Below are 128,204 nucleotides of genomic sequence, written 5' to 3'. Positions count from 1 at the left end.
ATACGCTTCTTATATGTTGTTCAAATTCTTTTATCAAAATACCACTGACAGCGCAATGCACGATAACATGGAGTGAATACACCAAACGCATCCGCCCACGGCTGCCCTGCTGTGCGCAGATAGGAGTTGATTCTACAATAAAATAAAATAAAGATAAAAAGAGTAAAACAATCATCACCCATAAAGCGTGTGTGTGTGTATATATGTGTATATATATATGTTGATATGTGGATGTGTATATGTATATATATATATATATATATATGTAGATATGTATATATATGTGTATATGTATATGTATATATATGTTTATATGTGTGTGTGTGTATTTTATATATATAAAACACAGCAACACTCATAACAATGACAACACAATTACATTGACAATCATGTTACGTTATTTTTAAAATGTTTCCTTTTTTTTTTCATAACCTCTTTAACACACTACTTCTCCGCTGCGAAGCGCGGGTATTTTGCTAGTATATATATATATATATATATATATATATATATCCATATTACTAACCGAGAATGGTAAACTGGATGGCATGGACGCAGGTTTACTAACTAAACCGGATGGCATGGACGCAGGTACACGGCGATGGGACCATGAGACGTACTGAGCAGGCGCGTACAGCGCACGTCTCATAAACCACAATCGAAGTCGTATCCACCGCGAACGAAGGACTCATGGCCCAAAAACGAAACAGCTCAACTGACATGAATGAGAAATGAAGCAACAAGGCGCCCATAGCTAACGACTACCGACACAGCCACACCAAAAAGAAGATTCTGCGCTGCAGCCCGGATTCAAACAGAAGAGGCTACGGCAGCCCCACAGGTCCACAAAGATAGTACGAAAGGCGCAGGCGTCACCGCAATATTGTGAGTGGCACTATTACGGAGGGCGCAGGCGTCACCTCCATATTGTGTGTGGCACTACTGCGGAGTGAAGTTAGGAATAATGTGCTGCTTGGGATAGAACAAACCGCTGAACGCTTTACAGCGAATTCAAACACAATACAGCTCAACGATACAAACACGAGCCCACCTGGATAAGATCAATGAACGCGGGCGCCTACACCGCGCATCTGAAACTGCGGAAGCAAAGCAGGCACGGGTTCAAAACGAACGCGCTCGACTGACGGATATACAAACGCGAGCCCGCCTGGATAAAATCAATGAACGCAGGCGCCTACAATGCGCGTATGAAATGCCGCAAGCAAAGCGGGCACGGCTCCAAGACGAACAAGCTCATCACATAAGAGCTCACCCATCAAAAAACACTCAGTCATGTAGTACACACAGATCATGTGCTCTCAGCACATATAAAGTGTATAAGGACAATACGGAGAACAGAGACCCAAAGGCGTTGCAGAGAAAAAAAGGCAATTAACATATTATGAAAGCAGTGGAATTCGAAAGGCTCCAACAAATGATGGCGCGATGCACATGCAGAAAAAGGTACAGAATATGAAAGCAGTAAAATCCAAAAGTATTGTGGCGTCCCAGCCAGGTTGAGGGCTTTTTGGTTTTAAGTGACTGTTAGGTCCGATTGACGGAGGGCGGAGTTCAGCACGGAAGACTGATAACGGGGTGTTGATTGATGCGGTAAGGGGGGCGTTGGATAGGGTGCTAGAAAGTTGTGTTTGGGGTTAGGAAGTCGGCGATTGTTCAAGTAAAACTTTTGTGACATTTTATCATGTCAGTCGCTACAGTATCAAAAAAAAGATAGAAAAGATTGCATTACCGCAAACAAAAGGTGATTAATCATCAGAGCCAGGAGAAATTGAAAAAATAGCAGGACAAATCGAGGTCAGAAATAAAAGGCAAAGAGTAAACAACAAAGTCTTTTCGCATTTGCATCATTCAATGCACAAAACATGCATTTACACAATAATGGACCATACGCTATGAGAATCTGTGGTCCCGGAACAGTTAAAGCAACAACAAGTTAAATTTCAAACAATACACAATTCGGTCAGGTGTATATTGATGATCACGGAGAAGCGATGCAAATTTTAACAGGCAAAAAGGAAAGGTAATGTATATATTCCGCAAATAACATTACACACCAAAGGAGATCGTGACATGCCATTCATATTAAAATGTTTACAGTTTACCGTCAGAATGGCATTTGCTATGACAATCGATAAATCACTGGGACAAACATTACAAAAGGTCAGATTATTTATTAGAGAAACAGAAACAATATTCACTTACGGGCATTGTCACAATGGGTCTCCAAAAAAAAATTGTTTTTAATGAAGCTTTAAAGTAAAAGTGCAAATAATGAAATTGAAACAATTCCAAAGAAAAAAAAATGTATTTCAGGATAACCAACGCCGGGGGTAGGCGAGCGAAGCCCCCTTGTATATATATATTACATAGTTTACTGTCAAATAATGCAAAGGGTACACGACACGTGTTTCGCCCTTATTTGGGCTCATCAGGCGTACACACTCCACTGCACCCCTCACGGAGATCGAACCTCGGACATCAGCATCAGAGGCAAAGCCTCTTTACGTTGCGCCACGGCATGTGGTTCGTTTATTTGACAGCCTGGAGATATATATATATATATATATATATATATACTAGTCATTTAGCCCATTACAATAACGGGCGCTAGAACAGTAGTGCATAAACATTAGTAGGAACAGTCTATATTAAATGGCAAGGGACTTTGACCTCATTCTTTTTGTTGGTCGTATTTTTCTTTCTTTCAGCCTTTCTTTTGTTGATGTTTACTTGCTGAGCTGACCGTTCTTCGTGGGCTGCCGCCGTGTATTGTGTGCCTTTAATTTTCTGTGACAGTAATACTGTCTTGTACAGCTCTATTCAATAAGGGCGCGCACAAAATGGCGAGCTTCAAAAAGGCGACCTCAATTGAGCGCACCTTTATTCGCTGTGCCCAATTGAGGTCACCCTTTTGAGGCTCGCCTTTTTGTGCGCGCCCTTATTGAAGGATACCGTCTTGTACGTCCGCTGGCTTGTACATCCGTAATATACCTTTAATTTTCTCTGGCGGTAATACAGGCGTGCGCGTCGGTAATATGCCTTTAATCTCCTCTGACAGTAATACTGGCTTGTATGTGGCTGTAATATGCGTCACTGTGTTGTGTACCTTTAATTTCCTCTCGCAGTAATACTGGTTTGTATTTCCGTAAAACGCCTCTAACTTTCTCTGACAGTAATATCGCGCATCGCACCGTGCCCCCGCGCATGCACACTTCATCAGAAGACACCCACACACGGACACCTGGACGCACATAGGGATTTTATATATATAGATGTGTTTAACAATTTCAGTTCACAGCACAGGGTTACACTGTGAAGATTAAATCAGCTACCTTAAGGTTTAAATTCCAATGCGTTAGCCACTAGACCAAAATGCCTGTATGAAAAGGTATCAGGACTGGTTAAACCAAGAATAACTAAATCACACGGATATAGAGCTTCTCTGCAAGTTTACAGGTCCATCTGAACTCTTTTGACTCTAACTTAATTCTCCAACTGGCACCTCACAAACGGCTCCATGCTGGACAGTAGCTATCTAAATAGCTCATAATCTCAGGGTAATTCTTTCTTGAGCATTCCTGCGCTATATGTTCAATTGTAAAAGGGAAGAGAGATTTCACATTAACCACCAAGCCTGCATTGCCTCAGCTTCAGCACACCTTGCTCAGGTGTGAAGCAGGAAATACACATTTGGTTTTGTAGTGTGATGTCATAATTAGTTTTTATAGCCACTTAACAAAATTTAAAAGTATTTATCAGCCAAGTTTGATTAGCAACACTAAACATGTAAATGAGAAAACTATGTATTGCAATGTGATTGACTGGCATTGATTGGGATTGATCTGGTGTTGGTTTTTGCCTTGTGCTTATTCCTGTCATGACAGACATGCAGATTTCTCTGACCTTGTGAGAGTGAAAAGGAGTTCTGGAGGAAGGCAGTGATTACATAAACTATGTATGACAAAGCTCTATAGTATATTAACTTTTGTAGTCCTCTTTAAGGCGTCCTTACCAATACAACATATTTGACATGAACTTTGCAAAATCATAGACAAATAAATCACAATTACTTTTGTCAAACCCAAAATAGTCAACTAAATGCCAGAATGGCTGGTCTTGAGAGGGTATTTTAGTGATACCTAACACCTGTATGTCTGTAGCCAGGTAGTAAGTGGCTGTGGAGGAATTTATGGACCTGCTGGGTACTGAACTGTGTCAATATTGGCTCTTGCAAAAAAAGTCCCCTATTCCCTCTGCATATGGGCTCAAAAATGTGACATGAAATATCCTGATGTTGTGTGACTTGGGCAAAGCTTTATGCCAGTACAATATTATTAATGAAGTTGTTCAGTTTATGGATCCAGTATGACCTCCTGAATATATAGGTTGGCGATGCCACACAATTGAACATCTTCTTCTCTGTCACATGCCATCTTCTTTTATATATACAGTATTTGTAAGTTAAGGTCTGCTGGAGAGGAGAAGACTAAGGACCGCAAAGAGAGGTGGTGGTTGTTCTGAGGCTTTTGTTGATTCTGGAAAAAGGAGGCAGGAACACAGTGAAGTATATATGACTGAAGTCTCACCTAATGTCAAACGTACATAGTAATATAGGCACTTTGTTAACCATCCTGATGTAGATACACACATAAATATTCTCAAACTGGCTAACTGAAGACCATTAACGCTGAGGTGTCCATTCAGAATTTGAACAACAATATGCAAAGGCAGCAGCTTGTCCAAAAAGTTGCTGGGAACAAAGTCCGTCTGGCAGCCACAGACCCAGCAGTCATTGAGCCCCCCTGTGCGCATAGCAAACAAACGCCTCTGTTGCTACGCTGGGCTCTCTCTGCCATGTTCTATTTACAATCCCAGACTAAAAATAGCAGTAGACAAGCCGTTTATAACCCAGGACGTGCCTCAGCCGGCAGCGGCGGGAGTTCCCATCATAGCTCACACCTGAGCTCATCATCTCTTATGGGACTCAGTACCCTATATCTCATTGCTGCTGAAACAAGTAAAGCCAGGCTGACCATTAAACCAATATAAGGAATTCCACTCCCTAATGCTTCTCTTAAGAAACAAAACCCAAAGTCAATCTGTGCCATCCAGTGCACTGTCCTGAATGCTAGCATGGTAGCCTTCTGAAGAGTGTGGAAGTAGTATAGTAAAGGTTTATTAGTTCTCCATATTGGGTTGTTGGTAGTTGGGCACTCAAGTGAGAAAAAATAACACATTAATGTACATCTGAAGATCCAAAATGCATTTCAAAGCAGACTAACAATCTGTAGGTCACTCCATAATGGTTGCATATACGCAACGCTGTGTTGCCTGAGGACATTTTCACCTGGAAATCATTTGGTCATTCTACTTCTGTGTTCTTCATACTATAATGTTGTTTACTTCACTTCTAATAAAGTACAAGTACAGTATAGGGAAGCTGTGCATGTGTGATCCCTTCTTCCAAACATAAGTGGTCATAATGAAAAATCTTGTTAGCTAAGTCAGGTGCCCACTAGTGGAGGATCAAACTAAACCAACAAGCCCCACAACACCAAGAAGTCAAACAGAGCAAATAGTTTGCACAAGAAAATACCATTATAGTTAGTGCTAAGAGAACACCTCACTCTTACTTAAACACTTTCATGTAGATGGATGGAGGTTCTCATTACTCACATATTAGGTTTGTAATACTTAGAGGACCTCTCTAAAGTATGTGTTCCATGACTCACAGGGCAGGGAACTCGTGAAAATTGCAGCATGTTACATAAATTGGTGACTGTAAATTGGACCAGTGTTCTCACCTTGCTTTCAATGCTGTCGGGATACGCATCATGATATCCATGCTACCCTAAACTGGATTAGCAATTTAGAAACTAGATGAATAAATAGATAAGTAATGAACAATGTAGAGTTTGCTATTTTGTTTTGCATTTCACATTTAACCACAAACAGTTTGTGCTCTACCATTAAGTGGTTCATTATGTTGTATGTGTATGTTTTTTTGTTTCCATTCAAAGCATAGGTGTACGTTTCTGTGTTTGTTTTTCATTACTCTCTTTTTCCTTATCACAAATTCAAATTTTACAAGATAGACAGAGGATGATAATGTCAGTTTTGGTATTTTTCCATTATGTTTCTAAAAATTACTGAAATTGTGTGGTCATTATTATTGAAATCCTTGTATTTTAGGAATGCCACATACATTATCTTCAGAAATAATTGTCAAGCTTTGATCATCAGAATAGTTTACTAGGATGTTCAGAATTACATAACCAAAATCTTGGTTGAACTTGCATGCAATTGTTTCTACAGAAGAAAAAGAAAATAAGAACTGGGACCTCATGTATAAAAACCTGCTTAGATTCTACACTAAAATTTTGCATACACGAGAAAGGCAAAACCAGTGTATACACAAAAAAAATCAGATGTATAAAATCATATGTACACGAGGTCCCATTCCATGTTCCATTATAAACCTCAAATCAACATACTGTAAAGCTACAGTATGTATTTGAGCATGCACTTTTAGTTACTCCCCATTACCTCCTGCCAGTAACCATGTATGAATGTTCATGACCTAATAACCATATAAATTTGGCCATGTTCCTGCAAGTCGTCTTTACTTTTCAAACCATGGGAGGACATGGTATAAGAAACTTGAGTTAAATGAACTTGACATATTATTTATGTTTAGTGAATTTTAAAGAGTGGCCGGGGGGCTTGGCCCACCCAACTGAAGCAGTGTGTTAATAAACTAAATTTCAAATAAAGGCTATTTTTTCCACAATTTTTAAGGCCACAGTTAATGTAAATATATTATTCAAGAAATTAGGCAACACAACAACACAGTGGTAGCGCTTCTGCCTCTTAGTAAGAAGTCTGGGGATCACAGCTCTCCTTGGGTGGAGTTTACATGTGGGTCTGCATGGGTTTGCTCCGGTTTCCTCCTACAGTCCAAAGACAAAAAGATTAGATGAAGTGGCTGTACTAAATTGATTCCTGATGTATGTGTGCATTGTTGTGAGTGTGTACACACTGCAATAGGCTGATATCCTGTCCAGGGGTTGTTCCTGCCTGTGCCCGTCGCTTGCTAGGATATGCTACAGTTGCCCCCTGCCTTCGATAAGTGAATAGTTTTCTATCTGTCTTGCACATGTCCTGTGTTTATATGTTGCACTGTGGTCCTGAGGAAAGTTATTTGTGTCACTATATGCTGCAATAGCATGGATAGCATGACAATAAAACCACTTGACTTAACCGCTTTCTGCAAAGAGCCCTTGTTTGATTTAGTGAATGTTGTATTGGTATAAGTTGCATGAAACCATTATTCCACATTGCTCCAGGTCAGCTTTAAACTCTTTGGATGTTTAATGTTGTGTATTTTTCAACATTTGGCACCAGCCTTCATTGAATTCTTTGATCAATTTTCCTTTCCCACAACAGCCTGAGATATTTTTGACAGTTCGAAAAGCAATAGACTTCTTAATAATACGATGAACTGTGAAAGCTGAAGTGCCACGGTCTCTGGAGATGACCTTGCACCCTTCTTCATTTTTATATTTGGTGATAATAATTTTCCCAATGGTCTCAGACAGCACTCGTCTTCGCCTTTGTCAATAAGGAACATGGAATGAAAGTGGCGTTTTTTAGACATTAAAGCCATCACTCATTCCTTAATTCATGTCATGTGAGTTCTGGCAATTTGTTGCAGTAAGTCTAATTTAATTGCAATATGGATCTAGTTCTTCTGAATCAAATTAATTTTAATCATTTAAGAATGTGACAACAATTGTGCCATGGCAACCTTTTAAGTTTTTATAAAATTTCTCCACATTTTCTTTTTAATTGGTACTGTTTAATCCTATGATGCTCTGTATCAGACAAACAAGCGTATATACACAAAGCTGGTTCGTTGTCTCTTTTTTTCCCCAAGGACTATTGTACATGATATGCCCAAAATGTAAAAATTCCAATAACACTGATCAGAACTGTATCATTTATTATTTTTGATTATATCTTTGTGTAGACAAAGTTTACATAATACTGTATATTCTTTTATGGATAGTGTTTCTCTGTTATGGCTGTTCTTAAAAGTGGGCTTCACTGCTGCTGACAGGCATAACTCTCTCTGACATTCATGTACTCATTTCTTTCTCAAGGCTTTGTCTAGATGCCCCCATCCTGTAACTGTGGATGCATTTATTAGACTAGAGTCTGACACTCACACACACCCATGCCTTGCCTGTTAGAAATATACACATATGTCATCCCTAAAAAAGCTAGAGAGAACTATGTGTGTGCACCTCTGTTATAAGGTGTGGGTAATTACCATTTCATTCAACAAATGGCAAAAATTCGAAATGAATACATTAAAATGACATATTTCAAGTGGAAAAAAAATTAAAGAGGTGAATACTTTTTATAGCTAAAGTCAATTCTTAATACCCATGAAATCAATTTGGAATTATGTTTGCCTACAGACCCAATGTAGTAATAAATTTAGCTGAAATATATTCTTAATTACTGATTTCTGCACGGGCGGCACGGTGGTGCAGTGGGTAGCGGGTAGCGCTGCTTCCTCGCAGTTGGGAGATCTGGGGACCTGGGTTCGATTCCCGGGTCCTCCCTGTGTGGAGTTTGCATGTTCTCCCCGTGTCTGCATGGGTTTCCTCCGGGCACTCCGGTTTCCTCAAAAAGTCCAAAGACATGCAGGTTAGGTGGATTGGCGATTCTAAATTGGCCCTAGTGTGTGCTTGGTGTGTGGGTGTGTTTGTGTGTCTCCTCCGGTGGGTTGGCACCCTGCCCAGGATTGTTTCCTGCCTTGTGCCCTGTGTTGGCTGGGATTGGCTCCAGCAGACCCCCGTGACCCTGTGTTCGGATTCAGCGGGTTGGAAAATGGATGGATGGATGGATGATTTCTGCACAATCAAAAGGTATTTGTCCTGCTGCGTCCAACCTTTATCTAAACCATCCATACATACATTTACTAACCTATTTATTCAATTTAACACAGGGATCTACATCCCACCTTAACAGCATCAGGTTCAAGGTAGGAATCCACCCTGGAAAGAACACTTATCTATTAATGGAAACACTCACTCAAACCTGGACAGTTTAGAATTAACAGTTGCATTCCATGAAAAAGTCTGGACAAGCCTAACCAAATTACATATTTTGTTAACAGTTTACTGTACATGCCACATCCATCACACGACGAAACAGCTCTGGATCCAGGTTGGCAACCAACCAGGCAGACACACAGTCCAGTCCCACTCTCCAGAAATGACCATCTATCTACCGCAGCCAGGTGTTACGTGGGCGTCCCCTTGTCCTGGTCCAGCCACTCAGTTCCTCAACAATGAGGATCCTATGAGCCGGATCACCCTCTGGGAATCTCTCCATATGGTCGTAGTGCTATAACTGATGCCCTTCACAATGCAGGTAATGTGCCTCATTCAGGACTCCATGACCAACTGCTCATTTGATACAAATCGACAAAGAATGCAAAGAAACCCTACCGATATTCACGTTTGTGCTCCATGAGAACCCTCAGTGTCAGGATGTGGTCGATGGTAGACTTCTTAGGCGTAAAACCAGACTGCTCCAGTCGCTGGTCGGTAAGCAAGTGATCACAGATCCTATTGAGGATTACCCTAGCAAGGACCCTTCCCAGCATCAAGAGCAGTGATATCCCCCTGTAGTTGCTGCAATCCGGGTGATCACCCTTCCCTTTCCAGATAGGGATGACAAGTCCCATTTTTCAGTTAGTTGGGACCAAGGTTATTATAGTTAACGAAAACTAAAATCAAAACTGAAACTAATATTAAAAAAACATTTTTGTAAACTGAAATAAAATAATTAACAAGGCTGAAAAGAAAAACAAAAATGAAACGAAACTATTAAAGTACCTGGAAAGAGTAACTACATAAAATATTAATATAATCAAAATATTTTTAGTTTTCGTTTTTGAATGAATATTTTTGCATAGAAGCGTGTTACGGCTACGGAGTAGAAAAAAAATATGGGCACAGTGAAGAAAAAAAAGTGTATGTCGAGAATAAAGTCAACATGACGACTTTATTCTCAACTTTTCCACATCTTAAAATCAATGCTTAATTTACCAGATTTTCTCAAACCCCGTCATACAGTAACTAATGTAGCACATTAAATGCTTTGTATTAAGTGTTCCCCAACACAGAGCAAACTGAGTATGGGTGTGTAAAGTGTGTGAAATAGAAAGCCACTTTTCTTTGTGCTTGTTGTATTTCAAGATGTAATTCAAATGCCAGAAATCGTAATGTGCTGGTCAACAAAACCTTTACCATATGGACAGAAAAATCAGAAGTGAGTAACGTTTCAGTTTATTTCTCAGGTTTCTGCGTTTTGTTGACAATAATTCACCAGCCACTTTACATATGAGAAATCCTTTCTGAAAATAAAACAGCACTGAGAGAAAGACCGACTAGGTCATTATACAAAATCAGCATATTCTTACTGACCAATCACATTTGTTTTAAAAAAAAAGTCATTTAACAACAAAGCGATACAAACCTTGTAAAATTCCTGAGTTGGCAACGTCTCTACTGAACTACGGGTAGGAAGGCGAAGAGAGTCTGCCAACTGGTGAAAAACTGAACACACTAAAGAGTTTTGTATTTATTCTGTATTTATCAATTTATCTTTTTTTACTTTATATTCACAGCTCAAAATACCTGATATTGTGAAAATAATCCAGTAGCAGAATTATGTTTTAAAATATCTGTCCCCCTTTTTTCAAATTTTCTCTCTCTCTCTCTCAAAACAGATAGTTGAAAGATCATATTATTTTTGTTCTTAAAATCAGCCATATCATACAGTACATATTGCATACCAGGGATTTTTCTTTCTTGCATCCAAACCTGCTGGGGTAGGCTCCAGGTTTCCTGCCATCCTGCTCTGGATAAACAGGTTTAGATAATGTATAAATTTTTCTTAATCTCAGATGCTGCCTCTGTCATTTTTTGCCCGTCCATACTCCTATTAAAGTATCTGCTTTTACTCAAGTCTCACCACCCCCAACCTTCACACTACATGCTTGTTTTTCTTTGTTTCCATCAATACAGCTAGGTGGGGTCTACACGTTGATTCAAGCCTAAGACCTCTGTTCTTCCTAAGCCCCCATGATTTTCATGATCACACCTGTCAGAACACAGTAGAATCTGTTTTCTGATTTTTGATATCTTTTCAGTCCTGCAGGTGGAAAAATTGTGTCTATAAATTGTATGTGCCGGAGATGGAATCAGAGATCAGTATGGGTGGCAGAAAATTAAAAGGCCAGTATGGGAAATATTTGAATGCAATATTGAAGGCATTACTTATAAGCACATTGTCTTGGAGTGAGATATGTTGTGTTGTATAGACATTTAGAGTAAAGAAAAACCCTCAAACCTTAAAATTCACCTAAATTTCCTTACAAATTGGCCCATTCTGGGCAATAAAAGGAAAAGAAAAAAGTGCCAATATTCAGTGCGCATTTGTTCAGCACAAATGACATAGAAAATATTTTAAAAATTATAAAATTATATAAAATTATTCATATTCAGTATCTGGTTTTGATTAGCAGACAAAAACAAAACCAGATAGTAAACCATGTACAGTAGCGTAGTAAGCTTCAACTAACATATCCAAATCCATTAAGTATTCAGCTCTGTGTGATTGTGACACAAAACTAAACTCCATAGTAGCTCTTTAACCATATCATAATTACTAAAACTGAAACTAATAGATATAAAAATAAAATAGAAATGTTTTTGTGAAATAAAAATTAAATTAAAACTAAAAATACACGATGAAGGAAAACTAAAACTAAACTGAATTTCCAAGTAAGGTCAGAAAAAATATAAAAATAAAAACTAATATAAAAAGGTAACACTAAAATAACCATGCTTGGGATGACACCTGTCTCCCAAATGGAACCAAAGATTGCTTGCAATGCCAGAAGGACAGCCTTACCACCAGCCTGGAGAAGTTCATCCCAGATACCACACATCCCTGTAGCCTTTACTACCCTCAGCTGGTTCACCAACTGTGCAGTCTCAGTGACATTGAGTGGTTCACAGATAACTGGAGGATCAGCCTCCAAGAACCGTGGACCCAGAGATGTCCAATGTCCTAGCCAGATGATCAGCTTTAAACAGCTACTCAAAGTAGCCTGCCCAGCGGATCACAACTGTAGTGTCATCTGTAAGGACCATTCCAGCAGCCGCCCTGACTCTGACTCTACAAGGAACAGATTCAGATGTGTGTAATGCTTTGATTCCTCTGTAATCAGGACGTGGGTCACTAGATCATACATGATATGTCACTTGCTCACAGATTCTTCTAACAAATGTCTCCTTATCTGCCCTCAGAGCTCTCGCTGCCATCCTTCTCAGTTCCCGGTACAGACCGGAGTTGCCATCAAGCCATGAACTGTGAATCTTCCCGATGATATCCAGGTGAGATAAAACACCTCCTTCTAAGAACACTGGTAACACCAACACAGCAACCATCAGGGTCTTGTAATGGATGGTATCCTACATCACATTAGCTGTCACACACAAGTCTGTAAGTTCCTCACACAAACTGTGTGCAAACTTATTAGAAACAGACTGATCTTGGAGTCTGGCCAGGTCCAGTCTCATTTTCCCAGTGGGTGGTAGCCTACTGGACCTAAGCTGGATCTTCAGAGCAGCAACAAGAAGTCTGTGGTCAGAATTCACAAAGTGGGCACTTCAGGTTTTTTTTTGTTAACATCTGAAGTGAAAAATAGTAAATACAACTTTGACAGAAAACAAATTAAAGCAAAGATACTTATATGAAAGTTTTAATGTACATTTATGATTTATTTCATTCACTAAAAAATACAAAAAAATAAAAGAATAAATGTGACATCTGAAAAAATATATGCATCCTTTTATTTACTAAGTCTCAGCACTTCTTATTAGTCTGGTCTGCTTTAGTTTGTTAGATATTAGTCTGGTCAGGAATTGTCATCGAGAATTGTCCGGTGATTACTATTCCAGAGCCTTAATAATTCTTAGATTCTTCAAACATTGTGGAACACTCAACAACCATGGGTTCTTCTACGTAACTGACTGAGGACCTGAAAATTAAACTAATTGATGCCAAAAAAGCAGGGAAAAGCCTATTAAATTATACTGTATCTAAGCGCTTCCAGGTACAAATTTCCATAGTCCAAAATAATATTGAGAAATGGAAGTTAATGAGAACATTGGAAATCAAGAGAAGGTATAAAAGAACAAGAAAACTGTCAGACAGAACAACTTGTATACTGTGGAGGATGGCAATGTAAAACCCCCAAGACTGCAAGGAACCTACAGGCAGGTTTAACTGAGAAAGGAGTAGTGGAGCACTGCTCTGTTGTTACCTACACAGATAGATGAAACTCTTTGGCCACAACCACAAAAGGTTTGTTTGGAGAAAAAAGGAGCAGCATTTAAAGAAAAGAACACCTTGACCACTGTTAAGTATGGGGGTGGCTCTATTATGCTTTCGGTATGTGTGTCAGCCAGTGGTATAGGAAACATTACACAAGTACTGTACATGGAAGAATGGATTCCATTAAATGTCAACAAATTATATACAGTAGAATGTCAGGTAATCAGTCACAATCCTGACGCTAAAAAAGAATGTCTTCTACAAAAAGATAACAATCTAAGTACCTTCAGAAACACAAGGCAAAGGTTTTAGATTGGCCTTCACAGTCCCCAGACTTGAACTTCAAAAATTCTAAAACATTAATTCAAATTCTCTTAGCTGGCTACAGACAGGTTTGCTAACAGTGATTTGTGCCTAAGATTGTGTAATTAAGTAGTGACTTAGAATGGTGTCCAAACTTCTGCAAAAGCCACATTATTATTATTATTATTATTATTATCCAGTTTATCAATTAAATTGTAACTGTACATTAACAATTTCATAAAAATGCCATTGTTTTAGTTTGTTTGCTGTCAAAGTTGTATATACTATTTTTTTACTTTGAATGTCAACAAGACATGTAATTCGGCCAGGGGTGTCCAAACATTTGCATGGAATTGTATACCCCCAAATCGTTAACACGTAGGATGCCAGAGCCCCTATACAAAATCCTTATACAAACTCAACACCAGACCAGGATTTGAACCAAGTCACTTGGAGCTATGAAGCAGCTCTAGTTAAGTGATCATCAGGAAGACTATTAAGTGGATGGATGAAAACTACAACTTTAAATTAATACCAACAAAAATTCTTACTTTGTGAGATGCAGAAAGTTTGGGGCAATCAAATTTCAGAATTGAATTGTTGACATAGGGTTTTCTTTTACAGTTCACAAGGATTAATTAATGCAGTCTCTTATTCTATGCAGATCATAGAATAACCAAGTTATTCATTTGAGTCAAGTACAATTTATCAGCATAATAATCTACTCTTGGACAGTACAAATCATTCTTTCTTCACACTAGAATTAAATTTAAAATGCAAGGATCTTGACAAGGATAAGGAATAATATTATATGTGTTCTTAAGCTTCTTCACTGGTTGCATATTAAAATCCAATTTAACTCTAGATTGAATTCAATATTTTACAGCAACAAAACAATATATTCACACCTACTGTATATGGCAGTCAATTAACTGAGAAATCTATATTATTTGGGGTTTACTGTAAATGTACAGTGTTTTGTAAAATGTCTTCATTTAACTACTCATCCATCCATTTATAAATTCACTCATCTACTGTAGTTCAGGGTTGGAGGGAGCCTGGAAGCGTAGAGCAAAAGGTAGGAACAATCCCTTGATGATGCACCAGGTCATTATGGGAAATACTCACACATACCAAGATAAGGTACATTCACAAAATTACCCTAATATACATGTTTTGGGAATGTGGAAGGAAGACAAAAGTACCTAGAGAATCTGATGACACTTGGTTAAGATTTTTGTAACATTACATATCTGACACACTGAAGTTGAAATATTATCGTTTATCCTTTTCCTGGCAGACAGTTTTATGGGCTAAGTTTCAAATTATGGTCAGGGTATCTGTGTAGGGTTTTATCAAAGCACTTCAATTTCCTTCTAAATATACTGTATTGAAGTTATTTGGTAACTCTAAAATGAAGTAAAATGTTAAGCTATGATACCAAGTTGGCAATTGCCAACTTTGCTGCAGGGCTGCCATGTTATAAAGTTCAGCATGTTCTAGAATTACTGTTTACCAAAAAAAGAAAATTTCTTTAGTAAAGCACCCCGGAACAAATGGGACCCCCAAAACCTGGCAACTCCATTTATGAGAAGACACAAAATGCACATGTATGAAGGTTAAATACAGCCGCCTTTAGACCTAACTGAAAAGCAGGTTTACTGACAGGTAATAGCAAACTGAAACACAAAAGCTCTGTCAATAAAATTCAACCCACACAAGTCAAAATCCAGAATGTTTTAATTCCCTACACTAAATGGCAGCTGTTCAAGGAGTACACCAACGAGAATTATTGCCATTACTTTCACTTTAATATTTTATAAAGTATATATTTTATTATATATTTTTGAATGAAAAATGTTTATTTTTCATGGGAAAGGTTTTGTCAGCTTGTTGTAATTTAAAATTTGTTGTATATTACAAATGTGTCATATTAGAAATAAATCTAGCAAATAGGCTAAGGCAAATAGGCAAATAGGCTAAGTCTATAACAAAAGGGTGCAAATGTCTCCAATTTAGTACCTGCAGAAATACAGGAGTAATTGTGCCATTTTGATTTATAAGACACTTAAAACAAAATTATCAAAGAAACAGACATACTATATGGTAGAGCTTGTTTTCTTACACTGAAATATTCTTTACAGTAAGAAAGTATGAAAAGCTTATAAAAGGGGCTGCCTCCACTCCTCTCTCGCAAGCTCCGTCTTTCTCCTCCCGACTCCGGCTCCCTCAATGGAGTGAGGTAGCCCCTTTTATAATGCACCCAGATGTGCTCCAGGTGCTTCCTGATGATCTCCCTGCAGCACTTCCTGGTGTGGCAGAAGTGCTGCATTGGCACCCGGAAGCACTCCGGGTATACCTGCTTCCTGGTTCGGCAGCACTTCCTGGTGTGGTTGAAGTGCTGCGGTCCAAGGCTTATTAGTCCTTCGGGTGCCACCTGACGGTGACCATGGAACCCCACAGGGTTGATCCTTCTACCTCTGTGGCTCCCACACAATCCAGGATGGCTGCCCTCTTGTGTCCTGGGGAAGGAATTGCCCCTCTCCCGGTCCATTGCTTCTCCAGGCCTCTCGATGGGGCAAGGTCCACGGCCATCCATCACAATAATTTAAACAAACATAAATGGAAATTCTGCATGTGAAAAATGCAAGTATAACCTTACATTTATCACTACCTCAAATATCTAAAATTGGAATCATGTGCATCAGATAATATTGCCACCAAGCGGCAAGATAAATAGAGATAGTTAGTGTCAGGAATGGAATGTGGCTGCAAATCTTTAACCAGTACCTTGATGGAATTCATTCAAACAGCTTCAAGAGTTCTAGTTTGTTGTACCCTGTAGGTAACATGCAGGGGCCTTGCCTGACCCCTGTGGGAAGTGAGTGACGGCTACTGGGCCAAGGACAAGCTTAGTTAAAAAGTTAGTCCAGAAGAAGCAGAAGAAGAAGAGGGGGAAGTTGTAAGAGAGGGTAAGTTGAGTGTAACAGTGTAGGCACTAAATGTTCAGACAATGACTGAGAAAGGAAAAGATCTGGCATATTTTTATGAATAGAGAAATTTGGGAATGTTGTGTGTGCAGGATACTATTTGGAATGGGAATAAGGCAAGAGATTTGTGTGGAGACTGTCGGCAGTTGTACAGTGGAGTGAATGAGTAAGGGAAAATTAGACAGAAGGTGAAACGGTGTTAGGTGGGATGACAGGAAGGAGACCACCTGCGGACAAAGATGTGATGATGGAATAGTGAAGTGTAAGATGTGAATAAGTCTAAGAATGAGGTAAAGAAGACATGGTACCAATCAGGGAGGGAGGAGGATAAAGAAATGGATAGGCAGACAAACAGAGAGGCAAAGAAGGAAGTGGTCAAGAGCCAAAGAACAGGCTTTGGAGGAGGTGTATGAAAAAAGGAATAGTGAAAGCTAGGAACAGAAGAGAGATATTCCGGATTGTGGAAACTATAGAGGGATAAAGCTGATGTCAAACATGATCAAAATCATGGAAAGGGTTATATATATATATATAAGGCTTAGGGAAGAGACCACCACAGAGGAGGAACAGTTTGGTTTTATGCAAAGCAGAAGAACAACTGATGCGGTCTTTGCATTGAGACAGCTCATAGAGAAGCATAGAGAAAACAAAGTCTTGAATATAGTGATTAATGATTTGAACAAGAATTATGATAGGATTCCAAGTCAAGAGATCTGTGAGGTCTGTGGAGACTTTCCAAAATATGTACGAGAGACTGATGACCCAGGTTAGAAGCAGTATTGGAATAACTGACAAGATCCCAGTTAGAGTATGTCTGCACCAGAGAGCTTTTTTAATCCCTTACATCACTGATCTGGTTATGGATGTGCTGTCTCATGGAATAAAAGATCAGCCTCCCAGTGCCAGAATGGAAAAGTAAAGTCTGGATCTGATTCTCATCAAGATGCCATGGTTAGGGATAGGAGGATTTGAAATGGGCTTTGTGCACAAGACACCATCTAGACACATTGCACATCTGAAAGAATTCTGCATGAAGGAGTGCGAAAACCCTTCTCCTAGTTCAGCGGTTCTCAAACTGTGGGGCGTGCCACCCTAGTAACAAAAAAGGGGGCGCGAATGTTGCCATATGTGGCGTAATTTCGCTATTCGTAGGAGAATTTTAAACTTGTAGCGGTGTATCGGCAGCAAAAAAAACGAATAAATTTTATTAGGGTTTCAAAAAAACGTTAGCGGGGCGCGATAAAAACTGTTATGAAAACTCAGGTCGCAAATACTTAAAAGTTGAGAAACGCTGTCCTAGTTGATGTCACAAACTGAGAGACAGTAATAGGAAATAATTGTTTGAGGTTGTTTCTGCAAAAGAGGATAGCACCAGCTATTGGAGCTAAGGGTGTACTTACTTTTTTCACAGACAGAAATTTCATACATGTTTATTTTTTGTTGAATAAAGTATTATTTCAATTATTTCACCTTTATTTAAAGATGCTCTTTGAATAAGGAACAAATATTAAAATGCCTACATTTTGAAAAAGAAATAAAAAACATTTCATAGGGTGCACTTATTTTTTCAGTTCACTGTAAGTTGCTTTTTGGCATAATGAATTTTAATACCCAAACCTTACATTCCACTGACAACTTCAGAATCTAAATTATACTGGTTATATACCCCTTGCTCTGACAGAAGTCTCCTTCCCTACCAAAAATTCAATAACGGGACTGTTTTTTATTTATTTATTTTTTTAAAGTGGAGTGAAATCTTGTGCTGCTCAGAACACAGAGCAACAGTGCTTTATGCCTTACACCTGAGGTGGCTTCTTGTATGCCAAGTTCTTAAAACTGCCACAAAACCTGAAATTTAAAACTAAAGCAGCAGCACAACTAGGCAGTCAGAAATGGAATACTTGGTTTTGTTGCCTGAACTAATTTTTACTATTTGTGTGGACAAAGTTAAACAAGATGTGCATAGATGGTCTACCCTCCATTTTATTTTAGCAGGGAGAATTAACATTGTTAAGATGAATATCCTCCCTCAGCTTCTCTTCCTATTCCAAAACATCCCAATATACATTAACAAATCTTTTTTTAAGAAATTAGATTCAATCATAACCTCATTTATTTGGGAAAAGGCAATCCTACAACGACCTAAATCAGAAGGCGGCGTGGCTCTACCTAATTTTCAATTTTATTACTGGGCGGCAAACATACAAGCTATAAAAACCTGGACATTAACACAAACAGATGAACACACACTAGCTTGGTGTGCAATAGAAATGAAATCCTACAGTACCTCTTTATATTTCTTGCTTTGTACACCATTAAATACAAGGTACTGTCAATATACTAATAACCCAATTGTCCTTCATTCACTCAGAATATAGAACCAATGTAGGAAGCACTTTAAGTTACGGAATATTTTATCTGTGGCACCTCCACATGACAAAAACCTTATTCCACCCCCTCGAACTTACACAGTTTTTAATGTTTGGAAAACAAATGGGATTAAATCATTTAGAAATTTGTATATAAATAATGTCTTCGTATCCCATGAACATTACACTGCAAATTTAGTCTCCCATCAACACACTTTTTCCACTTTATCCAAATTAGAAACTTTGCTAAACGAAATCTGACCAAATTTTCCTCACCTCCCACCAACTTCTATTCCACAAGAGATACTGATCAGTCTTGGGGACTCAGACAGCATTTCTATAACATATAAAAACACTTTAAAGTCCCTTCTTTTTAAAGAACCCAGAGTACAATGGAAAAAGTATCTCTTACTGAACATTTCTAAAATGGAGTGGAAGGCAGCCGTGCACAGAATTCTCTCTAGCTCCATATGTGCAAAGCATTCAATTCTTCAACTCAAAATCTTTTATTGAGCACATCTATCTCGCTTAACATTGTCCAAAATGTTTCCAGGGCAAGATCCGACCTGCAAACGTTGCAATCGAGCTCCAGCTTCACTGGGCCATATGTTTAGGGCGTGTACCAAACTAACATCTTTCTGGACAAAAATGTATAAATGCCTATCATACAGCCTTGGTGTTACAATCACTCCTAACCCATTAACAGCTGTGTTTGATGGACTCCCTCATGGGCTTAAAGTGGAGAAGGACAAACAAATTGTAATTGCCTTTACTTCACTATTAGCACACAGACTTATCTTGCTCAACTGGAAGAATCCTAACCCACCTCTTTTAAGTTAGTGGGTAACTGATGTTGTATATTATTTGAAACTGGAAAAAAATTCTCACTTAGAGGATCTGTTCAAAACTTTTTTTAAAACCTTGCAGGACCTAATTAGTTATATTTTACAATAAGCATTTATATTGGGAGAAAATACTCCTTTCTCTCTTTACTACTCTCAATTGTTTTACTCTGGCTGTTAGCCTTCTTCTCTTTCTCATGGGTGTGGGTTGATTTGAATTTAGTACTGTTAAGTTTTGACATGATTGTATGGAATGTTATATATTTTTAATAAATTAAATAAAAAAATAAAAAATAAATAAATAAATAATTTTGCATCAATGGACATGGAATCAAGAACATGCTGCATTTGATTGAACAGAGCTGGGTGATCAGAAAAGCATCCATCTTCCAAGAAGACAGGGACAGACACTTAGCTATAGGCACATTTCTGAGGTTTATGCAAGGAATGCTGTTTTAAGAAGATGGACTTCTAATGCTTCTGTCAATTTCATCCAAACTATCCATCCCTTGATCTTAATTTTTTAATATCTGCAGTTATGGATAAAGAAAACTAGAGATGTAAAAATATCTTCATTGATTATTATCTATCATTTTTATTCATAACACATTATTAGATTTATTATCAGAGTTGCAAAGTGCCAAGTGCAACTGGCTCACAGCTGTGAGACCTGGGATCAATTTCCACTCTATTCATGTCTGTGTAAAATTTGCATGTTTTCCCTATATATATGTGTGGGTTTTATCCAGGTACTTTGACTTTCTCCGATATTCCAAGGACATGCATGTTAACTTAAATGGTCAGTCTAAGCAGGCAGAGTGTAAGCAAGTGCCACAATGCAGAGGTGCATAATTCAGGATTGATTCTTGCATTTTGTCCAGTGCTGCCAAGATTGGTGCTGGCTTCTTTTAAGCCTGTAGTGAGAAAAAGAAAATTCAGAAAATAGATGGATAGATGCATTTTGATTATGATGATTTCTTTTCCATGGTAACCAATGGGTTCTTTTTCAATAATTTTGCAGTTTTTCCCTGTTGCTCATTCACTATTGTAACATAACAGGGAATAATATTATCAGGCCTGCTTACTGTACTTAGGGTTACAAGGGAATCAAAGCCTATCCCAGCAGAAACTAATGCTGGAAGGTGCCAGTCTATCACAGGGCCCACTTACAGTAAATACTAACATGGTCCATTTTGAATTACCAATTGACCCTTTGAATATGGGAGGAAAATATGAGTACCCAGAGGAAAAAAAACACAAAACATGGCAAAACATGGAGAACATGCAAACCCCAGACAAACAGTAACCACTGAATGCTAGATTAGAAACCTAGGCTGGTGATCCATGAGATATCAGCACTAACTACTTTTTCTCTTCCACTAAAACACAATAAAAATGCAGTTTCAAACTTTTTTTGTAAAACATGAGTTATTTGTATGGAATGCCATTTGATTTTAATAAAATAAAAAAAAATAAAATAAAATAAAAATGCAGCTGTCAAAAACCTAATTTGGCTCAAACCAACCACTTCAGCTGGGTAAACTACAGTGCCTTTCTGTAAGTAATACAAAATCTATAAAAATCTATTATTACCTTACAGTGGGGGAGAAAATTATTTGATCCCCTGCTGAATTTGTAAGTTTGTTCACTTACAAAGAAATGAACAATCTCTAATTTTTATGGTAGTTTCATTTTAATGGAGTGAGACAGAATATCAACCAAAAATCCAGAAAAAAAAACATTACGTAAAAGTTATAAATTATTTTGCATGTCATTGAGAAAAATACGCATTTGATACCCAACAAAAACATGACTTAGTAATTTGTGGAGAAACCCTTGTTGGCAAGCACAGCAGTAAGATGTTTCTTGTAGTTGGTCTCCAGGTTTGTACTCATCTCAGGAAGGATTTTGGCCCCCATCTCTTTATAGAAACTCTCTAAATCCTTTAGGTTTTCTTGGCTGCCGCTTGGCAACTCAAAGCTTCAGCTCCCTCCACAGATGTTCTATAGGACTGAGGTCTGAGGACTGGCTAGACCACTCCATGACCTTAATGTGCTTCTTCTTTAGCCACTCACTTTGTTGCCTTGACGGTATGTTTTGTGTCCATTGGCCCCTCAATGCTGTGAAGTCATCCTGTACCCTTAGCAGAAAAACAGCCCCAAAGCATAATGTTTCCACCTCCTTGCTTGACTGCAGGGATGGTGTTCTTTGGGTCATACTCAGCATTTCTCTTCTTCCAAACACGGCAGGTTGAGTCGATGCCAAAGAGCTCTTTCCCCCAAGCCTTCTCTGAATCATTTAGATGTTCTTTGGCAAATGTAAGACGGGCCTGTACATTGCCTTCTTGAGTAGGGGGACCTTGCGGGCACTGTAAGATTTCAATTCATTATGGCGTAGTGTGTTACCAATGGTGTTCTTGATGACTGTGGTCTCAACTGCCTTCAGATCATTAACAAGTTCCTCCAGTGTAGTTTTGGGCCGATCCCTCACCTTTCTCATGATCATCCTCACCCCATGAGGCAAGATCTTGCATGGAGCTCCAGACTGATGGCAATTGATGGTCATTTCATATTTCTTCCATTTCCAAATATTCGCACCAACAGTTGTCACCTTCTCACTAAGCTTCTTGCTGATGGTCTTGTAGCCCATTCCAGCTTTGTGCAGGTCTACAGTCTTGTCCCTGATGTCCTTTGACAGCTCTTTGGCCTTGCCCATAGTGGTGGAGAGGTTGGAATGGAAGAAATTGATTCTGTGGACAGGTTTGCCATACATAAAACGAGTTGAGATCAGGAGTATCTGTAATTGATTGATTGATTGATTGTAATCTGTGTGCCACATGGGCACACAGCCAATCTGTGGGAGCCAGAATTCTGGCTGGGTTGTAGGGGACCAAATACTTATTTCACTCAATGACATGCAAATCAATTTATAACTTTTATGCAATGTGTTTTTCTCAATTTTTGGTTGATATTCTGTCTCTCTCCATTAAAATGAAACTACCATAAAATTAGAGACTGTTAATTTCTTTGTACGTGAACAAACTTGCAAATTCAGCAGGGGATCACATATTTTTTCCCCCATTGTATAGCCCTGTTAAGACCAACACCTCAGCATACTTGTTTCCACTGCTTACCCCATTTGAACTTATGACAACATTAAGATCTTTTGTCTCTTGTCTTCCTGTTTTTTACACAAAGTTTTTTGGTTCCTATAGAGGTGTACTGGCAAGATGCCATTAACTGTAACAACTAATTCAAGGCAAAAGACACACCTCTTCAGAATCACCTTTTTCACTTCCAGTATTCATCCTCTAAAGTGGACTCTAGCATGATTTATTGTACTCCACCTTCTCTTATGTCAATTGTTTCCTCAATCTCCACAATATAAGATTCTCTGTTCTTAATCTTTTCAGACTCCTCATTGAATCTGTCACTTCTGAGTGCTTGATTCCATTTGTATGACTTTTTAAATGTTTTCATGTTATTGAGTTTTTTACCTTGAATTATATGGTTATCTTTTTTGATTTATAAATTGCATTGCTGTTTGACATTTTTAAAAGGCACTATAAGCAATAAAAAGTGACTGCCACATTTAAATGTAAACAATTAATTAATTAATGAAAAACAGGTTGGATGAATAGACAGACCAATAGGTAAATAGAGAGAACTTCATTGATTCCTGAGGGAAAATTCACAAAATTCTTGAATTAAGTATACAAAAGTTTCAGGGTTTCTGATTTTCCTAATATAGTAGTCTTTAAACGTCATTAATTCTGCAGGAGAAAACTTAAAACACATTCCTTTGGTTTTTGAACAGTGCGCAAATGTGTTTAGTCTAGTGCATAAACAAATGAGTTAACACTTGGGGTTTGGCTAAAAGCATGAGGCTCAAGTTGAATCTATGTATGTGACCTACTAGGCTGCCCCACTGGAGCTCTGTTAATTACCCAACAATGAGTAAGACATGTATATCTCTAAACTTTAAATAAAGCAATGGATCTGCTTTGTCAATAATTCTAAACTAACATCCACTAAATAACACACCCAGCATCAATAATTTCAATCCAAATTTTCCCGCCAATCATCTCTTTACATATGCATGTCCATGCTTAGCTCTTTGTTGATACTACAGTGGTGTGAAAAACTATTTGCCCCCCTCCTGATTTCTTATTCTTTTGCATGTTTGTCACACAAAATGTTTCTGATCATCAAACACATTTAACCATTAGTCAAATATAACACAAGTAAACACAAAATGCAGTTTGTAAATGGTGGTTTTTATTATTTAGGGAGAAAAAAAAATCCAAACCTACATGGCCCTGTGTGAAAAAGTAATTGCCCCCTGAACCTAATAACTGGTTGGGCCACCCTTAGCAGCAATAACTGCAATCAAGCGTTTGCGATAACTTGCAATGAGTCTTTTACAGCGCTCTGGAGGAATTTTGGCCCACTCATCTTGCAAAATTGTTGTAATTCAGCTTTATTTGAGGGTTTTCTAGCATGAACCGCCTTTTTAAGGTCATGCCATAGCATCTCAATTGGATTCAGGTCAGGACTTTGACTAGGCCACTCCAAAGTCTTCATTTTGTTTTTCTTCAGCCATTCAGAGGTGGATTTGCTGGTGTGTTTTGGGTCATTGTCCTGTTGCAGCACCCAAGATCGCTTCAGCTTGAGTTGACGAACAGATGGCCGGACATTCTCCTTCAGGATTTTTTGGTAGACAGTAGAATTCATGGTTCCATCTATCACAGCAAGCCTTCCAGGTCCTGAAGCAGCAAAACAACCCCAGACCATCACACTACCACCACCATATTTTACTGTAGGTATGATGTTCTTTTTCTGAAATACTGTGTTCCTTTTACACCAGATGTAACGGGACATTTGCCTTCCAAAAAGTTCAACTTTTGTCTCATCAGTCAATAAGGTATTTTCCCAAAAGTCTTGGCAATCATTGAGATGTTTCTTAGCAAAATTGAGACGAGCCCTAATGTTCTTTTTGCTTAACAGTGGTTTGCGTCTTGGAAATCTGCCATGCAGGCCGTTTTTTGCCCAGTCTCTTTCTTATGGTGGAGTCGTGAACACTGACCTTAATTGAGGCAAGTGAGGCCTGCAGTTCTTTAGACGTTGTCCTGGGGTCTTTTGTGACCTCTCGGATGAGTCGTCTCTGCGCTCTTGGGGTAATTTTGGTCGGCCGGCCACTCCTGGGAAGGTTCACCACTGTTCCATGTTTTTACCATTTGTGGATAATGGCTCTCACTGTGGTTCGCTGGAGTCCCAAAGCTTTAGAAATGGCTTTATAACCTTTACCAGACTGATAGATCTCAATTACTTCTGTTCTCATTTGTTCCTGAATTTCTTTGGATCTTGGCATGATGTCTAGCTTTTGAGGTGCTTTTGGTCTACTTCTCTGTGTCAGGCAGCTCCTATTTAAGTAATTTCTTGATTGAAACAGGTGTGGCAGTAATCAGGCCTGGGGGTGGCTACGGAAATTGAACTCAGGTGTGATACACCACAGTTAGGTTATTTTTTAACAAGGGGGCAATTACTTTTTCACACAGGGCCATGTAGGTTTGGATTTTTTTTCTCCCTAAATAATAAAAACCATCATTTAAAAACTGCATTTTGTGTTTACTTGTGTTATATTTGACTAATGGTTAAATGTGTTTGATGATCAGAAACATTTTGTGTGACAAACATGCAAAAGAATAAGAAATCAGGAAGGGGGCAAATAGTTTTTCACACCACTGTATATCACAGATTATTAATGTGTCCTCATCATTACAATGGGTTCAGGTCTCTTGATCACGGGCAAGCTGGCCGTCACTGAGCTTGGTGGGAGACTGGATTAGAATCATCGGAAGGAAAGAACATCTGAACTTTTGACACTGCAACAAGCTGAATGATTATTTTATTATGAGCACAACACTTATTCCTTTAATTAGGTAAGGCTCACCATGACTTCTGGCCTCTTTAGTTTCTGATTACAATGAAACTGCTACAAGTATAATAAAAAAGCTTAATGAAAATACATATTGAACAGACTTTGAATTAGTACCTGTATAAAGTGGGCCAAAGCAAAATGACAAAAACTTGTTCATGTGGCAGATCTTCTATACAACTTGATTTTTTTATACCATACAAAATACACAGGTGTAAGTGTGGCAGACAAGCTGTAATATCTGTCAGCTGTGACTGCAAAAGACACTACTGCCTACACACAAATTTAGGAATGTCTCCTTGTAACCATTTAAGAGTACATGTCTCACTGACAGATTTCCCAATATACTCAAAAACACAGTGCTCTATTCCCAGCAGTTGGTAATCATCACAATAAGGACTGCCCAGCCTCAGTAACACAATTGCCTTGCTCGCACTACCAGGCACAGGGCGATAGGTGAACACTGGACAAGCCCTGCCCAGGCAATCAATGCCAGCATTCTGCTCAGCACTCAGTAGCAAGGGAGCGCCAAAAGTTACACAAGCATCTATTTGCACAATAACTACACATTCACTGAATATCTAAAAACAGCAAATGTATGACTCAGATTGAGAGTGTAAAAATGACTTTCCAGATACACGGTACAAATACTTGTGCTCAATAAGAATATTACCATTTTTCTGTAGAGGAACAGATTGTTTAGCTTATGGATCTTTTGTAATTTTGTTAACAATATGGAGTAGAGTCTTGAAGGTACTCTTTTTGTAATTGATATATGCAACATGTACTGTAAGCATTTCTCTTAAGCCATCTTCCAATTATGTTTCTATTTCTTCTCACTCTTCCCACTCTCAGGATTTTAAAATAATAGCTTCCATTAAGTGCATGTATTGCTTTTTAACTTTCCATTTGCTCCTGCCCCCTACCTCACCCAAATAACTTCCCTGAACTCACACCTCACACCCAAAACAACTAATGGGTGCACCAGTCTAAATTTACCTCATTCAATGAATATTTCCTATTATATAGCACCTTTTATTGGAGGCAATATTATAAAGAGCTAATTTCTCTCACCAAATTCAGTGCATTCAATTTTAGTTTGTCACAGATTACTCTTGCATAGTGTAACCTAGTTGTGGCAGAGTACCCACTGCTAAATGCTCCACTTGAACAAGACCATGGTAATTCCAGTCGTGCTTTGCATAATACATTAATGCAATTCAGCACTATAATTTAACATCTTATTTGAATTAGTGAGTTACTTGCTCCTGGCCTATGCATCTGTACAGTACACAATGTGTCCTTGATCCTGGAACGGTATTGTGTAGTTCGACGTTACTCATTAGCTTCCCTTACTCTAGTTATGTTTCTCCAAAAACTGCCTGACAATTCTGCTAAGTACTTTACAAATGAATTAATCTCGTCATAGCCACTAGAGCATGGATCCAGTTGGCAATGCATGGTGTTCGTCCAGTAGGCTCCGCCACTCCTACCCAATAAAATTCTTAGGACTTCTCCGAGGCAAGTCCCAGTCCCGTGAGGCACTCCAGTTCTGCTCATACTGTCCCATTTCTTACTGTTACTCCTCAGTTTCGCATCTATTACTCCATTTTCACTTGTCTCTGTGTGTTCCCCTAGCTTCTGGTATCCCGTTCCCGCTAACCTAACCCGATGCCACTCTTTGAAACCAGTGGTACCACAAATATGCCAAGCACAGGAGTGCCTTTACAACTGTCCAGCACTTCAGCAAGGACTTGGTGAAAAACCGGAACTCCGAATCATTCGAACTCACTCACCCAGCAGCAGGAGCCGGTGAGTCTGTTTGTACTGCCGTTTCTCTGCCTTTAGCTTCTTATCGATGCTGCGACTCCGTTTGCTCTCAGCCTTTAAACGGGTCTTCTCTTCCGCTCGCAGCCGCTCCACCGCCGAGGAAGCGTCTCCCTCCCCACTGCGACTGACAGCGGACTGCGGCCCGATGAGTCGGGAGCGGAGGCTCTGACATATCCCCATAAGCTCCGGACTCACCGGACACACTCCGGACAGCTCAGCGATCTGCCGGGCTACAGGAAAACAAACAGGCACTCTGGGAGCACGTGACCTAGCGACACTGTCGTAAGCAGTCGAAGAGTGGCGCCCTAACTGTGACCGAAGAGAAGGAAAGTTGCGCTTTTCGCGGAGTTTGAAGTTGCGGAGCTTCAACCTCAGCCTCTAAGGGAGTAAGAGAATGTACACACGGTACAATCTACAGCTACTAGGAAGGAAACAGGGCAGAGAGGCAAATGCAGGGAAACAACGTTTTGAAGTAAAGCAAGTATTCCCAAACTCCGTATTTTTCGAAAAAAGTGGACAGTTGGATATACAGATGAATATACTTAGCGTCACCACTGTCATTAATATTCATCTTTATAAATATGTATATTTATATATATTTTTTTAAACATTACGGACAAGTACGTATTTTGTCGATGATGGCTTAGGGGGGCGCAGCACGTTTAACGTCCTTTGGATAGCGTGGAAATAGAATATCTTAAAATGCATGGCGTGTCCAACTTTTTACTCATAATTATCTGCTGCAATATGGTACAAAGCCAATTGTGTTTTTAGTAACTGTACGTAGACAGGTATACATTTTATACTTGGGATATCCACTCCCGGGTCGGGAGGGTGAAGCACTGAGGCAGCAGTAGGAGGAGGAGGAGGTTGGGAATTTGCACTGCAACAGTAGGCTTATTTTATAAAATACTTATATACCGTGTAGTCGTCACAAACAACGGGGAATTAGATGAATAATGCAGTGGATACAGAAAGTATTCAAAACTCTTTACTTTCTGCACACTTTGTCTTGTAGGTTTAGTTTTAAATAGATATGTTTGCCATTTTGTGCACACCAGTCCACAGTCGATAACCCATTAGGACAAAGTGAAAACATGTTTATAGAAAAGCTTGCCAAAACTAAAATCTCTCAATTTATATAAGCAGTCAGACCCATTGCACTCCAAATTGTGGTAAGGTGCATCCTGTTCTGTTTGCTTTAATTCTTCTTGAGGTGTGACTAAAAGTTGATTGGAGTCTGCCATTGGTAAATTGAATTGATTTGACATTCTTTAGAAAGACACACACCTGTTTATATAAGTTCCCACCATTCACAGTGTACATCAGGACAGACACCAAGACATGAGGTCCAAGGTACTTTCTGGAAACCTCCATGATCATATTATGGTGAAGTAAAGATCAGGGCAAGGGTATAAAATAACTTCCAAATTTGGAGTTTCCCCAAATCCACAGTGGCCTCGATAATTGTGAAATGGAAGTTTGGGACTATGTGGTTTCTTCTTAGAGTTGGCTGTCCCACCAACTTGAGTAACCAACCAGGAAGGGCCTTGGTCAGAAACGTGACAAAGAACCCAGTAGTCATGTGAACAGAACTTCAGCGGTCCTCTGCAGGTTGGGAGAACTTGTCAAAAGAACAACCATCAGCAGCACTGCATTAATCAGGTATTTATAGTAAGAGTAGCAAACTCCCACTTGGTGTTTGAGAGCATCTGGTCTGATGAGTCAAAAGCTAAATGCCTTTGGGCAGAACTCCAAGCACTATGTCTAGCAAAGACCAGGCACTTCTCGTCACCTGCCTAATAACATCACTATGATGAAGCATGGTGGTGGCAGCATCATGCTATGAGGGTGCTGCTTAGCGGCAGAGACTGGGAGACTGATCAGAATTAAGGGAAGGATGAATGCAGCCAAATACAGAGAGGTCCTTGAAGAAAACCTGCTTCAGAGTGCTAGTAACCCCAGGCTGAGGTGATGGGTCACCTTTCAGTATGACAGTGTACAGTACTGACAATGCTGGAATGGCTTCAAGACAAGACTCTGACTTTCCTTGAGAGACCTAGCCATATCCCAGTCTTAAACCCCATGGAACATGTGTGGAGAGACCTGAAGGTGGCAGTTTTATAAACACATCCTGACCAATGTAATATACTGTAGCTTGGGAGGATCTACCAGAAAGGAAAGGATACACTGTCCAAATCCAGGTGTGCAAAGCTTGTAGATACAAAGAAAACTCAAAGCTTTAATTGCTACTAAAAGGGTTTCTACAAAGTACTGAATTAACTATATAAATGTACACTTTTATATAAATGAGAGATTTCAGTTTTTGATTTTTAATAAATTTGGAAACCTTTTTGATAATGTATTTTTACTTTGTCATTAGGGATTATTGAGTGCAGACTGATGAGCAAAAATGGCAAATTTATTTATTGAAATTAAATCTACGACACAAGGTGTACAGATAGTGAAGGGGTCTGAATACTTTCTGAATCCACTGTATACTGTGCCAATAAAGTATTCCATTCCTGGGACCTTTCTGTATTTTACTTTACCATTCATTTTCCCAACCCAATTATCCAGGACAGGATCACAAGGCTGCTGAAGCCTATCCCTGGTGTTGCAAAATTGACCCTGTGTGTGTGTGTGTGTGTGTGTGTGTGTGTGTGTGTGTGTGTGTGTGTGCGTGCGTGCGTGCGTGCTCTGCAATGGACTGGTGACTTGTCCAGGTGTTGTTCCTATGTTGCACACAATGATAGCTGGGATAGGCTCTGACTGTGTTATGATATGCTATGTTAATGTTATTATTTGCCACTTAACAATACAAGAAAGTAAATAATGTCAAAGTGGAAAACAGACATAGAAACTTCCAAAATAAATATACATTTAATACAGAAATTATCAATTCCATAAGTCTTTACCTCACCCAAAATTAGTCAATATTTTGAAGAGGCATCATTGGTAATTGGTTGACAGACCAGAGTGTTGATTTCAGTCTTATGGCCAAGGCTACATGGAAAGGGTCAAGTTCTTTGTGATGCAATATTGGAGAAAAAAACTGATGACTTAATGAATGGACTTTGGTGCCAATTGCAACTATTAATCTTTTAGTATAATTCTTTACTCATATCCTGTCCAGAGTAGATTCCTGTCGTGTGTTCAGTACTGCTAAAATGAGTGACAGGACATATCCTCCTGAACTGGATTAAGGGTGTTTAATAATAGACGAGAGCCTAATCTGTAAAATATGCCCATCTGGATATTGCAGATTATTCACAACTTTTCTTACAAATTTCAAGTGAAAAGTTCATATAAAATATTTGTATTCTGTTAATTTAATTCAAGATTGCAATGACCTGGAGCTTTTCCTGACATCATTAAATGCAAATAAAGAAACATCCCCAGACAGGGCAGAAATCCATTGCATGACTAATTCACATACAAATCTATTTTAACATAACAAGCATTTCTGTAAGGGTGTTGTTTAACCCATGCTGACCAAAGGGAAACATTCAATTCAATGTGGACAATAACAACGTGAGTCCTGGATACAGCAGTACTACTGTACTCTTTAAAAAAATCATTATGCCCTGTCTTTGTTATGACATGTATGTAAAATGGATCTGGTACAACCAGTTGTCTTTACGATTCTTAATATTTACTGAACTAAGTGCAGCATTTTTTGTGAGCCTGGAAAGAATACACAGAACTCAGGAAAGTACATTTGTTTTTTTTTATAATTCCGAGCAAAACATACATTGTGAATATACAGGAGCATCCAAGATAAATTAGATTCTTGCTGGTCATGAACCAGTGACTTCACACTTGGGTGGTACATCTGTTTAACAGAAAATGGCATGTTAAAGGAAAGTTACTGTAATCTGGGAAACTTACAGTGTGGGCAGTGATGTCATTGAAACTCTCAGTGTTACATGTTCTTTTATTAACATTTATTAACATGGTTATTACATGTATATAATTTGTCAACATTTGCAAAGGTTAACCCCACCCAAGACACCATTGTAATCAATATTAGATTACCTGCTGGTGTCCATAGTGTGGTAGTCTACCCAGGATGGATCTCCAGCTGCTTGGGCAGTGAAGGTCATTATTATTTGCATGGTGTAATGCCATCCCTGCAGGTTGAATAGTGTGATAATACATTGTAGCCTGTTATGCTGAGTTCTGAACCCTTTGAAGGTCATGTATTGTACTTTCCGTCTTCATACTTATGGACACCACAATCGGGTCAATCTTTTGATTCTTCTCCTGCTTCCTTTTGGCCTGGACCCGCTTTAACTCTGTTTAACCTGGATTAATCATGAATATAGTACAACTAATTTTTTGCTCTTCTAATCCAATTAGCTATGGTAACTTTTTCTGTATTCTGTTTTGCTGCTGCCCCATTCCCTTAATTTAATTTTTAGTAGCAGCAAAAGTTTTACAATATTTTTTTAAGTTTTTTTTTTTATTATTATTGTACCTTGCAGTAGAATTTGTCTTCTGGCTTTCCCATAACCTCGTCTCTAGTTTTATACAGAGGGACCCCATCTGAATTTGCATCAGTCTCTTTTATCATACAAGTAATAGATGGTTGTCAGATCAGAACAATGTTGTCAAAACTAAAGCACCTAAATCACAGAAAAAAACAATATACAACTGATATACAAATATTGATAAAGTGTATGGCATCTGGTAGTGGCTGAAAGGAAAGCAAACTCCACAATGGTGAACATATCTTAAAAAATAAAAACTTTGTGGGGTGTGTGTGTGTGAATATATTTGAATTTTAAGTCAATATCATTTTAACCTAGGTCAGCAAGCCACAGGCTCCACCTCGTGCTATCTACAATGTACAGTGAGAGCTGTGCCCACTTGGGGTGTTGTTATTTGAACAGTCAGCTTTATGTTAGGATCAGTCTGTTATGGTGTCTGTTTTGCCTTCCACTGTGGCTCACAAGTTGAGGTTTTCACTTGTTTGAAGTCTCATTGGGCATATAGGACACTAAGAAGAGAAGGTAGTAATAATGGATTTGTGGTGGCCCATGGAAATGATGATCTAAAAATAAGCACAACAGATAAACAGTTATGCCAGCAGTTTTAAGAAGAGAAAGCCATGCTGTTTTAAATCCTGAGGCCAGTAGGACATTGTGAGTGTTTTAACTCATACCCACTGCAAATAGAACACGTGTTGGGGCACCCAAAGTCAAACCCCATCTAATTGATTGAGAAAAAGAAAATATCTTTAACAAGATTGACAAAGCATTGAGCGTCTTCTCAGACGTGAGTTCTCCTGACTGCCATAATATGCAACTGGGGGTGATTTTAAGCTATTCCAGCTGGAACAGGTGCGTGCAGCGTGTCCAGACCGGAAGTGAAATCCAGCTTCTTCACACCAACAATCTTCTGGTCCGATGGTGAAACTAGAAGAGAGCTGCTAGGTGATAATGCCATCCCTCATCCTGGTATGGAATTACATCTACATCTTTTCTAGCCCTGATGTCGTCTCCCAAGCGCATGTGTGTGACACCACCCATGGGTGCCAAAAATAATCTGGAGAAAAGGAATGGATTAACAGATTGTTAATCAGTCAGTTCAATTAATGCATGGCTTTCCTTTAGGCAATGTCAATTACTGAGGCATTTCAGTAACCCTACGTCTTTATTTTCCTTTTATTTCTCTTTAGACGGGGTTCACAACTATTAGACTTATAACAGTAACAATTTTTCTCATCTGCACTAGAATTATGGAAGTATGATACCCACAGAACTGATAAGACAAAATGATGTGTAACAAAGAAGCAGCTGCTCTTAGCTCATTTACTGGTTTTCTGGGGTTTCATGATTTTTATTAACTCTTTCAAAAACGTTCTTTTGGAATTTTAGCATGATGTCACAGTTAGCTTGCCCTTTGCTCAAATGCACACCTGTGGGTGAAAGAGGGTTAAAATGTTAGGCTGCAACTCAAGGTTCTTTTTTGACCAAATTAGTTAAAAAGCTTGTAAAAGCTAGAAGTTTACCTGACACTGTATTGCAGTTTATTATGCATTTAGAGTTCTAATTTATCTTGACACAGATTAAGCAGTTTTAGGATACTAACTTTTTAAGGACATCTGTGTTGTGAAGAACTTTGGTTGTGGTCAAGTATACTCATTCACTCATTATGGTCCTTAGTAATGACTTCTTGGTGTTCAGAGGGATTTCAGAGTGTGCATTTCAAAGAGCTCCATGAAAATAAATCTTTTAGTCCCAAAGTGTGTTGACTCCACTGGAGAGCAACAGGATTTATTTAGAAAAGGAATTGGGCAATAAATTATAACCGAAGCAACAAGCTAGGAGTCATAACTGAGAACTCAAAGATGCTACCAACCTTCAGTATTGTATTTATCTTAATAATTATACTATTGTCAGTGTCATGTCAGTACAGTAATTAATAGTATTTATGAGTTCATCATAGTAAGGAGAAACTAAGTTTTCTCATTGACTTTGCTGCTGGATGTTAAATTCCCTATAGATTGGAAAAAGAATATAATTCATTACAATTGTCAATTCTAATCAATTAGAATTAGTGAATTAGTTTTTAGGTTGTGCATCCTAATGGAGACTGGCATCCTTTCCAGTGTTGGTTCCTGTCTTCTACGCTGTGTTGCCATGTGAGGCATTGTTCCCCATAACCCATTAGTTGAAGTGTTTTTCAAAATGTTACATTTTTACCTATCCTGGAATGTAACCAGTGTTGATTCTCACTTTATATCGAAATAGACACGTCCCCCATGACCCTGAAAAAGACACACTGTTTAGAAAATGAACTTAGGAATTGTATGCTAAAAAGTTTGCACTTTAGGTTTACGCCTTTGTTTTGGTTATGTTTCTAAGCCAGAGAAAGAAAATATTTAACAGTGTTTTCATGTGAGAATTAAAAGATAGGTCTGAGTCCAAGATAACACCTAAATTCAGAGTACATTTAGTGATAGTAAAGATAAGAACCTTTGAGTTTATAATTGACTGTGTTACATTGTTATTTGTGGAATTTTCTATTACTGATAAAAGTGTTCATTTTTTTTCAGGTAGTTTTTGCTACTTCAGGGTATTAGATAAATGGTTTTAGAAAGTGGATAGTTATAACCTGTTCATTGCTTCCATATCAATAAAGTAATTAAATAAGGATGTGGATATGAGGATCATTTGGCTTTATAGTTAAGCAAGGCTGTGGGTTACCACCATCCATTAATCCAGTTTCTCAGCTGTCTAAGAGAACAAGGTTGTGGGGGAGCACACCAAATCCAACAATGTGTGACAGCAATCCCAGACTATATGGCACTCCATTAAAAATGTGCAGTTAAGTCTAAACTGCTCTTCCTCACACAAGGGTAGTTTAAAGTCAATAGCCAACCTGAAAAGGAGGACCTTGAAAATGAAAACCTTTTGAATCCTGAGGCCAGTAGAGCAACAAAGACATCACTTTCAAATCCATACAGAAAAGTGACCTTGCTGGTGCATCTTTGTATAATCTTCTAAAGTATGCTGTAAAAATAATATCAGATCCAGAAGTACTGGAAAGCACCACTGTTAAAATAAGACTAAAATAAAGGAATAATGTAATCCGATTACTTCTCATATTAAAAATAACTAAATAAGCAGAAGTCATACTATGGTATTTAACCTTACTTGTTTCTAGTTCTTGTTCCAATTTTGAACAGTAATGTCTTTTTTGGCTTCAATACTTGATTAATTGATTAACAAAGCTCTCTTAAGAAATGTGCATTTTTCAATGGAATCATTCTTTTGAAATCTTTTCTTTTTTATTCATTGGCATCTTTGATTCTTTGGTCTGTGTTTCATCTTTCAACTTTTTATTCACCTTGGAAAGGTTTATTACCCCTTTTGTTGCCAACTGTCAGCTGTATCAGCTCTGCCTTTCATCTTTCTGTTTCCTTTGACCTGCTTCCTTCCAAGGAGATCAGTGTGATGAAGCCAGGCAAAAAATTTCCTTAAAACTGTTAAAGTGAGTATACTATTTTGGTGAAGCACACTTTATTATGAGCAAGTTTCCTTCCAGTCATAACAAAATCAATTCCAAGATCTAGATGTATAATAATTGCAGCATATATTTACCATATCAGAGAATAGTGAAAGAGTAGGGGTGTTCTTATAGGTACTAACTATAACATAAATGATCCTAACAAAGCCAAAAGTATACCAAAATAAATATATAAATATATTTACATAATAAATATAAAGATTGAAAAAAAGAAGACTAAAGGAAAAGGTAAATTTCGGCGGACTCTTTAGACATACTTCAGGTTAAATACTTTCTAGCTGGTGGGGTCTCTTACCACCTTGTCAACTTCAAAAGCAACACCAAGCATTCCCTTTTTTTATTTTCATCTTTTACTTCCTCCTCCTATTGCCATCTTATCCTTCATCCCAATTCTGCTCACAAATCAACATTCAAAAGCCATGAAGTGGCTTTAAACCCCTACTTTCTGCCAAGTCATGGAACAGTTTCCAGAAATGGGGTCTGCACTACATAGTGTATGAAGACAGCAGGGTAGAACACCCTCTAGTGGCTGCTGGTGTCATTGCATCCTGAATCTCCATGTGCCCTTAAATGACCTGTCTCCATAATAACCTTTCAGCAGCCTGTTCTTTACAAGCTGTTACCTGTCCCCCAGGTTAAAGACCATACAGTCTGCTGCCCCCCTAGCCTTTAAATGAAGTAGTACTGCTGCTGAGTGGTTTTCTCTCTTGACTGCAGGTCTCTTGTGGGATTGTTCTCAGCCTTGCACATGTCTGGTGTAACCCATTTTCCTGGCAGCCTTTTTCTCAGCTTGGCCCTCCTTCACGATATTAATACATCAGTAAGAATATATGCTGTTTCTCCACTGTGACAGTATAAAAGTCAGACCATTTTTAAAGATAGTGATTGCATAGGTAAGACTAGTATTTGAGTAGGCTTTGAACGTTTTAAAGATAGAAGATCAATTTTTGGTCAGTCTATACATCTTCATCACATCAGTTTCTTTCTTAAAGTTATAACAGTAGTTATTATTGAAGAACTGCAGCCAAAGCTCATCAATAAAGTCATATTAATAATTACAACAATACACGTTGTCAGTATAAGTTTTTTTAAGCAGTCTCAATCCAGGAGGCTTGCAGTAGTTGCAAGTATCTATTTTAGCCAATCAATAAGGTAGCAGTGTACTTTGTGCCTTTTTCTAAAATATTAATGTATTTCTAACTCCTACATTTAAAAATGTAGCAGCAAAACTAAGTACAGAACTGTTCTGTTTGTGAGGTAGCAGGATTGTTAAGATATAAAATGTATGCATATTTTCTGCTTTAATAATATTCTTCATTTAAAATTGAAGGTATAGCTTTATTACTATGTTAACTAGCCCTTATTTGGAAGCTATTCCCTATTTTCAACCCTTCCAATAAAACAAATATTTTGTGAAATTGTTTCATCAGTGTTATTTATACTAGATTAACTGTGGATAGCATACCAGCACTACAGAGCCATTTTACAGACACAATTACACCTAACAGCATGGACACCTGCTTATTGCACACAAGTGTATTGCTTGTCCTGTAGTTCAGATCTCTGTAAAGCTGAGCTCATTATCAATAACATTTACCAAGACATCATGTAACCTAGGTAAGTTGTTTGATGATGAGCTATGACCACATTGCTACTGTCTCTCATTCATGTGCATTCACTCAGTATAACATTCCGAAGATCAGACCATACCTGACAGAGTGTGCAGCACGATTTCTGATTCTGACATTGGTCTTGCCATGTCTTGACTACCACAGCTCTTTTCTGGCAACCTGCATGTGCTATTATGTCACTGCAAATGATATGAAGCATAGCAGCACATCTTAAATTCAGCCAGCCAAGATGGGTACAAATCACTCTTACGCAGTACGCATTACGTTCAAATGCTAGATGCTTGCCTGTAGAGTAGTCAGAAGTTTAGCAGCCATGTACAGTATATGGATGCACTTATGAGGTCCTAAGCTCCTTCCCACCAAGTCAGGTTTACTTAATGAATGGCATCTGGTGATATCATGTCCTAGTGGCCTCAAATTTCAAATCTCAGCTCAAACTGCTGACTCTCTCGTTGTGTTTAAAAAGCATTTGAAGACTTTTTTGTTCTTTGGATAAGTTTGTAATTAATAATGGCTTTGATGCATGGGTTTTACTAGCTAAAAAAAACAAGTAACTAGTCTTGTTTCAGCCTTTTTGGTTTATACTTCTTTGCTTAAGATGGTCAATTTTGTATACTGGTTCTGTAATACTTGTTTCAAAAGAGCCCTCAGGATGATGTTTACTCGATTATATTGACCACTTTTGTAAGTTGCTTTGGATAAAAGCATCTGGTAAGTGAATAAATGTAAGTGTGAATTTTCCTACAAGCATTCTGTACACAGTATTCTGTGTGCCGTATTCCTTGTGTTTCTACAGTCCTATCAACTGAAGACCATTTTTATGCAGTAATTTCCTCTGTTGTAAGACCTGCCTCTATAAAAATTTCATTGCTTGTATTAAAATATGTAGGTTTTCTAATGAATTCATCAACATTCCTTTTCTGTAAAACTCTTAGGTCAAGGTTTTATGAAATGATGAGGATTTAATTATTAAAGCAGAGTCCAGTACAATAACATTTGTGTACTCCAATTGAACTGCATACGTTGCACAGAATGCCTAAACATTTTTTGATATTCATTCACACACACGGTTGTGAATTCTCAGACCGAATTCTCCAATTGATATTGAACACCATTAATTAGTGCCAACTTCATTCTGTTTTTAGTCTAGGACATTTTTTGGCTTAATTCTGCATGAAAAGTGTTTTGCACAAAACAAAGGAAAGCCACACGACTAACGAGAAGGTGACACCCAGAAATGAAGGTTTTGAGTTAGGGTTTGCAATATTAGTGGCTAGACAAGCAGTTAACCAATCATTATGCACAATGCCAGCACAGCCTTGATGAGTCTTTCCCTGGTCAGCATGGGTTTCATATACATAGCACCATTTATATAGCATATAATGAGGCATATCATTTTATGTTGGTTTCCAAAATTCTTTAACAAAAATGTAATGGAAACAAAATGAGAACCGGGTGTTATCCTGGTTGCTTGTTCCTGGTGGAACAGTGTTATTACAGAACCTTTTGTTGTATTCCCTATAAAGAAACTTCAGCTCTTTACTAAATCATATCAACTGTAATTCAGTTATCTGAGGTGACGATTCTTTTATCCACATTTCAGGCAGTCAAAGCGATCTTAATAATGCAGTTGTGTCCAGTTGTGCCCAGTATTTCCCTTGTTGTAAATTTCCCTTACTTCATATTGTCATTTCTTTTTGTCAGTTTTATGCATTCCATTTTCAGAACTCCATTTTGCTTTAACATTGTTAATGTGAACTACATTTAACAATTCCAGAAATATGAAATTCAGACAAAGACAGGGGTTAACCCTAAGAGGAATGCCAGTCCATTATTCATTTGCACACCCACATTAAGTCAAATCTGGCTATTTTATATTTGCCAAATAATATACATTTTAGTGGAAACTGATGTACCCTGTGATACAGGGAGAGTACACAAAATCTTTAAATATAATACGCTACCATGGCTGTCCGTTTGTCTGTCCAGGATTTTAAATCACTTGTAGCTCGCAAACCGTTTGACCTATTGACCTGAAATTTGATACACACCGCTCTGGCAACCCCAAACAGGAGCAGCCGAAAGAAGAAGAAGAAGATACTACGTGACATCTACTATCCGCTTTCGGGGTGATGATTGACCTCCAAGATTATTCCTCTTTTTATTTTTATTTTATTTTATTGTAGAATCATCTCTTGGCAGCAGTCAGCAGGTTGACCTTGCAGCGCATGTGTATGGGCGCCGTTCTCATCCCTAACACCTTCACCGTCACTTCCTCTACCTCTTCATATCTTAAATCATTCTTGTGGCAGATTGAAGACTTAAGTGCCAGCTTAAGTGAAAAATTAAAGAAAATGTACTAAGTAATTGCAACACAAACACCAACATAATCAGTTTTAACGCGAAAACATGCCGACGAGAGAAGAGAAGAAGCGGGCCACTAGAGTGAAGAAAAGAAGAGCTGCTCAGGAAGCAGCAAGTGCATCAACCTCTGAGCAAACGAATGCTAAATGTACAGAGAAAGAAAGAGGATGAAAACTAGGAATGTGCAAGTCAAGTGTATTCACTGCACGTTATCATGCAGTGTGGCATTACTGGTATAAATAAAAATAGCCAGTGTTTGGGTTGTTGTGCAGTAGCACAGCAGAGAGTACAGAGAGACAGCAGTAGCATTACACACCAGTCAGCCTAACATGTACATCTTTGAAAAATTAAGAAGAAAACCAGAGCGCCAAAAAAAAAAAGGAAGAAAAACCACACAACCTTAGGAAGAACAATCGAATTCTAGACAGACAAACAGCAACCAGGGCAGGACTGAACCTGTTGTTCTGGAGTTGTAATATAGCGTTCTTCTCTTGAGTTTAGATGAAGAGTTCTCCAATAAGTCAGTCAGTCATTGTCCAAACCGCAATATCCTAACACAGCATCATGGGGGTCTGCTGGAGCCAATCTCAGCCAGCACAGCAGGAACAAATCCTGGGCAGGGGCAATGCACCTAACCTGCATGTCTTTGGACTGTGGCAGGAAGCTCACGCAAACACAGGGAGAACATGCAAACTAAACACAGGGAGGACCCGGGAAGCGAACCCCGATCTCCTTACTTTGAGTACTGAGAAAAGCACTATATAAATGTAATGAATTATTATTATTATTATTATTGCGAGGCAGCAGCGCTACCACTGTGCCACCTCTCCAATAAGTTCACAGGTAAAATACAATTACAAATATTATAAATTACTGACTAAATAATGTACAGTATACACATGGAGAATTTGTACACATATTAAAGAAAATAGATCTTAACAGCATGTGTCATTTAACATTATTGTTGTGCTGTGACCAGCTCACAGTGGAGGAGAGGAAAATAAAAAGCTCTAGTCAACAACATCCCACTGAGTGGTCTACAGTCAGTTATAATCCAAAGTCAGACAGAGTCAGTCCTGGAAACCTCAGCCAATTGGCTGTTCAGCCCTCCCACAGGGCATTCTACAGTATAAGCCAGTGCTGGACTGTCTAGCATGACTAATACGTTTAATCACTGAGCTACTGCTGCACCCTTACTCATAAATTAGAGGACATGCAGGTGATGGGTGTAACAGAACAAGATGCAGAGGACAGAAAGATATGGAAGAAGATGATCCGCTGTGGCGACCCCTAATGGAAGCAGCCGAAAGAAGAAGAAGAAGAAGAAGATACAAGTGCATCATTATGGCATCAATTAGCGCTGCTGCTTCACAGATCCACTGTCTTGGGTTTAAATCTCATGCCTGGTCAATGTCTGTATTGAGTTTGCACTTTTCCCTGTCTACTTGGGTTTTCCTCTGGGTACTCATTCATTGGAGTGCATGTTAATTGGCAACTATAAGCTGACCCTGTGTGACTGAATGTGGTGTATGTATTACTAACAGGACTAGCACCCTGGTTACTTCCTTGTGCTCAATGCTGTTTGGATAAGCACCCGCCACCGTTGAATCTATATTTAAATTAAGCAGGTTTGAGCATGTGATTTTACATTAAGTTGTATGACCTCTTAATATATATTTCAGCACAGCAGGTTTTTAAACAGTAAATGAAAATCCTTCATGTAAATGGAAATTCTTCAATTCCCTGTAGTCATGCCCTTAGAATACCCTGTACCATGCTATGTGCTCTGAAATAATACAGAAACATGATCCCTTAGATTGGGGAATTCCCAGCTCAGTCCTTGGGGATCCTTTTTTTTTTTTTTTTTTTTTTTTGGCTCTTCTATGATAATCCAATTCTGCCTTTAAGTGGGCTCTTATCTTAATTAAGCACACTGTTATTTCCTTGTTTTTCATTTACTGTTTAAATCCTATAATGCCTAAAAAGGTTGGTTTTACATTTAAAGGGTGTTTGTCCAGTTATTGCTAGCAGATATCTTGTTTTTAACTACATGGTTGGAAACCCAATTCTTCTTAGAAGGTTTATCTTTGAATTTATACAGAAGCTTAAGAATGAATGTTTTTAAAGCCTTCGTGTAAAGGAATGAATTAACACAGATGTTCAACTAGAGAGAGCTGTTGCATGGTTCAAGCAAGACAGTAAAAGTCAGTGAGCCACGTGAATGCAAATAATAACAGGCAGGTGGAGGTGTGGTGTAGTGGCTAAAACTCTAAGCTTTAAAGTGCAGATTTGCCTGATCAGTGCTCACCTCCAACTAGTGATGCTGAACAAGTCCTTTAACAAGCCTTTCCTCCAGTTGTCAAAAATAAGTTCTAAAATGTACTGTATCCTGTTCCCACAGGTTCCTTTTTTTAAAGCCATCATCCTGATGTATATCAATAATAATAACATAAGAAATAAAATGTGATAATAAAAATAACAAAGTTAAATTTTGAATGCAAAGAACAGCGATTGATGCTGAGGCATGACACAAAAGTTAAAAAATGCTTCAAGATAACCCACAAAAAGATATTTTATTCATTTCAAGGAGTACTAGGGTGTTGTACCATATTAGCCATTATGGATGTAATGAGAAATCAAGCAAAATGACACCTTCTCTTGCCTGAAGAAGGGGCCTGAGTTTCTTCGAAAGCTTGCATATTGTAATCTTTTTAGTTAGCCAATAAAAGGTGTCATGCTGTTTGACTTCTCATTAATTTCAAGGTTAGTAGCCCACATATTAACAACAGTAATATACAGTATACACAAAAATCACACTGATGTCTAAAAAGTGACACAAATAAATGTGTCTCATTTCTCTATTAAAAAAACTTGCAACGAGACAAGGCCTTTTTCCTGGGGACGAGAGGTGATCTTTTGAAGAGAGACAGAGACATTTTCACTTCCCGTGAGACAGACAAGTCACGTCATACTTACAACCTTCAGACACAAGACCCATGATACACATGTAGAGCAAGTTAGAGATAATGGAAGTAGGAAAATTCGAAAAGTCTCCAAAAATGAGAGTAAAGATCGCGTTAGCGAAAACAATCTGAAAATATTACTCAGGGAAATAATGGAACAGTGAAAAGAGATTGAATATTTAGGTGCTGTACAGGCTTTTAAACGTTCGAAGCTCCGCACCAAATGCAGATCACGCGGCACGCAGCAGCAGCAAGCCAACAGCTTCTCGAGCAAAGAGGAGGCGAAAAAAACACCTGTTACTTGTTTCCCAATGTATCATTGTTTAAGAGGGGTTTCGGAGGAACGGCCACTTCTCCTTGGGGTGGATTCAGCCCCTCTGTTCACAACGGTGCTTACCGCTGGCGGGATAGGCGAGCGAATTGCAGATCACACGTGAGGGCAGCAGCAGCACGCCAGCAGCTGCTTGAGCAAAGAGGAGTTAAAAAACATGTATTTGTATCCAATTGTATCACTGTTATATAAAAAAATGTATTTGTATCCAATTATATAAAAAATGTAGTTGTTTCCCATTGTATCACCGTTTAAGAGGGGTGTTGGAGAGGCGGCCTCTGGCAGGGGGGAAAGGGGTTGGCAAGCAAAGCGTGCAGAGGGCGAAGCCCCCCAATCTTATTAAAATGAACATTTTGAAAACACAGAAAATAACTTCCTTGTTATGCTGTAAAGTCTGATGGCATCTAGTAAAGAAAATCTCCACTTCTGTTTCCTGGGGCAAAACACTAGAGGCAACCATAAGCGGAAGGTGCTTCTCACTTTGATTAGGGTGACCTGCAGAGTGTGTGAGGAATTCTCCAAAACAACAACAGCAGATGCAGCTCAGTGAAAGACAGGAATCATTCCAAGTTCAAAGCCAAATTTGAATCTCTGCCAAAATAACTATCCAGGCTGCACTTACAATGGGAGGAACTTCCCAGACTCTAGTGCACTCCTGGAAATGTACAGAGGGCTAAATCAGCATTTCCACTTGCGACCCTTTGTGATTAAAGCTTTCACTGCACAATGCACATACAGGGGGGAGCCGCATGTTTGTGGTAAGCTCTGGGCTCTGTGATCTTCTGTATTAGTGCTGAATTACAGAATGTGGTTCAGAAAGTCTCTCTGGAAGCCTCTGTGTGGTATGCATTGACCTTCAAGTTGATCAACCATTTCACAATTAATGTCTTTGATAAATTTAACTAGATGCTGAAGTTTCATTTCGTCAGTTAATATTAATTATTTCAAATCACTTCATGTTGCCATCTTTCAAAGTCCTTTTTTAACCTCCTTTTACTTTGAGCACTCTCACAATCAATCATTCCTGTAGACGGTCTTAACTAAAAGAAAGATGTTACAAATGAACAGAACAGCAATCATTTCAGAACAAAAGGTTAAATAAGTGCTCAATGCTAAAGCAAAAAAAAAACTACAAGAGTAAAATCTGTAGCAGCTTGCTTGCTGGAAGTAAATGGGTGGCTTGGCAGACTCCCCATAAAATGGGATGGGACTGAGCCACATAAGGTGCTGCTACTCGTCCGGGAAATTACCTGCTAGAAAAGCAAAGTTGGATTGCTTAATAGAGCCTTCACAGTTTAGCTCAAACATTAGAGGCTATCAGACTTGTAGTTTGTCTTGTGTGCTATGATTGATTGTTTAAAGCACCTAGCATCTTGTCTAATGCAATTGAAGAATAAGCGGTAATGAAGTTTAGAGTTTGAGTGTCATCCTGTGGTTGTCTAAAAATGAATTGAATAAAAGGCAATGCAGCAGCTGAAATAGTGGTAAAAAGAAAGACATGGATTTGGACCTGGGGAAATGGTCTAAAATGATAGCATAGTGTAAAGTTTTATTTTTATAAATGGATTTTTCAACATTTGTGTTATTTTACAATGTAAATTGTAATATATTTACAGTATATCCAGGGCTAGTCTGAAAAAACTGCTTCCATATTTAAGAGATGCAGTCTCCCACCATGCCATCATATAGTTGGGAGAGTGGTCCCTGTATGCCATTTTGACTTCAAAATTAATGTGGTTTTTAAGTTGAATTGCTGCATCAGTCAGTACCGGTCCTCATCATTTAGGTTTTTGATTTTAAAGACCTCATTGAAAACTTCAGAGTCCATCACCAGTGCCACTTCAGCCACCTTCTTTTTTACTGTGTATGGGATTTTATTTCATTTTTCACATGAACAAATGATCAAATGTCTCTGTAATTTAAAAGCTGAGTGAATATCCTAATTTTTCTTTTCAGAAATAATTGGAGAAGCTAAAGGCAGAAATATCATCAGCCAAAGCGTGACTGGAACACATTTGGAAGACAATAGTGATTTTTTGACTGGGTCCAGCTGAAGTTCTGAGGTTTGTGATTCATAGATGCTCCCATCTACCCTGGTACAGCTTCAACAAACCTATGAAGCAGCACAAAGAAACTCCAAAATTCAGACTGTAGTCTCTCTATTATAATAAAAAAATCCTGTGACGAGATGAGACTTTTAGCCTGGGATGAGACATGACTTTTTCAGAGAGATACTTTCACGTCCCCGCAAGATGAGACTTTGTGCCAAGAGATTTAACCACGCCCGGGGCCGGAAATAAAAGACAAAGAGTAGATGACAAAGTAGAACGTCGTAAAGAATTCAAAAATGTTGGCGCGATACACTTGCAGAGCAGGTTAGGGATAATGAAAGTACTAAAATTCAAAAGTCTCAAAGAAATGATAGTAAAGATCGCATTATCGCAAACAAACGGAAATTAATACTTGGTGAAATAATGGAACAGTGAAAAGAGATCAAATATATTTTTTGGAGACTTGTAGATCATCTAATTTGTGTTGCCATCAGGGAAAAGCAGTGTTTCTTCCCAATGAAGAGGTGTATCCATGAGAATTAAAAGATTTGTTTTTGGTGTGAAAGTGAAATCCACATACACGAGCGGCAGAGACGTGAAGTGGCTGGCATGTAGTGCAGGCCGGGGGGGTTGGCGAGTGAAACGAACAGGGGGCCTGGCCCCCTAGTATTAAAGAAAATGAGAAGTTCCGTTTACTATGAGTTGTTTCAAGTGTAACAAGAACACTGTGGGAAGAGATGAAAATCTAGTAAACCATATATTTTACTTTCTTATTAAGTTTTTGGTCATGGTAAATACTTTTTCTGTTTCATTCCCTAAACCATTTATTCTACTAAAGACTGGAGGGGAGTTGGAGCAACACAGGGACTAAGGCCAAAACCAGTCCTGGGCATGATTCTAGCTCATACCAGGAAATTTGCATGCACAATCTCATACTGGGCCAATTTAGGGTAATCCTTATCTTCACACATCTTTAGAATATGGAATAAAACAAGAGAAAACCCACAAGGGGACAAAAAGAACAATCACAAATTGAGCCCAGGTCCTAGAAGCTATGAAGAAGCAGTGGCAGTACTCCGTTTTGCCTATTCAGATTGCTACTTATGTTTGCATTTGTTTACAGAGGATGAATGCTTTCGTATATATAATTTTATACAACTACATAATGCAATAGTTATCATTTGTATAATAACAATATATTTTAACATTTAGAAAGATAAATGGAACCAGGAGACAGTTGTGGTCAACTAAACTAGCCAAGGTGAGAACTGGAAGAGTAAGAATTGAGTATACAGAGCCCAGAAGGTGAAACAATATTTGTAGTCAAGATTCAAAACAAGAGTTGAGGTACAAAACCAGGAACTTGCACACAAAATGGGCCTAAATGTAAATCAAAAGGGATTGTACTGAGTTTGAAAGCAGAAATTCTATTTTAGAGTCATAGAAAATAATGCTGGGCTTTCTTAGGTTGTATACATAAACTTGACAACCAGCAAGTATATGATGCTGACCTTTAATACCTAAAGGAAATGACATCATGCTCTGCACATTCCTGGTCATTTTACCCTGCAACGGCTAGTAACGAAAAGGTAACTAAAAAACGTGCTAAAAGAATGCCTAAAAAGAACTCTATTGTTTTCTTTGGTCTCCAAACCCCTCAAAGTAATGCATACGTTTTCTTTAGGGCCCCAGGAACCACTTAATAATAATAATTCTTTACAATTATATAGCACTTTTCTCACTAGTTAAAGTGCTTTTTATAGTGAATGAGTAGCCACTTCAACCACCACTAATGTGTAGCATCCACCTAGATGATACCACATCAGCCATTATTGCCACCAGTATGCTTACCATACTTGAGCTATTAGGTGGTGAAGTGGTGAGAGAGAAAGACAATTTGAGACACATGGATGATTAGGTGGCTGGAATGCTCTAGGCCATGGAGGGCAATTCAGGCCTGAATATTGGGATACACCCAACTCTTTATGAAGGTTGCCCCAGAATCTTTTATGACCACAGAGAATCAGGACCTCGGGTTTTACATCTCACCTGAAGGACGGTGCCATTTTTAATAACACAGTGTTCCCATCACTGCACTGGGGCATTGGGATCCACATTCAAGATCACAAGAATAAGCTCCCCCTGCTGGTCTCATCACACCAAAACACCTCTCTCCAGCAGCAACCCTGGCTTTTCCTACAATGGTCTCCCATCCAAGTACTGGCGGGGCCCAACATGCTTAGCTTCACTTAGAAAAGTTAAAAGCAAGAAAATGAAACAAATTGTAACATAGGTGGTTTTGTGCAAATAACCCAAACTAAAATATATACTGTATAAACAAGGAAATGGGTGTCAAGGCTGGCCTTTGGCTCCACCTCTTATGCCTTCTTCTGTATCCACGTCTAATTTCTCACTTTTCAAGTACTGCAGTAGTCAGTCATCATGAGAGGGACAGATATTTAAAGGCAAAACATGACCACTATTCCATTTGTGACAGTCTCTTGTGTTTCTGTCTTATTCAACCAGACTTTATGCTTTGCACATTTTTTTATTTTTCTTAATCTTCCGCCATTTATTCTGAATTTAATGTCAGCACCTTTTTCTGGTGAATCCTAACCTCAGACCTGTCTCCAATACAGTATATGTAACACATTCTGAGGTGCTAGGTATGAGCTGCTTTACATCATCCTTGGACCTGCAGGAGTAGATTCACAATGTGTAGTTAAATTAGCCATAAAGCAACATTTGGTATCTGTATGGCTCCATAAAACGATGCATATCAACTTGTATTGCCAACAATGAAGATAACGCTGAAATACCCAGAGTTGCCTGGGAGGAAAATAAATTGGGTTTTTTTTAATTGTTTGAGAAAAATATAATTAAAAAAAAACACAACTTTAAAAATAAAAATAAATTTACAAACAATGAAGATGCACTAATGTGCTTGTCTTGCGGGCTTGTATGTATGTTATAATCCAGTTGATGCTCGGAACCGGCCAACTCTATTTAATTTCTAAAGCAACAGGGGAACAGTGGCGCTTAAAGAATGCTGGCAGTCACCTCCAGTTCACCCTCTGGTGGTCATTCCGAGTGTCAACTGGATGAAAACAAGATCACCCCCCACCCTATCCAGAAGGGGGTGGGTTAGGGTTGATTTCACCCTACAGTATTTTTAGTCGACCAATGAGAAACGTGTACCAAGTTTCATGAAAATCGTTCCAGCGGTTCGGAAGTGGTGCTGGAACATACATACATACACACACACACACATACATTGACATTTATATATATAGACTACTTGCCTATTAGCTAGTCTTCAAACAGGTTCTCATGCAAGACAAACCAGTGCTTGTTTGTTAAATAATATTTTGTGACATATTGTATTTTCCAGACAGTCTCTCTCCTCTGTAAACTTGACTTTTGTGACTGTTCAGGCCTGACTTTTCTTCTGAAGTTATTTGCTTTACAAAAGGCTTGGTGCTTCCCACTAGACATATTTATTTTTAGAAGGCCTAACTCTTCTAAACGTTATTTTATTTTATTTTTTTTGTTCACAGGATTGTTTGTTCTTAAAGACATTCATGGACACACAGGTCTCGATTCACCATTCATGGGCACAGGGGTTTTGAATTATTGTGGAAAATGGTGTTATTAAAAGATAGAAGCACTCTCATAGAATCAGTATGTTGAGACATGGCTGGAAGAGCTGCAAGGCGACAATCATGTCAGTGTAACAGAACGAGAGTTTTTATTCATTGAAAATTCTTCTCTGTAAGCATTTCCACATCACAAGTACAGCAATATACGGCCACTGCCTCCTCCACTTAACTTTTTAAGCTTCATCCATCTTCCTCCCAACGCTGGCTCATTGATGTGTAGCAGGCAGCTCCTTTTATCTACCACCTGGGAGTACTAGGGCACCCCAATCCCTGCAGCACTCCCTGGCAGCACTCATGGAACCCAACAGGGCTGAGTTGAAAAAATTCTATGTCCCATGATGCCCTGTGGGAATTCGAGGCACTGCTGCAACCCGGGGTCGGGTGAGGGAGGGGGGGGGGGGGGGTTAGGGGGCTGCCATCTAGCGATACAGGGGAAATAATGCCCTGTTCATGCTCTCTCTTCCAGTCCTTCCATCCCAAGAGCGTTTCAGCCAGTTAAAGATGCAGGATGCCCCTCTCACTGGGAAGGGTTGAAAAGCTCATCCAGAAAGAGAGTAAAGTGGGAATGTCAAACCTAGTAGTCAAAGTGAAAGAAAGGTCAAAATGACCAATTAAAAGATTAATGTTCTTTATGAAATGCGAAAATTGTGATAACAGATGACAGCAAAGTTTCTGATTACTTAATTTTCTTTACGTATATAACTAGGCTTGCACAAAATAAGGTTTGTATCCAAAGCCTGGATGTTCATTAAACAAAGCCACCATCTTAAATAGTGATCACATAATGATGTCAACTAAAGCAACGTTGCAACCATGTAACCAACAAAGGACATTATTGTCTTAAACAGCATGACCATTGTCTAGAAAACTAAGCTCAAAAAGCCAACTCCCAATTGGGAAAACAATAATAAAATAGGGTGTCAATGAATTGACAAAACAAATGATAAAAAATAGTAACCATAAGAAATGTACAGAGAAATAAACATGATAGGGTCTAGGACAGGGGTAGGCAACGTCGGTCCTGGAGTGCCACAGTATGTGCAGGTTTTTGTTCCAACCCAGTTCCTTAACGAGAACTCAATTATTGCTGATGAAGCACATATTGCTTAAGTGACATTTTAATGCTTCATTTTAGTGGTCTCGCTTGTTAAGGTTCTCCAACCTTAATTGCTTATTTCAATCTTAAACTGCTGCATTCAGTGTTTTAATTGCTCCTTATTAGCAATAAGATGTAAAACAGGGGTAGGCAATGTCGGTCCTGGTGAGCCGCAGTGGCTACAGGTTTTCATTCAACCCAATTGCTTAATTAGAAACCAATCATTGCCAATCTCAGACCTTATTTAATTTTATGGCTTGTTAGTCTGTGCAATGTAAGGCTTTTATATCGTAGATTTTTTTCCTTTCCAAGGATATCATCCAAATGTTTTGAAGCCTAAAACAGATAATTTTCAGTCTGTCACATTTTTCTATCAAGTGTTTTATTAAATCAAACCATGCATGATGAACACACACAGATGTAATTGGAAAAAAGATAGCTGGAGAACTGCTGGCTGCTTTGTCTTTTATTGCTAATAAGGAGCAATTAAAACACTGAATGCAGCAGTTTAAGATTGAAATAAGCAATTAAGGTTGGAGAACCTTAACAAGCAAGACCACTAAAATGAAGCATCAAAATGTCACTTAAGCAATATGTGCTTCATCAGCAATAATTGAGTTCTCGTTAAGGAACTGGGTTGGAACAAAAACCTGCACATACTGTGGCACTCCAGGACCGACGTTGCCTACCCCTGGTCTAGGACACCTAAAACTAAGCAAGATTCATAGCAAGATACAGGAATAACTGTTGTTGCCAGGGATTGTAAAACTATTGATGAGTCAACAACTTTAAATAAGGCATTTTGCACCTCTCCTCTGAAGTTTTGTATCTTCTTGTTTTCAATTTTCAGAGGTCCAGCAATTTTATTCAACTTAAGTCTTGATCCTGATGCTTATCTCTCTTTATCTGGTCTGACACTTCTTCCTTTATTCCTTTAACCGCTAGAGGCCATCTGATTTTTATCTAGGATTCATCTCTTGTGCTGAGGAAAGGTAATTTACATTATTTTATGTGAATTTCCTTTCAATACTTCACAGTTGCAGTGATTATTTCTGTCTTTTTCCAATGATAATGCATGTCCTTAATGCACCATTTTGAAAAGGTCTCAGAGATGCAAGAGGGTAACTGGTACTGTTTTCTTTCACATAGCTACACAATGCAGACTTGCATCCAGCCTGACTAGAGCACACTCGTTTCTTGCATTCCTTTTACCTTGAACACTCCTCCCCCATCTCCTCACCTGTTATAATAAACACATCCTGGAAATGGCTGTTCCTTCTCTAAATGAGCTCATTTAGTGGTTTTACTGTCCATTTCAGTCCAGCAAAAAATGCCTTAGCTGCACTCTTACTGAAATATTAGACGCCTGCTGAGCAATCATCAGCTTAATCAATGTAACTCCACTTCCTGCCGACGTAGCTACTCTCGCCTAGCAGTGCAGTCCAGTCTCCTTATTAGAGAAGCACCCTGCTCTGTTCATGGATACTATTTTCATTTATCTTTGCTGGTTCTTGTAAAGATCTCTCAGTTGAGCACTGTGCTTTTGGTAAGATGTTGAGCCAAACAGCACCAGACTGAGCAATAGTAAGTCACATTTAAGCAGGAGACACCCTTGGCCCTGTGAAGTTCTGCCTGTGGTCTGTGACATGGATCACTGTGACATTCCAATGAAATCCAATAATGGCATTACCCTGTAAAACTTGGAGCTAGCCTTGGAGGGCTGCCTGCTCTTTGAGGCCCTGACCTGGTTCATTGACATATCTCAGTCAGTAAGCATGTAGAGGTTTTTTTTTTTTGCTCTGTGGCTTGTATTTGCTGCCGTTCGACTTTGAGGCAGACCTGCTCTATGAAGTCCCACATTTATCTAAGGCTTTTTTCATGGTTATAGCCAGTTCTGTAAGGCCATCAAGAAATGCTCATTCAGCGCAGACCAAGCCTTGAGTCACTGACATGTCTTGTTTTATAAGGTCCTGTGTTAGACAGGAGGCTGATCTGCTTATAAGGTTGTGAACTGAAGCAGTAGTGCTGTCATTTTTGTAAGGTTTGTGTTCTTCATTTCAGGACTTTCTTCTTGAGGTTCTGTCCTCATCAAGTATTAACACCCATTCCCATGGATTGGCAGTGTATCACGGTAGGACTCTCATTCCAATGAACCTCCTTTCCAGCACGTCCTGATAGATAGTATTCCTTCTTCAGCCTGCTTCTACAGTATAAGCACTTGCATTTTAGTGAGCCTCTATGAATATTAAATGCAGCAAGTAAACTCCTCCTACTAGGGAGTGATGAACTACTATAAAGGGTCTGCAGAGGGATTGCAAAGTTAATCTCAGCAAAGGGAGACAAGCCTTTTTAACAGCATTGCATTGGAAGGTTTGCTTGTATCTGAAAAGAAAGGGAGCTTAATGGAGGATTTTTCTTCCTGGAACTGGGATTCTGGTCTCCTGGATTGAGGTGCTCTGTGTTCGTTTGTCACCAGGCCACCATGAGTGCTCACCTTTCATCTACCTTAGTTTTCCGATTGATGCTACCACTAATCCTGCTGATTTGTAAGTGACTTTATTAAGGTGCCCTAGGGGCTGGTTTAATCATGTCTGTTGCTGCGCAACTTGGTGCCACTTGTGGACTTGCTTGTCTATGAGCAACAGTGCGCTGGAATGTGTCTTGACTCAGCATTAAACTTAAAATAGATTACTGACTTTATCTGTCTTTAGGAAGAGTAGGTGGTTGTCCAGTTTATCTTGCTGTTCTGCCTCCTTTATATTTTAATATTGGTTGCTATGATTTTATCTGTATTCATTAATCTGGTTGGTGGGGATTATTTAAACCATCTCAGGCCATGGTCTGCTGCTTCTCACCTCTTCACAATTTTTATGGATGTGTCTAGGAGCTTAGCCACAGTACTCTGCAAACATTGCTCTCTGTGGATTAATGTTAATGTTCCGCTGTTGTTTTAAATCGTAGCCATTTTGTTTCGCTACAATGGCTTCTCAGTGGTGTACCTTGTGTTTGTCCTGCTGGTGCCGGTGTTTCCTGTGCCCACAAGTGTCAGCCTTCATGGTGAGTATTAGAGCATTTCTAATGGAGAATTCACCTGCTCCACTAGTCCAGAGGCAAACGGTGAGTCATAACAATCCACATTTTATTAGAGGTTGTTAGGATGCCCTTACGTGTAGTTTTATAGTTTGACCGTAAACAATTCGATAATCTTCTGGGGCACCCCCACTGATACTTTGCCTCAGTATGTAGACCACTAGATGGTTATCTTCTGTAGTCTGTTGTTTGAAGTTGTTCCCATCCACTGTTCATTTGTGTCGTTTGCTGCCACTCCTAGGTATTTTCTCCAACAAAGCATATCTTGACTCTAAGTAGCTCTGATAACCAGTGCACTTTCCTGAATATGGTCTTTAAAATACCAGGGGTGTCCCAATGGCAGCAGCATATGCCTATAACATTCTTGCACCTGGGGCTTCATGGTCGCTCCGCTATAGTATAACAAGTGTCTATGAGCTCCAGCCTCTAGCCCCACTTACTCCCTTGTATTTTAATATCTCTGCAGGACCTACAGGTGGATTCCTGAGTGGCATCTGCTACTGCAGTCTCAGCTTTCTGGCTCTTCAGCTGGGCTTTCAGATCACCTTCATGTATTTGGAGCCGCAGGGTAAGAGCTAGGGGAAGCTGGTAATGATATCTGAATGTGCAATGCAGTGATGAGCAGAATCATTTGTAGACAATACAGACTAATAACACAGGTGTACAAAATTAAAGTCATAAAAATTGTTTTAATTGTGAATGGTTATTTTAATTTACATTCATGAGCACAATAAAAAAGAATGTAATTAGAACGTTTCCATCACATCACACTTAAGTACAAAATTGAAAAAAAAACTAATTAAAATTTAACAAATTACACAATTAATTCATTCATGTATACATGTTTTAAATTAACTTAAAATATTTTTAAACAAACATGTATAAAGATATATATAACTTTTTAGTTTTTGTCACTCCTTAGTTTTTGTTTTTTGTTCCAAAGCCTTGCTTGGTGGCCAATTGTTTGTATTCATTCTCTAGTGTGTCCCTATGAATCATCCAGCAGTAGTCTGACATCACAGTGACATGCCAACATCACTGGGACCTTTTCTCCATGTTCTTTATAATCCTAAAAGAATTTTTATCCTGCTATACACTCAGCACTCCAAGATGTCAAGGCAAAAATTCCAAATAGGAATCCAAAAAGTGAATTCTGAGATGCAATATTTGTTGCTGCAATCCAATTCCTTAAACTAAAACTATATATTTTTCCACAACGTTTTCTTTATGATTTAGATCTTTGTTGTTACCTAAAAAAAATATTTTATTATTATTGGGTATTAAATGATACCCAAGTCTCTCATTCCAGGTTGTTCATTGCACCATTAGATTCTGTATTAGAAATTAGTTTTATAATATCAGGTCACAACTTCCCACGGTTAATTTAGCCTAATACAGACCCGTAAACTTTTGGCATAAATACATAAAAAGCACCATCCATTTTGATGGGGCTCTGATAAACTGCTTCGCTAAACCAAGTTTCATATATAAAGTGTTGGTAGCAGCTGTTTTATCTGGATCCACCAGGCTAGGTCTGTTGAAGTGTTTGACACCAAGCTGTAGCTTTTTTCTAGCTGGCCATTCCTCCTGCACCCAATGTAAATTTTTGACTCTTCTATCTTCATCTCACAGAGAAAACACAGGCGTCCACAGGGTTCACATGCTGCTACCTGCTGCTACAATATGACCAATGTCCCCTCTAAGGAGTGGTCTGGCACATGCAGGGCTGGCGCCACCATTAAGGCAAATTAGGCATTCGCCTAGGGCGTATATCATAAGAGGGAAAAACCCAGGGACACAGGTTGGCTAAAGAACAGTTGGTTAGCGCACTAATAAGCTTGGCCTAGTCTATCTACAAGAGGTGCTAGCTCCCTTGTTGGAATAAGTTCTTTTGTAATTCAGGCACGTTACATAACTTGAAACTATATAGATATGATATTAAAAGCCGATACCACTCCTTTAGTGATACAGCAATAAGAAATCACATAGGAGAAATAACTTAGCTTTCTTTAATGACGGCTAACGCTGCACAACAGACAAAAGAAGCCAATGGCAAGAACTTAGTTTGGGAGTGGGGACCCGATGTGTAGAGTCTGCCATTTTCGTTGCTGCGCTGGAAGGATTTTCAGGATCGGATGACGTTATTTCCCATCTGTCTGTCGGATTTAAAGGTGTGCCGGGCAATGTTCCAAGGCTTTATACTCTTTCTCCATGTGCAGGCCCCCACTTAGGTAAATCATGCCATTCCAAACAAGGAAAAGAAGATCCAATGTCATGCTGACTCTGACACATAGAAATAGTGCACGTTGCCCATTATGCAGTTGTCCTTAACTTGTCTTGTCTTAAGATGCTTGCCTAGCAATTCTAAATGCTGGGCCCCTGTACTAAATCTGGCTTTGTGTTAGCTGTACATGTGAAAAGAAAAGAAAAGCAGATTTAAAATATTTGCACAAAGCACAGTGACATATTAAACTTATATTCTGATTATACCCAGGGTGCAAAATAACCTGCACTGGATCCTTGCAAGTGTGTGAGCAACAAGTTCTAAAAACTAACAATTTTTGACTGCCAGTATTAGCAATGCATTTCTATAAATAGCACAAAAAACATAATACGTATGATTCTTTACTGTATGGTATATTTAATGTTAAATATTGAACAGCCGCAAGAATAGATAAACAATGCTGTTATTTTTTTTTTGTCAGCAAATGTAGTTTTATGAATGGTTAAGCTTTCTTTCTTATGTTAATTGTATAAAATTTACATTTTTAAACTGTTATATCAGTTGATTACATCGACTATACAAGTGTTTTGAGGCCTATACTTTCTAATTTCATTTAACAATTCGGTTTTGATGGTTGAATTTACTCACTCAATGAACTCAAAGGTGTAATTCTAAAATCTCTGGTATAATCATGTATAATCATGAATATCCTTGTTCACCAACATAGAAGATTTTCAAAGCCAGTAAAACGTTAAAAATTCCTTTACTTCGTCAAATGTTGCTTGTTTATGCTACATAAGTTCTTTCCTGTTTTCGCGTTCCTGTTTAGATTGTGTTAATATTCTTTTCAACAGCCTTTCAATTAATTTTTTTAGTTTTGTGACTGAATTGATACGAGATTTCTCGCTCAAATATTGTTTGAGATGGTTCGCTTTTCTATTCACTCTATGCTTTTCCCTGAGGTACAATCTTTAATACATACTGCTTTCAAGGAAAGTTTGACGAGTACAGTAGTTAAAAAATAAACCCCAGGAGCGCATGTTGTTCGGTACTATGTGGTAAGTCCATTTTAACAATGTTTTTGATCATCCATTCCATCTTAAACTCCAAACACCGTTTCTTCGATGTGCAATTTGAGCACTGCTCAGCTTTGCGCTTGAACATGGCTTAAAAAGTGACCACCAATAAATATTACATGAAAAAATGAGAACCTATTGTTTGGAAAAATCACCAATGATGGATTTAACTTGTAAAGGACGTCCTGTATCCTACAAGTTGTGTCAAATTTAAGTATATTATAATAAATGTTATTAAAGGTAATAGCATTATTAGTGAAACTTGAAAAACATCTCCTTTATTTGTTAATATGGGGCTTTTAACTAATTTATGAGTCTCAACAGACTTCATGATTCATTTCTTACAGATCTCAACATGGGTACCCTGATAAGGGCTAGGCATGCTGGTATGTGGTACCAATTAGATTAGGGCACCAAAAAGTCTTAACAATACAAGAAGTCGAAGACACATGCGCATATAGCAGCTTGTCTGACTGACATACAATAAATATACCATACCTGATCATTTTCTCAAAAGCATATACTTTCACATGTAATTTTCAATTGCTGAATACTTATTTGGGCATTTTCGTCTTATAAATGTTTTTATAATTGTTTTACATAGTTATTTCTTGTATCTTTACTCTTTAACTGACACTTAACTCCTACATCTCTCATTTCTACTATAAAATGGCGGTGCTCCTGTAAACTCAGCAGTCACTCAGGACCTGCTTTTCTTGTTGAAGCTTCAACACTTTGTGGCGCTACCACTTGGCCATGTTTTAAAATGTATTTCAGATAACATCAAGAATGACTTACAAGTGTTAGACTGCATGTAATGGTGTTGGTTTGCTGCACCTGGACCTTGCTGTTTGAATCTGTCTGTCTGTCTAGTATTTTGACATTTGCATCTTCTCTTTGTAAGCCTCTAGGTTTTCTGAATTATTCAAAGTCATATCTGTCAAATAGGTCAGTGTGAAGGTTCTAGAATGGTAATTGCTGCGAGTGCAGAATAGTGGCATTCTCTTTTGGAGTGAAATATGTAGGCTATGGAAAACAGATCAGAGGACAGACTGATGACAAAAAGCCTAACGCTCCCTCACTGATCAGTGTACTGTATTGGTCAGTAATGCACCTTTGGCTTTCACTCCCAAAAAACAGTATTTCATCTTACCAGGATACAGGTACTTCTTCAGTTGTATGCATCTTCCCAAAAAAGTCATGTTGTATCCCCCTTTGTGGGAGTATTAAGGTAACTTAGTCTACAAAGCGCATAATATAAATTACTTTTTCGATCCTTCTGTTATTGTCCAATGTTATGAGCTCCACTGCAGATAAAGGTACTGATTAATACCACAAACTACATAGGCACACTGGTTCACTCTAAGACCATTCTTCCTTTGTGTGTGTGTAAAGTATAAGTGTACATGAGACGTGCCTCTGTCTGTGTTTAGGCACCCTCAAACGCTCCAAACCTAACCAAAGCCCTCACACCGTCTGAGGGCACAAGCCTGCTTTCTCTTGCAGACTGGTAACGAATTGGGAAACAACTTTTCCACCACGGTGGGTATCGTACGGGTAAGATCTATATCACTCTTATAAGTTTCAATTTAGTGATATCCACTGTTATATACTACTTGAGGGATCATCACATGATCATTTTTTGCTCCTACAGGCTGGGCCCAGTGACCCCTGCTGACAGAATCCGTCTGCTGGCGCCAGATTTGGGAGTCTTTACTTGTGGACTGCTCGTCTACTGGGTGTGTAGGAAGGTTGCAAGGCCAAAGAGCACCACAATGACCCAATACAATCATACCTTCTCTTCAGATCATGAGGTATGTAGACCCTTCTTTTGTGCACACTGATTAAATAGGTTTTCAGACTGGAGAGTGCACCATTAATAGCTCAGGTCTTTGGTGAGAAGGATTACAGGATCAGAGATTGTAGTACTTGGGTATTGTAACGTGTTAGCCATTATGGATATAGTGAAAAGTCAAGCAAAATGACACCTTTTATTGGCTAACTAAAAAGATTACAATATATAAGCTTTCGAGGCAACTCAGGCCCCTTCTTCAGGCAAGATGTAAAATAATGATTATAATGTATATTTTAATCTTTTTAGCTAGCCAATAAAATAATCAGAGATTTAAAGTCTGGTCTTTAATTTGAAGCACTAAATAATTATTTAGCTCTTCAGTACTGGAAATCTTTTTAAAATAAGAAACTTTTACATTTTTATTGTTCTTTTGAAACTTTATTCTTTGTGAATAGCACCCTATTCTGACACATTAACTTTAATGATAACTGCAGTGCCTGCAGTTAATTAGTATCTCCCTTCCCACCATAAGTATGGTCTTCAGGCCATTTTGTGAAAATGAAGAAATAGCAAAAAATTGCACTCTTGGAAAATTTTCTAAAAGCATCTTTTTAGCAACTTTGAGTTTAGTTGTGCCTTTAAACATTTGTGGATCCACACCAGGTGGATAACTGTTGTCCCTGTTCCATTTAAACCCAGCAAATCAGTCCACCTTATCAGAATAGGCCATGCATGACAAGTGGATATTGTTGCGGCAGTAGCAAAAATGCAAAAAATGCCCCAATCTACTGCATATTCCTTTCACAAACTGACCTCCCCAGACTGATACCTGGGACTACATGTTAGAGAACAGTGTTCAGCATGTTAAAAGTAGTAAACTAGGAAGATGCATATTTCTTTTAGAAACAAACAAACAGATTTCTATCTTACAAAATTAGGAACAAAAATCTGACACCAAAAAAACCTTTCTCTGAGCACCTCAATGTGGTGCCTCTAAACCAGAAGAGAGAGAGGGGTTAGGAGCCCCACGCTGATACAACACATTGCTCGCACCCCACCACACAACAAACCAACTCAGGATCCCAGATTAGGACCCCGAGTGCAGGCCATGCAATGGGTGACACCTCAGCACCACACAAGTTCAGATGGAATGGAATTAAAGTTACATGTGTTATATTTTTACTGCATCTGTAAACTAGGGATAAAGAATCCATTTAATTTCAAACTCTGCATGTTATTCTTCTCGACCACTGGCATCCAGCTTGCAATCTTATTAAATTGGCCCTTTTCTGCACACTTGAATGACCTTCTACATAGTAGTCTTTATTTTCGAAAGCTTAATCTTTCTTGTGAGTTGTTTTAAAATTTTGCTCTGTATTATTTTTCCACACAGTAGTAGAATTTTTACATTGTTGTTAATGAAAATATTAGCTAAATAAAATATTATGGGAAGGAAATACTTAAAGATCATAACAATGCAATATTTAAGTAACTCCTTTGGTGAATAACAAATTGATTCACTGTGTCTCGACTTAAATAGCAGGATGCAGGGGACTAAAGTAAACATGTTAAATGCACTTGTTAATTTTAAGTGATTTTGTAAGGGGTTCATAGATGCATTACAGAAATGTGAGGTATCTTGGTTCATCTTTTCTCTTTAATCAGGTCAATTTCCATATACAAAAAAATCATATTTTTGTGAAGTGCATGAATCATGAGCGCTGCATACTTTGCAGACACACTGCTAGTAAAAAAGCAAAAATATTAATAATAATAAAGTGTGTTAAATACACATGTACATGTAGTAGAACTTTAAACCTGTTTTTTGAATATGTTAAAATAATACTTATTTTTAATATGAGTATTCAAATACTGATTCTGGTATAAATTAGCAACCTTAGTAAAGACATGATGGCATAGTGGTGCAGTGGTACTGCTGCTGCCTCACAGTAAGGAGACCTGGGTTTGCTAAGGAGACCTGGGTTTGCTAAGGAGACCTGGGTTCTCCCCATGTCTGTGTGGGTTTCCTCCCACTGTCTAAAGACATGCAGGTTAGGTGCATTGGCGATCCTAAATTGTCCCTAGTGTGTGCTTGGTGTGTGTATGCCCTGTGGTGGGCTGGTGCCCTGCCCAGGGTTTGTTTCCTGCCTTACACCCTGTGTTGGCTGGGATTGGCTCCAGCAGACCCCTGTGACCCTGTGTTAGGATATAGCAGGTTGGATGATGGATGGATGGATAGTACAGACATTACAGCAGGTAAGTCAGACACAGCTTAAGTTGATGCACAAAGGTCAGTAGATCTTTCATCATGTTATCAGGAAACTGCTAAACTCAAAACGTTAACTAAAACCTGATTCAAAGCCAAACGATTCTAATAAAAACTTTTTTAGCAAAGTCTCTTCCCTTTATTTTGATGCAAGGTAAAGTCATTACTTTAACCGTCTACCATTTTATATAACATGGCCTCCATACTGTCAAGGGTTATATGGCACATGCATTCAAAGCAACCCATTGCATAATAACATTAAAATCAGAAACACCAAATTGACAACTTTCACTACAAGCAAAAACACAAAGTAGTGATGCCAAGAAAAAAATAATCTTTACATTTGGCACTGATGGTGACATCACTGTAATAATGGTAAACGTTGATAAACAAGTAATAAAACCCACTAGTAAAAAATTTGAATGAATTCCTGACACGTTTTAGTCAGTAGAACAGTCACTAGAGCGAGGAGAGTGAAGACGAGATGACAGAGTCTGTCTCTGAGAACCATGAGAAGAGAATCGATCTGCTAAACAGAAGAATGCGTTTTCCCAGAAGATGGCAGCATCACTCCAAGGGAATTCAACTTGCCTGCTGGAGACCCATGCTTGATGGAGCAGGCGAAGCTGGTGGCAACACTCCTATTTGGCATTGCACGGTATGAGAAATCGCAAACCATCTTAGTGATCACCTCTTGCTAGCTAGATTATTATTTCCTTGGGGTTTGGTACACAGCACTGGAGTCCCATGTCAGTGTCAAAAGAGTACACGACCATTATGAATGCCCAAGACCATGTGCCTCATTTTAAGGACATATGTCTCATCTCAGTGTCATAGACCAGATGTCCACTCTCAATCGTACAGACTATGTGTGTCATCCCAGTGCCCAGAATAATGCTTCTTTTGATACCCAAGAGTAGCTGTCACATCTTGGATGTCCAAGACAAAAGTAGAATAGCTGTCACATTTCAATTACCAAGAGTAGCTGCCCGATACTTAATTCCCAAGACCAGCTATTCCATTTGAATGCCCAGCAGAACAACAGAGTCTCTCAGTTGAGTGTCAGTTCCCCAAAGTACACATTGCATCCTGTAGCCAAACAGTACATCTCCCATTCCAACGCCACTATATAGGAGTCTCATCACTGTTTTTCAAAATTAGACACTCTGCTCTTAATCGTTAAAAAGCAGTTATCCCATTCTCAAATCTAGGACTAGTGTTGCTGGTCCCATGTAAATATCACGGAGTAGAATAGCTCGTCCTGTGTCCATATCAGGTGTGTCAAAAGCCAATTTAGAGTCCCATCTTAATGCGTCTAGATGAAAGATTGGAATCTCTGTTGTAGCCACTTATTTCCTACTGACACACCATAGCACTTGACCTGCTACTACTTTGCCTGACATTGATGATATTCCGTGATACAGCGGGCCATCAACAACTCTCATGATAAACTGTTATGAATCCTTCACAATTAGTACTATACTCTGATTACTATGTTGGATATCATGCTTGCCTTTTTGAGCCCCCCTACTCCTAGATGTCATTCGTTCTCTGCTCCTCAGGTATACCCTACCATCACTCACATCTAGTGTTTACCTTTGCTGCTTTCCTGGCACTGGTGCTTTGGTGGTTCCTGCTGCAGAACAGTCAGCGTGTGGTCTTTAGTAGCTTGTGTGTCATGATGGCTATCTTCAGTGCTGGCCATCTGCTTGGACTCTACCTATATCAGATTCATCCATTCCAGTTACTCATTCCCCCAATGACATTTATGCCAGGTAGGATCCTAATATTTACTGTACATGCTTTTAAGATTATGATGAACCTCTGAGCTTTTCATGCTCTATGAAAGATGTGGCTGCACTAAAAGAATGCCAGATTGTAATACCCTGTGTCGTGATTAACTCTCTTGCAGATTATTTGGAATCACTGCTTTCATTCAGGTAAACAGTAGTAACAACTCAACACTGCAGCTTCACAAAGATCTGACCTGGCCTCTGTTTCTTAACCTCTGGTCCTCTTGGTCTTATATATACATTGTGGCCACTTCTTCACAAATGGGACTGTGTGAGAGAGGAGCGTAATTATAAAACCTTTGTAATTTTATAGTGAGTGCTGAGGCTGTCCATTTCTGCTTAAGTCAGCACCCACAATATTTATTCAGCTACCCCCTTGAAGGAACTTTACTCTCCAAAAACGCATGACCATTTTCTTCCCTTAATGTTTTAAAGCTAAAATAACACAGAAATCTAGTCAAAGAGACTCACAACCAATTAATGTGCAATATTCTGTCCTGAAAATTATAGAGGAACTTAAAGAAGTGAAACTCATTGCGCATCCTTGAAAGAAGGGTCTGGATGTGCTGGTAGGGGCTATTCCACACTGTAGGGGAATTTAACATATGCTTTAGAGGCATTGAGGTTAGCACTGCTTCTCTCATAGTTCCGAGGACCTGACGTTATTTTCCAGCCAAGTTATTGCCTCCATGTGCTCATACATCTTCCCGTATAGTGACATCTGTCTTCCTCTGGGTTTTCCAGTTTCACCCACATCCTAAAGATGAGTATTTAGGTTGATTAACAATTCTGAATTGGTCTGATGTGGTGAGTGTGTTCTCTCATAGACTGATGTGCTCTCTACGGACTGGTTCCTGATTTATGACAAGTACTATACGTCTGGAATAAAACCTGACTAGGCACAAAAGGTTGATGAGTAGGTGGATTGGATTAATGGATGTTACATGTGCACTGTCAGATGTCAGGCAGTATGGCTTAACTGCCAGTGTGAATGTCTTGTAAGTTAACACGTTAGTGCTGTGTGTGTGCAAAATGAAGACTAAATGTCCATCTTTTAAATCTAATGACTGATTCCTTTTTGTATTGTTGCGTGAAGCAGTGCTAATGTTCAAATGCTCTTCAAGTCCTGGATTGACCTGTGCTATTGTTATACTGTTCCAGATTGAGAGAAGGGCAGTACTTAATAGACAATAACATATCTTGTATGTGAAGACACATTTCAGAGGACATTGGGTGCTGGGTTTTACAGAATGAGCTATCATACACTCCTACACCAACAGCTAAATTCAGCTTTGATGGACCAAGATAATTGATTAATTTGGGCCATTTTCTGTCAATCACTTAACAGATAGATTAATTGAACCTATTTTTTCTTAATTTGCTTTTTCTGAATTAGTTTCGAGACAGGGGATATGGTGATGACGTGCTATTACTGGTACACCAGAGCTCCAAGAAAATGGGGGTAAACTGTGATCAGAATATTGTCTGTGTGGAATTTTTCACTTTTTTCTCATGTTCCTCCAATATTCAAAGACATGCAGCTTAGGTGAATTTGACACTCTTATTTAGCCTAGAATATTTGAATACAGATGGCATGGGTTTTTCCTGCAGTGCACATGCCACTGTATCAAACTGAGGTTGGCTTTTTAGTTGCCCCCAACTCCCCACATAAATGGATTGTTGGATTGTGTCAAACATCCAAACAAAGTTTATTTTGTTTCTAATCCCAGTCCCTCTCTTTCTCTCTCTAATAAATTTAGTAAAGAGCATAGGAATAAATTTAGTAAAAAGCAAGAATTGGGTAGCTTTCCTGAACCTATATGTTGAGATTTTCTCTACTAATTCTTAAAAAAATGCAATTACCAAATTAGTTGCTTGAAAATAAAGCAATCGTTATGATTCAAAGTGACATTCTAGTGGCCTTTGAGAACATGGGCATGTCGTTTCCTTCAGTTTCTATATGTATCTTTGTAACAAAACTACACTGAGTGGCCACATTATCAGATCTGACATAGAATAGTGAACTTCTCAATTAGGTGTGGCATGATCTTTAATATATGTAGGCAAGTATATGCAGATCTTGTGTATAGGAAAGATTAGTCTAAGGATGTAAGTGGCAGAGGTCATCAGATGTGCTGGCATGAGAGTATTAGGAACAGAGACCTTACTGGTATTTCCACACATAACAGTAGTTTTGTGTTGAGAAAAAGACTGCTGATCTGAGAGAGGCTGATATGACTTGTGCAAAGCAGAAGACAAGGTATAGATTGTCACTTACTAGCTAAGTACAAGAGTGTTGCGCTCCCCATACTTCCTCATTCATGGAGGTTATCAGCCACAAATATCAACTGCCTTCGAGAAACAAGAAGGTTTGCATACTCTGGTGCAGCGTCCTTATATGTTTATTATATTCCCGAATCCATGTTTCAGCAAATTCTGTCTTCAGTCAGGGTGGGTAGGGAACCTACTCACTATTAGATACACGGACCATATGAAGTAGCCCCTCAGCATCATTAGAGTCTACTAAGGGAACTGTTATGCCTGGAGAAAGGCCTGTCCTTAAAAGGACAGATGGGAAAATGATTGCCTTCAAAGGACAGTTGAAAAGCTAACCATGGTCAAAAATGCTTTAGCTGAAATTATCAAAACAATTAAACTGAAATGCTAGGGAAAAAGCAAAAGTCTAAAAGGTTGGCAAAAGAAAAAATGAATATATAGATAAAAAACAAGGAGCAGTGTGTGTGTCTTTTAGATTCCTAAAACCATGATATAATGTCTAATGACTTGATGATGCCAAAACCAAGATGACATCTGTAAAGAAAACTACCTTATTAAAGTAGTGTCAAAAAGTGCAAAACATAATTGTAAAAAATATCAAAATAATCTAGTTCAAACACTTTAAAGAAAATAATTATAAAATTCACCAAAGGAAGAAACAAATATTAAAAAAGTCCATCCATTATCAAACGTGATTCAGCAGAGTTAGGGCCACATATCTCAAAAGTTAGTTTTGGAAAAATTGGCATTGTTACAAGTATGTAAATTCTTAAATAAGTGTATGACTAAATATCGTAAAGTAAGATTTATCTTTCCATTTTCCAACCCACGGAATCTGAACACAAGGTCACGGGGGTCTACTGGAGCCAATACCAGCCAACACAGGGCACAAGGCAGGGAACCAATCCGGGCAGGGCACCAACCCACCTCAGGACACACACACACCCAAGCACACACTAGGGACAATTTAGGATCGCCAATGCACCTAACCTGCATGTCTTTGGACTGTTGGGAGGAAACCGGAGCACCCAAAGGAAACCCACGCAGACACAGGGAAAAACATGCAAAACTCCACACAGGGAGGACCCGGGAAGCGAACCCGGATCTCCTAACTGTGAGGCAGCAACGCTACCCACTGTGCCACCCGTGGAAGATTTATGTGCTACAATTTCTGACTTATCCATTTTCTATACATGCACACTGACAGAAGATCTGGCATTCATTGAGCATTTGTCCTACACCAGTCACATTGTGGTCTCTGATAAAGACAATCTTGGGGTTCCCTTAAATCAGTGTTCCTTCATAATAAGCATTGTGTTCATAAAAGATCACTTTCACCTCCATATTGCAAATGAAGTAGGCTTATTACCAATCTAGTGAGTTCAGCCTTGAGAACATAAGAACATAGGAAGTTGTTCAAACAAGAGAAGAACATTTCCATCAATTAATTTGGGTAACTAATAGCTAAGTTGTCCAATATCATACCCAGTTACTATTTAGAATTTGTCACTGTTTCTGATTCAACTACACGACTTGATATTTGTTCCAGAGTCCTACAACTTTTTGCGTGAAAAGACCTGGCATACGTTTTGAATTGCCAGTGGTATTCTCTAGTAATTTGCTGTTTAGTCAAAATAAATATATTGGATCGACTTTATTGATGTCTTTGAGAATTTTAAAGACCTGGATTATGTTCTCACAGAGCCTTCTCTGCTTGAGACTAAAGAGGTTTAACTTCCCAAGCTTGTTCTAGTAGGACATGCACCTTAGTCCTGGGATGGACTTGGCTGCTTTCCTCTGCAAAGCATCAAGTGCTGCTATTGTGGATGATAAATTAGACTGGACTGCCAATACTGATTCTCTGTGCAAGAGAGGACAGAGCCGGCTATACTCCTTAGAAGACTGGCATCCTTCAACATCTGCAATAAGATGCTGCAGATGTTCTATCAGACGGTTGTGGCGAATGCCCTCTTCTACGCAGTGGTGTGCTGGGGAGGCAGTAAAAAAAAGTAGGACACCTCATGCCTGGACAAACTGGTGAGGAAGGCAGGCTCTATTGTTGGCATGGAGCTGGACAGTTTGACATCTGTGGCAGAGCGAGGGCGCTCAGCAGGCTCCTATCAATTATGGAGAATCCACTGCATCCAGTGAACAGTGTCATCTCCAGACAGAGGAGCAGCCCCTTCAGCGACAGACTGCTGTCACTGTTCCTGCTCCAGGTGACAGACTGAGGAGATCGTTCCTCCCCAAAACTATTCAACTGTTTCAGTATCCATCTGGGGGGGTAAACGTTAACATTATTCAAAGTTATTGTCTGTTTTTACCTACATTTTTATTACTCTTTAATTTTAATATTGTTTTTTTGTATCAGTATGCTGCTGCTGGAGTATGTGAATTTCCCCTTGGGATTACCGGTAATAAAGTATCTATCTATCTATCTATCTATCAGAACTTTCTTTTAAATCGTTCACAGACAGTTAAAGTTCAGGACACTTTTTCAAAAGCTCTTCATTCAAACACAGGAAGTCCACAGGGGTGTGTCTTATCACCATTACTGTTTACCTCTGCTACACAAGTGACCTGAGACAGAACAATGACCACTGCTCCATTATTAAGTATGCGGATGACACCATGATCATAGGATGCATATCTGGGGAGGATGAAAGCCACTATCTAAATCAAGTGGACTGTATGGTAATCTGGTGCAATAAAAAACTCTCTCACTCTGAATGTAAAAAAGACCAAAGAAATGATATTTGATTTTAAGAGACAGAAATCTGTATGTTCACCTATTGTAGTTCTGGGAGAGGAGGTAGAAATAGTGAATGAATATAAATACTTAGGAACTTACCTAGATAACAATCTTAACTGGAATACAAATACAAAAAAATTATTTTCTAAGTGCAACCAGCGCTTATTTCTCCTCCATAAACTCAAACTATTTAAAGTAACAAGGACCTCATGTTGTCCTTCTGTCGTAGTATGATCCAGTCCATTGATCACTTTCAGTTTCATTGCCTGGTTTAATAGTCTGACAAACCAAAACTCAAAAAAGCTCCAGCAGATTACGAAGTATGCAGCTAAAGTTATTGGGGCTGATGTAGATGATTTGACTAGTGTGTGTCAGAGGGCAATGCTAAAGAAACTGGAAATCATCTCAACTGATGACAGACATCCATTACATGTAGAACTAAACTTCAGTAAATCAGGAAGGATAGTTGCTTTGAAAACCCACACAAATCGCTCCAGAAACTCCTTTCTTCCTAGTGCCATACGACTTTTCAATAAGAAGTATCGGAGATAATGTTTAAGGTTTTGATATATATCCTGTTACCTTTTTTTTTTTGGTATAAATATGTTTTATCTAACTGCCTTACCTTAACCTTTCTTATTTCTATTTGTCTGTTTTATTTCATTCTGTCTGTTACCTGTTATTAGATGCAACTGAGAAGGCAAATTTCATGTTTTCCTGTGTAAACATGACTAAATAAGAAACCTAACCTAACCTAACCTAACCTAACCTAACCTAACCTAACCTATCTATCTATCTATCTATCTATCTATCTATCTATCTATCTATCTATCTATCTATCTATCTATCTATCTATCTATCTATCTATCTATCTATCTATCTATCTATCTATCTATCTATCTATTCTCAGCAAAACATCCCTTGATTTGTAATACAGCAGCAACCTAACATTTTATTTGCCTATTAAATCGCTTCTGCACATTGCTGAGAAAATGAGAATGTCATGTCAATGTAAATGCCCAAATCCTTTTCAAAGGTTGCTCCCTGTAAGACACTGTCTGCCATCTTTTTTTTATGATTAACATTCCTTTTGTTTACATGTAGCACTTTGCAGTTTTTTACATTAAACCCGCATTTTGTCCAGGTCTCCTTGAATTGTTTTTCCACCTCCTCTGCATACATCTATGATTCTTTCAGTGTTAGTGTCATCTGTGAATTCCACAAGTTTATTTTGTGATTAATATACCAGTATATCAGAAAAATGCCTGTTTCTGACACTCTACATGATGCGATTCATTGAACTGAAGACACAAATTAAATGTCAGTAAGTGTCTTCTGGATAATAAATTGGTTTATTTGAATAACATTTGTCATAGCTGTGCTGAAGGACTGACACATTGCAAGTTAGCTGCAAGCATAATGCACTAGAGGTGTCAGAAATGACTCTTCCTTGAGTAATAGAGGAAATTCTGTTTTAAAATACCACAGGTGAGACTGTCGCCACTAAATGGCCAATTGCTCTGGACCTCTAGCAGAGATAAAAAGGTGAGTGTTTCAAAAGCCTCATATCAACTCTGTTAGAGAGTATTTCCTAGAACAAGGTAGTTGGGACTTATTTCTCACAGCAGATGAATGAGCTCATAAAGTCATGATAATAATAAGGTCCAGTGCAGAATCATAACCACGGCATCCATTAATAAGTCCACAATGAGCTGCCCTCATTTTGTGTTGCTTCAACAGCCAGTGACTTTTATTGGAAACGGCCTATGGCAGGAGGAACATGGCCAGAGTGCAGAGTCTCTGTTGGACAGAGATGATAATGTGGCCAAACCAGGTGAGTTGGATACTGTTGAATACTGTATGCAAAGATAATGCCTTTAGCCATGTTGTTTCACCTTTCTCTTCAGTCCGTGCTCTACAAGGTGCTTTTGTCTGTATTTTTCAGAATTTCTAGCATTCCCGGAGGAGAAGCAGGACAACCAGGAGCCTTTGGATATGAACACAGCTAGACAAGGCCCTCTAGCCATTCTATACCACTTCCTTATGCAGCAAAGCTATGTGAGCACCCTCATCATCATGATGGTAGGATCTTTGAAACACCAGGGAAGTTTATCTGTGTAATAACTAGTTAGTCTGAAGGGTGAGTCATTAGCAGCTTGATTTTTACTTTCAGGTTTGGAGCATCACCTACAACAGCTGGCTGACCTTTGTACTGCTAATCTGGTCTTGTGTGATCTGGATGCTGCGGGACCGCCGACACTATGCCATGCTCTCTGCTCCCTTTTTGGTTTTCTATACATCCTTGCTTGTGATCAGTAGCTATGTTAGTGGAATTATGTTGAGTCCAGAGGAGCTCTTTCCTGGGATTCCTATTGCACTGCTCCAGGACATTGGGTTTGACACACTCACAAAAAGCCTGTGTGCATCTGGGGATCAAGGTAAGCAAGATCAAACAGTAAAAGGGAAGGAAATTCAAAAAATAATAGCTGTTTATCGTTTTTGGTTAGATCAAGTTTGAGATTTGGAGATTTAAAAAACTGGACTTTTCAGATTGAAGTTCCCTCTGGTCCATGTTCCTGGAGTGCACCACCACTGTTTGTCAACTTTATAGTGAAATCCTCTTTATCAGATATATAAATAAAATCATTAATCAGGTAATGGGGTGGGGGTGACAGGTAGATTCATTTGTAGTCTGTGAACCCTCATCAAGATCTTTATCCTGACAGACTGCCTATGCTTTCACTTTTTGGATGTTACTACGACAAAAACTGACAGAAAAGCGAGAAACTGAGATACAGGACCAGTCAGCACTGATAGAGGTGAAAACATCAGATGTCAGTAAGTCGACAGATAACTGCTTATAGTTCATGAGTGCAAAAAAGTCATAGAAGGTTCCTCTTAAGGGTCTTTGATTTATCTCTTCAGGATTAAGCGAGAGTCATTTCCGCCCAATTGAAGTGATTGGAGGACTCATCAAGGGCACTCTTGTCAAATATTGGATCTATCTCTGCTGTGTCATGTTCTTTCTCATCAGCTTTACTGGAAAAGTCGTTGTTTACAAGATACTATATATCATGCTCTTCCTGATGTGTGCCACCCTGTATCAGGTATGTCAGTTCATCACTCTTAAAGGGTAAGTTTGGTATTTTTGAATTTGAAGTGATTTCTTAACAATAATGGTGTGTATTAATTTGGCACATGAAAATTGTATTCTAAAGGGAAGCATTTTTATTAAATATAATAAAAAACATAGCCTGCATTCTTCTAGCATTTTAAATTGCCAATGATGGGGCCATGGTCCAAACGTGAAAAAAACTTACTGAATATGTACATTTTTTCATCCAACAGTGTTATCACGTATTGATCCACATCTTGGGATTGCACACATATTGCAAAACAATCTATCCATTTCATTTTAGGATGGAAAAAATTAAAACCTTTTAGTGTGATTCAGTCATTTTAAAAAGAGACCAGCTGTGTGTTTCATCTACCAACTTGTCATCCTCAGGAGCAAGTTGTGTGCAAGCACTGTGATCAACTTCATTCAGTATTGATGCCCAGATGTGAGTTGACACCATCTCTGTTCTGCAGACAGCTGGACAGTAATTACTGAAAAAAAATCACACTTACAATCACTCATGGTCTTTCACTACAGTGACAAAAATAAGGAAAAGTTGATTTAAACTTGAGACAAATCACATCTCAGAACTGCATCATCGTATTATGGAATTAAGTGCTAGTCCACCAGGAAGAAAAAGTGAAACTTATTAATTATTTTTATTCACTCAAAAACTGGCCCTTTTTTTTAGCATATCATCAGCAAAAGTCACTCAGCATGTGCTATAAAATACGATAATTGATTTGTGGCATTTCAGTCCATTTCATCATGGTTTTGCTCTATTGCATAAACTGACTTTTTTAATTTTCTCAGAATTTTTTTTTAATCATGTGTACACACGATCTGCAACAGAAAGTGCATAATGCTGAGTGTATATTGGCATTGTGAATTTCGTATTGGCAAGAAAGTTACCTTGGCTCTCTCAAAAATGTAATCATTTCAGTTCAGATTTAATGCTATTTGTATAAGGTACAATGAAACTCCTAGGTGCACTCTTGACCACTTAGTATGACTTGGTAGGAAATAACAATATAGAATATGATAGGTGAAAAGTAGGCAGTGTTAAGGGAAAATAATCCTCATATGACTTCAATGTATATCTGTTGTTTTGTGATTCGGTATGTGTGCCAGCATTGCCTAATTAAAAACATGATCTGAGTGCACAAGGCATAAGTACAAAATATGATTTGAGTATAAATGTGTCTAGTGCTGCACAGGGCGGCATGGTGGCGCAGTGGGTAGCGCTGCTGCCTCGCAGTTGGGAGACCTGGGGACCTGGGTTCGCTTCCCGGGTCCCTCCCTGCGTGGAGTTTGCATGTTCTCCCCGTGTCTGCGTGGGTTTCCTCCAGGCGCTCCAGTTTCCTCCCACAGTCCAAAGATATGCTGGTTAGGTGGATTGGCGATTCTAAATTGGCCCTAGTGTGTGCTTGGTGTGTGTGTGTGTTTGTGTGTGTCCTGCGGTGGGTTGGCACCCTCCCCTGGATTGGTTCCTGCCTTGTGCCCTGTGTTGGCTGGGATTGGCTCCAGCAGACCCCCGTGACCCTGTGTTCAGATTCAGCGGGTTGGATAATGGATGGATAGTGCTGCACATTGTGAATTGCAGCAGATATGTACTCAAATTGGGTGATTTCAAGGCACACTGACAGGCCTGCCATTATATAAGATACTCAACACACTTTTGTGCAGAGCATTTGATACAAGCCATGGCAGAATATAACCATTGAAGAAGCAGATCTGCAAAAACAAAAGTAGGATAATATGCAGCCTGAAGCTACAGAAATTTGATGAATTGTGGGTATAATTGTGGAAAATGTGAAAACTCCACTCACAATGGCTGATGTGAGTAGAGAAGCAAGAAGGAAAGGCATCCTTACCTCCAGAAAATAGTGTTAATTAAATTTTATTACATCTGTTTTACTTTTGTTGTCATAAGCGTTCCTCAGAAATGTCTTAAATCAAAATGTTAGCTGCTTCTAAACTCACATTTTCTGTTGAAAACATTTGACCATACTTATCCTTTAACATGAAAACTGCTGCATAACAAATCTGCTTCAGGCAGTTGTGTTCAGTATCTATAGGACCATTAAGCAAAAAAGTGCAAAGTGCTTAGCCTAGGGTTTTTGTTCATCTCATACCTGCTCCTGTCTTCAGCTTTGAATTCATGCTTTTAGGTAAATTATAGTCTTTGGAGGCGAACGCTGAAGTATTTCTGGATGGTTGTGGGTGACTTACTCTATGGTAGTCGTTATTACCATCTATTTGTACCAATTCCGGACTGTCTCTGGGCTCCTTCGTCAGATCATTGGCATGTCTGAAGAAGGGTAAGTAAGGATATGTTATTATTATTTTTTGTTTTATTCTTATATATTTATTTTGTCTTCTTTGTGTGTGATTGACCCCTTTGAAGCAAACAGGACATGTTCATATGTTTCTAACAAGTCCTTCAGACCTCTTTCTCTCCATTAGTGGGTCTTAATTCTGGGCCTACTGATTTTTTGTGTCTCTCAATGCCATTTTCTGTTCCAAATGTGACTTGATTGTGCATCTACAGATTTTTTAACGAGTCACTCAGAGCGTATTCTTTCTCTCAATGCGCATTGATCCTGGGCCTTGTGATCTTCTAATGCACCTCTCAGAATCTGTATTCCCCTGTAAGTGTGGCATCATTCCTTGACAGTAAATTTTTAATACATTTCACAAAGTCTTCTCTCCCGTTAAGGAAAAAATTAAAGTCAGTCCTGGGAGTACTCATTTTCTATAAGGCCTGTTCGCTTCTGGTCACCCAAGTGGGACACGATACTGAATCCAAATACAATATTTTATAATGGACTTCTCAGAGCCTCTTTTCTTCCTTCAAGTGAGATTTAGATCTAGGTGTAAAGATTTTATAACAAGTCACTCAGGCTACCCACTCAACAGACTTTTTTTGACCATATGAATAGATAACGGATATGTGGATTATGCGACACAAGTTACATGAGAATTGTTATTCTTTTTACCATGATGCTTTTAGCATTATTTGCTGTTGTCCAGAACTGGTCACAAGTACATAAGAACACTCTAGGTGGGAACAGGCCATTCGGCCCAAAAATGCTCGCCAGTCCTATCCACTTATTTCTTCCAAAAAACATCAAGTCGAGTTTTGAAAGTCTCTAAAGTCTTACTGTCTACCACACTACTTGGTAGCTTATTTCAAGTGTCTATCGTTCTTTGTGTAAAGAAAAACTTCCTAATGTTTGTGTGAAATTTACCCTTAACAAGTTTCCAACTGTGTCCCTGTGTTTTTGATAAACTCATTTTAAAATAATAGTCTTGATGCACTGTACTAATTCCCTTCATAATTTTAAACACTTCAATCATGTCACCTCTTAATCTTCTTTTGCTTAAACTGTAAAGGCTCAGCTCTTGTAATATTTCTCCATAACTCAACCCCTGTAGCCCTGGAATCAGTCTAGTCGCTCATCTCTGGACCTTTTTCTACTGCTGCTATGTCCTTTTTGTAGCCTGAAGACCAAAACTGCACACAGTACTCAAGATGAGGCCTCACCAGTGCATTATAAAGGTTGAACAGAACCTCCTTGGACTTGTACTCCACACATCAAGGTGCTATATAACCTAACATTCTGTTAGCCTTCTTAAAGGCTTCTGAACACTGTTGGGAAGTTGATAGCTTAGAGTCCACTATGGCTCCTAAATCCTTCTCATAAGGTGTACTCTCGATTTTCCGACCGCCCATTGTGTATTCAAACCTAACATTTTTACTTCCTATGTGTAATACTTTACTGACATTAAATTTCATCTGCCACAAATCTGCCCAAGCCTGTATGCTACCCAAGTCCTTCTGTAATGATATAACGGATACAACGGATATAATGATATAAGTAGGGTTCAGTTTAGTTTGAATCTTCAATATATAATTTTTCTATGATATCTTGAGATTCAGATTTTTTCTTGGCCACCACTATAAACTACATGGGGTAAGTAACATACAAAAATATCATTTTGGGTGGGGTATTCCTTTAAAGGACCCTTGGAGGGTATTCTCTCTCCTTAAGATTAAATTTGATTCTACATCTACATATTTTCAAATGGGTCTCTAGGGCCTCTTCCCCTTCCTTGATTCTAGGTATATATATTTTCTAACTCATTTCTTGAAGTCTCTCCTTTCCCTCAAGTAACACTTGATCTTGCTTCTATAGATTTTCTAAATAATTTCTCAAAAGGTTTTCTTCTCTGTGGGTGCAAATGCAGCTCAGTCCTGGGTGTAGAGATATGCTAATGAGTCTCTAAGAGTTTCTCCTTGACATGAATTTCTAGGTTTATTGTTATGAAGAAAGCTTTTTTTGCACTTGTTTCTGAGCTTTAAAATTAATTTCAGGTTGTTACAATTTCTTATCTTTATTTTGTTTATTTTCCTTTTGGGCACCACCATTTTGTGTATGTTGAGTGTTTGCAATGACATTGGTTGCAAACATGTCACTACTGGAAGTCATGTCTGAATCAGTGAGTGACTATATTATTTAAGATGGCACCATGCTATACTCACTGTCCAAATGTCTGGATAATAAAACAAACACATTTGGTGTTTAGCAAGTCTTTTGAAGGTTTATGGCTTTTTAACTTTGCTAGGTTTACTCAGCAACATCTCTGGTTAGTGTAATAGGGATAGATGACTTGTTCTTTTGACCTCTGCCCCTTTCACACTTCATTTCCCTCATATCTCCGAGTATTTTCCTCAAAATAATTAACGTCTGTGGAGACGTGATCAATGGATCAGTGACTTTTCGAAGTCTCTTCTCTCCCCTAAGTGGAGTCTGATCCTGCATTTACAGGTTTTCTCAAAACAATCTCAGTTTCCTTATGAGAATAAGTGGGACTCGGTCCCTAGATATGCTGATGTTATTATGTTCCCTCACAAATCCTATACTGGGTCACTCAGATCCTCATATTTCTGCTGAATCTTCAGATTTTAAAAGGTGCTTACCATAAAATTTTCTTTCTATTCTTTTTTAATATAATAATTACAGGGATATCTTAGGTGTATGAGAGTTGATGTCTGCATGGTATTGATTTTTTGATCCTGCTCCTGACCACTCTGAAAAAGGTTCATCCAGCTTACAACCACTCCCAACAAAGCTTGATCCTGTTTCTGCCTCCTTTCTCCCAGTAAAGTTCCATCCCATTCTCCACTGTATTCCTATTTTCCCCTCTGAAAGGTACAGGAATTGGGTATATATACCCTAACTGGATCTTAAAAACAGCAAAACATTTTTAAAGTAACCAAAATGCTACAGCAACATTGACGTACACATGCTATCTTTTTCTTTTTTCCAGCTGCATGTACTTTCACAGGGAAATTTTATTGATTAAAATATTGATGATAATTTATTTATTTATTTACGTTTTGAGAAGCATTTTTTTCAAAAATTCATCATGACCGCACAAATAAAATCTAACTTTTCACGTCTGCTCACAACTCTTAAATGTAGTCCCATGCTGAAAAACCTCAAAATGATCTTCAAGAATACCGATGGATTTCTTCAAAAATGCAGACCTCTATTTAAGAGTGCTGAGTAGTGTTATCTCCTTAGGTTTTATTAGAATTCATTTCTTACATTCTTTTCAATGCATTAACTATAGCAAAGTATCTGAGTTTGGAGATGTATGGTTTTGTTTCTTGTATCATCTCCTTGTTTCACATCAACATCTTAAAAATATGAATTTGGAGATTAGGTTAATTAGACCATTGAGTTATAAGAGAATTGAGAATCTAATTTTGGAAATCTTTAAATGCAGCCTTTCAAAGCTGAAAATCTGAAAAGGCTGCAGGGTAATATGGTCTCATATCAGCTTCTTTCTCCCTTCTCCTCCCTTGAGGCCATATCTCTCATGTATTCATTTGTCTGAAAAATCAGTCATGACACTATACAGTTTTATTCCTTATTTACTTGGGATAAAAACGGAATACATGTTTTGTGAGCTTCTTCAGTTAATGTCAACTTTAAAACTGAAGTATACAAGTTTTGTAATGTTCATTCATGGATCTTTTTTTCAAAAACATTAATGTGGTTGATATTCGTCCATCCACCCATTTCATTAACACATTTATTTCAGTGCAGCATTTTGAGGGGCTATTGTTGTATCCTTGTAACAGTGAAAGAAGGGAAGGTCCCATCTTTAAATTTGGTGCCAGTTTGGCATCTGCTTTAATTTTTATTTCCACATTGAGTTTGCACCTTCTTCCCATATCCATGCAGATTTTCTGTGGCCATTCTAGTATCTTTACTTGTATGGAAAGTGAGCTTGATAAATTAATCGATAAGATGAAATTCACCATGAGTGAGTGAGTATCGATGACATTCTCTCAAGAGCTGAGTTCTGCCTTTGGAGACCCTGTAAGATTAAACAGTTGCTTCACACAATTGCTAGATTTTTTTTTCTTAAATATGAAGGAACTGATTTTGAGACAGTTGATAGGATCATTCTTAGCTATTTTTTTATATCCAAGAATGGGACCTATCATAATTTAGAAATTTCAAGATTCTTAATTTTTCTGTACATCAGCGCTCTGAAATGTTTAAATCAAAGTCCTGATGTTCTCTGTTTTCCTTAGGTTGCGAGACCTAGGTCTGGAGCAGTTTGATACAGTGGAGCTCTTTACTCGTATCTTGCTGCCTTCTGCATTCCTCCTAGCCTGTATTTTACAGCTGCACTATTTCCATGTGGAGTTCCTAAAGCTCACAGATTTAGATATCATCCAACCTCAAGGAAACATTTCCAGGTAAATGGAGGATAGTCTTTATTTACGGGGTCATATTGTCCAGAGCCATTCTCTCTTCTTCTCTTCTTCCTTTAATATTCAGTTTTGATTTCTTATAATTGATTGATCTCCAAAAAATAATCAAATTAGTCATGCATGCATTATGTATAATCATATTTTTCCTTGTCATCGTTCATGGCCACAGTCAGTTTATTCAGCAATACATGCTAAACAGAAATAGCATCCTGCATAGGATTCCTCACTCAAGAGCATGTCTTTGGATTGAAACATACTCAGTACTAGGAGGATCTTCACATGGAAGGCCAACCAATCAGGAATAAAGTCCTTTTGTATCCCAGAGGCAATCTTGATTAGTCCTGATGAAGACTCAGACAGCATTTCAATACTATATAAAAATATTTCAAAGAATTTACCCTTTAATGACTTTAGAGAATAGTGGGAATGGGACCTATCAATTAGCATCTCAGAAAAGGAGTGGAACTCAGCCATAAATAGAATGCACTGTGTATAGTTCCAATATGCGGCAAGCATTCCATAATTCAACTAAAAATCTTTAATCGATCACATATGTCATATTTAAAATTGTCTGAAATGTACCCAAGGCAAGATCTAACTTGCGGGGGGTTGTTATCTAGCTGCTTTGGGAAAGCACTAAATTGACATAATTTTGTACAAAAATCTTCACATACAGGTACATCTCAGATAACCTTGCTGTCTCAATAAGTATGAATCAGTTAACAGCAGAGTTTTGGTGTTCTCCGAGATGATATTAAAATGCATAGAGGTAAATTGACTGTAGTAGCCAATACCACACTACTAGCACTCAGAATATTAACACACCTTCTATAACTCAGTGGGTAAGCGATGTTCTATATTATTTCAAATTAGAAAAAAAAAAACAAATTCTCTTTAAGACCATATATTCAAAATGTTTTTAAAACACAGTAAGAATTCATTAATGCAATTTTAGAACAAGCATACCAGACCCATAATTGATTCTCTTATTCTATTAATTGTTCGACAATGCATAAAATGTTAGATGGAGTTTTTATGCTCATGTCTTTCTTCTTTTCCCTTTTCTCCTGGGTAGGTTTGAATCTTCTTTTGCCTTTTTTTCTCTTTGTATTTCTATTTTTCTTTTGTTGTCACTGGACTGATTTTGGCGTAAAATGTTGTATCTTTCATGTTATTATTATTTATTTGGTTGAGTACTATGCTTTGTAATTCTTTGCTTTTTGAAAATCTCTCTATTATATAAAAAAATCTTGGGATGAGATGAGACCTGTTCAGAGAAACGAGATGTGACTTTCTCAGAGAGACACTTTCACGTCCCGCGAGATGGGACTTTGTGCCAAGAGATATAACCAGGCCCAGGACCGTAAAAGGACAAAGAGTAGATGACAAAGTAGAAAGTCGTAAAGAATTCAAAAACGATGGTGCAATGCACACGCAGAGCAGGTTAGAGATAATGAAAGTAGAAAAATTTGAAAGTCTCAAAAAAATGATAGTATAGATCACATTAGCACAAACAAATGGAAAATATTACTCGGTGAAAACAGAACAGTGAAAAGAGATTGAATATATTGTGCGGAATTAAACTTTAAGTCAGAGATGTGTAGATCATCTAATTTGTGTTGCCATCAGGGAAAAGTAGTGTTTCCTCCCAATGAAGAAAATTAAAAGAATTCTTGTTTGGTGAAAGTGAAATCCACATATACGCTGTCACACTTGGGTCACAGAGTTGCACAGATACACAGGAGATTTTAGAGGCAGAAACGTTATTCAGACACATAAGCCTCTTTCAGGAGTGAATCGAGCTCCATGTGTAGTCGGAGGGAGCAGTTCTGTCTCTCAATTAAAAGAAAAGAGAAAATCTTCTGCTTCATAGGGGTGTGCCTCGGGAGTGGGACCCCCATCAGAAGCAGAGGATTTCTGGGGAAGAAGCGAGACAAGGCAGTGAGTCAAAAGGACAGCTGCTGCACAGGCTTTTAAATGTCTGAAGCACCACACGAGATGCAGATCACACTGCACGGCAGCAGCAGCAAGCCAGCAGCTGATCGGGCAAAGAGGAGGTAAAAAAACAAAAGTGTATTTGTTTCCCATTGTATCACTGTTTAAGATGGGGTTTTCAGAGGAGCAACCGCATCTCCTTGGGGTGCGTTTAGCCCACCTCTTCACAACGGCATGTAGCTCAGGCCGGGGGGTGGTGGGGGAGTGGGGGGTATTGGCGAGCTAACTGAGCAGTGGGCGAAGCCCCCTAGTAAAATTAAAATATGACAAATGGACGCACAGTGTTACTGTGGTGTCCTACCAACTGATCCGTCAATCAATTAATCAAGCAGTCTGCTGTCACACCATTCAGTTAGTCAATGAAGCAGTGTTTTGTTTTACATACTGTAGCACCTTAATTAACATGCTGTCCTAGTATGATTCTGTCAGGTGTCAGTGATCACAGTCTAACTTTGCTGTCACTATTTGTCATCTGGAACTTTTGTTCTTCTTGTTGTTTCAGTGGGGAAAAGATGAAGCAAAAAGTGTCTGCGGTGTCCGACAGGTGAATCCGCATATATGTAAAAGCATTATTCTGACCATTATATACTTTCACCACTCCGCTGATAAAACTAAAGCTATGTGTTTTCATTTTTATCTTTTAGCATTAAAAAAAGTATCCTGAAGCTTCAAAACAGGTAATAGAATATCAATCCATTATCCTGTCCAAACCAGGGCTTGATCCTGCCTCGCACCCCTGCCTGTAACTCTGACTGGATTAAATGTGTTTAGCAATGAATGAAGACATACATTTTCGTAACTGATTAGTTCTTTACAACGTTGTGGTGTGCCTAAATTGATGTTTGGAGGACAGGGTGCAAGGCAAGAATCAACTAGTCACTCACTATGCATACGGCTAAGGAGGCACCAAATGGGTGTGTATGAGGAAACAAAGATTAATAGATAAAACAAACATAATCATGGGAAGAATAGATAGTAGTCATGCTGGGAATCAATATTCAGGAATGGGGCAGCTGAACTACCCATTATGCCACAATGTCACTATCACTGAAGTATGCTTGTGCCAGGCCTGGTCATACAACAAACATATGACACCAGTCTTCGTTTTGATCTAGCTTACCTGTTCTTCAAAGCCATGATAAGTCCTTTTTTTCCTTCATGTGCTGTTCTATACTTTTGATTGCTCTACTAGAAAATTGAACATATCAGTAAAAATGCATGCCCATATATTCATTGTGCAGCTAGTGGTTAATTTGGCATCAATTTCCAATAGGTAAAATACTTTAATTTTTGATAGTGTTAGTGCCTGGTCATTTTAATGCACCTCCTTCAAATCTCAAAATTAATCCTATTTTTATTTAATAGACTGGCTTCTGAGCTTCATTCTGAACACTGTGATGAGTCTGAACATTCCAAGATACCGCATTACACAGAAGGGGGACCAAAGACAACAGACATGGAAGGTTGGAACAAGTAGGGAATAATGGCTTTGGGAGCTTCTTTTTTTCCGGGAGCCTTGCATCTCTTTTGGTAACCTTAAGCAGGTTGAGATATTGGTAGCTGTTCAGGTAGACTACAGTGGGCTTGCAGCTCTTTAAGAAGATCCTGTTTGGGATGATCAATAAGGATCTGTGGGATAGGCAATCCTGGGGTATTCTGAAGATTATTTTTGTACTCTGAGCAACCCATGATTTCACAGGTTTCTGTTTCTGTTCCCTCTACAGAGGAGGTTTGCAGCAAGTGGGCACTAGTAGTGGACAGGGTCGCCATGCTTGTACTGAAGGCCTCTGAGATGCTGACCTCTGCTCAAGTTTTTGCCTGGAGATTGCTGGAGCTTCACGTAACCAAGATTGTTGCCACATATATTATCTGGATGGCCATTGAAGAGGTTAGGAAGGGGGAAGTCATTGTTTCTGTTATATGTCTAGTTCAATGTTTATATGCATGGATCACCATTATGCCAAACAGCATCATGTCTCCATAACATGACACATGCCCTGAAGCTGTTAAGATGTTCATGCATGCTCCCTTAGGTCTCCTTGATGAACTTCCCATTTGTAATCCTGTGGACACTGGCACTACCCTTTGCCAGAATGCGGCCAATGGCATCCAGCATCTGCACTGTGTGGGCCTGCATTATGATCATCTGTAAGATGCTATACCAGCTCAAGTTTGTGAAACCTGAGGAGTTTTCTTCTAACTGTACAGTGGTGAGTGTCTTTCTATGCTTAGGAAAGAGAACAAATATTATAGCAGAAACTGTATGTTGTGCACTTTTACTGTAGAAGCGACTGATTGATTGCAGCAAAATAATGCAAGGGTTTTTGTGACATTACAGATTCACAAAGGCCTTACTGTTTTGCACCAACACTTGTGATAAATTACACTGTTTGTCTCCAAAATTTTTTTTTTTTTTGTTTTTCTTGAGTTCATGCAAGTCAATGACAGTGACACACAGTCACGCCAGACCTCCATACCATCAAGGTCCGTGCTATATAGGGCACCTGTGGATCCAGCTGTTTGGTTTGGAGGCCTAAAAAAATGTGGAGATAGCATCTTGCCCTGTCTGCAGGTAAGGACTGCCAGATTACTGTTGATAAAATCGGACGAAGCTAAGAACTATATCTCATTAAATTCATTTCTTCTCTCTAGAATCACCTCCTGGCACTAGGGCTGCTAGCTCTTGAGGTGACTGTCCACCGCCACCAACTACACTACAGACTGCTCCACCAGCTAAAACCACCCACAACTGGGGAACTTTTCAAGGGCATGATGAGACTTCATCTGGATGAAGGGCTGGCTAATTGTATCAAATACTTTTTCAACTACTTCTTCTACAAGTTTGGTCTAGAGGTGAGAGCTTGGCCTGGGAGGATAGTGCCACTTACAGTGCCTATAAAAAGTGTTGACCCCTGTGAGAGTTTTCAGATTTTATTATTATACAGCATTGAGTCACAATGGATTTAATTTGTTTTTTCACAGCTGATTAACAGAAAATAGAGTCTTTCATATCAAAATGAAAATAGATTTCTTTCAATATGTATAAATTAAGTACACATATAAAACTCACAACATACCTAAATCATCAGTAGTGCAGCAAATTAGCTTTAGAAGTCAGATACTTAATTCAATGGTGATCACCTGTCTGGGCATTCAGTTGATTTTATCTAGAAGGGCCAACTTGGGGTGACTTAGTATTGTGATCTAACCTACACAATGAGGACAAAGGAACACTACAAGCAACTTTGTGAAAAAATTAAAAAGCACAAGTCGTTGAATGAAACAAGAAAATATCCAAGTCACTGAATATCCCTTGGAGTCCAGTTTAATCATTCATTAAGACATGGAAAGAGCATGACAGAGCTGGGAATCTGCTAGAGCAGGCTGTCTGCAAAAACTGAGTGAGCATGCAAGAAGACTTTTAAGTGAGGGAGGTCACCATGAGAACTGTGAGAAATCTGAATCAGTTACAGCCTACAGTGGCTGAGACTGTGCAGATGAAAACTGATGCGTTGGAATTTCAAAAACAAATTACATCACTTTCTACATAGTCACCTTCCTTTGTAATGCAATTTTACCAGCATCGTACCAACATTTTTAATGTCCAATTACTATTCCTCCTGCTTTCACAGTTTTCTATGAAAATATAAATGTGCAGAAACGTTTTGAACGTCCCTCGTATATATAATTAAATGTACTATATAGATATATATATAAATATATATATATTTTTCAGGGCGGCACGGTAGCGCAGTGGTAGCGCTGCTGCCTCGCAGTTAGGAGACCCGGGTTTGCTTCCCGGGTCCACCCTGCGTGGAGTTTGCATGTTCTCCCTGTGTCTGCGTGGGTTTCCTCCGGGCGCTCCGGTTTCCTCCCACAGTCCAAAGACATGCAGGTTAGGTGGATTGGCGATTCTAAATTGGCCCTAGTGTGTGCTTGGTGTGTGGGTGTGTTTGTGTGTGTCCTGCGGTGGGTTGGCACCCTGCCCGGGATTGTTTCCTGCCTTGTGCCCTGTGTTGGCTGGGATTGGCTCCAGCAGACCCCCGTGACCCTGTGTTCGGATTCAGCGGGTTAGGAAATGGATGGATGGATATATTTTTCATTTGAATAGATCTGTTTGAGTGCAACAAGTGAAATCTTTGTTTTGCTTGAGCTGCTCTGACTAGACAAAGACATTCCTAGGCTTACATAGACACAGAATTGGAACAACAGTTAAATAGTAGTAAATTATAGAATGTGGAAAGTTACTAGAAAAGTTAGAAACTTAAAATATACAACTTATCCCTTGCTCAAATCCCCACTATCTTTTAGGTTAGGTTAAAAGAAATCTTTTGTTCTATAATTACAAAACCTACGAGTATACATACTGTATGTATAACACTATTTATGCATATATAAAAATATACATTAATCATTTTTCCTTCATAGAAATACCTGTTACAAAATGCACAAAATGAGAGTGATCATGGCACTGCTAAAAACTGGAAACATTTAAAATAAATATTAAAGTGGATTTTTTTTTGTGCAATCCTAAAAATAACAGCACACTTGTTCCTCTGTACTCAGCTGTGCTTTGTGGTTGCGGTCAATCTCATTGGACAACGCATGGACTTTTATGCCCTGCTTCACACCTTCATGCTCACTGCTGTGTTGTGCCGTCGTACAAGAAAGTCCATTGCTGAGGTCTGGCCCACATACTGCTGCTCCACTTCCAGCCTTCTGGCTTTCCAGTACTTGCTATCTATTGGCATCCCTCCTGCCTTCTGTACAGGTGAGAAAAGCAAGTGGACAGCTGTACCTGAACTTGATGCTGCATATTACCTGCTTTGCTCTTTTGGAGGTGATTCAGCTTGGCGCATTGCAAGGAAATCATTCTGAAAACATGTTTTCACTTTCTCATTATGGGTTATTGAGTGTAGCTTTATGGGCAAAAATGGCAAATTTATCAATTTAAGGTTAAGTCTACAATATAATACAGTGTGCAGAAAGGGAAGGGGTCTGAATACTTTCTGAATCCTCTGCATGTGGTGCAAGGGAGAATCAAAGGGAGAATGAGTATGCGTGCAGAGGGAGGCTTGAAGAACATTTTACTTTGTGAGTGTGGAGGAATCTCACAGGAAGTGTTTCTTTGTTTGGACAGATTTCACCAAATACTAGTCACTGTGTATATTGTGTGGAGGGTCCCAGGGAGGGCAGCTTTGTATGTGTTTGAAAGATCATCGAGATTGTCTGTGTACTTTTGTTTAAATTTTGGCGTTACTTTGTGGTGTGAAGTAGAGGATCACAGGGAAAGTGTCCTTGTGTGTGGAAAGAATTAGAGAGTGCAACTTTGTGTGTGTTGGATGAGTATTACTTTATATGTGGAAGAAATTTCAGTCATTGTGGAGCGGAGGATTCCAGAGAAAATTACTGTGGTTGCAATGGAAGGCTTAGTGCAAGTCTTTGTTTCTGTTTGTGTGAATTTCATTGGGTTTTGTTCCGTGGGTGTGGACGAGAGAATCAAATGGAGAGAATCACAGGGTGTGTGATTTTGTTAAATATTATTTCTTATTTATGGAGTGGAGGATCACAGGGAGAATTACTTTGTGTGCAAGGGGAAATCTAACTTTGTTTTAGTAAGGATTTTTAGGGAATGTTGCTCTGTTTGCTTATGGATTTCAGTGGATTTAGGAGAAGGTCACGGGGGGTGCAGTTCTATGTATAAGGGGAAGAAATCAAAGTAGTACTTTTTGTATTTTAGGGAATTTCAATTATGTGTTACTTTATGTGTGTGGAGTGGAGGAACATTGCTAGGGTTGCTTTGTGTGATTGAAGATGCTTACAAAATTATTTACTTGCACGACGGGAGTGTTACAGGGAACGTTTCTTTTTGTGTAGGAAAGAAATAGGGAGTGTTTTTGCATTCAACCATGTATTTTAGTGAATATTTGTGTATTTTGGGTGGGTCTCAGGAAATGCCATTTTGTGTGTTTGGGGGAAAGTCACATAAAGTGCTACATAGTTTGTGGGAAGAAAAGGCTCCTGGAATTTTAACTGAATTTTGCATGCTTTGTAGGATAAGGCTGATGGATAGTATTATATTGTGTGTGTGTGTGGAGATGGAAGCATTGCAGGATAAATTAGTTTGCCTGTTTTTATACTACAAAGATTAACAAAAGCTGATTAAGGCCACTGGACTCACCCTGTACCTAGGCTGCCTTTTAGGAGGCTGTGTTTCCCTGTACCACGGTTGGATGGCAGGATGTCAACTCAGTTGTTGTTTTTCATGCAGATTACCCATGGAGGACTCCTGGCTTGCCTTTCAGTTCCAACCTTATCAAGTGGCTCTTCTTGCCAGACTTTGCTATGCCTCCGAACAGCAGCTTTTTAATCTGTGAGTTTTTATAAAGCAGCTATGGAGACCCAGGCTGTGATAAAAGACTGTACAAGAAGTGTGCTGTGGTAACAGGACTGACATGACTCTGACCTCACCTGTCAACTCTTATCCACGCAGATGACTTCTTGCTGCTCCTCTGTGTTTCTCTGCAGTGGCAGGTGTTTGAAGATGAAAACACTGCAGTGTTTCGTATCTTAGCAGGAGATAACACTGAAATAAGCCGCAGCCTGGACACCAGAGACCTCAGCCAATACAGCCCGGTCCACAACTTCCTTCACTGTAGGTGAGATAAATCAGGAGATCAATGAAAAAATTCACTTTATGGCCCTGTTATCCATTATTTTAGCTAATTTGCTAAACAGTCCTGCAGATGCTTTCCTTCTCATGATTGAAACACTGTAGATGATATCCAGTTGACAGTCACATTCAAGAGTATCATTTTACATTGATTGACTACCCCATAGTGAGAATACTGTTGAGACCATCCAGGTGACAGTCACACTCCTGCACTTTCTAGTCACATGATGAATATCATTGTCCATTCTGGATTGTTGTTATAGAAGTCATCAAGATGAATGAATAGGTAATTGTCCACCTAATGCTTTCAGTGTTACCTTGGCCATTCAAGTTACGATCATCCATTAGTATTGGCTATCCACCAAATGAATATCACTACAAAGTGATTGTCCAACACATGACACTAACATTGCAGTGGCCATCTAGGTGACAGTTAAACCTTTGCATTAGCTATCCACCTCACAAAGTTCACTCCACTGTTGTCCTTTACATGATTCTATCACTTCAATTGACATCAACCAGACAGTCATGCCTCTGTGGCAGCTAAACATTTCAAAAGTATTATTGCACATTGTTTGTCCACTTCATGATTATAGTACTGCTGTGCATGCCCACTTTATAATTGCACCTCTATGGTGGTTATTCACGTATTGAGTATCATTCCGCAGTGATTGCCCACCTCTTGATTACAGAATTTAACTGGTCATCCAGGAGACAGCCATGCTTCTGCAGCGCCATTTGACATCAAGAGTAACACCAATTGGTGATTGACCACTTATCAATTCTTATGTTACAGAAGCCATCCCAGTGACACACACCCATTTGCAGTAGCTATACAGTTCATGAATAAGTGAATATCTATCTCATGCTCCCACTGTTCTTGGCTATTCTTGACATTGGCTATCCACCTTATGAATTTGATTTCCTACGATGATTGTCCAGGTCATTATTTTAATGTTATGCTGGTAGTCCAAGTGACGTGCCTAAGCTTTAGCAATCCATCTGACAAATACCGCTCCACTGTTGTCCATTTGATGATTGTTACATTGCAGAGGCCATCAACCTCTGTGTCACCTTTGCAACTCATAAGTATTATTACACAGTGGTTGATCATCTCATGACTTTAACACCGATGTGGCTGACCTCTTCATAATTACACCTCTTCTATGGTTATTCACCTTAGGAGTACCACTTGATCAATCAGAGCACTTGATTGGCTATCCAAGTGACGGTTACACTTCTACAGTGATTGTTTATGTTATGATTATAAAATTGCATTGGCCTTAAATAAAACAGTCACAATTATTTAGTGCTTGTCCACCATCTTACCATCTGTAATGGTCTGTAATGGTCTCAGCATAGGTTACACCACCTTGGAAACTGTAGGACCTATCCTCACTCATGTTCTTTCAGGAGCTGTTTAGTGGATCGTTTGGATATTTGTTCAGCCTCTTTTCTTGTTAGCCACTGGTATTGTTTAACCTTCCTGACAGGTCCTACCTGGACATGGCAAAAGTCTCCATCTTTGGATACTTCTTCTGGCTGGTGCTCTGCCTCCTTTTTATCACAGGAACAACAAGGATCAACATTTTCTGCATGGGCTACTTGATGTCTTGCTTCTACTTCATGCTGTTTGGAGGCACTTTGCTGCTGAAGCCGGTTCAACATGTGCTGAAGCGGTGGGACCTTCTTATTGCCTACACTACTCTAGTCATCACAATGAAGAATGCCCTTTCGGTGAGCATTCAGAAGGTCAATTAGATGTGCTTAATGACCTATAAATTGAACCTAAATTGTGTGAGGCTGCTTAGGAAAATCATTACCGTATATTTTTTTATGATCCCTTGGACAATCTTTGCTAACATCCATTTTGCCGTGTGTTTTCTGTCTAAGTGGGTCAGGCTGAGCTGTTTCACATTTCTGGCCCAATGTCTTATTATTAATTGTGAGCTTGTCAGCCATAGGTTTCTACTCAGTGTTTCCCCAGCTCAGTGAAGTAATTCCAGGTGGCCGCCTAGTTGTACCCAGTGTTTTGCCATCTAGATGAATTGAGCTAGGCCACCCTATACTTCTGTCTTAACACATCAGTGGGGCAGTTAAGCTTGGTTACTTTTAGGTTCTGCCAAGTGTCCATTTAATCTAGTGGGATGAGCCAGCCTGGGGTCGAAAGGGGTACTGTTGACCCCAATCCACATCTTTGTCACCCGCATATAATGTTTCATATGAAAGTCATGAAAAGCACAATAAAGTTCTTGGCATTCTGAAACACCTTTCCACAAGACTGCAGAGAACTTGTCTCTGCACTGCACTTATTGTGTCTTGCCCACTTAAATGTAATAATTGAAAATGGACTTCCAGTGTTGTTTTCTTGTAGTTGGGGGCCTGTGTCTACATGGACATCTTCCTGAAGAAAGGATGCTGGATCATCCAGATGCTAAGCATGTTCTGTACTGTGCCAGGCTATGAACTGCGTAAGTTATATCCAGACCTCTGACCTTTCCACCCACATTCTGTTTCATTTTGTGATCACAGACTTATCTAGCCATTAATCCACTGTGCAATGTCTCCCTGTCTGAACTAACAAAATCCATGGATTGTCTAATCCCACATTTTTTCAGCTTTACGCACAGTGCAGGTTCCAGTCCCAAATGGGATAGCCCACACTCAGGTGCACACTCACAATCAAATAACAGGGAAATCAACCTAGCCTTCGAATGTTTAACATGTGGACGAAAATTAGTACCCAAACTAATATGGAAGGATGTGCAAACTCAACACAGACTCTGACCAGGCTAGCAATTGAGCTTAGGTCTCTGAAGCTGGTGCCCCAACTATAGACACTTGTGGTGAAGTGAGTAAGAGGTCCATGGCATGGTGTCTTTGTCATTTAAACAACACAGTGTAGCTCAGGTTTTGAGGGTGTGGGTGTGTGCTGCAGCAAAGCCGAGCACCGCTGGGGTGTTTAATCAGGAAATTGGCTGACTGTGCATTCACATGCAAATGTGGTCAGTTCAGACAATTTCCTTATTGGCACTGAGTGAGTCTGAACCCAAAAGGCATAAAGAACCTGGGGAAAACAAAAGAACAAGGAGAGATTGAGGAAGTAAGGAAGAGAAAAGATCAGGATTGGATAGGAGCTAGTGTTAATAGATGGTGGTGAAGCTGTTAGGCGAAACTCTGCGGTGGAACTGCATGAGAGGTGCTCTAGGAGTGGACCAGATCACACCTGCTGTGCATTAAATACTAGGAGTGATGGTGAGAATCCTAGGGATCCTACAGATGCTGAGATGGGTGTAGGGAAGATGGAGTTGAGTTCAGCGCATCCTGGTGGATGCTAAGAGATGGTGACTGGGACATTAGTTAAGTAGGGGCTTCTAGGGATTCCACAGGAGCTGAGGCATAGGAAAGACAGACTTGGTTCTCAGTGCAACCCGGTGGGCACCAATGGAAAGTGACCAAGTCAGCAGTCTAGGAAGACAGCTTTCCCCAGGGTCTTGACCCCACTTAGCATATCTGGAAGTTGGGTGATTAGGGTAAGACATGCATAAGAGAACACTTGGAAAGAAACATAATGGGGATTCTGACTTTGGTTTAACCTGGAATTTTATTAACTATATTTATTTGGATTTAGCTGTCTCACCAGTACTGTGTTTTTATTGGAGTATTTGACTTATTAATTGAAGGATAATTACTATTTACTGAATATTTTGAACACTGCTTTTATTGTTTGAATTAAATAGCACAAAGGACTTTTGAAATGCCTATCCCTGCTATTACGAGTCCTCATTGCCCTAGCCATCCTCAGTACATGCTTATCAATGACTTAAGTTCAAGGAGGTAGTGCCAGTTGCATTGTGTGCCACCTGGGCATCACAACACTCTATGTAGTTATAGCAGTGCACACATTGAAGCCTGTTTTTGTCTTTGCAGCACCTACCAATGAAGAATGTGAGCTTCCTGAAGGAGAAGCTGGCGTCATCTGGGATGCCATCTGTTTCATCTTTCTACTAGCACAGAGGCGGGTCTTCCTCAGTTACTACTTTCTATATGTAGTGGCTGACCTGAAGGCATCAAAGATCCTTGCATCCAGGTAATCTGTTCAGCACAATATTCATCAGCTCAATTTTGATTTAAGTTGTGGTGGCACTGGGTATGATTGAGATGTACGCGGTGCGGCATTGGGCCTGATTTGAATTTAAATGGTGAATGCTCCTGGTGTAGACAGTGACAGTATAGTTTCATTTTGAGTAATGAAGGTATTTACTAGTTAGCCAGTGCACTTCTGTGCCATGCTTTATCTACTCCTTATGATCAGGAGTGGCCTGGGAATGGCACTGAATTCTTATTTTCTTTCTCTCCAGGGGAGCTGAGCTATTTGAAGCTAAAGTGAAGAAAGCAATTGCTGCAAGAATGGAGAATGAGCAGAAATCCATGGAGGCCCTCAAAAGACAGTATGTGTGCCCTACAAAGCAAATATATAATTTTGAGCAAGACGCTACAGGTAATCCATGCTGCACTGGACCCACATGGTCCATCTTTCACTGTTCAGTAATTACAAAACCCTAAATAGGCCTCCTCAGGCCTGTAATCTACTTCATATTTCATATGTAGCTGCCCTTTCATTATTAAATACACTTGCTCAGACTGGGGTCATAGTTGCTAGTTGTATCCCATTAGGCATAAAATAACTTGGAATGGACATCGGTCCATCAAGTTAACATACCTACACCAACACACACTCACCTGAGGGCAGTTTAGAGTGACCAGATAACCTAACACACATATTTTTAGGATTTTGGTGCAAAAGAGAAGTACTTAAAAAAACTGACAGGACATATGGAGAACATTCAGACTCTTCACCCACAGTGTCTGGGTTGACAGCTCTGGAGCTGTGATGCTACAACACTAACCACTAAGCCAGCATGCTGCCTTAAACATCCTGAAATTTCTATTTGCCTTTGGCATTGCAACAGTCAATTTAAAATGGAGAAACAAGTTCAAGTCCAGTGGCCTCTTAACAGCGATATTTCACTGATACCACAGTCTTAGTGAAACTTAAAAAAATCTATTTCCAATTTTTTGACCTTAAAAATTCTGGTCAGATTTTTAATTTAAGTGCTGGATCAAATGCAGTTTTCATCCCACTTTCTACTGACACCAGAAAAGCCCAGAATCAGAACCAGGCTTCTGACCTGGTTTTAGGTCATTTTTCATTTAAATTTTACATTAACAATCTAAAATGTGATATTTGAAATCTTATCTACATGCAAGATTTTTCTGAAATTGTAGTGGATCCTGGTGGAAATGAGATGTTAGACATTGTTTTATGTGGATGTTAGATCTGCCATGATTTAGTTGGAGTGAACAATGAGCCATTTATGAAGACATTCTGTCTCTTGTAGACATTTTGGCTCTTAGGACCCTGATAACCACTTGGGATGCCACTTCCCACAGTACCTGTGTCACCCGACATTTTGCTATTGTCACTGATTAGACTTGGCCGACTTGTCATTTTGTTTTTTTAAGGATGGAAAAGATCAAACTGAAACAAAAAAGGCTCCAGGATGGGAAAATGATCCCAGCAGCAGCCACTGCAATGCAGATGAAGAGAGAAAAGGACAGTGAAGAAACTGGGCACGAAAATGCTCGGGGTAGCTTTTTTTCTTTGAGCTCACCAGTGAACATTCAAAAGTAGCAAACATCTTGATCTTGCCTGAATCTGTAAAGTTAGTTAATCAAAAACCTTGCATGTATGTGTATTTTTAAAGAAAGTGAAATGTCATCAAAGGTGAAGAGCCCAGCAGCACAGCTCTCCTCATACACGTGTATATCCTGCTACTCAATAATCTTGTCCTTTTTCTTACAGAGGGAAGCAATCAAGAAAGCAGGAGTGAGGAAAAGAATTGGTGGCAGCCTTGGGTCACTCACACCAGCAGTAAGTACCTACTCCTTTGGCAAAGCTGCAAACACTAAGAGATCACCTTCTTACCAAGCAACCACTTTAAGTAAAAGTCTTCTGGTGTGTGCTCTAATTTATGGGACAATTCACTGGGTCTTCTATTCTCCAGTGATTCGAGATGGCTCTTATAGCCTCTTCGATTCAGACAGTGAGGAAGAAGCCGAGGAAGAGCCACAGAAAAAGGAAGATGAAGTCAGTAAAAAGAAATCAGCCTTTCAGGTGTGGACACAGTAAAGTAGAGTGTGAACATAGAAAGACAAGGGCTAAGGAGTTTAAGATTGGGGGTGGATTAGCTTCAGCGCCCCCAGAGCTTGACTGGTGTGCTCATTGCCTTTCCTCTCCAGCTTGCCTATGAGGCCTGGATGACCAGCTCCAAGGAAGCACTGAAAATTAAAAAGAAGGAGGAGCGAATACTGAAGAGGTATCAGAAGGAAAAAGACAAGGAGGAGATGCGGGAACGAGGTAGGCTGCTGATGCAGACAATTTTGTGAATCGGGTGAATTTGCCATTTTGTGCAGTTCATGTAAACTTTATAATAGTCTTTACACAAGGCTTAAAATTTACTTCTGCTCTTCCCATCAGGGCATCCTAGTAATCTTGCCTATATCAAGGGTGGGCAATGTCGGTCCTGAAGAGCCGCAGTTGATGCAGGTTTTCATTCCAACCCAATTGCTTAATTGGAAACCAATCCTTGCCAATCTCAGACCTTATTTAATTTTATGGCTTGTTAGTCTGCACACTGCAAGGTTCTTATATCTTAGAATTTTTCCTTTCCAAGGTTACCATCCAAATAATTTGATGCCTAAAAAAGATAATTTTCAGTCTGTCACATTTTTCTATTAAGTGTTTTATTAAATCAAATAGTGCATGATGAACGCACACAGGTGTAAATGGAAAAAAAGCTACATGAAGAACTGCTGCGTGCTTTGTCATTTACATCTTATTGCTAATAATGAGCCATTAAAACAGCGAATGCAGCGGTTTAAGATTGAAATTAGCAATTAAGGGTGGGAAACCTTAACAAACGAGACCAGTAAAATGAAACATCAAAATGTCACTTAAGCAATAAATGCTTCATCAGCAATAATTGACTTCTCATTAAGAAACTGGGTTGGAGCAAAAACCTGCAGCCACTGTGGCCCTCCACGACCGACATTGCCCAAGCCTGGCCTCTATGATCTCCTTGCATCCTTTGGCAGATCATAGGGGCTTTTCACTAACTTAATATCTGGGCTTTTCATGATGTTACACTTCAGTACCTCTGCTATTTACCACAGAATCTTAATGACCTCTTTCTATTACTGTACAGGAGATTCAGAAAGTATTCAGACCCCTTCACTTTCTGTAGATTTAATTTGAAATGGATAAATTTGCCATTTTCCCGGTCAATCTACACTCACTATCAATACAAACATGTCTAACACAGGTTTGCAAATTTATTAAAAATCAAAAACTGAAATCGGTCTTTTATGTAAGTATTCGGGTCCATTACTGTGTCAGTACAAATTGTGGTCAGGTACATTCTGTCCACTTTACCTATCATTGAGATGTGTCTAAAACTTGATTGTCCACCTGTTCCGACCTTAATTAATTGAACATCGTTTATACTGTAAATTACTCACACCTGTATATGTTTTCACAAACTCGACAAAGAGCCATAGCAAGGTTTGGGGCAGCCACCCGTATATTATTTTCTGCCTGCAAAATTGAATAAAATGATAGCACTGCACATGTGCACAAATTGGAGTCTAAAACAGAACTGAGGGGATAGGGGAAAGGTGGCGGCTTTTAGAGGCCAGTATAGAAAGTGACCTCAAAGGGGCTGGAATCGGAAGGGTCTTCATCCATAGGCTCTGACCCGGAAGTGATGTCAAAGGGGTCGGAACCAGAATTGACGTCATCAGGGCCAGGCGGAATTTCCTGTGAACGGTCTGCAGAAAAGCAAGTAAAAGAGTCAGTGCACTCTGCCACATCCTGGTCTGGCTCATTCAAACCTTTTAGCTGCCTCCCATGCGCATGTGGGTGACAATATATATATTGTAAAAGGCGCTATATAGCGCCCGACCCGGCACAGACTCAGGCAGAGGCACGTACTTAAATAAAAGACTTTTTTATTTCTCTTCAGCCGTGGGGCACGCCTTCCCCGAGTCCCACAGGCCCAACACAGTCCCAAATACAACTCACAGCTAGCACAACAAACCACACTTCTCTCCACCTCAGCAGCACCACCACTCCTCCTCCTCCTCCTCCTCCTCCTCCTCCTCAGGCTTAGTCCTCCTCCTCCCGACTCTGGCTCTCTCGAGTGGTGGTGGCTGGCCTTTTTTATACCCCACCCGGAAGCGTTCCAGGTGCTTGATTACCTGATCCTAATTGACCTTCTGGGTGGGGCTGACGAGTCGACCAGCTGGGCTGGAAAGTCCATGCAGCTCCCCCTGGTGGCCATCCAAGCCCCCACCCAGGCTGTGGAGATCTCCATCTCCCATGGAGCCTTGCGCCAGGTTGGGGAATCATCGTCCACCAGGGAGGCTGCCACCAAGCGTCCCGGGGGAGGTACTGAGCTGCCCATGGTGGCTCCCCCGGAATAGATGCAGCAGGGGCATCCCTGCCGGGCATGGGACCCGGCTGTCCTTCACAATATATATATATATATATATATATTTTTATATATATATATATATATATATATATATATATTGTGATAGTTGCCCGGACACCACCAGTCGGAGACCACATCTTTATAAAACATGCACGTTTATTAAACATTAAATAAACAATTCTCACACTGTACACAATGCACTCAGCAATAATCACCACAAAATACTCAGTCCTTTGCCGCCTCTACTCCTCCAGGGAGCTTCGTCCAACTCCTACTCCCGACTCTGGCTCTCTGACTGTAAGGAGTCGGCCCCTTTTATCCCTGCCCAGATGTGCTCCAGGTGGCTGATGGCGTCCATCTTGCAGCACCTCCTGGTGTGGTGGAAGTGCTGCCCTTTGACCCGGAAACACTCCAGGCGTCCCTGGCCGATCCCTCCGCCATCTTGCAGAGTGTGGTGGAAGTAACAACATCCAGGTCCCACGAGGTGTAAAGCGCCCCCAGGCGGTGGCCACGGGTCCAAACAAGTCCGACAGTTCGTTCTCCTTTCCCGTGGTCCTCTCCTGCTCCGTGGCAGTTGTGCCCTCGTGGCCCGGAAGTTATTCTTGCCACCTTCCGGTCCTCTCTGGCGTCCCGGCCAGGTAATAATCCTGGCCACCTGCGACAATATATATATATAAGGTTCCACAATTCCCACTGTAGGTCTGAACAAACACTAAGTTTGATTTAGAGGGTCTGTGGCTTAGTGGTTGAAGATCAGTTTTAAATAAATAAATAGCCAGCTCAATCTCTGCGGGTGTGCATGCTCGTGCAGCTGTTTGGAGTTGGTGGAGCAATTGAGGTGTGGTGCATCTGCCATGTGAGGGTGTGTTCTGTTCCGATTGCTTCATTGGCTTCCTCTGGTTTGTGCCCATGGAGGAATATAAGGGAGAGCCAGACAAGAGAATAAGAGGTGAAGGACAAGAGAGCAGTGAATGAAAAGTGCAAAAACAAATCAAAAAAAAAAAAAAACAATACATGGACACAAGCAACACCCACAACAAAACACATCACACCACCAAGGCTTATGTAGCATGAGAGAGTGGTCAGGGGCCCTGTAGGAAAGTGTGAGGAACAGCGCTTCAAGAGTAGAGCTGGGAGCAGCTGAGCATTCTGGGAGCCTGCAGACACAGATGGAGGCAGAAGAAAGGAGTGTGTCTGGCTCAGGGTGTGCCAGGAGATGTGCCAAAGGAGACAATTGGCAAAGGAGCCAGTGAGTTGGACTGTAGTAGTCTGTATCTCTGCCTGGCTGCAAGACCTGTTAGAGTGAGCTGAAGGAGATGAAAGAAGAGACTTGTACTGGGCAGATAGAAGTGGAGGGAACCTGATAACTGTGGAGTTTTAATTTGAGATCTTAATGTGCTTTTCGATTGCTGCTTTGTAATGCAGAAGGAACACTGTCTTTTATTGGAATTTTTTATTGACTTTCAGGCATCTCGCTATTTACGTCCACAAATGGATTATTTGTTGAATTGAAGATTACACTGCACTTGCTTCTTGGTGTATTTAAATTTTGAACCTGTGTTTTAGAATTTATTAATAAAAGCACCTGCACTTTTTATACCCATCCACTGCTGACAGTGTGTCCTTGCTTCCTGTGTCCCATCCCTTGGTTACATTATCATATGGTACAGGTTTAACAGGCTCCCAAAAGGGAGTCTGGGAGAATAGAGTTGACCCGCACTGCAACACCAAGTCATTAAGTCCAAACAACTCTTTACAGACCGTCACAATCAAATTGTGGCAAGGCATAGATCAGGGCAAGGGGAAAAACAATTCTAAAGTTTTGAGTGTTCCATGGAGCGCAGTGGCCTTGATAATTGAAATGTAAAATGTTTGGAGCCACAAGGACTCTGTCCAGCCAATGGTCACTCTGAAAGTGCTTTAGAAATCATCTGCTGAGATGGGAGAACCTATTCGAATGATGGATATCTCAGCATCCATCCATCCATTTTCCAACCCGCTGAATCCGAACACAGGGTCACGGGGGTCTGCTGGAGCCAATCCCAGCCAACACAGGGCACAAGGCAGGAACCAATCCCGGGCAGGGTGCCAACCCAACGCAGGATATCTCAGCAGTACTCCATCAATCAGGTGTTTCTGATAGAGTGTCCAGTTTCTTCTTGGAGTTGGCCAAACACCTTTTAAAGGACTCTTATGACCATGAGGTAAAGGGTTCTCTGAACTATTAAGACAAAAATTGTTCTCTTTGGGCAGAACTCCAAGCACTATGTCTGGTGAAGACCAGACTTTGCTCATCACCTTCATAATACCATCCTTTCAGTGAAGCATGGTGCTGGCAGCATCATGCTATGGGGGTGCTTCTCAGCAGCAGGGACAGAGAGACTGGTCACAATTGAGAGAAGGATGAATGCAGCCAGATACAGAGAGGTCCTTTAAGAAACTCTGCTCCAGAATGCAGTTAAACTTTCAGCTTGTCAATGACCTGAGGCGTACAGCCTTGACATCGCTGGAGTGGCTCAGCCAAACCCCAGACTTAAACCCCATAAAACAAGTGTGGAGAGACCTGAAGATAGAAGTTTACAGATGCTTTCTAGACAGTGTAACAGACATTGTAAGAATCTCCCAGGAAGAATGGGATAAACTACCCAAATCCAGGTGTGCAAAAGCTGCAGAGACTTACCCAAGAAGACTTGAACATATAACTGCTGCTAAAGAGGCTACTGCAAAGTACTGAATTAAGGGTCTGAATGCTTATATGAATGACCTATTTCAGTTTTTGATTTTAATCAATTTGCAAACCTCTTTAAAAACATGTTTTCACTTTGTCATGATTGGATATTGAGTGTAGATTGATAGGCAAAAATGGCAACTTTTTCCATTTAAAATGTGTGAAGTGTGGTGAATGTGAAGGGATCTTATTATTTTCTGAAGCCATTGTGTATCAAGCCCCCTCAAACACTTTTACTGTCCTTCACATACTGTAACATACTCCATGGCCTTCCTCACTGCAGACTCCTTGCATTATGTTTACTTTTTTATCGCTTACACTTCCATGATACCTTGCAGTCTGTACACTGCTACTGCTTTTCTCTGCACACTCCTCTCTGCCACTGTAACAGGTGTCTAAAATACTAACTTTAGTTATTTGGAGCTTCACTAAATCCTGGTAATCTTTGTAATGTTGTAAGTTTTCCTGTTGTGTTCCAGTTAATCTGTTTACTGTGTTATGTTATGGCATTAGTGTGCGCCTTTCCCAGTGTTCATTGTGTTAACTGTGAGAGGAGGAATTGTATTGGCAGAGCTTGAGCACTCAGATGTTTTCTGTCTTTACGTTTCAGTCTGTTACTAATAAACATTACCAGGTAAAGGAGTTCAGTGTGGTTACATTATTTCTTCGTGGCAGTTTGTATGATGTGGCACAATGTAGAAGCTTTCGAGGTTAACCGGATTCAAAGCCGGAGTGCAGCACTACAGCATGTGTGGTGAGCACCAGTTACTCCTTCTGTTTCTATTAGAATTTTTATTGCCTCGGCCTGTAAGATCAGACAGCTTACTCTCCACATTAAACCCTGACTGCCACTTCTCTTCACGTGTGGCCTTACTTTGTCACTGCCGTTTTCTTCAGATTCCTGTTGCTGCCCGTTACATATCAGAATCTTCATTAGCTGTCCTTTTACATCATACCCTTCACTGTTCAGAATATACCCTGACAGCCTCTGCTCATCACATATGACCTTTTGTCGTCATTGCTCTTTATTTCAGAATATTTTCTGTCACTGTCTCTCACTTTGCTCACTTCATACCCTTCCTCACTTAAGACTCTTCATTGCCAGGGCCATCCTAACGCATGGGCACGCTGGGCAGTTGCCCGGGGGCCCCAGGCTAATCTATGTGTGTTATGACTTGCTGAGCGGTTGTGTAGGTAAGGGCCCCAGGGTAGTGCTTGGCCCAGAGGCTTATTATGCTGTTAAGATGGCTCTGCTCATTGCAGCTGTTGTATATTAGCATCTTAATTACTTGTACTTGTTATATCAGACTCCTCACTCCACAGATTAAACCTGATCATTCTATGTGACTATGTCTCTTTAGATAGCGCCTCACACTGTTGCTATTCTTGTCTTCATATTGCTGCCACTATTCTTAATGTAATTTGTTCAGTGTTCTTCGTAACTTCATACTCCACTCTACTCAAGCATATCAATCTCTGTTGTGGACCTTGAGTGACTCGGCCCTTTGCCTCAGACTGTTGTCACTGTCTTTCTTCATTTCAGTCTTCCATTGCTCTTTATATCAGCGTTTCTCAACCTTTAAGTATTTGCGACCCGAGTTTTCATAACAGTTTTAATCCATCCATCCATCCATCCATTTTCCAACCCGCTGCATCCGAACACAGGGTCACGGGGGTCTGCTGGAGCCAATCCCAGCCAACACAGGGCACAAGGCAGGAAACAATCCTGGGCAGGGTGCCAACCCACCACAGGACACACACAAACACACCCATACACCAAGCACACACTAGGGACAATTTAGAATTGCCAATCCACCTAACCTGCATGTCTTTGGACTGTGGGAGGAAACCGGAGCGCCCGGAGGAAACCCACGCAGACACGGGGAGAACATGCAAACTCCACGCAGGGAGGACCCGGGAAGCGAACCCAGGTCCCCAGATCTCCCAACTGCGAGGCAGCAGCGCTACCCACTTTGCCACCGTGCCGCCACAGTTTTAATCGCGCCCCCCCTAACGTTTTTTTTTGGAAGGAGCCCACTAATATCAATTTGTTCTTTTTTAATTAATGATATATCATCAATGCATATTTTATTGACATTTATCTAACTCTATATTTTTTTTTCTAGTATCAGAATGTAGTTTAAGTTAATTTGTTTTGGTTTCAATAGATGTATTTTTTATATTTTCGATTCTTGTTTTCTTTTTTTCACATCTTCGCGCCCCCTTTTTTGTTACGGGTTTGAGAACCGCTGTTTTATATCATAATTGCAATATTCTCTGCCTATTGGGTCAGACTCTTCAGTTTAGACCTTGAAAGATTCTGCTGTTTACATCTGACTTTAGTCTTACTTCTGGTTTGTCTGTCGCAGTCCTTTACCTGACAAACTGCCAACTCTTCTTCATTTCAGACTCTGCTTTGTCACTTCAGTTTATATCATAATTGTAATCGTCTTTGCCTGATTGATCATAACCCTCACTCTGTTTGGTCTCTGAATGACTCTGCTCGTTATTTCAGACTCCTGTCAATACCCTTCATAGGCCTCATTATATATAGTCCAGAGTTGTTCGTATCATATACCTTACTGAATCTGCTCTTCCCATTGTTTCCATTAATACTCCTCTCTACCAGTATTCCTCACAACTCATTCTCCACTGTGCTTCACTTACAACTCCTCATTGTCTCAGCACTCTGTGTCCAAAACAGAGTCACTTCTATCTTTTATATTAGGCCACTTGCAACCTTTGTTATACATTTCAGACCATTTACTGTTTTCTACTTTTCTCTCTTGATCATTTATTGCCCTTGAAGTCCTCCTATAGTTCCTGATCATTGTTTTGTTCCATTCTTTTTTAGGAATTTATGTGGCAGAGTCTAGTGAAGATGAACTTGAGGAGATTCCAAGAGATGCAACATCACCAGGAAAGGAAGGTATGGCTGCTTGACAGTCTTCTGCCTCTTTTACTTTTCAGGAGACCATACCATCGGCTCTAACCACCAATGTATCTTGACATGACGTGACCTATAGCTTTTCTTAGAGTCCCACAAATGGACGCATAATGTTGATAAGATATGTGGTAAAGAGTTTTTTTTTATTTTTTTATTTTTTTTTTTTTACAATATTCTTGTATGTCCCTTTAATTAGAAAGTACAATCCAGCCAGCAATGGATTCCTTCAGGTTCTTTTGGGTCTTCATCCTTTCACTCATGGATGACATCACCTGCATACTGAATTCATTCTGCAAAGACAACCTGGACATCTCCATGGTGCTGCGCTTTGAGAAATCCATTCTGGACCGTGAGCTGAGAAAAGTAAGCTGAATCTTCTAAAACACTCCATTATGTCGTGTTGTCAGCCATAACATTAGACTTTTGATGGTTACTGTCACATCCATAAGTGTTTAAATTAATCTTTTCCTCCATCTCATCATTCCCACCTTTTTATCAACAATTATTTTAGTTCATTCTTCATCATTGTTCGGTCAGCCACCATTCTGCAGTTCACCATGGATGTGCATCTTGTGCCAGCATTTGTTAGAGCACAGAAGGAATTGGCTCATCTTAGTCACATTTGTCATTATCTCTATTATAAATTAATATTTTATATTATGATTTTAGTATATTATATTAATATATTATAAAGTAATAAATAAAAATGCATCAGATGAAAACTGCTGCGGTGGGTTGGCACCCTGCCCGGGATTGGTTCCTGCCCTGTGTTGGCTGGGATTGGCTCCAGCAGACCCCCGTGACCCTGTGTTCGGATTCAGCGGGTTGGATAATGGATGGATGGATGGATGAAAACTGTATGTACTTTCATAATTACAGTCTTCTATACTCATCCCCCAGAAAGTATGTAGTCCAAAAAGATTATGCATAGTTTGTGTGCGGCTGCCCACGCCTTCAGTCTATGGAATGTTGTCCACACTGAGCACTGCACAGTTTCTGTATCCGTCTGAAGCTCTGATTCTAAAGATGCCTAATGTAACCTTCTCAGGGCAAAGAGGCTTCCCATGAAACAATCCAGCGGTTTCATAATGCCCGGCTCCTTCAACAAAGTTTGTCTCAGTCTGATGACAAGAGTGACCATGCGGTGCCAGGGACATCTGAAGGGTACCAGAAGATACCCAGTTCAGACTCTAAGCTGTCTTGGGATAGCAGCATCTCCAGGTATTGTCCATCCTAGCCTAGCTGTTTGTCCAGAGTTGATGTACATCTTACCTCCTCTCCCCCACTGGCAATGTACACAGCTTTTATTGGGTTAACATCATTCATAATTTGTTTTTATAAGTTTCCCCATTAAAGTACACAGATTTTTTTTCTCTTGCTTTGGCATGAGATAATCCCAGTGTCTTTTTGCTTAAGCTGTGTGACAGACATGACCAGTCTTAGCTCAAGGCAGACAACACAGGATGACTTGGATGAGATGTCCTCTGCTGCTGCTCCTTCTCCACTGCGGTCCTCAGAGCACCTCCGCCGGAGGCTGTGCAAGACTTCTAATATTGATTTGTCCTCATCTGAAAATGGCCATTTGGAATCAGGGTAAAAACACACAATACTTTCAAGTACATTGAAATGATTGCTTTCGTTCACATGCATGTGCCTGCCATGCGTAGTCAAATTAGAGTGAGCTTTTTTCTCTATAGCAACAAGGAGACATTAAAGAAATTGATAACAATATCCTTACATCTTAACTCAGTAGATTCAGGAACACAGCACAATAAAGGAGTTTAAAATGGACCAAGGGAAAAACTCAATGATTCAGCATTGGAAAGAATACAGCAAATGAAAGGAAAGCAAAGAATTGATTTGAAAAGATTTTTGAGCAGGTTAGCTCTGTACCCTTGAGGTAAACACCAAGACATAAAAGAATTTAAACATGCATTGTATTATTTCAGGAGGTGAACACAAACATGTACCGGAGGGAACGGCAACAGATCACTGCTGCAGAGATTCCTAATGCTCTGTAAACATTTAAGAATAGAATTTGGGTGCATTTTGGTTTTTACAATGTCAAGTAAATAAGATGCTTATTATGAACCATGTAGTTGTAAGCATTGTGATATTAAAGTCAAGATTTCAGGAAGACTATAAACTAGGAGCATCTCTTCAGCTACAGCTACAGGAGAATGTGAAATACCCCATGGTAATCTGAGGGGGCTGTTAGTGCTCCATTGTTGAGAATGAACAGTGAAATCTTACTCTGTTACTATGTAATATACAATATGGAGCCGCTTAAGTGTCAAGAAAAAAAAAAAATCATTTCAAAGAAATTATTAACTCGTTTGAACAAATTACTACATAACTCATTTGTATGGTTTTCCTGGCATACAGTTCAGTGAACTGTAAAATGTGTGTTAACATCAGTGAACTGGAAGAGGAACTAATTGGAAGACCACCGCAGTTGAAACAAGTTATGTAATTCATTCAGACGGCTTACCAATGGATTTTTTTTGCCTGACACCTACAGAGCTCCGTAACACATCTACTGTAGCCATACAAAATGGCATCAGTTAGAATATGTATAACTTAAGTAGAAGAAGTGCATCATACATGAATAAGCAATCCACAAACAAAAACCTTGTACATTTAATAATAATACATCTTTTTTTTTTGAAATTTTATTGATTTTATTAAAATCAAGTAACATTCTGTACAAGCAAGTCAAGTTTAACAAGGCGCCTTTCTAAACACCCAAGCACACCATACAGATAATAAAATCAAAAACCAACAAAAACATGCATGTACACATACACATACAGTAATGGCCGAAATTATCAGCACCCCTGGAATTTCTCCCAGAAAATTATTGCAATTACAAATGTTTCTATACACATGTTTATTTCCTTTATGTGCATTGGAACAACACAAAAAACAGAGAAAAAAAGCCAAATCTGACATCATGTCACACAGAACTCTAAAAATGGGCCTGACAAAATTATTGTCACCCTTTCAAAATTGTGGGTAAATCGTTTTATTTCAAGCATATGATGCTCGTTTGAACTCACCTGTGGCAAGAAACAGGTGCTGGCAATATAGCAATCACACCTGAAGCCAGTTAAAATGGAGAAAAGTTGACTCAACCTTTCTGTTGTGTGTCTGAGTGTGCCACACTAAGCATGGAGAACAGAAAGAAGAGCAGAGAATCGTCTGAGGACTTGAGAACAAAAATTGTGGAAAAATATCAACAATCTCCAGAGATCTTCATGTTTCTTTGTCCTCTGTGCGCAACATAATCAAGAAGTTCACAACACATGGCACTGTAGCTAATCTCCCTGGACGTGGACGGAAGAGAAAAATTAATAAAAGACTGTAACAAAGGATAGTCCGAATGGTGGATAAACAACCCCAATCAACTTCAAAACATATTCAAGCTGTTCTGCAGACTCAGGGTGCAACAGCGTCAGCTCGAACTATCCGTCGACATCTGAATGAAATGAAACGCTATGGCAGGACAGCCAGGAGGACCCCACTGCTGACACAGAAACATAAAAAAAGCCAGACTGGAGTTTGCCAAAATGTACTTGAGGAAGCCAAAATCCTTCTGGGCGAACGTCTTGTGAACAGATGAGACCAAGGTAGAGCTTTTTGGTAAAGCTCATCATTCTACTGTTTACAAAAAACAGAATGAGGCCCACGAAGAAAAGAACACAGTATCTACAGTCAAACATGGTGGAGGTTCTAAGATGTTTTGGGGATGTTTTGCTGCCTCTGGCACTGGATGCCTTGACAGTGTGCAAGGCATCATGAAATCTGAAGACTACCAAAAGATATTGGGGCGAAATGTAGGGCCCAGTGTCAGAAAGCTGGGTCTGCGTCAGAGGTCATGGGTGTTCCAGCAGGGCAGTGACCCCAAACATACCTCTAAAAGCACTCAGAAATGGTTGAAGACAAAGCGCTGGAGAGTTCTGAAGTGGCCAGCAATGAGTCCGGATCTAAATCCGATTGAACACTTATGGAGAGATCTCAAAATTGCTGTTGGGAGAAGGTGCCCTTCAAATCTGAGAAACCTTGAGCAGTTTGCAAAAGAAGAGTGGTCGGAAATTCCAGTTGAGAGGTGTAACAAGCTTATTGATGGTTAAAGGAAGCGCTTGATTTCAGTTATTTTTTCCAAAGAGCGCGCAACCAAATATTAAGTAGAGGGTCCCAATAATTTTGTCCAGCCCGGTTTTTGAGTTTTGTGTGAAATGATGTCAGATTTGGCTTTTTTTTCTCTGTTTTTTTGTGTTGTTCCAATGAACATAAAGGAAATAAACATGTGTATACCAAAACATTTGTAATTGCAACAATTTTCTGGGAGAAATGGTGCATTTTCAAGGAAAATTCCAGGGGTGCCGATAATTTCGGCCATGACTGTATACACATATCTATATCTACGGAACTGAAAATACAGCAATAAGAATACAGCCTAAGGTCATGTAGTGTAAGCTTATCTAAATAGATATGTCTTAAGACGAGATTTGAAAATATGTGGGGAATCTGTGTCCCGAATGTTTTGTGGTTGTGAGTTCCAGAGACGAGGAGCACTACAAGTAAATGCCCTGGAACCCACGGTAATCAGGGGTGCATGTTGGGGTGATGAGAAGTCCAGATGTAGAGGACCTAAGATCGCAGTTAGGTGTATAAACATGTATGAGGCCAGAGAGGTATGATGGAGCAAGGTTATGAAGTGCTTTGAAGGTAAGGAGAAGAATTCTAAAATCAATGGCAAATTTTACAGGAGGCCAATGAAGCTGTTCAAGAGATGGGGTAATGTGTTGCATGGAAGAGGTCTGAATTATAATATGGGCAGCTGAATTCTGAACAAGCTGGAGTTTATGGAGAAACTTATGTGGGAGACCAAAAAGAACAGAATTACAATAATCAATGTGGGAAGTGACCAATGCATGAGTAAGGATGGCGGTGCTATTTAGTGTGAGGGAGGGTTGCAGGTGTGCAAGAAAAACCCCATGACATTATTGATATGAGATTCAAAAGACAGAGTACTATCAAAGATAATCCCCAAACTCTTAACCTGACGGGAGGGATAGATTGATGTACCATCAATATTAAGCGAAAAATTATTAGATTTTGATAAAGCAGACTTGGAGCCAATGAGGAGAACCTCTCTTATGACTATTGAGGTGGAGGAAATTAGAAGAAATGAAGGCAGGATGGAGGAAGGACAGATTTGGGCTTTGTAGATATATAGAGCTGAATATCGTTTGCATAACAATGAAAATCATTTCCACATTTCTTAAAAATACCACCTAAAGGGAGTAGATATATTAAAAACAGTAAGGGTCCAAGCACCGATCCCTGGGGAACACCACTAGTGACTACGAGGGATTGTGATCGAGAGTTTGTTAGGTGAACAAACTGAGAACGATTAGAGAGGCATAAAGTTAACCATATACAAGGAGTATCGGTAATGTCAATGGCGGCTAACCGATTCAACAAAATAGTTTGTGAGACAGTATCAAAGGCAGCACTCAGATCAAGTAGCACAAGGATTGTTAAAAGCCCAGGATCAGTAGCCATCAACAGGTCATTAGTGACATTTACCAAGGCTGTTTCAGTACTATGTTTTGGACAAAAACCAGACTGAAATGTCTCAAACAGATGAGATGAGCATTAACCTGTGCTGCCACTACTTTTTCAAGAATTTTGGAAATGAATATTGGATATAGGATGATAATTATTGTAGTTCTCGAGGTCACCACCGGATTTCTTTAAAAGTGGAGTTATTACAGCTGATTTGAGGTATAAAGGAACAAACCCAGATCTCAGAGAGGACTGAATTAAATATTCTAATCTCAGTTATTTATTGATAGTCCTACTGCAAACTTAATTTCTCAACCACTTACACCACACAAGGGTTGCATTACATTATAATATCATAATGTCAGTGTGTTATGTACTATTACTGAATATTCCCAGTCTTGCTCAAATATGTTTTAAAAATTAAGTAGGATGGATTGATTACATATAATAAAATTTTGTCAATAGGTACATGATTAAAACTTTATCATTAGTCAAATTAAAAACTTTGCGGTGGATTGGCGCCCTGCCCGGGGTTTGTTTCCTGCCTTGTGCCCTGTGTTGGCTGGGATTGGCTCCAGCAGACCCCCGTGACTCTGTAGTTAGGATATAGCGGGTTGGATAATGGATGGATGGAAATTAAAAACTGAATACTTTGTAATATACAGGTATTGCAGAATCAAATCACAATAGTTAATATTTAGAAAAACTAGGGGGCTTTGCCCCCTGCTCGTTTCGCTCGACAATCCCTGGGCTGGCGCTACACTCGTGTAAGGGGATGCGGATGTATAATTTAAACAGATTGTTATTTTCATGGGAATTGTTACATATGCATAATAGAACTAACTATTTTACATTACAACAAGTAATTAACCATATTAAAAAACAGTAAAACGTAATAATTTGAAAGTAAATTATGTTTCATGTTGTGTTTGAGTTTTTTGTTGCGTTATACGATTTTGTTCTCTTTGGATTTGAAATTAACACACAAATACTTTTTAAACTTACACTTTTAATGTAAAACCTCATTTTTTTATTTACATTTTCATCAATATCGCATTGAATTTTGATTCTGTGTTTGGACTTACATCGTGACAACGCAATGTATAACTGCACGTGAGTGAATTTCGTTTCTTTCTCTCTAATAAATAAACCGACTTTTTTGAATGTTTGTCTCTGTGATTTGATAATTGTATTTGCAAAAGCTATTCTAACAGGAAACTTAACATTTTAATACGAATGGCATATCAAGATTTCCTTTGTTGTGTAATGTTATCCGCAGAAGATGTACTACATTACCTTTCTTGGATACATCCTTCATCCAACAGTAATTCTGGTGGTGGAAGACCATACAGTGTTAACAGTTGTACTTATTTTTCAGGATATTGTAAGTTGATGTTTTCATCTTCCGCACAATCACCAACAACTGTTTCAGCATAGTCTATTGATCCGCATTTAACCAATTTGCCGTGTAACCGATCGACAATTTTCACATTAATTCACTTGACTTCATCGTTTCTCAGTGCTAGGATTGCCCGTGTACTCATTTTTTCTGTTGATAACTGTTCAAGATGAAATTCTCCAGTAAGATTTGGACATAATAAGTCTTCTTTTATTGGGAACTTAAAGTGAGGAAAACATAAAAATTTATAAGAATTAAGAGAGCAGGAACTGTCCATTCCAAACCTAAGGCTGCCAGCTCCCCCATTAGGTTGTGTGTAAAGGCCACAAGACATCACAGCAAGAATGGGGTACACTGTGTGGTAGGCCCAACTCTTTAAAGTAAATTAAAGTGGGCTCCTGTTTTTTGGCTTTAGGATAGAATATTTCCATCATTTAGGGTTCTCCATCCCCACTCCAGACTAAAACTCATTTTCTGTGTTTTCAATTAAACAAGGGCAACAAATGCACATCCACTCATTTTCTAAACTCTTGAATTCAGACTGAGAGATATAAAGAACTGGTACCTGTGTCAGCACTTCTTCTGTTCTTGATGCCATGTCATGAGTGGTATACTATTTGAAAGTCTTGTCTAAGTACATATGACCTTTGCAGCCAAGAGGAGGAAGAGGCATTGAGTGGAATCACCCAGAACAAAGCTCCAATCTTTTCATCATCTTCTGGGTCATCACATACTTCTCGGGCACCTTGTCTGACTTTGTCTCGGGATCTGGAGGACATTCCTGAGGAGGGAGATGTGGAAGAGAGCAGACCAACCCCAGAAGAAGTTCAGAACTTTACAGCCAGTGAACTCCTGCTGAACAAGTAAGTTATACCAAGAATTGAGTGTATCAGGATTATGTCATATGAGCAAAATGACACCATTTCAGCACTCCTTTGAGTGTCATCCTGAGAGTACTCTGGTTGTACTTAATTTAATTTCTGTGGCCTACTTCCATTGGTGCAGAGGTTCAATACTGCTCATTTATCATCATGACCAAATCCTGCCATTACCACCATTTATTTTACACAGGTGCATCTCAATAAATTAGAAAATCATGGAAAAATTAATTTATTTCAGTAATTCAATTCAAAAAGTGAAACTCATATATTATATAGATTCATTACACACAGAGTTATATATTTCAAGCGTTTATTTCTTTTCATTCTGTTCTTTATGGCTTACAGGTAATGACAACTCAAAATTCAGTATCTCAGAAAATTAGAATATTACATAAGACCGATACAAAAATGATTTTTAATACAGAAATGTTAGCCTACTGAAAAGTATGTTCATGTACGCACTCAATACTTGGTCGGGGCTCCTTTTGCATGAATTACTGCATCTATGTGGTGTGGCATGGAGGCGATCAGCCTGTGGCACTGCTGAGGTGTTATGGAAGCCCAGGATGCTTTGATAGCGGCCTTCAACTCATCTGTATTGTTGGGTCTGGTGTGTCTCATCTTCCTCTTGACAATACCCCATAGATTCTCTATGGAGTTAGGTCAGGCGAGTTTGCTGGCCAGTCAAGCACAGTGATACCATGGTCATTAAACCAGGTATTGGTACTTTTGGCAGCTTGTCAGCAGCGGGAAGCATGAAGTGCTCTACAATTTCTTGACTTTGGATTTGATAAAACACAGTGGACCAACACCAGCAGATGACATGGCTCCAGAAATCACGACTGACTGTGGAAACTTCACACTGGACCTCAAGCAACTTGGATTCTGTGCAACTCCACTCTTCCTCCAGACTCTGGGACCTTGATTTCCAAATGAAATGCAAAATTTACTTTCATCTGAAAAGAGGACTTTGGACCACTGAGAAATAGTCCAGTCCATTTTCTCCTTAGCCCAGGTAAGACGCTTCTGAGATTTGTCTCTGGTTCAGGAGTGGCTTGACATAAGGAATGCTGTGACAATTGTAGCCCATGTCCTGGATACGTCTGTGAGTGGTGGCTCTTGAAGCACTGACTCCAGCCACAGTCCATTCCTTGTGAATCTCCCCCAAATTCTGGAATGGGTTGTGCTTTCAAGGCTGCAGTTATCCCTGTTGCTTGTGCACCTTTTTCTGACACATTTTTTCTTTCCACTCAGCTTTCCTTTAATATGCTTGGATACGGCACTCTGTGATCAGTCAGCTTCTTTAGCAATGGTCTCGTGCGGCTTCCCCTCCTTGTGGAGGGAGGGTGTCAATGACTGTCTTCTGGACAACTGTCAAGTCAGTAGTCTTCCCCATGATTGTGTGGCCTACTGAACCAGACTGAGAGACCATTTAAAGGCTCAGGACCCCTTTGCAGGTGTTTTGGGTTAACTAGCTGAGTGGAGTGGGACACCAGGAGTCTACAATATTGAACTTTTTTACAATATTCTAATTTTCTGAAATACTGAATTTTGGGTTTTCATTAGCTATAAGCCATTATCAGCAAAATGAAAAGAAATAAACGCTTGAAATATATCACTCTGAGTGTAATTAATATATATAATACAACCCCAATTCCAATGAAGTTGGGACGTTGTGTAAAACGTAAATAAAAACAGAATACAATGATCTGCAAATCCTTTTCAACCTATATTCAATTGAATACACTACAAAGACAAGATATTGAATGTTCAAACTGATAAACTTTATTGTTGTTTTGCAAATCTTCACTCATTTTGAATTTGATGCCTGCAACATGTTCCAAAAAAGCTGGGACAGGGGCCTGTTTACCACTGTGTTATATCACCTTTCCTTTTAACAACACTCAATAAGCGTTTGGGAACTGAGGACACTAATTGTTGAAGCTGTGTAGGTGGAATTCTTTCCCATTCTTGCTTGATGTACAACTTCAGTTGCTCAACAGTCCGGGGTCTCCGTTGTCGTATTTTGCACTTCATAATGCGCCACACATTTTCAATGGGAGACAGGTCTGGAGTGCAGGCAGGCCAGTCTAGTACCCACACTCTTTTACTACAAAGCCACACTGTTGTAACACATGCAGAATGTGGCTTCGCATTGTCCTGCTGAAATAAGCAGGGACGTCCCTGAAAAAAATGTCGCTTGGATGGCAGCAAATGTTACTCCAAAACCTGTATGTACCTTTCAGCATTAATGGTGCCTTCACAGATGTGCAAGTTACCCATGCCATGGGCACTAACACACCCCCATACCATCACAGATGCTGGCTTTTGAACTTTGCAAACAATCCAGATGGTCCTTTTCCTCTTTGGCCCGGAGGACACAACGTCCATAATTTCCAAAAACAATTTGAAATGTGGACTCGTCAGACCACAGCACACTTTTCCACTTTGTGTCAGTCCATCTCAGATGAGCTCGGGCCCAGAGAAGCCGGCGGCGTTTCTGGGTGTTGTTGATATGTGGCTTTCGCTTTGCATGGTAGAGTTTTAACTTGCACTTGTAGATGTAGCGACGAACTGTGTTAACTGACAATGGTTTTCTGAAGTATTCCTGAGCCCACGTGGTAATATCCTTTACAGAATGATGTCGGTGTTTAATACAGTGCCGCCTGAGGGATCGAAGGTCACGGGCATCCAGTGTTGGTATTCGGCCTTGCCGCTTACGTGCAGAGATTTCTCCAGATTCTCTGAATCTTTTTATGATATAATGGACAGTAGATGATGAAATCCCTAGATTCCTTGCAAATGTACGTTGAGAAACGTTGTTCTTAAACTGCTGGACTATTTGCCCACGCAGTTGTTAACAAAGTGGTGAACCTCACCCCATCCTTGCTTGTGAACGACTGAGCCTTTTGGGGATGCTCCTTTCATACCCAATCATGACAAACACCTGTTTCCAATTAACCTGTTCACCTGTGGAATGTTCAAAGCAGGGGTTTTTTGAACATTCCTCAACTTTCCCAGTCTTTTGCTGCCCCTGTGCCAGCTTTTTTGGAACGTGTTGCAGGCATCAAATTCAAAATGAGTGAAGATTTGCAAAACAACAGTAACGTTTATCAGTTTGAACTTTCGATATCTTGTCTTTGTAGTGTATTCAATTGAATATAGGTTGAAAAGGATTTGCAAATCATTGTATTCTGTTTTTATTTATGTTTTACACAACGTCCCAACTTCATTGGAATTGGGGTTGTATATGAGTTTCATTTTTTGAATTCAATTACTGAAATAAATTAACTTTTTGATGATATTCAAAATTATTGAGATGCACCCGTAAATCAATGGCCGGTAGTTCTTGCTTATTTACTGTGTGATGATGGAAGAGATCGATATTTATTTGCAGCTCTACCCTGCCCTTGTTGATAGGTCTCAGTAGCTTTATGGGCTCTTCATGGATATCCAGTGAAACCTTGTGTTTTACATGTGTGCCTCATACAGGGCCTTTCTGGATGATGAGATTGAGCAGTCAAACCGATTCTTTCAAAGCCTCCCACGTCTTCTGAAACTGTTTCTTGCTCTGTACAACACTATGGTCTCCAAGTCAGAGATGCTCTGTTATTTTGTTATCATCCTAAATCACATGGTTTCAGCCTCGATCCTCACTCTACCACTGCCAATACTAATCTTCCTTTGGGCTATGCTTTCAGTGCCACGGCCTAGTAAGCGCTTCTGGATGACTGCCATCATTTACACTGAGGTGAATGTGTCCAGTTTTTCTAATTGTATGCTGAGCTAGGATAAGAGTGGGTATCTTAAGGATATATTTCTGTTTTCACAGGCTACAGTAGTTGCAAAATATTTCTTCCAATTTGGTTTCTTTCCCTGGACAAGCTCTTACTACCGAGGGATGAATGCAGACAGGCCATTTGCCTTTTCAAATATTGTAGGTGTGGAAAGAAAGGACAGCTATGTGCTCTGTGATCTCCTGCAGTTGCTGGCACTCTTCTTCCATCGCTCTATCCTGAAGGTAATATCCCGGGCTGCTGTGACTTGAGCAGGACAAGACCTCACTGTCCTACACCTATCTTGTCATATCATCTTGTAATTAGCATAAGAAGCATCAGAATGGGAACAGCCAAAGTCTCAAACAATTAAACGTCTTTGCTTCTTTAGGTTACAAAGATACATAGCAACCTTAAAAAGGCGTGTTTGGGTTGAGTGTGGTGCTGGCTTATAGTGTTTTTATTTTCATTTCCAGTGTCATGGTCTCTGGGACAATAAAGAGCTTGAAATACCTGATTTCTTCAAAAGGTTTAAGAAGGAGAAAAGAAAAAAGCAAAGTGGCCCAAGAAATTCACCAGGATTCTCCTATAAGTCCAATGGTGAAGGTAAATATTTGCAGTCTTTGCTCTGTGACCAGATCATGCTATATGCACTTAAAGCCTCTGTTCAACCATCTCTTGTTTTTACATTTGGTCAGAAGCTGCTGATGGTTCAGAAACAAAGCACAAAAAGAAGCGTCGCCGGGTGGGAAAACCTGCAAAGTCCTGGAGGGAGAAAGTGAAGGAAAAGTGTACTTTTGCACTCCAGGAAGCCAAAGCCAAGACAATTGATTTGTAAGGAACAAAGAGTTTTCAGTTTGTATGAATAACTATAGAAAGTGAGAAGGAGTGTAAGGAAGTAATAAGGTGTAAGAGCAGAGTAAGAGTTTAACTGAGAATGGGGATGAAGTAGACATGGAAGTGCAGCTGGGACTAAGGAATATCCAGCTGGGATGCCAAAAGTGAGGAGGAGTAGGAGTGTGTGATGACTTGTAAGAAAGTATAACTGGGAGTGATGAGAGATTGATAAAAGTAACTGAGACTTCAGAGAAGCATGTTAAGGGTAACTAACTGGAATAAAGAGGCATGAGGAGGAAAACATGCATGATCTATGAGGGCAGGTAATTAAGGGTAAGGAGGAACACCTCGGATGAAATAGCCAGTTGTAAAAAGTTGTGGCAGAAAGCAATCTGGTATGTGCTAGAACTGAACAGACTGTAAGGACATAGATGATCAGTCGATCTTTTCCAATGTGGTTGCTATGAATTCCTCTGAATAATTTGATCCATATAACCACTCCAACAGAAAGACACCCTTGGTGTGATGCCTGTTCATTGCAGGCCCCACTCACACTCACACAATGCCAACCTAAAATCTCCAGTTAACCTAACAGACTAATTTTTGGCATGCGGAAGGAAAACTATCATATTTGGAGAAACCTCAATCCCCCTTCCCACACACAGACAACATACCGATTCTAAGCAGAGATTGTCAGGGACTTGAATCAGGCACATATGGAGTTATAAGACAGCCCCTGTAACTAATTTGCCACCATGCTGACCATTTATAAACCAGTCAGCCTTCATTGTATATAGTGCATTTCATTTCAGGCATCATCAGAATTAAATGATTAGACAGCATACACAACAACATTATTCTGAGTGTCAGCCAGCACGGTTAGAAGCGTTAATCGACAGACTTTGAAATGGCCTTTGATTTAGTTCATCACCTGAAATTAATCTTGAATCCAGAAGTCATTAGTTTCCAGTGTGACAAAAGGGGCTATACTAGCACTCAACCCAACACAGACAGACGCAGGAGTCACACTGATAAAACAAATAAATGTTTTTATTCTTTTCTTCTCCTGTGGGAAACGCTTTCCCTGTTCCCCACAGGCACAGCACAGTCCCACAAGCACAGTACCACACAATTCTTCTTCTCTTTCTCTTTTCTCCACCACTCCTCTCTGGCAAGCTTCATCTTCCTCCTCCCGACTCCCGGAGTGATATCTGCTGGCTCCTTTTATAGCCCAAGTGTTTGATGACTTATTTCTGGCTGCACTTCTGGGTGTGGCGGAAAAGCCACCCACACAGGCTCAGGAACAACTGCAGCACCCCCTGGCGGCACCCCCAGATCCCAGCAGGGTTGTAGAGAACTCCATCTCCCTTGAAGACCATGGGGGCTGCCATCTAGTGTCCTGGAGGAGGTACTGTCCTGTCCATGCTTGTACCCTTGGACCATATAAAGAAGAGGCATCCTGGCTGGGCAAGGGCCCCTGCCATCTGCCACACCAGTTATGAAATTGGAATGCAGTGTGTTTGATATACAGGATAAGAGGAAGATACTTCACATAGGAGGAAGTCATATGCCAGGATTGTGTGAGTGATCTGGTACAGTTTGTAATTTTTATTAATGACATAGTCTCATATTTGGAAATTTGCAGCTGACATTCCAAAGGATGTGTTAGTAGGTTTACTCACTTAGCAGACACTTTTGTCCAAAGCAAATTACAAAAGAGGTCAGCATAATCGAATAAACATCTATCTGGAGGACTGCTTTGAAACAAGTGTTACAGGACAAAGTTACAAAATGAGCGGTCACAATTGAAGTGATCAAAACCAAACCGAACACCTCAAGACTAGTTACTCTTCAGTATTAAGAACTTTAACCATTATGAATCAGGGAGAGATTCACAGAAAAGAGAGTCTTGGAACACTTCCTAAACACAATGAGGGAGGCATCAGTTTGGAGGAATGTGGGCAGCTCATTCATCAGCTGGGAGCTTCACATGAAGATATTGAGATGTAATGCCATACAGAGGTGATATCACTAGGCACCATTCATTAGCAGACCTGAGTAGAAGAGAAGGAGTACAGAACTCCACAAGTGTCTCCACATATATTGGTACTGACCCATTGACTACTCTGTGGGCAGGCATCAGTGATTTGACCTTTAGGGAGCCAGTGCAGTGACCTAAAAACAAGAGTGAGACCTGCCACTGCAATGGCTTGGTAGAGAATGCTGGTCTCACTGTCAGTTAAAGAGTTGCAGTAATCAAGGTGTAACAAGAGCAATGCCCGAACCAGACATTGTACCGCATACTTCGTCAGATACGTTCTGACCTTGTCTGTGGTATACAGAGTGAATCTGCGAGAGTGACAGACAGTTGCAGTGTGGTCAAAGAACAATAGCTGGTCATCGATCACAACCCCAAGGCTATGTACGTACTTGGTAGGCGATTAGTGATAATGAGCTGAACTTTACAGAGATAAGTTGTCTACTAGATATACGTGGCTGGTGTAACAAGGAGCTCCATCCTTGGCAAGGTGAGCTGGAGATGGTGTTCCTTTATTCAAGTTGAGAGTGAGACAAGCCGTGACTGTAGCTGAGACTGTGTGGTCCTCTGGAGGGAATGACAAGTACAGCTGCACATCATCGGCAAAGCAGTAGTAGATACTAAGAAAGAAGTAAATAATAATTCAGAAATGACTGAGCAGTTGTCAAAACTGAGCAAACACTTGAGAAAATGTAGACAAGTTAAGAGATGTACATGCAGTTAAAAAAGATAATCAATTATAATTCATTTTTAGATTTAACTAGGGGGTGATGCACCCAGCTTGCTTCGCTCGCCAACCCCCTGTCTGCGCTACACGTTAGCCTCTTTGCAGTTCTGTCGCTCGCGTACGGGGATGCGGTTGTACAATTTAAACAGATTTTTATTTTCCTGGGAATTGTTACATATGCATAATAGAACTATTTTACATTACAGCGAGTAATTAACCATATTAAAAAGAGTAAAATGTAATAATTTGAAAGTAAATTATGTTTCATGTTGCATTAGAGTTATTCATTGCGTAATACAATTTTGTTCTGTTTGGCTTTGAAATTAACACGCAAATACTTTTTAAACTTACACTTTTACTGTAAAACTTCAGTAAAAACAATTTTTTTAATTAAATTTTCATCAATATCGCACTGAATTTTGATTCTGTGTTTGGACTTTCATCGTGACAGCGCAACATATAACTGCCCGTGATTGAGTTTCATTTCTTTCTCTCTCTTAAATAAAAAGACTTTTTCGAATGTTTGGCTCTGATATTTGTTAATTGTCTTTGCAGATGCTATTCTAATAGGAAACTGTTAACATTTTAATATGAATGACATATCAACATCTCCTTTGTTGTGTAATGTTATCCACGGAAGATGTACAGTGGAACCTCGGTTCACGAACGTCTCGGTACACGTACAACTCGGTTTATGACCAAAAAGTTCGCCAAACTTTTGCCTCAGTTCACGACCACACACTTGATATACGAACAAGCCAGGTTCCCTTTCGGTTTGTACATGTTCAGTCTCTCCCTGTGCATTTCCTGTGCAGCGGAGAGCGTGACACACACACGCACACACACACACACACACACAGAGGCAGCGCGAGAGAGAGGCAGAGCGAGAGACAGAGGCACACACACAGGAGCACGCGAGAGAGGCGCGCACACACACAGGAGCGCTCTAGAGAGACACACACACAGGCGCTCCAGGCTTGCAAAAGAGAGACGCACGGACACACACACAGGCGCGAGAGAGAGAGAGCGAGGGACGCATAAGGTAACAACAACAACAACAACATTTATTTATATAGCACATTTTAGAGAAGGCTTGTTTTTGTTTTCAGTTCTATTTACAGTGATTGGTTCGTAGCCTGCATTGTTGCAATGTTACTTTTCTTGGTGGTTTATTAAATTATGGATTTTTCAAACGTTCATTTTTTACCCCTGTGCTTAAAACTCATTAAAAAAAGTGTTTTTAGCGAGCGGTTCCTAGCACTATAGCACGAACAATTGCAGTGTTAGTTTTCTCTGTTGTTAAAGGTTTTCTCAGTGTTATTCAATGTTTTTACATTTATTTTACCATTACGCTGTGCATTCTATGGTGTAATTAACTATATTTGTGCTTAAAAACTAAAAAAAAAAATATATATATACATACAGTTCGTATGGTCTGGAACGGATTAATTGTATTTACATACAATCCTATGGGAGAAATTGCTTCGGTTCACGACCAACTCGGTTTACGACCAGAGTTTTGGAACAAATTATGGTCGTGAACCGAGGTTCCACTGTACTACATTACCTTTCTTGGATACATATTTCTTTATACAGTAATTTGACGATGTTAACGGTTGTAGATATTCTTCGGGATATTGTAAGTTGATGTTTTCATCTTCCGCACCATCACCACCAACTGTTTCAGCACAGTATATTGATACACATTTAACCAATTTGCCATGTAACCAATCGTCATTTTTGGCGTTAAATTTGTTTGACTTCATCGTTTCTCAGTGCTAGGATTGCCCGTGTACTCATTTTTTTCTGTTGATAACCCTTTGTGATGAAATTCTTCAATAAGATTTGGACATAATTCGTCTCTCTATTATAATAAAAAAAAATCCTGCAACGAGACAAGACTTTTTGGGTAACGACAAAAGACTTTTTGGAAAAAAAGTTCGTATGGTCTGGAACGGATTAATTGTATTTACATACAATCCTATGGGAGAAATTGCTTCGGTTCACGACCAACTCGGTTTACGACCAGAGTTTTGGAACAAATTATGATCGTGAACCGAGGTTCCACTGTACTACATTACCTTTCTTGGATACATATTTCTTTATACAGTAATTTGACGGTGTTAACGGTTGTAGATATTCTTCGGGATATTGTAAGTTGATGTTTTCATCTTCCGCACCATCACCACCAACTGTTTCAGCACAGTATATTGATACACATTTAACCAATTTGCCATGTAACCAATCGTCATTTTTGGCGTTAAATTTGTTTGACTTCATCGTTTCTCAGTGCTAGGATTGCCCGTGTACTCATTTTTTCTGTTGATAACCCTTTGTGATGAAATTCTTCAATAAGATTTGGACATAATTCGTCTCTCTATTATAATAAAAAAAAATCCTGCAACGAGACAAGACTTTTTGGGTAACGACAAAAGACTTTTTGGAAAATTTTTTCAGTTTTCAGTTGAGACCTTGGCCATGAGATTTTTTCACGTCACGCCATCCTCTCAAACATTTTCAACCACGCACACAGTAATCTCACCTCTCATTCGTGTGAATGCTTTTGATAGACACAGTTTCCGCTCTCTCAGCTCTTAAAAATGTTAACATTTTCCTCACTTACACGTTGTTTAAGGGAATAAAATAAAAGGAGATTGTTAATGGAAGTAAGAAACAATAAGAAGCATAATCAATATTCACAAGGTCTGGGAAAATATCCAGCTGTTTGAAGAAACACCCAAAACCAAAATGCATGTTGTCATAAGAAAGAGTCAAAGACATCATAAAGATTTGGGGCAGCCACCCGTATATTGTTTTTCCCGGCTGCAAAAGTTTGATTAGAGGTAGCACGATGTGCATAGAACAGAGTCCAGAACAGAACTGATTGCGTGGAGATAAGATGGCGGTTTTAACTGATCAAACTGGAAATGATGTCATCGGTACTAGAACCGGAAGTGATGTCTTCATGACCGGAAGGGACCTGCTCCTGACCGGAAGTGGTGCCATCGTCGGCACCAGAACAGGAAGTGACATTTTCTTGGCCGGAAGTGATGTCATTGTCAGTGCTGGAACCAAGTAGGATTTCCCGAGAATGGTCTGCAAGGGACTGAGAGAGACAGTTAGCACACTCCGCCGCCCCCCTGGTCTGGCGTATAATCACTATTTTGTAGGCTCTTTAGCTGTTTTCCATGCACACGTGAGTGACAATGTGCATCTAGTAAAAATAAGGTAGAGTATGTAGAAGTTAAAAGTTGTAGAAGTGTTTAAAAGAAAGCCATGAGGAGTACAATATGGAGACAACCAAACAGCAAAGGGATGTAAGCAAACATAAAAAAGGTGCTTAAGGAGTATTCAGTTTAGAGTACGATCACATGCATGGGGGAGTTCATATTAGGAACAATTCTGCATGTAACTAAGTAAGGAAACATTACCAAGATTGATGAGGTCAATGAGTGCAAGTGTTCGTGTTAAGGGGAGACAGCTCGGTATGAAGAGTAGGGGAGGAAGAAGCCAACTGTGAGAGGGTGTGCCCAGAAATGGCAAGTATCAGTGAGCAGTGGGATATTACAAAGTAACAATTTGCAAAAGTGTCTATGAAAAGTTAGGGGAAGTATGGGATTAGTTGAAAGGAATAATATGTAGGAGAAAGTAACACTTTTCAAGGAAAATAAGAGAGCTGGAGGAAGAGTGTGATGGAGAACGAATCTATAGGCTGGTGTACCCAAAGGTATGAAAGACTATTAAGATACAGCCAAAATATGAGGGTTAAATAGAAAGCAACATAACAAGTGATTTTGGAAGAAAATGATAGAAGGAACACAAATGAAAAGAAGGATTGTGAAGAAGAATATGTCTGTTATAAAAGAATGAGGAGGAGTATATGGAAGTAGTAGCTGAGGTTGTAATAGCTGTAGCAGTATTGTCACATCTGTAGTATAAGAGAATGAGGAAGTATTCCTCTGTAATCACACAGCAGCAATTATTGTGAGGATGCAATCATTTTGGAACAGGAACTGAAAGTGTAATGGGGATTGTGATAAAGTGACCACATATATGTGGAAATATACAAAAATGAGGTGAATGAATAACCATAAGGATGGATGTGAGAGTATAAGGGAGTTCCATCAAGTGAGGAGGAGGAGGAGGAGAAAAGTATGCACAGCCAGCTGTCTGGTGTGTCTTCTCTAAGTGCAGATGTCTACAGCTGTACCTGCCTGTGCGACAGTTCTTTTATGACATCATTCACCCGGAGTACAGCCCAGTGTGTGATGTTTACGCCATCATGTTTCTGGTTGAAGTGGTGAACTTCATTGTGATCATTTTTGGATACTGGGCATTTGGGGTGAGTATGGCCAGCTTGTTTGTTTATTGTGCTGTCTCTGCTTATGCAATGACTGATGGTGTATCTGGTTTGTGTCTCCAGAAGCACAGTGCTGCAGCTGATATCACAGAGTCACTGTCAGAGGACCAGGTGCCCGAGGCCTTTCTTATCATGCTGCTAATTCAGTTTGGCACCATGGTGGTAGATCGTGCCCTCTACTTGCGTAAGACCATTCTAGGCAAGTGTGTGTTCCAAGTGCTTCAGGTGTTTGGCATTCACTTCTGGATGTTCTTCATTCTGCCCGGGGTCACTGAAAGGTACAATATCCTCTGCACTTTAATGCTGTTCCTTATCACCTGCCAAAAGCCTCACATCAGGTAACTTTCTGTTGATCATCCTGAGCAGGCGCTTCAATGCCAACCACGTTGCCCAGCTTTGGTACTTTGTGAAGTGTGTCTATTTCGGCCTGTCTGCCTATCAGATCAAGTGCGGCTACCCAAACCGAGTCCTGGGCAATTTCCTGACTAAGAGCTACAACTACCTGAATCTGTTTCTCTTCCAAGGGTAAGGTCCTGATCTGGAACTGTGAGAGGAGGGAACATGGGAGGAAAGTAATGTGGTGTGACCAGTAGGGGGCATAGCAGTGTCCCAAACCACCAAACACAACTACACAACACAACAGTCCTGGGTTTAAACAAAAGATATTTTTTTTATTTTACAGTAACTCCAAAGCGTTTCTATAAGAGAACAATACACAATCTTCATATCTCCTTCCACTAATGCAGATCTTTTTCTCTCCTTCCACACCTCTCACGTAGTCTCATCCACTCTCCCCCTGACTCTGACTCCCCATATAGGAGGCTCAGCTTCTTTTATGCCAGACGTGGATGTACTTCTGGTGCCACCACATTGCATCCAGGAAGTGCTTCTGGGTCAGGTGGAAGTTCTTTAAAGTGGGGACGATCAGTTCCTGCAGCTCCCCCTGGTGGCACCATAGACTACAACAGGGCTGTCTCAAAGGCTGTCTCATGAGACTGCAATTCCCAGTCTGCCCTGTGGGTATCCATGCAGGCACCACATCCCAGGAAGTCTCCCACCTATTGTATCTGGAGAGCAGATAGTCCATGCAATTAATCTCTCCTTGTCCTTCCATTAAACTGGCCTCCTGCATGGGTAAGAAACCTTGAGCCATCCGAGCTGGAATGTCAGCCAATGCCGAGTGTCCATGACAAGGAAGAGACAAAGTCAGAGAAAGCAAGAAAAGTAGATGTCAAGAGTAAGATGAAGGGAGAAGAAAGTGAAACAAGGAGTATGAAAGGATGATAAAAAGAATAAGAAAAAACAAAATGGGCACAACTGAAGCAGCAGATGATGAAAGTAAAGGAAATCAGGCCATGTGGTGGTTCAGTGCAGGACTCTGAAGACCCCTTCCATAGTGCAGGTCTGCAGGAGAGATGTATAAAGAGAGCAGATGAGCAATGGAGAATAGCTATAAAAAGTATTAAGGTTGAGGGAAACACAAATTAATGCTGATTTGTCCATTAAGTAAGGGACTGGTCAAATACAAACAGATATAAAACCACTGTAGAACTAGTAGGAACTTTACAACTTCAGAAGGTTGTTCTTTATGCAATGAACCATAGATACTTGGAATAAATGATCAAGTAGTATGGTAGAGAGTAGCACTTTGAAATTTCAATGTTAATTTAGAGGATCTTGGTAAGTAAGGGGGCAGGCAAGCTTGTAGGGCTGAATGGCCCGTTCTTGTCACAGTTGTTCTAATTCTAATATTCTAACAAGGCAGGTAGTCAAAACAGGAAACTATATGGAAAACTTAAGAAGTGAGACGTTCAGTGAAAAACAACTTGCAGTTTCCTTCTTGGCCATGGAACAGTGGTCCAAACCTTTGTCCTTGGACAGATATTTGTAAGGTATCACCAGTCCTACCCACAAGTGCTTTGTGTACCCTAGGATATGTCATGTGGGTACCTGCCTTTTGTTAATTGTAGAACTACAGCCAGATTTTGGAAAAGAGGTCAGACAAGTCGGACACAGTTGGAGTCCTGGAGACCTTGGTCAACAAGCTGTCTCCTCCTACTAGCCATTCTACAGAGCCGGACAATCTGATGAATGGACCCTTTAACCCCATGATTCCAGTAATCTGTTATTTGAGTTGACTTTTCCATATTATTACTTTTGAATTTATTAGTTAAAACAATGCTTCTGTCCTCTGATGATTTATCTTGTCTCCCTTTGTTTGGCTTATGACTTACCACTCTGATCTTTGAACACAATTGTGGCCATGTGTCCTAGAGCTTTGTTTATTTAATTACAGTCTACACAGTGCTTGAATTCAGATCGTTCTGTGGATGACAACAGAAGGCGTTATCCCAGCGCTTAACCCAACACAGACAGACGCAGGAGGCACACTTATAAAAACACAAATGTTTTTATTTTTCTTCACCACATGGAAAACGCCTTCCCCATTTCCCACGGGCACAATTGCACACAATACAAATAACTCCTCTACTTCTCCTCAGCAAGCTTCGTCCACCTTCCACCCAACTCTGACTCACTGAGTAGTCTCTGCTGGCCTCTTATATAAGTCACCCGGAAGTGCTTCAGGTGCTTCTTGCCCCACTTCCGAATGTGGCAGAAGAACTGCCCACACGGGCTCAGAAACAGCTACAGCACCCCCTGGCGGCACCCCTGGATCCCAATGGGGCTGTAGATAACTCCATCTCCCATGAAGCCCTGCGGGAGTCTGAGGCACCACTGCAACCCATGGGGGCTGCCATCTAACGTCCCAGGGGAGGTACTGTGCTGCCCATTATTGCTCCCCAGGTCCTCTCAGTGAAGAGGCGTCCTGGCCATCTGTGACATGTGCCATCTTCAGATTCCATTTTCTTTCAAAACTGCCAGTCAAAACCCTCAAAAATGTAAATGGAGGGCTCAGAAAAATGTATTATATGTATAATAATCAATCCTAACACTTCTGATGAATAGCATTAAGATAACAAAAATCAAAAACGGTTGGTTGATGAAGTTATCATAACACATGGTGCAAAAATGTTAAAAAGTAGCAAATCTCTATATATAAAATGTTAAAAGTTTTTCATCAGTTAGATAGATAGATAGATAGATAGATAGATAGATAGATAGATAGATAGATAGATAGATAGATAGATAGATAGATAGATAGATAGATACTTTATTAATCCCAAGGGGAAATTCACAAGGGCAAACATCTCACAAACTACTGTGCCTTGAACCTTGACCTTGGTCTTAATTGATAGCTTCCTACAACATTGCATGTTCTTAGGTCTACTGCTGAACTTTGTCCATCACTGTCCTCTGTACACTTTTGGCCACAACTGAACCCCTGACTTTGATTACTTTCTTGCCTGCAGGTTTCGTCTTATCCCATTTCTCACAGAGCTGAGGGCAGTCATGGACTGGGTTTGGACAGACACTACCCTCAGTCTGTCCAGTTGGATCTGTGTTGAGGATATCTATGCCAACATTTTCATCCTTAAGTGCTGGAGAGAGTCAGAGAAGGTTAGTGAAGTGAATTTTGCATTGTAATTTTGATTTAGCAGTCATCTCTATGGTTCTTCATTTAGTTCTGAGATTTTTTTTTTTACTTTTGACATGCTGATAAAGGGCAATACTATAGTTCACCTACAGAGTCCTGGGTTCAGACCTTGGCTTGGACACTGTCTGTGTGGAGGTTGCAGATTTTCTGAAATTTATTGTGGATTTTTCATTGGGTAAAATAAATGTAATGTAATGTAAATAATTACATTTTAGGTCAATTGTCCTACTGAGAGTGAGAGCGTATATAAATGAATGTGCCTTAAAAGAGACTGGTGCCAAAATCTGTTTTTGGTTGCTGCCCTGAGCAGATGATCTGATTGTAGGTTCCAGTCATCTTGTCCTGAGCAGACCTGAATTGAATAGGGTTTGTTTCATAACAGATCAACCCCTGGAAAATGATCTGTGTATATTTAAGATTTTTGCACGCCTCAACTTTTCTGTGATTTTGCAATTTAACAGAGGTATCCCCAGCCATCAGGCCAGAAGAAGAAAATGGTGGTGAAGTATGGGATGGGTGGTCTGGTCACATTCACTCTGATCTGCATTGTCTGGTTTCCACTTCTCTTCATGTCACTGGTCAAGTCTGTAGCTGGAGTAACCAATCAGCCACTGGATGTCTCTGTTCAGCTTAGCATCAGTGGCTATGAGGTAGGATTTTTCTATTGTCCCAAGTACTTGAGTTGGTTCCTTGATGGGCTCTTGAGAATTTCTCTGAAGAAAGTTAACTGATCACTCTGTTCCCCTGTAGCCATTGTTCACGATGAGTGCCCAGCAGCACAACTTGGTTCCACTTTCCCACTCTGCATACTTCCGAATGACCAACCTATATGCACTTCACCCAGTGAGTTGTACAGGCTTTTTGAGATTTCCATGCCTCTTCTATCTAAACAGTTCTAAAGTTGCCAAAATCCCTGATCCAGTCTACCTTATTATCTTCTGTAAAGTTTTTGGTTGGTTTCCCATTTGCCCTCTTCTACCCTAATCCCTTCCATCCCAAATTATTCCAGATCACTTGTGATTCCTTTCTGCCCATTTTAAAGCTAAACCACTATGTCTTTCTCCTCCCCATGCAACTATCTTAATAGGAATTTTGATGTTGTCCACTCCACCCTGTTTTTTCCTCTCATCCTCTCTCCTATCCCTTCTAACAACTTGCCTTCCATGTCCTTTTTATCCTTTCCTAGCCACATTTTCTCCACAATTATTTCTGAAGGCTCCTGCTCCCCATTTTTATCACCACTTGTGTATCTCCTGTCCATGGTCACTAGTGGCATTCATATCACTTTACCACCCCTGCTCCATAACGCTCCAGACAATTCCTGTTAATCAATCCCTCCTCGATAGCATTCTCCTGCCTGTTCTGGTGAACACTGCTCTGCCCAAACCTTGCTAATTTCTCTCATTCTTTACTACTACAGTCTCCCAATAATGGTGGTGTTCTCTAACTCTTCCCAGGTCCATACCTGTCCTTCAGCTTTCTATCTATACGGTCCACTCCAAAGTTTTATACCCATATCTTTTCCTATTGTTTCTTCCTGTTGTTTTTTAATAGGCAGCCATGCAGTTCATAGTGAAGTACATGCCAGAGGACATCATCATCGCTAAAATCAAAAGTGATGCAAGTTTGCTGTGGAGTATCAGTCCCGCGAGCCGCAAGGTGATGATTGAGGAGCTCACTGCTTCTCCACACCTCTATATCACATTGTCCTGGACACTTCTCAGGTAACATTTAGACAAGATTTGTGGCTTTACAAAGTGACGTTGTTCACAAGCTCTGTAGTGGGTTGATGATATCATAAGTGGTCATCATACGCAACATGGACATCATGTTAGACTTAAAATCTGCAGTTTGCTGGTTTTAATTGTCTCTGAGAGTGGACAAACTGGGCTGACTGACTACATGACTCCCTCACAACTTTTCGTCATGGTTCCAACTTTTCTACTACACTGCAGAAGTATTTAAAGTTTACCTCATTTTGGAAGCCAATCATTGTGAACTTCCATAGTTGAACTAACAACTCGACAAGTGCTTCCTCTGTGTATGGAGTTCTGCAGAATTCTCAGCCAATCTTTCTTTCTTTTCTTGAACAAGGAGACATCTACTGCCATCAAAATTCAACGAGCCTCCCCTCTGTCTACGCAGTCAAAACCTCTCACTTTCTTTTCTTGCAGGCACTCCTGTTTTTCACTGACTGTCAGCAGTACTGTATATGTAGTCATTTCTGATTGAGTGCTTTATGGTTGTGTGATAGAATGGGGGTGCCATCAAGCCCCAAATAAGAACACACCAAGAGAGTCCCAGGTTCAAATAATTGGGTGTTTTGTTATAAAATACCATGTATAAACAAGCACAAGTCATCTCTCCACCACATTGCCCTCCTCCAGTTGGGTGTTGCCATTCTTCCTCCCAGCTACAACTCACCTGTACAAGGAAGAGTGATCCCTTTTTTTGAGGACCTGGGAGTACTTCCAATGCCAGGGTCGTTGCCCGTTGGAAGTACTTGTGGGTCACATGGAAAACCCACATATCAGGGATTACATCTCCCTGCAACACCCTCTTGTGGCACCCATGGACCCATTTGTATTGTGCTGCCAGACAACAACCCTTGGCATTCCCTACTGGTTCCTGAATGGACGCTGATGTTGAAGGCTTCTGCCATCTAGAGACTGGGGGGAATAAATACCCCTGCACATCCCTCCCCATCTCCGCCCGCCCCCCACCCCCCAAGAGACGGTCCTTCCCTGTCCACTTTTATCCTGACCAGGGAAGGTGTTATGCGCATGTCCGGTCGGGATGCCTGTCCATTTATTTGGGGCTTCCCGCCTGGAAGAGAACTATATTGGACTCATGGGTGACATCACACTATATGACTAGCGTTCACAGGCTTGGGACGTGACTGGCCACATCTCACTGTGAATTCTGCAGGGTTGTATAAATAAATATTGTGCCTAAAAATCTCTGTAAAAGACGTGTAGTGCAGTGCTAGATTTATTCATCTCAGTGGCTTTCTTGGTGCTTTTCAGGAATGCTTCACTCGTTCCCAATGCTGAATCCTCTGGGAAGTACACAGTGAAGTATGAAGATGAGAAGCTGAGGAGTGAAATGATTGAAATGCTGAATGGGACTAGGAAGAAGCCAGTGTAAGTGGAGTATCTTCTAACAGTACAAAGCACTGCAGTGAGACCTCTCACCCCTTTACCTTTGCTCTTATAGGGTGCTTAAGTCCCTTCTCCCCAAGTACTTGAGGGCCTCCTCGAGCCCTGAAGCAAAACTTGCCCAGCGGCTCATTGTGGGTGAGTGGACATTGATGTGTTTCTCCTTTTTCTGCATGCCACCTTGACCTTTGCTGACAGAGCCAGGTTTGTGCCCCTATTTCAGAGCACTCAAATAGGCCTGAGGACATTGAAAACCTCGCCTTCTTCAGGCACATAGCCATAAAGCTACAGCAAGCCAATGAAAGCAGATCTTCTGAAGCACTCCCAGAATGGTGGGCAGTCCATGAGTGCAGCCAGTCCAGTAAGGATGTTGAAATGGGTTACAGAAACATTGAGTTGGTCATCTTCAATGACAAGGTCAGCCCTTCCAGTCTGGGCTTTCTGGCTGGATATGGGTAAGTATTCCCTCCCTGAGGTCTTCTTCACGTATATGCTAATTGGTCATTCTTCATTCTTCCTTTATCTTCATGTCAGGATCGTCGGACTGTACATGTCTGTGGTGCTGGTCATAGGCAAGTTTGTGCGGGAGTTCTTTAATGGCATTTCCCGGTCCATCATGTTTGAGGAGCTGCCCTGTGTTGATCGTGTTCTTAAACTGTGTACAGACATCTTTGTTGTGCGAGAGACGGGTGAACTGGAGTTGGAGGAGCAGCTTTTTGCCAAGCTCATTTTCCTGTACCGTTCTCCAGAGACGATGATCAAAATGACCCGTGAGAAAGCAGACTGAGTGATTGTTATACCTGGGGAGCTACTTTGCTCTTTCCTCAGTGCTCTTGTATTCTGCGCAGAGCTTCCTTCTCAAAAGACGTCTTGTTCGCTCACAACCTCACTAGCACTTCTTGCACTTGGACATTCAGAAGCCAAAGAGGAATGGCCTCCTGTTTGTTGGGTGGTTAAGTCAGTTGGTCAGTCTTCTCTAATTCATTTAAATTGTTCAGAAGAACTGGGAAATCCATCAATCATAAGGCAGTCTACCTAACTTCCTGATGTCTTTGAGTTGAGATGCTTCTGAGCATGCAGAGATATTTTGTCCTTTATGTACCTTTAATAGTAGAGACTCCATGTAACTGAGCAGACAGCCTGTTATCACCCAGCAGAGACTGGATCTGTATGGCCAAGGTCAGAACACAAAAGGTCCCATCTGTTTTGATTCCACATTTTGTTGTGAGTCTCTCTGCCAACCTTTATATGCATGAATGGAAAAGTGGTTTGTCATAATTAAACTGCCTCTGCGAGTCTGCGTCTCATGTCTTACTTACGACACAGCCTGAGTCTTGCTGGGAGGACAGGTGTAAGGAAAATGGAAAACTGAGAAAAAGAGCACATGAGGAAGAGCTGGGGAAGGAAAGGGGATGCGAGGCAGAAAGGAAGAGCAAGAGCGGGTGAGGAAATGTGAAGAAGACGCAGTGCGAGGTGAAAACAACTTTTGAGACGTTCAGAGGATGGGGAAATGTAAGGGAGAGTTGTTGTTAGGTAAGAAGGAGAGAGCCAATGAGAAGAAGATCAGGAAGCAGACACGTGGCGGGATCTTCCATCAGAGTGACTTGGACGCAACATCCTGGGGCTCCGCTTGCAAAGGAGTCTTGCAATATGTGAGAAAAAATAAACAATTGTTATGACTGGGAGTCGCAAAGCACGTAATGCCCACTAGAGAGGGAAACTCTCATGAAGCTCAGTGGAGCACACAAGGCCAAAAGGAGTTGCTAGCAAAGGTAATCCAAAGTGAACAAGTCTTAATATATAATCCTAAATCAGAAAAAGTTAGGACGGTATGGAAAATGCAAATTTAAAAAAATGCAGCGATTCTTAAATTTACTTTGACTTCATTGCAGACAGTACGAACCCAAGGAATTTCAAGTTTTGTCTGGTCAGCTTCATTTCATTTGTTAATATACAGCCATTCCTGC

The 128,204-nt window shown here is 39.8% G+C and overlaps 2 protein-coding genes across 2 annotated transcripts in view; one reads left to right on the top strand and one right to left on the bottom strand.

The window, feature by feature from the left end:
* Positions 1-27,958, bottom strand: part of gnas (GNAS complex locus) — a 98,220-nt gene extending 70,262 nt beyond the window's left edge. The window contains exon 1 of the mRNA XM_028811946.2: positions 27,681-27,958. Within this exon, the coding sequence (XP_028667779.1) occupies positions 27,681-27,894 (214 nt within the window). The 5' untranslated portion in view covers positions 27,895-27,958. The remainder of the gene's footprint in view (positions 1-27,680) is intronic.
* A 24,370-nt stretch (positions 27,959-52,328) lies between these two features.
* Positions 52,329-127,839, top strand: si:dkey-11f4.7 (piezo-type mechanosensitive ion channel component 2). The gene is given in 54 exon segments (XM_051932467.1): positions 52,329-52,392; positions 52,808-52,903; positions 53,403-53,504; positions 61,835-61,893; positions 61,895-62,072; positions 62,210-62,237; positions 68,652-68,664; positions 68,860-68,953; positions 69,065-69,201; positions 69,293-69,525; positions 69,527-69,557; positions 69,846-69,957; positions 70,045-70,226; positions 72,409-72,459; positions 72,461-72,558; positions 76,851-77,018; positions 79,531-79,572; positions 79,673-79,705; positions 80,394-80,491; positions 80,753-80,916; positions 81,062-81,238; positions 81,457-81,600; positions 81,681-81,881; positions 83,595-83,799; positions 85,300-85,401; positions 85,522-85,687; positions 87,195-87,438; positions 88,076-88,172; positions 89,632-89,791; positions 90,063-90,152; positions 91,228-91,352; positions 91,568-91,636; positions 91,770-91,879; positions 92,005-92,122; positions 99,839-99,913; positions 100,128-100,294; positions 100,980-101,152; positions 101,348-101,524; positions 107,558-107,767; positions 111,278-111,536; positions 111,618-111,806; positions 112,038-112,167; positions 112,260-112,395; positions 119,358-119,505; positions 119,587-119,801; positions 119,890-120,048; positions 122,895-123,042; positions 123,541-123,729; positions 123,830-123,922; positions 124,634-124,803; positions 126,106-126,222; positions 126,296-126,375; positions 126,461-126,692; positions 126,772-127,839. Coding segments are annotated over 54 exon segments (7,311 nt in total). The 3' UTR covers positions 127,025-127,839.
* The last annotated feature ends 365 nt before the right edge of the window (positions 127,840-128,204 follow it).

The sequence above is a fragment of the Erpetoichthys calabaricus genome, chromosome 10, assembly GCF_900747795.2.
Source record: "Erpetoichthys calabaricus chromosome 10, fErpCal1.3, whole genome shotgun sequence".
NCBI lineage: Eukaryota > Metazoa > Chordata > Cladistia > Polypteriformes > Polypteridae > Erpetoichthys > Erpetoichthys calabaricus.
Note: the sequence above shows the minus strand (reverse complement) of the source record. Positions and strands in the feature narration are given on the sequence as shown.